This window comes from Vanacampus margaritifer, chromosome 13 (assembly GCF_051991255.1).
Source record: "Vanacampus margaritifer isolate UIUO_Vmar chromosome 13, RoL_Vmar_1.0, whole genome shotgun sequence".
In the NCBI taxonomy this organism is placed as follows: domain Eukaryota; kingdom Metazoa; phylum Chordata; class Actinopteri; order Syngnathiformes; family Syngnathidae; genus Vanacampus; species Vanacampus margaritifer.
Window position 1 is genome coordinate 14,265,583 of NC_135444.1, and position 144,179 is coordinate 14,409,761.

Here is a 144,179-nt window from a genome sequence, read left to right on the forward strand (position 1 = left end):
TAGTTTCCGTTTACATGTTTCTTCTCGGATGTTTGTGTTGACAACAAATCTCATTTTCTTCTGCAGCCTTATTTGTTTTGTTTTTTTTAATCTAAATCAATTGAATGGAAAGAGGATATAATATAATTCTGTATCTAGACACAACCTTTTATTTAGCAAGTTCCAAAGTAGCATGAGCTGCCATTAGCCTTGTTAGGAGCAGGTGTGTTCAATCATCTATATAAATAAAGACGACTTGACTCCACTAATTAATATTGCATGGATTTTGGCTAGGGCCCTCCCCTCGTGTTCATAATAACTGACACGACGATGCCTAATGAATTCAAAAGATCCATACATTGAAATATTAATAAAGCGGCAGGATTATCGCGCTGCCCGACTGCTCGTCTACCGGTACCCGTGGCGCCCGGCACCGTGTGAATCAAACCATGTCCCGGCACTGAGATTGATTTAAAAAGGAGGTGAAAAGGAGACTCATTAATCACCCTGTCGACGAATGATCGAAAAAGGGGAAACTAAACGTGGGAATCAGCTGCAAGTAGTTTCCATTCATATCCGTGTCAACCTCAGGTGGGATCACATGGTGTTTAATCAATGAAAAGTTGAATGAAAAGAGATGGCGAATGTGTACAAAATGTCCGCATAAGCATTGTATTTTCTCACTGAAATGGTGGTTAAGTTATATATAAATAGTTTATTCTGACGGTGAGTGAATTCAATTGATTGATCTATCCAGTGGTGGTGTTCATGTAACAAAAGCCTCAGCTACGCCTCAGTCCTTTGTTGCCATGGTAACTGCTGCCAGCTGGAGCATCAGCACTTGTGTCATCAAAAGAGGCTTCGTGGTGGACACATTTTATTTTATTTCGTTTTTTTTAACAACCTGGGCTGGCTGGTGTGCTGCTACATGGGAGTAAAAGGATTTCAGTGTTGGTGAAGCAGCATGTGGCTCACTGAGCAGCTCAAAAGACTCAATGAAACCTCTTCCTGAAAGAATAACATCACAGAGACAATTGTCTTTCCTGTTTTTGTTGTTGTTTTGGGTGTTTTGTTTTGCAATTCAAATACAAATGGAGTGAAGTGAAAAATGGAGCAACTATAGTAACTGTAATGCCCTCCCAGGTGGGCAAGGAGAGTCACAGCTCTTGAACGGGACAAACATTTAAATGAGAGCACTCGCAAGGAGCTGCTGTGGGCCACAACTCACATCCAGATGCTCTCACTCACTAAGCCACACCCCTTAAATATACATGTTAATTCTACAGTACTTACAGTAATTACACTTCATAAAAGTAGTTTATTTATTTCTATTCTGTTTTGTATTTTTTATTAAGCCTTTATACAATGCTGTGTATTTTTCTTATTGAAAATACAAAACAAAAATATATTTTGGGGGACAAAAACGGCATTTCAATTCCTTTCAATGGAGAATTTTGTGAAATGTGTTCATTAGCATACCTTTATTAAGCGTACTAGCAAAGTTATTAAAGTTATATTGTCGTCATTTTTAGTATTCAATTCATCCTGAATGCAGAATAAGTGCTCAAGGCTCGCTGACCTTCTTAATTTGGCAAGTAAAAATACTAATAATGAGGATGTTCATTTCTCACGTCTTCTCCAGGCTGTTTACACTTCCAAGGTTGCACATAAGAGCCAGAGTAACACACTTCCTCTACATTCATTCATTTTTAACCAGATACACAAAGTGATTCGAATAGTGTATTGTGAAATAGCTGATATTGATTAGCTTGTCTGGCTGCCCTTATATGCGTTTCTTATGGATTCACGCTGTTTCATTTTTGACGTCACCGTGTTTGAAGTGAGTCATCTGGTGCAAACTCAAAACTTCTTCATACTACACAGCAGTCGACTTCCATTGACTCAGTGCGAGAATGCTTTCGGCTAAGATTTGTCATGCTGCCAGGTACTGTAGCTGTGTTGTGAAAATGTATTTTTACTGTACAGAGTGTGTCAGAAAAGTTCCAGGACTGGTGTCTCGAAAGATATTCAAACCCAAACGTGTCGTTTTCATTTTAATGTCAGCCTTTTTCATCTTAGCACATGATGCGAATTTGCTGTTTTGTTTGTAGCTAATGCATTCAACAACTCAGGGAACATTGACAGAAACTAATGACTCTCTGCCCACACAGTACGTGTGAGTCACTGTCAGGTGAGAGGTCAAGTGAAGTTTCAATTTCTCATATCAATTTGAAGAGTAAATATGGATAGTGTGGTGGTTGTAACTGAGAAAAAGGAAGTGTGTTCTTTTACAATACTCCCACCAACAACACTGAGCAATCAGGCTGTTGTTGCACCTTTCAGAGGTTTTCATTTCGGAAGCCTTGTACCCGACCCCCCCCCCCCCCCCCCTATATGCACACACTCACTTGAATTGTGTTATGTTATTATGTATCGCTCACAGGCACATTCTCAGAAAATGGGCAGAAAACGAAGTATTTACTTGGTTAGTTCATTTCACGCATAATTAGCAGGCGTAATAAATTGTGTTCAATGAAATTATTTCTACATTGATTCAGAGGGTTCGGTGCATGCTTTTGTCATATTTAGGACTGAAATACGACATCCACCACACAGCTCAGAATCTGTCAGCCTGCACTTTGATCAAACGCAGCACCTGCGCCACAATTTAGACCAGCTTTCATCTGGTGTAAAGTTTAGTCTACGCGCTGGAACAACTAGCATAGCACAACATGGTCTGCCAAATTCCCAAACAACATTAAAGGGGATACGGGTTTATGGCATTCTACATAGAATGTGTTTCATTCCTAAATAAGATTGTTTCATTCCTAAAGGTTATTGTATAATTGTAGTCCACACTTGGCCATTACAGACGCTCCCCTACTTACGAACATTCGAGTTACGAACAACGGTACATACGAACATTTCTGCGCGTACAGTATGTCGAAAAATGTTCGGAAAGAAATGCTGTAAGTTAGATTTTGTATTGCGCGTAGTGCTTCTTTCCGCCGCTAATACCGACGATTGGCGCTGTGAGAGCTCATTGGAGGCTGAGCAACGTGGCGAGGAGGAGGAGGAAGAAACGCCGGTCCCCATGAAGCAGGAAATAACTTTTGAAGCCGATTCCAGCGACGACGAAGAATCTCTCATGATATAAAATACTCCTCTTCCTCCTCCTCCATCATCTCCTTAAGCATCGAGTACATCTTCCAAAAGTAAGTTAAACTTCATTTTATTTATCTTATTACGTACATGTACATACTGTGTGTGTGTGTCTCGCTCTCTCTCTCTAACATACGTAGTACAGTACAGTACTATACGTATTCTCTCCATTTTATTACGTTTTTTTTCAGTACAAACCAATGCAGGTTACTTGTACAAGCCTTAAACATACTTATATAAACCTTCAATATACTTATATAGGCTTTAAACATAAATTATAATACAAAATATAGCACTGAAGCAACTTACGAACAAATTCACCTTACGAACGATCAGCCGGAACGTAACTCGTTCGTAAGGTGGGGAGCGTCTGTAGTTTGCTTACGTCTTTCAACTTCATGAGCTCCGGCTGATGTTCCAAATGTTCTCTGGAACATCTGTTTTTAGAGCAGCATGCAGATGGAGCCCGACCGGAGGCCATGTGGCGGCAGCAGTGGTGGCGTGGAGGGGAGGGCTCCCCTCAGTCACGACTGCCTCGGCATGCCGCTCTCGTCGGCAAGTGAACGGGGAGCCGAGTAGGCGTGGGTGTTCCGAGATGAAGGTGAAGAGGAAGGAAGAAGATGGAGGGGGGCAGCTGTATGAGCAGAGCGTGTGCTGACATTAACCTTCTCCATTAATGAAGCACCGGGGAGACTTTGCATGCACAGGAAGGAAGCGGAGAGGTTGAGGGCGGCGTCAAAGTGGCAGAGGAAGAGGACCGTCAATCAAAATGAGGCTCAAATTGAGTGGACGCCTGAGGCGGCTGCTTTTTAACCTCACTGCTCTCTTAACTTTGTTGACATTGTGACGTACACACTGACTACTTCATTTATTCCCCATCATGTTGACTCACCCGTACAACACTTGGGATGCATTTCAAGGATCAGATAGTATTAGGTCAATATACAAACGCTGTGTGGTAAGAGGTGTTCGCAAGTGGGACGAAATATTAGAAACAGCTCTCAGTATGATACAGTGCAAGTTTACACTGCAATTTACAGCAATATACTGTTATCTGCAGTACAATGACGTGATTGATGGATGATGTAATGGTTCGCTTACCTGACTTCCAAACAGGGGGCGTGGCTTTACTCGTTCCCACTCAGTGACAGTGTCAATGGTTGTCTTTCTGTGTATGAAAATGTCTCAAGCCCTCCTGTCTGGAGTTTGCATGTTTTCCTCATACTTGGTGTGGCTTCTGTACGAGACCACCAGCTTCATCCTAAAAACATCCCTGTTTAAACACTCTAAATTGCCAATACAGTGTAAGTATGAATGGTATTTGTCTCTGTGTGCTCTGTAATTGACTGCAGGTGACCAGTTATTTGAAAGTCCAAAATCTTAATTTAATGGCTGTTTTGATCAACATGAGGACTTATGGTCACTTTGGATGTAGTATTCCCATCAGTCAACCGCAACAAATAGCCCACCGCCTGAAAGTGTGTAGATTATTGGCAAGGTAAATGGCGACCCCATCTGGTTTAGACTAGCTAACGCAAAAACATATTGGTCGTTAGTCTTCAAACTTCACATCCTCCAAGTGGTAGATGGAAAGTAAACATTACACGTTGACATTATTTTAGGCTTCAGCTTCGTTAACTACATCTACAACTAAATACATCATGATATCATTCACATTTCTTAAGTCAGTCTAACTAAAGCTAATATTAGCCTGCTAGCACCAACCAACAGAACGTGAACTTTGACGATGTACGTGCTGCTATTTTACTGACTTTGTCAAATTAGGACAAGAAAGTTGGCACGGACAGTTCACAAGTATTTTTTTATTTTATTTTAATTTATTTCTTTTCTTCTTTTTTTTTTTTACCTCAGGTAAGCTCTATTTATTGTATGGCGGACCAAAACTGCCAACATTCAAAATAAATAAATTGCTAAATAAATAAATAAATGACTCAAATAAAAAATAAAAACGGATATATAAAAAATAGATATAATTATATATATTTCCATTTATATTTATATTTTTGGATAGATTTTTTTATATCCGTTTTTATTTTGACTTTTAGTCATTTAATTATTTATGCATTTAATCATTTATTTATTTTGAATTTTGGCCGTTTTGGTCCTCCATACTTTTGAAGAAAAGCAGACTACGCCCTGGATTGGTAGTTGGTAAAATCCATGGCAACTGCGTGTGTACCACTGCTGCACGATAACAACTGATGTACCATTTATCTATTTTCGTTTTATTTATTTATTTTAATCCTGTTTAGGGTGGCTGAAATGAAAGTGGATCCCAGATTGACTGCACCAAGTACAGGGCGCCGATTCGCCGGTCCATCCATGGTTGATTCAATTGCCAGGTGGGCCATTTATCATGAATCAATACCACACTGTCAGTGCCATGTGTACATTCTACACTAGCAGTAATCAATGTGGTGTAGCCTGCATATATGGCAAAACACCCAAATATTTTTATTGGCCACTTTCAAAGTTTCCAATTCAATACAAAGTGCCTGCTGTCATCTGGATTATCTGTGCATGTGATGCAGGAATTCACAATGCGTGCAGGGGGTGAGGCCTAATAGCCCTGCGCTTATTAGTGCATTAGTGCAAAATCGGCAGCAGTATTACATAAATACTACATGCAGACTTGGGAAGACTGTACATGGACAATAAAACTGTATATTGTTGAAGTAGAGCTGAAACCTCCTATAACACAATTTGGTAAATTTGGCCAATCTAAAGTGTTGAAAATGTATGACCCACACTATTGTTTAGAGTGCCAACCTTCTCCACTAGATGGCAGTGATGTATTCCATCACATCAGGACAAACAAGTTTGGCCTACCAACCAGAGTTCTCCCCACCTGCCTGGTCAGTCAAACATTCACATGATTCAAGTTGAATGTCCAGTTCAGATTGGACACAGTTTAGTGTGCAATTCTTCACTTTCATGCCGTGTCATGGAGCCCTACCACATGAAAGGGGGCCCCGATACGTGCGAAAGATCATACATTTGAGGGCGCTCCCCGTTCCCTCCGCCATGCTGTAGTCATTTGTTTGGCTCGGCAGCTGTGATGCAAACCATATGAGTGAACGGGCAGACACCCAGTGAAAGAAGCAGCCCACCCACGGCTCGCGGGCTCCTTCCCAGGTCAGGCGGCATTCCTTCTCAGGCCCTAGGGATGTGGACTAATGAAGGCAACCGACATCCTTCACGAGGACTGGGATATTACAACATGTGCTACCTTTAAAAAAAAAAAAAAAGGGTGGGGGGGGGAGAAAACGATCAAAAGAGAACATAAAATATGGTGTCAGACAGACTTACTAGTAAGGAGGTGAACGAGTGCAGAGGCCTTGGGATGCAATGTGACAACACGAGCCTCGTTTTTAGTCACGAAAATACATTCAGGTGTAAGAGGAGTCTTTATTTCTTACTTGCTAACCATGCCCTTGAAAAAAAATATTCACTTGAATGAAAAACACCTACAGGCCATAAATATAAAGCAATCAAAAGAAAAACGAGTGCGTCTTCTTGTGCCATGTGACAGCATATAGGCGAGGTCATAAAGTGCTTGTTTACCGAAAATACATTATGCATGCTAGTGACAAAGATACAAATGTGAGTTTAACAACAAGATTTACATTTTCGTAGTTTTGAAGGTTAATGCATCGCAAACTTTCTTTGTACAGTCGACACCAAGTAGCGGAAATTTATCTGTATTTAATGCCTTGTGAAGTGCATTTGGGGGTGGGGGAGATAATATACTGTACATATTATTTAACACAAAGCATTCTTTAAAAAAATGCTGATAAACATTTCATATTGATATCAAAATGGGCGAGAAAACCCTCACATCCCTCCCGATTTTTTCTTTTAAGTAAATAACAAAAAAAAAACATTAAAAATGCTGAAATAAAATCCGTAATATGCGAATCTGCGGATGCCGAATGCGGGCGTTAACTGTATTAGCATTAAGCCATGAAGAACCGAGTACCTTCCTTCACTCCCTCCTTCCTTCCCACGCTTTCATTTACCACAAGAGTTGGGGAATCACTGCAACCGCAGCCGTTGGATCAGATAACAGTGAAAGCAGACTGTCAATAAACTGCGGCAACGCTGGAATGGTCTGATCATCGTAGGCACTTGATATTAATTAGATTTGGCACATGCTGGTTAGAAGAAGTCCCCCGGTTATAGAGCGTGAGATCACGGTCTCTGGTTTCTATCACAGAAACCACATTAAGAAGAAGTCAGGTCCATAAGTATTTGGACAATAACAGAATTTTGCTTTGCCGTTATGTACACCATGACTGTGGATTTGAAAGATAGTCATCAAGGTGTGATTGAAGTGTTGGCTTCAATCTAAGAGTTTTGACAAAAATAGGATATCGAACATTTAGGTATGACCTTCAAAAGTATTTGGACCAAGTGATATGATATCATTGTATTGGCTGGCAACTATTTCAGGGTGTACTTCGCCTTTACCAGTCAGCTGTAAATATATACATATCATTTGGAGTGAATGACTGCCTGAAGTCTGGAGCTCAAATTATTATTATTTTTTTAACTCATTCTTTGCCATTGACGGCTTTAGACGTCAAAAATTCATTTAAACTATTTATCTTAGTTTAACAAGAGTATGAAAACCTAAAAAAAAGTTTTTCTTGTACATTCAGAACACATATAAAACTTGTGATTAATCGTGAGTTAACTATTGAAGTAATGTGATTAATTAAAATAAATAAATTTAATCGCCTGACGACCTAAATTATATTTAAAAAAAATTTAAGTAATCTTTTTTCAAAAACCTAATTTTTAATAATCTTTTCTTTTCGTTTTTTAAAATAATCTTTTTTCAAAAAAAGAAAAGATTATTAAAATTAGGGCGTCAGGCGATAACAATTTGTAATTGTAATTAATCGCTTTACTTCAATAGTTAACTCATGATTAATCACAAATTTAATTTCTGGTCTAAATGTACAATTTTTTTTTTCATACTCTTGTTAACAAAAGTGGAAAAAAATATTAAACTAATAGAAATAGTTCAAATGAATTTTTGGACGTCTATAGCCGTCAATGGCAGTTAATGATTTAAACAGGCAGACAGACACACGATCAGTGGTGGAAGGTGATCTCCAAATGCCCACTTCACAACGGCCAACTTAACATCATCCGCAAGTGGAAATCTTCTTACAATTCCATACAAATGTAGTTTGTGTGCGCTGATCTCCTGCATGGACTCCAGTGAGTCCGTTATTCTCCCGCCATGTAGACCGTGAGCATCTCCTGAATTGAAAGGTAATTGAGAGGAGCCGCTTCGACTGGCTAGAATCGAGTTGGCTGCGTTCACTCTCACAACAAAAATTCAAAAATTTGCGCTGTGCACGAAAAGAGGGCCATGATGACAGAATCTTTTTTCCCCATAATCCCCAGATGTCCAGAACATTATGGGTTGGCGTATTACTGCCAAAAGCTAAAGCCAAGAAATTCCTTCATGAATGTAAATAAATGGATTCACAACATAGTGCAAACTGTTAACCACTGGTTTAAAAAAAACAAAACAACTGGGAGCATTCAAGAACAGGAAGGCCTGATCAAACTTGGACTTGTGAATAAAAAAAAGCATAAGCTCCAATGTTTTGGAATATAAATCTTTGGACAGAAAAAAAACAGTGTCAACTTGTATCAGAATTGGCAGAGAAGAAAAAGAACAGCTCATGATACAAAGTATACCACATCGTTTGTCAAACACGTGTGTTTAATAATGATGACTTGTGTGGCAATTGCCACCGTGGATAATGACACAATGTTAAAAAAAAAAAAAAGACACACTGACTGGGAAATAGAGAGAGGTACAGCCAACAGTGGTTGAGTTCTTGAGTGATTGAGTTATTGAAGTGATCTTGGAGATTTAAAAGGTACAAAAAACACATACATGGATGTGAACCAGCACACATTCACAATAATGCACGATCTTCTTCACCCATGGCTTTATTTGACAATGATATCACGTCATTATTTCAAGGGGAAGTCAATCCTAAACAGTTCTTGACAATAGTATGTAATATGTGACCTCACTAGTCTAAACATGACATTCTGATTAATATTACATTAATATTTCATTTGTGGAATATGAGTTATGCAGCAAAATCCAGCTGTTTTTATCCATGTCGGTGGGCGGCCATTTTGCCACTTGCTGTCGAGTGAAAATGACATCATAGTTGCTCAGGTCTAGGTAACAACCAATCACAGCTCACCTGTTTTCTGAAGCTAAGCTGTGATTGGTTGTTACCTTAGACCTGAGCAACTGTGATGTCATTTTCACTCAACAAAAAAATGACAAAATGGCCGCCTTCTGATATTGATAAAAACTGCTGGATTTTGCTGCTTAACTCATATTCCACTAACGCAATATTAACCAGAATAACATATTTAGACTAGTTCTGCTGCGTAGAACATATCATTGTCAATATTTTTTTTTTTGTTGACTTCCGCTTTAAGCCTCAGAAAATTGCGGTCTTCTTCATAAAATGGATGCTGTTTTGTAATTGCATCTTGGGTTTTTTCTAAATCAATTGCGGTCCTGTATAAAGAAAATAATCACTGCTCAAATAATTATATAACTAATTCTTTATGACTGAAAGACACAGAGGGGAAAAATAATCCACTGTAATGACTTCAGGCTTTATCCACATTCAGTGATTATTAAACAATAGCAAGTGTTTCCCCAAAAACTTCAAATTGCCTGTGATTAATGACAAAAATCCAAACTATTGTGGTGGACTTTTAATGAGCCTGTAATTAATCTAATATGGCGTTTATGAGGTCATGTCAGTGGCCAGCATCTGGCGCTTGGAAGGATCATTTCCCGACTCTGGAAATTGAGTCAGCGTCAAAGTGTCGTGCCTGCCCCGTCTTAGTACTGGCTGAGAGCAGCGCCCATCCCAGCAGCATAATTCCATCTGGGCTAAATATTTATACAGAGGAGGAGGGTGGAGAGAAGTGGGTGGAGGAGGGCAACATCACTTAGCCACAACACATTCATTCACATAAGGAAAGAGAGGCTTCTACACCAAGTTAGTGTGAGAAGATTAGAGCTGTAGGAACATCATTTCTATCTCTTGTCGTAACTTTTTTTTTTCTTTTTGGAAGTGCCGCACAAGATGAAGAGCTTTGTGCTTTTTGCTGTTATTATCACTTTGTGCCAGATTGGGAGGAACCATGTCAGTGGTAAGTAGACTTTGGATTGTAATTGAATTAGTAGGTGTATTTTTTTTTTCTATTATTGTGCAAAACAGCTTCCAAAGTGTTAATGGAAAATAGTATCACTTGTTAAAAAAAAAAAAATGATGGAAGAAGCTAATTGACTTATTCACTGCCATTGACAGCTATAGACGTCAAAAATTATTTTTAAGTATTTCTAGTTCAACATTTTTTCCCACTTTTTTTTAACAAAAGTATAAAAACCTAGAATATTTTTTTGTATTAGAACAGATATAAAATTTGTGATTAATCGTAAGTTAACTAGTGAAGTCATGCGATTAATTACGTAAAAAAAAAATTATCGCCCGACGCCCCTAATAAAAAAATAAAAAATAAAATAAAAAACATTAAAAAATAAAAAATTTAAATTTAAGAAAAGGTTACTAAAAATTAGGGGCATCAGGCGATTAAAATTTGTAATCGCATGACTTCACTAGTTAACTCACAATTAATCACAAATTTTATATCTGTTCTAAATGTACCAAAAAAATCAAGCTTTTCATACTCTTGTTAACAAAAATGGAAAAAAATAGTTAAAAACTAATAAATATAGTTCAAATGTTTTTTGGACGTCTAGCTGTATAGCTGTCAATGGCAGTGAATGAGTTAATAGGCTTTGACTATTAAGAGCAAGATTGCACAAATTTAGGCTTGGGGACTTAAAATGTGTCACAAATGAATTTTTAGTTAGTATTTTTATTTTTTCAGGTCATTAATGATTAATTTAATGACTGAATTAATGTTATTTATAATAATCTTGCAAAAGGACTAAAGGTCAATTTATTTGCAATTACTGTCTAATATGTTTTAATATGTTTGGGTGGAGGGGGGGGGGAGTTTAAAAAAGTTCAGTGAAACCTGGATCCAAAAGTCAGCTCAAGGCTAATCATTTTATGATAACTAGACCACTGACTTCTCCCACATTATCCTAATATAACTACTACATACCAGTTGCTAAAAGGGTAACTTTTTAACATTGTAAGACAGTACAAACCTGACAGTTCTTGACTGTCTAGTGAATGATACAAACTCCTGACTTTAAATATATTTCAAAATAAAAGTCCCAAATTGTTTATTTCTTGTTCGCCAATGACACAAATGCATAACTACAGTACACACATAATATCTATCAACCTGCCTTCTTAATTATCTGCTCACTGCATATCTCTTCTTACCTATCTATCTGACTCATACTTTGTGTTTTTTTTTTTTTTTTGCAGCGGGGATGTGCTGGCTACAGCAAGGCCAGCGGTGTGACATGGTGCTGATGAGAGGGGTCACCAGAGAAGAGTGCTGCGCGGGGGGCCGGCTGGACACGGCATGGTCCAACACCAGCCTCCCCATGAATGAGGTCAGCCTGTTGGGCTTCCTGGGCATCGTCTCCTGTAAACCCTGCAAAGGTAAACGCACAAGGAAAGAAAGCAACTTGTGTCACTTTTTAGGGTTTTACTTTTTATCTCCGGGCAACAGCAACCCGTTCTGTTTTCTATCGTGCTCATCTTGACTGTTCGCAGGCCACGTTACATGAACACACTATGAGTGAGGGTATTTGGAGGAAAAACAAATGCAAATTGTCCATGTCCGTTACTTGAACTCAACACTAGTTACACTTGCACAATACTTACTGTTTATTGCTATGGGTGTAGTTTGGCATAGTGTAACACTGTACACTTATACTCAATGCTGAGACCGGTTTGTAATCTTTTGTAGCTAAATGTGTTCTCTTGGTTAGCAACATGAGATGGTCAATACAATGCTGTCTTAAATATGAAAAAAAAAGAAAGAAAAAGACACCGTGTATAGTAAGGCTTTTTTTTTAAACGAAAAAGACCACGTATATACAGTATAGTAAGGCTGTTTTTGTTTTTTTTTAATAATAAATGACCAAAACATTTTTTTGCAAAAAAACAACAAACGACCATGGCTTACAAACATAAGACGTTTTTTTTTTAATAATAAATGACCAAAGCATTTTTTTGCTAAAAAAAACAACAACAAAAAAACGACCATTATAGTAAGGCGTATTTTTTTTAAACAGCCAAGGCTTCTTTAAAAAAAATAAAAATAATAAGAAGAAAGACCATGTATATATAGTAAGGCTGTTTTTTTTTTTTATAATAAATGACCAAAACATTTTTCTGCAAAAAAACAACAAACGACCATGGCTTACAAACGTAAGACGTTTTTTTATAATAAATGACCAAAGCATTTTTTTGCTAAAAAAAACCCAAAAGAACGACCATGTATAGTAAGGCATTTTTTTTTTTAACAACCAAGGCTTCTTTAAAAAAAAAAAAAAAAAGAACATGCATATATAGTAAGGCGTTTTTTTTTTTTAAATAATAAATGACCAAAGCATTTTTTTGCAAAAAAACCCAACAAATGACCATGTATAGTAAGGTGTTTTTTTTTTTAAACGACCAAGGCTTTTTTTTTGAGAAAAAAAAGACCATGTATGGTAAGGTGTTTTTTTTAATAATAAATGACCAAAGCATTTTTTGTTAAAACAAAAAAAAAACGACCATGTATATATAGTAAGGTGTTGTTTTTTAAACGACCGAGGCTTTTTATTTTTTTAAACGACCATGATATAGCAAGGTGTAAAAAAAAAAGATTATGTATAGTAAGGCGTTTTTTTTAAACAAAAAAAAAGACCATGTATAGTAAGGCGTTTTTTTTTTTTTTTATAATAAATGACCAAAGCATTTTTTTGCTAAAAAAAAAACAAAAAACGACCATAATACAGTACATGTAATGTACTGCTTAAAATGTTCAATCAAATAAAGAATCAGATACCGTACAGTAAAATGTCAAATGCAAGTACTTAACTTAAAAATGAAAGACGATGACAAAATTATCAGCTGCGCTAATTTTTATATTTATAGCTATATTTTGGAGTGGAATGAAAATTGTAGAATATAGTACCTTCTTTTTATTCACAATCAAGTTTGCGATGTAACTTGCTAGCAAAAGGCAGACGTGGGTGAGAGAGCGTGAGGCGCTCCACAATACTCCGCCCACCCACGAATCTCCGCGAGGTTCATCCAGGTTCACTTGAGTTATGTGGTCATGCGATTCATCTGGACTTGACACCAGACTCAAAGAAAGCAATGTGGGGGGTGGGGGGTGGTAGGGGTGGGGGTGGGGGTGCGGTTGAGTACAACAAAGTAAAGATAAAAGTGCACGTCCCACGTGTGTTTCCAGGGCATCACGTCTGATTTGAGGTCATCCATCCTTCAAATTGGAAAGGGAGTAAGAACACTCATGGCCAGCGACCATTAATGAACACCACCTTGGATTTTTGTGGCAAGGCATGAAACGGAAAGTTCGAAATAGTGCAAGTACTGTATTCGTAATATATTTTTGAGGTCCCCCAATTTGGTTGGTTTTACCATCCGTCTATTCATTTTCTTTCGTGCTATGGACAATTTAGAGTCTTCAATTAATCTAAAATGCATGTTTGTGAAATTTGTCAGTCAGAGAAAAGACACGCAAGCACGGGGGCCAACATGTGAACTCCACACTCAATGGCCAAAATTCAAACCCGGACATCAGAACTGTGAGATTCACCGTGCTGTCGGTTTTTCCAAACGACACGTTCATGTTAGAAAGATTGTAAACCGGGAAAAGATGTCTGCTATTTTGGTTTGCAGCAGCTAAAATGATAACCTTCCAAATTTGAACCAAGTATACTACTAATTTGAACAGTGGCTAGTAGACGTGCTTCCAATTTTGTTAGCAATCAGATGAAGTCTCTCGGCAAGATTGTTTTTGTATGAAAACAACTCTGTGACTGCTTCTAAGCAAAACAGCAGTTTTTTTTGTGGGATTTATGATAGACATGTCTACCAAATTTCACGTTGCGATGTGAAACGGGCTTTGGTATTAACTCATATTAACTATATTAACTAATTCACTGCCATTGATGGCTGTAGATGTCAAAAATTCATTTGAACTATTTCTATAAGTTTAACATTTTTCTCCCACTTTTGTTAACAAGGGTATGAAAACCTAGAATTTTTTTAATTGTACATTTAGAACAGATATAAAATTTGTGATTAATCGTGAGTTAACTAGTGAAGTCTTGCAATTAATTACGATAAGAAAATGTAATCGCCTAACGCCCCTAATTTTTTATAATCTTTTTTTTAATCATGTCAGTCGATTAAATCTTTTTAATTGTAATTAATCGCATGACTTCAATAGTTAACTCGCGATTAATTTTATATCTATCTGTTCTAAATGTACAATAAAAAAAATCTAGGTTTTCATTCTTTTGCTAACAAAAGTGGGAAAAATGTTAAATAGAAATAATTCAAATGAATTTTTGACGTCTGTAGCCGTCAATGGCAGCGAATGAGTTAAAAACAAAAAAATCTAATTAAAAAAAGCTGAAATGCAAAAGTTGTGATTTATTTAGCCTCAAAATAATAACACCAAAGGAGAAAAAAAAAGTAATTTCAAGACCGCTTTGGTGTGTGCGCTGATCGTAATAAAACGTTTGACTGAACCGTTGTAAAAAATTTTTTAAAAAGTTTTAAAAAAGCAATAGTTTAAACATAGCATCCTATTTCTCATAAATTTTGTATGGCCTATGGATGAGTTTCTAAAACCTGATAGGAAGGTTCTCTTCAAAGGTCCTGGGAACCAATAGGCCTGTATTTTTGCTACGGACTAAAATTACGCTTCCAACCGAGCACCGGCAACGTATCTCATCGTCTCTGTCTCTCGGGACGTCAAACTTTCCGCCAAAGTCATTTGAACTCCAACTGCCGTTTCCACCCTCTCCCTCCCGCCTCTGCGGGAGCCGAGGCCGTGTCTGCGTGCGGCCGCTTCGCATTGGATGTGTTATGAAAACACGGCAGGCCCGCATTCCATCGGACGCGACGCCCCATTGCGTACCGCTCACCGAAAGCAATGTGCTTATTGTAAATACAGAATCAGGAGAGGTTCGAACTTGAGTCGTAGTTATGAAGGAGAGTAAAGTGCGGGCTCATAAAAGCTGGTGGCCAAAGTGCTCAAACTCTGTATCCAAGAGAAGTACCGATACCTGAGTGAGTAACTAAGTTTGAAAATCACTTCTTTTTTCACAGAGACGTGTGAGGGCGTGAAGTGCGGCGTCGGGAAAGTGTGCAAAATGAAGATGGGAAGGCCGCAGTGCGTGTGCGCTCCAGATTGTTCCCACATCGGACGCAGGCACGCCGTGTGCGGCAGCGACGGGAGGTCGTACAAGGACGAGTGTGTCCTGCTCATGGCCCGCTGCATGGGACACCCCGACCTGGAGGTCATGTACCAGGGAGAGTGCAAAAGTATGTGTGACCCCTTTAAGTGAACCCCTACATAACGTGGGAATTACAGTGGAGGTTGAATTTGTTCTGTGACCATGTTAGTAACTTATAACTCAAAATCTTCTTTTCTCATTGAAATAATACGGGCCTCCGCTGTTCACGTGAAATAGAGACCAGGTAGGCCCATGAATAGTGAAAATCTGCATATAATTGACATCCATTGAAATGCATTGGGTGAGGTGGGCGGCTTTAAAGCCCCCCACGCCCCAATTTCTTCAAAAATCACTGATAAACAATTGTTTGGACCTTGAAAAAAAACCCACATAAATCTCAATCACAATATTGAGCATAATTATTATTATTTTTTATTAGATAATTTTTCAAATTCACTCAGCCCTATACACTTTAAAAACACTTGGGTCAAAAGTAACCCAATTATGGATCAAAAATGGACCGATCCATTTTATGGGTCAAATTGACCCAACTTTCTGGGTTGTTTTATGCAAAATGACCCAATTTTTTTAACCCAAGTAAATGATCTGACCAATATTTATGACTTGTTTTACACTAAAAGACCAATTTCTTGACTCAAAGTTGGGTCAAATTGACCCAACTTTCTGGGTTGTTTTATGCAAAATTACCCAATTTTTTTAACCCAAGTAAATGATCTGACCAATATTTATGAGTTGTTTTACACTAAAAAAACAATTTCTTGACTCAAAGTTGGGTCAAATTGACCCAACTTTCTGGGTTGTTTTATGCAAAATGACCCAATTTTTTTTTAACCCAAGTAAAAGAACTGACCAATGTTTATGAGTTGTTTTACACTAAAAAAACAATTTCTTGACTCAAAGTTGGGTCAAATTGACCCAACTTTCTGGGTTGTTTTATGCAAAATGACCCTTTTTTTTTTTAACCCAAGTAAATGATCTGACCAATATTTATGAGTTGTTTTACACTAAAAGACCAATTTCTTGACTCAAAGTTGGGTCAAATTGACCCAAATTTCTGGGTTGTTTTATGCAAAATGACCCAATTTTTTTTTAACCCAAGTAAAGGATCTGACCAATATTTATGAGTTGTTTTACACTAAAAGACCAATTTCTTGACTCAAAGTTGGGTCAAATTGACCCATAGTTGGGTTATTTTTGACCCAACTGTTTTCAGAATCTGATAGATAATGATGGTATTCAAGCATTTTTGATGTGTTTTGGCAGAGTCGTGCTCCAATGTAGTGTGTCCGGGAACGCACACCTGCGTGACCGACCAGACCAACAGCGCCCACTGCGTCATGTGTCGAGCCACGCCCTGCCCTAAACCGCTGCCCTCCGAGCAACCCATCTGCGGCAACGACAACATCACCTACCCCAGTGCTTGCCACTTGCGCCGCGCCACCTGCTTCCTGGGCCGCTCCATAGGAGTCCGCCACTACGGCCATTGCAACAGTACGGACACCTCAAAATATATCAACTTCTGAAATCACTCCCTCGTCTCATTACCACACTTCCCTTTGCAGGTCCTCCAAGGAAAGCGCACGTATTTGGCGGCATTGAAGAAAACGCCGTCTAGACGTCGACAAACGCTCCACAAGCTGACCTCTGTTGTGTTTATGACAATCATCTTTCCTTGTTGTACACAATTTATTTGATATGGAAGCAGTGGCATGGCGTGGGGGAGGTGCCACGCGAGTGGTCGACCCTCGGGTGAAAATTTTTGTCAAGTTTCCAAAAATATTTACAGTAGTAGCGGTGATTATTTAGTTATTTCGTTATTTAGGAATCCCTGTCCATCTTTGGGCTTCACCGATTAATCGGTCGATATTAGCTTTAGAAGACGTTATTTTATCCTCTTTTTTTTTCATTTATTTAAATTGTCTGATTATTTGGTTATTGGAATTTTATTCTGCCAAATATGTGAATTGGCATTGGCCTAAAATAATAAAATAATAATAAGAATTACATCGGTCGGTGTCAAATGTCAGTGTGCTACTGTGCCAGTAGTTAAAAAAAAAAAATGTGGCAGGGGTAGGTGTCATATCAAAATAAGTGGGGGTCATAGCATAGTAACATTGTTGAAATAATCAGACTAAGTATAACAGCTCTTTTTAATCAAGTTTTCAAGTACAAAACAGCAGGCGGAACTACCAGAACACAACAGCCAATAGAGCGTGTATAACAGTCTGTGATGCCTTCATGGCCCGCCCAGACTGTCGGAAACTACACTAACCCTGCAACCCACCCCCAAAGATTGCTACAGTATAGAAGCGGTGGGGTTAAAAAATGTTAGGATGTGCGGACAATCTGGAGAAACCTCATAGCATTAGCATTGCTAGCAGTAGTAGTGCGCAAATGAACCCCCCCCCCCCCCGCCCCCCAAAAAAAGTCGTTGTTGTTATATTTACACACACACACACAAATTGTGAATCGTAAGTGCCTTGACAGTGTCGACTAGCTTGTTTCCCCCTCGCCTACAGTACATGTATGAGTTCCCGTAGCCCTGAGCTACGGTGGCCCAAAAGGATATAAAAAGCTCAAAACTGGGCCCACTCACTGATCGCTCCGGGTGGAAATGTAACCCACGCTACGCCGCTGTGTGCCGAAGAGCTCTATTGAAAACTGCATGCTAGCTAGTTAGATGCAGAAGAACACATCAAGACAGACACAACTGGAGACGTGTTCATATTGTAAATAGAGTACCGCAAATATTTATTGGAGAAGGTATTAATCACTATTTATGATTCTATCCTAATAACAAATCCATTTATCCTTGGGAAAGCTGAGGCTAAACTATATTTATTGTTCTTTGTTTTTATGCTTTGCCACTTGCGACCACATTTTTTCCGGCCTGGTTTTATGACAAACAGGGTCTTTTCCTCATTATCAAATCTGGGCCGCTAAGCTAAGACCAAGTTTATGGCTTTGACAATTTCAAAGCTGCTGTGAGTGATAAAGTTGTTGTTAGTGTGTGTTTTTTGTTTAAGTGAGCAAAAGCATGTACTTGTAAAGCATTTCATGTTTACACCAGCAACTATGGAAAGCCGTTTGGAGTATTTATTCGATATCGGCGATATCCAGCTGGAGGTTGCACTTTGTTTCACTAGCAGAATAATTCAGTAGTACAACGACTGTTTTACAAGCAACATTTATTTCAACTAATAGTTGTTCTACCAGTGCGCTGAATTGTCTTACTAGCAAGGACATTAGTACAGGGACCTTAACTCATTCGCTGCCATTGACGGCTATAAACGTCAAAAATTCATTTGAAGTATTTCTATTAGTTTAAGATTTTTTTCCACTTTTGTTAACTAGTGAAGTCATGCGATTAATTACAATTTAAAAAAAATTATCTTTTAATAATCATTTCTTTTTTTGAAAAAATATTATTTTAAAAACAAAAAGAAAAGATTATTAAAAATGTGTTTTTTGAAAAAAGATTACTTAAAAAAAGGAAAGAAACAAGACTATTAAAACCTAGAAAAAATTATATTACATTTAGAACAGATATAAAATGTGTGATTAAGTTAACTAGTGAAGTCATGCGATTAATTACCATTAAAAAATGTAATCGCCTGACGAGATGATTATTAAAAATTAGGGGTGCCAGGCGATTAAAATGTTTTATGGTAATTAATCGCATGACTTCAATAGTTAACTCCTGCTTAATCACAAATGTTATATCTGTTCCAAATGTACAATAAAAAAAAAATCTAGGTTTTCATACTCTTGTTAACAAAAGTAGAAAAAAATGTTAAACTAACAGAAATAGTTAAAATGATTTTTTGGACGTTTATAACCGTCAATGGCAGTGAATGAGTTCAGCTGGATATCAAGGAGATCCAGTAAATTCTCAATTGGCTTTCCATAAACAACCCACATCCAAACATTCCTAACATGAACTGCTCTTGTTGTTGTTTTTTCTTTTTCTCAACAATACCTCCTCTGTGGAACGCTCGCTTTTGTTTTTGTTTTATTTTGTAAATACAAGCTTTTGTAGGACGCACTTTGGCTGCATCAATTTGATCGGAATTCCCCCAAAGAATGTAGCGGAGAATATCGAATTAGTCTCGGAATGGACCACAGTAGCCAACACTTGATGTCGCGCCATCAGAGGTGAGTCAGGTCTGTGTCGTGTTGACGGCCCCGATGAACTCCCCGAGTCCGCGGTGAGAATTGGAACTGAGCACACGGACTCCTTATTTGTGTGTGTAACCTACTGTGAAAAAAATGAGTCATAAATGCATCGTATTTTTGTACTGCCGTTTCCACATGATAAAGTTATAACTATCAGACATCCTGCGTCTTCTTTCTCTTTTGTTGATTGATTGATTGATTGAACTTACAGAAGATGATGTCCAGGGTGTCCAACCTCCTGACTCACTGATTCTGAGGTGTAAGGATTTTACTCAAAGAGAAGAGTGAGGTCCCACCAATGGACTCAAAAGCTTCATTCACAAAAGAGAAGGACCAAATGCAAAAATAAAAAAATGTCTGCCTATCTGGCATCAGGCCACAAGGGCAGCAGATTCTCCCCCAGCCACTTCGTTCACCTCCCTTGAGGGATCCCAAGGCATTCCCAGGCCAGCCAGGCGATATAAGCCTTCTCCTGTTGGGAAATCACCAAACCACCTCATCAGGGAATCGCCATATTCAAGCAATATTCATCGAGAACACTTTGTTTAGACCTGTAAGACGCATTAACCATATTGTTAAAAAAATAATAAATTTACTTGACTTCTGGCTGCCCAACTATTGCTCACCTGTTCTTAAACATGCATAATACAGACGCTCCCCTACTTACGACCATTCGAGTTACGAACAACGGTACATACGAACATGTCTGCGCGCATGTCAAAAAATGTTCGGAAAGAGATGCTGTAAGTTTGATTTTTTATTGCGCACCTTTTTCCGAGTACTGTAGTGCTTCTTTCCGCCGCTAATACCGACGCTTGGCGCTGTGAGAGCTCACCCAGCATTGGAGGCTCAGCAACTTGTCGAGGAGGAGGAAGAAGAAGAAACGCCTGTCGCTCATAGATAAAGCCATCGCATTCTTCGAGCAGCAAGACCCAAATATTGAACGTTGCACAAAGGTTGCAAATCAATTGAATGATGCCATACAGTGCTACCGCATCATTTATGATGAAAAAAGAAGAAAACTGTGCAATCGTCGTTAGATCGCTTCTTTCGGCCAGTTTCTAGTAAATCCTCCAAGGAAGATACTCATCAACCCTCATCTTCTTCTCCTCGACCCTCAACTTCTTCCTACATTGAAGTTACGGAGGAGGAAGTAACTTTTGAAGCCCATTCCAGCGACGACGAAGAACCTCTCATGATATAAAATCCTCCTCTTCCTCCTCCTCCTCCTCCATCAAATCCTTAAGCATCGAGTACATCTTCCAAAAGTAAGTTAAACTTCATTTTATTTATCTTATTACGTACATGTACATACTGTGTGTGTCTCTCGCTCTCTCTCTCTAACATACGTAGTACAGTACTGTACGTATTCTCTTTAAACATAAATTATAATACAAAATATAGCACTGAAGCAACTTACGAACAAATTCACCTTACGAACGATCGCTCGGAAGTTACATCACAACCTCTTTCTATGACGCCTGTTCCGGAGGCCGCTCCTCATGCCGTGACACGTCAACGACATCCACATGGGATCCTCCGCACTTCTGCAAATTTCCCCCCTTCTGCTTCCAGTAAACCAGACAGACAACATCAAGGTTTGCAAATGAGCTTGTGTTGAAAGTAGACCCTGCGGACCACCCAGTCAGCAGAAAGAACGGCTCCATCCCACATATGAAACTAATACATATCAGAGCGGGCTCCGCCGTCTCAATCTATCTGCAAGCAGACGCAGTTTCCACGCTCGTAAATTTCCCCACATATTAATCCATATTCTCACACGTCAGCCCGCGCGCCACACGCATGCGGCGATTTCGTAGGTTCGTGGAATTGTTTTCCTTCTTGTGATGGATAATCCTAATTTCTCTGAAATCTTTTTTTTTTTTACACAGTGGAATCTCTAAGGTCGAAGAATATTGAATATTTTTCCATAGGAAATAATGGAGAGTGTTGGCCATCGACAAACATTTTTAATGCATTGTAACATTAACAATTATTACATCCCAGTCAATATCAGCGACGTTTACACAGAACAGTGAAATGGAGAAAAAAAGAAAAAAGTAGTAGGATGACTTTTGTTCCCCAACTCCCTGTGATGCTACTGTATTTACACACACACACACACACACACACACACACACACACACACAAAGACAAGAATATGCAACTTTGTTCCCCCAATACAGTTCCTTTTTTTTTCTCCAGGAGCTCAGTATTGTTCATTCGATTTGACATCATCATTGCTCTCCTTTTTTTTAAAAAAAATAAATAAATTTTTCTTCCTCTTTTTTTTTTTTTTTTACAGTACAGTTCCATTTACACAGGTAAAAAATAAATAAGATAAGAAATCCCCCCCAATGCCCCCCCCCCCCCTTACACGTCAATCAGTGACATTACACAAAAGAACAACATTGGAGAAAAAAGCGGAAAAATGCCGACCCGACTTGCTGGGTTGATTTCAGAAACAAACTTTGGCCGCTTCGTTGTGTTTTGCTGCCATTCATGAGGACAAAAGAAAGAAAAGTGTCAGGTCGTCTTCATAAAAAGAGATGGAAAATTGCTGGGCCAATTGTGTGTTGATTATAAACAATCCCAATTCTGTATGAGTTGTGCTTCGTATAATCTCCCCAAAAAAAAGAAAAAAAAAGTGGGGTCGTCTTTCCAAGGCCGTTAGAAATGCTTAGAAGATGCTACACTCCACTGGAACAGAAGTTTGGCACTACCCTAATGATTTATGGCTTTCTGGTGAAAGTCATGAGATGACCTTGTAACAAGGCTACAACTCACATGGAAACTCGTTGCGCAAATTGCGGTTTGGAAAGTAACCTTAAGCCAAGTCATTTAGCTTTTTTATTTTTTGTCTGCCTAAAGAAAACAGACCACCTTCTTTTATTTACAAGCTTTGGCCCAGATACTTGCTTGTTTTTCGTGGAAACTGTGAATTGTTTTTTTTGCTTACTTTGCAATTAGGCCTTGTGTTTCCCAAACTTTTCCAGCTCAAGGCCCAAATACGAATCCTCATTCCAATGAAGTTGGGACGTTGTGTAAAAGCGTAGATAAAAACTGAACCCAATGATTCGCAAATCCTTTTAAGCCTTGAATACACTACAAAGACGAGATATTTAATGTTCAAACTGATCAACGTTCTTCCTTTTTGTCTGCTTTTGCCTGCAACACAATGCTGGGACAGGGGCAACAAAAGACTTGGAAAGTTGTGGAATGCTAAAAGCAAAAAAAAAAAAAACACCTGTTTGAAATGTTCCACAGGTGAATGTCATTAATTGGGCATAAAAGGAGCACTCCTGAAAGGCTCATTTGGTCCAAACTCAACTGACATGGACTGACGCAAAGTGAAAAGTGTGCTGCGGTCTGACGAGTTCAGAAATCATGGACATAATTTTCTTCGGGCCACAGAGGAAAAGGATAATCTTGCACATTTGTGAATGCACCATTAAGGCTGAAAGCTACAGATGACAAGTGCTAGATTGGCCTGCCAGCAGTCCAGACCACAGCAAATTCTGTAGCGCTAAATTGAGTTTAAAATCTTGTTTTAATAATTTTGAGTTTGAACACTCGCAGTGAAGAAAAAGCTCTACGGATGGTGTTATTTCGTTTTCCACTAGATTTTAAGGACAACTCTAGGTCTGGATTATCCTGTTTTATAACATAAGGATAAAATTACCCACTTCTTGAATTATTTTGTTCATCAGTTAACGTAGAAAAAAGCGTGTGAGACATAAAACAAAACGTTTCGCGATTATCATGAGTAGTCGAATTTTTTATGTTTATTATTTTTCTGTAAAACTAAAAACAAAGTGGATATGGAATTTCACTATACTGTACTATCACGTGGTGTAGTTGGGTTGGAAAATAAGAAATGAGACTAAAACTGTGAGAAATTAACACCCAAAAAATGAAAGGAGATAACACTTTTAAGTGTTATGAAATAACACTGACAGTGTAAAAAAATAACACCAATATGTGAAAGCAGATGTGTCATATAACACTCTGTTGTAATTTCACTCTACCAAAGAGTTACATTTTTACACTTTTTGTAGTGTAAATTTAACTCGGAACTGGTGAGAACTATATAAACTCAGGGAAAGTGTTAAGCTTAACACTATGGGAGTTAAATTTGACTGTGATATGAATCGCAAAACAGGAAAACGGAGATGAAGCTAGATCGAGAGCTACAACTTTCTTCCATGTTATGTTCACATGTTAGTAACGTACTTGGTCATCACTTCAGCTCATGCTTTATTAAACCTGTCAGGATTCAGCAGCAGCGATGAATTCAGGACGGGCACACTTGTTATCGTTATTTTATTATCTCGTGTGCGTGATGCTAAGCCACCTATTGGCTCCCCGGCGTAAAAACAAAGAGAATGTAATCAAATCTGTGGGCATGCTCGAATAGATTGCATGTAGCGCGAGTACACGGAGGGATTACAGCCGCACGCTTGTGTGAGAAAGCCAAACACTTATACACGCATTCACGCACACACAAATACACGATTGATGACAAAGATATTAGTCCAGACACGGCAGAAAGGAATCATTTACACATTCCTCATACTTGCACATTTTTCCAGATTGAGGTTTGATAGACCCCATAGACAGTCAATTATTTAAAACACAAAAGTGATGAGGTTTGGGGTCATTTCAAAACCTAAAATCCGTGACAGGATAAAACAAAAGGATTGTTCAGACCAATCTGAAATGGAAGCTGTGTAGAAAATGTCAATCCTACAGTATATGTATATTTTTTTCACCCATTTAAATTCATTGTTCTAAATAACCCGTCTCACCAAAGCGCAGCGAATAAGCACCTCCGATAACCAACCAAGAGCAAATCAACACTCAGATGCTAATAGCGTACATATGTTTCCTCTTGCACCCTCGATATTTTGATAGCTGCTTTGACGACGTCGTCCCAAACGCTTAATGCGTCACTGTAGCGTTGTAGGGACCTCATCCGGGAACACAATATGTTACTCAGTGTGTGTTTATGTGTGGGATGCACAGCTCCGGTGACACAACAAAAACAGAACGTCTTCATCAAGTGGGACTCAAAACAAGTGACGCAAGAAAGAGGCCCAGGAAGTTCCGGGCAGCAAGCGACTGTTTTTGTTGTGTGTGCGTGTCTGACTGTGTCTGTCATTGTGTGCAGGTGTTTAAATCCGTGATGTAAACTTTAGGAGAACCTTCAAGGACCACTGTCCGCCCTGGACAGCAGCCATTTATTGTCTTTCGAGAGCCTTGTTACCTCCACCAAGGACTTAAAACACACACAGAGTACAGTACAGCTCCTCTACTAAATGCAAATATAAATTCCCCACCAAGTAGAGTTCACACAGTCAAATCCAGCAGTGAGGGTGTGAAAAGATCCCACGGTTTGTTAGGAATTGTTTTGTGTGGTTCACATGACCGGCGGCTGACCCGCAGTCACTCCCCGGCCACATTTGGATGGCTGCGGTGAGCGTTGGACTGGAAGGCCGGTGACGCACCGGGGCACAAAGAGACAATAGATGACCTCAGTCGGGCAGACATAGCAAACCTCCGTGCTATCTGAGCTTCTCTAATCTGGACCCATGGGACAGACAGGTTTCTCCTGCTCCCACATGGAGCCCGCAGACACAACAGCAGACGCGCTAGACACGACATCCACAGAGGAAACGTCCACTCTTAATCTAGTCATCTCCACCATGTTTTGTTTTCAATCTCACAACAGTTTAGGTTATACTTGGGCCGTAAAACAGGAGACGTGAGATTAAATGTCGTGTTTTGTTTAAAAAAAAAAAACTTTTCAAGAATCTCTGTAGTCCTATTTTTTCCGTTTAGTCTTGAATGACCAAATTTCAACTACATTGCTAACCAAAACAGCACCTACTGAGACACAAAAACAATAACTGATTAAATGTGAAAATTTACCACCGTGTTGTAAACGAGTTCAGCATTGATGATCATACGTTGTATGGAGACAGGCATGAGTTTGTAGACATAAGGCCTTCTCCATCTGCAGTTGAGTAAATGAACAGCGCTTTGTTTGACTTTATGCACAAAATAAGAAAAGGACATGGATGCTGTTCATTATTAAACTTTTGTAAAAATACATACTGTATATACAGTACTTTTCCCCAGGCACTTAGGTAAGTAAGGTAAGTGATTGTGATTCTCCCCCAAAGAATTCCATCCTAATGTGGGGGGGGGGGGGGGGGGTAACAGTCTTATCCAGGTCAATGTACACAAATATCAGGCCAGTCGCTTGGGGAGATGTGATTGGCTGGTGGCTTGCTCATACGAGAACTCCTACTTGCTTTGAGCCAGGCAGGAGAGACACTAAACGCGTGTTTATAGCAGTAAATCTGCACTTACCGTTATCCCATTAGTACCTGAAGAATGCAGACCAAAAAGAAAAAGGAACAGTAATTACTTTTCCATCCAACTGCTCTCCATTTGTTACTATTTTGGTCCAAATGTGCTTGGCATAAATCATGTCTTTTCCGGTCGTTATCTTGGTCTTGATTATTCACAGAGCTTTTTTTTAAGGCATTGTTTTGGGGGGGAATGAAACGGGGGAAAAAATCAAGACAGAACAACAACACTTTAATTGGTAAACGTAGCTAAGAATACAATGGGAAAACAGCAACCATGTTCCAGACAAACATCAAATCCAATTTTTCACCATGGTGGTGATACAAATTGGTCGCTGTTATTAGACTAATTGCTTCCTCTGAGGCAAATTCATTTGGCAGGTGAAGGAGAATCTATAAAAAGCGTGCCCCTCGCCTTATTACATGCTAAAAATGAAAGATTGAGTTTAAAATTGGAGTGAAGTACACCACGCCACTAGATTCGCAAGGCCGCCATCTTGTGGCAACATCGTTTACATGCTACACACCTAACTGCCAACGCTGACATTTCAGTTACATAAAATACAATAAAGATAAAAAATAAAATCACACATTGAGAGACTATTTGTTTATAATTTGCTTTAAAACTGTTTTTATTTATAAGTTTCACTTCGTAAATTCACATTAAAGCTAGTTAGTTATGGTCTTCAGTCAACATAGGTATTACATTACTTTTATCTGTGTATTTATTTGTTTATACTTAGGTGCAAAAGTGTCATTTTCTATGTTTTGGCTAGTCTGTGTGGAGAAAACATTGTCCTCTGTGGTGCCCCATACTTGTTCCAACCTCTCTGCCTCAGAGGCTAAAAGATGGCCGAAGCACATCCATGGCCTAGCCGGTTCTTCTGTCACAGATGCTCCGCTGAGATCAGCCCTCGCCTTCCTGTAAGTACTCCGATGGTACGTCGCGGTACAAAACGCCCGGGCGTACTCAACACACGTTTGATGTTTAATGACGTTTTTAAAAAAGCAATTTCGTCATCGGGGCTGAATGTTAGCATGCTAACGGCTACGAGGTCCTGTTTTAACTGTAATGCTAATGGCAGGCTAGCCAGCTTGCTATCTTCAAGCCTCGTTTTACGTGTTAAACGCGTTGCGTTTTTAAAAATGTACGTTTGTCTCACTTGAAAGAAAGTTAGCAACGTTCCTCTTTTTTCTAAAACGTTCCCTGTCAATTAAAATGTGGATCTTTATACTGACGTTCAAATCTTTATTATGAAATGTTTTTGTTGTGACTGTGTGACAACTATAACATCATTGTGATGATGTTAAGAGTAACGTGACGTCACTCATTTCCCAAAACAATACCGTATCGTAAATTCTTAATCAGTTGCGTTCTGTTCTCACCGTGCCATTCATTAGGGTACACAAGGTGGATATGTTGTCACGTTCCAGAATGATCTTCTTTCATCTACATGCAGTGCCAATGATCCTACACGTTATATATGAAGTGTCAGAAAAATCCCAGGATTGGTATCACGAATGACACATTTCAAACCCAAACTACGAGTTTTCCACTTAGTGTGGGCCAGGCGATCAAGCAGCATGTTGGCTTTGTTCAGTGCGTGAGAAGAGGTCAGAGTTGTGGCAGGAGAACTTAAAGCTGCTTCACCTGCCCTCAGCATCAGTTCTTGGTTGAGAAAAACATAACCGCGCTGGTTCACAGTCCTGCTTTTATTATTTTTAATCACCCCGTGATCTTAATTAATAGAGATGGGCACTTCCATTTCCCGTCGCTGATGACGCCCACCTTTTGCCGAGTGCACAATAACGCAAAAAGTCGAATAAATACACGGACTGAGCACCGACTGAAGCACGTTTATGTCTGTCGATCGGGGTGAGACGTTCCCACTCATTTGGTGTATTTTTATTTGCGAGGCTTCGCGTCATAAAGCATTTGCTGAATGTGCAGAAGCACTCTGTGAAAGGTGGGTGTCGTCAACCACGGGAAGCGACGGGAGACGGAAGTGCCCAGTCACTCAAGATCTCAATTGCAGTTGACTTGACCTCTCCCTTTTTATATTTAACAGTACAGATAATGGAGAAATCTACTTGAGCGCAGTATTTATGGTCGTTACAGAGCAAACCCTGAACCCTAGGAGCAAACATTCACGAGTACCCTTTTTTTAAATTTATTTTTCAACTGCTGCCACAAGCATAATGGATAAATGCTGACTGTGATAAATGTGACAGGTGATGTTTATTTTTAAGGAGTACACCTGTCCGAGATGTGAGTCTGGGTTCATCGAGGAGCTACTGGAAGAAAGAAGGTATGCATTATTTTTCTAATTAAAGTTTAGCACCATATAAATCAGGTATACTTTGAATTTGTGTACATTTGAAGTCTTCCAGTTCCACCATTCATTGTGCGTTATGAAATAACAATCCTAACTGTACATTTACGTAGTGTGGAAGTGGTAAGGATACATTGGAATCGGATGCTAATCGATTTGCTGTGATATTAATAGGAATCTAAGCAAACAAGCCCGATTGGTGTGGTTAAAAAAACAACAACAATATAACGACACATAACTCGTCAACTATCTGTCTCCCGTCTAGTGCTGACAATGGCTCCGTGTCTACCATCTCCAGTGGGCCACAAAACCAGCAACCATTTGAGGTTCCTAACTCATTCTTTACTTACATCACATTCTGTGTTAAAGGAGACATATTTTGGAAAATTGACTTTTTAAATGTGTGTATACAAATACTTAAGTGTCTGCAGTGGCAGCCCAGCCATCAAGTGTGAAATTGTACACCCAAGTATTTTTTTCCCCACTGCCTCTTTTCAAAAGTGTGTCTAAAAAAGCCGTTCTGAATTTACCACCAAGCTTCTCCAAGCATTACTTGGAAGCTAGGCTGGGTGAAGGTTTGGCACTTTCGAGTCATGACCAGACTACATTGTTGGGAACAATATTCTGTCCATCCAGACTACTCCTAAATGGTGGCACTTTGCCTCCAAAACTTGAGATGGTACAACTACAAATTTCATCTACTTGCACTAGTGCAGACAGTTAATTTGTAGATTTTTTACAAATTATTTATTTTTTGTTGCTGACCAACTTCTGTGCCACACTTCAGCCCATTCATTCGTAATATAGTGAAATTGAGTGGGGTGAATATTTACTTTGCAAGTCAATATAGTGTGTGCCCCTAAATCATCTACTTGGCCCCTAAAATTTCAAGTTAGGGGCCTCTGAGCTCCTAGTTAGCATACTTAGCAATCATACTTGGATTTGCAAGGAGGCTTTATACTAAGACACCCAGTACCAGGCTGCCATATACATACCGTACTATTTCGGGCCTCCCTGAGCTTCATTTCTGCTCGCTAAATGCTAATGCAAAATGCCATGCATGGGCTACTGAACGATTAACTGTTTTAGTAATCTTTTGCGTGTTCAAATAAATCAGAGTTGAGATCTCGTGAAGAGGGTCCTTGCAAGGTATTTTAATCAGAAGCTTCTGATGACACAAAGGAATTTCACCAAGCCATGTTTCTGTCCAAATGTGTCCTCTCTCTCAGACACAGGATTTTTATTAGAAAACGCCTCCCCCTCCCTCCAAGTACAAAATCAGATTACATTCTCCCAGTATACTAGATCGTCCTTGAACTTTTGAAAACCGGATTTCTGACGAACAGGAACTAGACTTCTTAGATAAACAAACGAAACATATTAACTTTCTCATGTCTGGGAAAAGAGTAGAAAAGATAGCAAAAATGTCAAAAGCATTACTCATCAGGTTATATTAGGTTAACATAATTACAACCTACATCAACACATCTATAATGAAATGCAAAACAGGTAAAATGTAAAATAAAACAGTAAAAATGTTAACAATGTCAACACTACCAAATAGCAATCATTGTGACGTATAAACCTTGCAAGGACTTAAATGTAAGTACAATTTTTGACCCTTGATGTATTTTTCATAAAAGCATCAAGCATTTTAAGTCACCTAGGAACCGTGGTAAATTGTTGGGGGGGGGGGGGGGGGGGTGCCCAGTATAGTATGTCTCCTTTAACTGTCAACATGACTAACCTTTTCAAGGAAGTGGACAAGTACCATGCAAAGACTTCTACCAGTGTTGTTATTTTCTTCGATGCAACAGTCAACAACACTCTCAGTGTGCACAAACTTGCAGTTCAGTCCACACGGGTTTGCGCCGTTTGGTCTTGCTCTGGCATTTTTCACAAAGTCACACAGCCTGATTGTGATACTAACAATCAAACGAAAAAGGCTAAGTATGTCGGCAACCAAGCGTGCCGCGTGACAATGTATTCTTTCATATTAGCATTCTTACAAACGAGTTCATTTCACTTGTTACGACAATAAACAGCCCCCCCCCCCCCCCATATTTATGTCCGTATGCTTTTTGCTGCCATTTGACACTGGTCCAGGTTCTGTATAGATTTTACATTTGAGCTGAACCACACTACATCAAAGGCAGCATGGTTACTTTTTACCCAAAAATAATCTAACCGAGTGTAAACAGGCTTGTGTTATCGCCGTTGTAGATTGTAAAACTCTTCTTCCTCTGCGCCCCAATCTCTACCTCCCAGAACGCAGACCAGCACTTGTTTACATTCCCGTCGGGGTACGGCCAGTTCTCGCTGAGCGTCTTCGACGATGCCTTCGACTTCGGAGCCGGACTCGGAGCGGAGGACAACCGCGACGCCGAGAGCCGGCGAGAAAGGGAGAACGCGTCGCGGCAACGCTACAGTGCCAGGCAGCCGAGGAGTCGTCACGGCTCAAGACGGCAGCCCGGCAGGCATGAGGGAGTTCCCACTTTGGAGGGGTGAGTGTGGCACTAACAGACGGCACCATGTTTGTTTTCACGTATCCTATATTGGTACATCTCCTCTGCTTGTGTTTGTAGAATCATTCAGCAGCTAGTGAATGGAATCATTGCACCGACTGCAATGCCAAATATTGGTGTTGGACCCTGGTGAGTCACCATTTAGGATATTTTTAATGCATTTCTTTGAGTGATGAATAAGAAATTATGCATCAGTTTTCTGTTGTGCTTGTCCTGTGTAGTTAATACAGGTTCAAAATGAGATACAAAATTATTAATAATCCCAAATCAATTAATATTAGGGGTGTCAAAATTAGTGCATTAATTTTGAGTTGGTTTAAAGTTCCTTTAACGGCACAATTGTATTTTTTTTTTTTTATCGTGCAAAAAAAAAAAAACCCTATACTGGAGGAATTCTAGTCGCAACACAGCAGACACGTCCATGTTAAAATTTAGCAGTAATGAATTAAATAATAATGCATATATTTGTGGAGACTGGGGTAAAGTTGTATTTTACAATTTTAAAAATGTGCAGAAATTCACAAGTTACTTCAAGATTAGATAACTCTTAATATAAAAAGAAAATGCACTAATGCAATTATGCCATCTAGTGGCAGAAAAATGACCGCAACACATATCAATATCACATGCGTTTTTTTACAGTACAGTAAATCTTTTCAATTTTAACTCAATTTTATGAATTATTATTATATTACTTTATAAATGACTAAAAGATGCAGCCATATTTCTATTTAACATTTTTTCAGTGTTATGTTAACAAGAGCACGAGAACTCTTAAAATATCTTACTGTACATTTAGAACAGATATAAAATTTGTGATAATCGTGAGTTAACTATGGAAGTCATGCGATTGGTTATGATTAAAAATTGTTATCACCTGACACCCCTAAATAAATACATATTTACTTTGTCTATCTCTAGTAGCAACAATAATGCGGTAGATGTCACGGACTTCCGGGTTGTACACATCAGCGTCGTTTCCGGCCACCGCTGGCCGCGTTCCAACACTCGCACCCTCACCCCTGCGCTCCCGAACCCCGCGCTCCCGCTCATCGGCGGGAGGGCGTCTCGGCTATCTGAAATGCTTCGGACCCCGAGACAGACACTACACACTCGCAGCGCCGCACCCGTCGACGGGAACGCGCAACCGAGGGGCACAAAGGCGGAAGCGCAAGTACTGGGACGCGGCCCACACGTCGCGAAACGGAAACAAAGTTGATGGGTGAAAACCCGGAAGTCGGAAGTCCCGCCTCCTCCGTGGCATATAGACCATGACTCGCCTCTCATTGCTTTGAATGCTATGTTTGTTTTGATTGACAGGGGTGTTCTTCATTCAAATCCTATGGATTATGCATGGGGTGCTAACGGGTTAGATGCTATTATAACACAGGTATTTCCTGTCATTTTTCTATCTAACTACAAACTTTAATTTCACGTGCAGTGTGTGTTCATACGGTATGCATTTTGTCCTCCTTTTCAGTTATTAAACCAATTTGAGAACACGGGGCCTCCGCCTGCTGATCGAGATAAAATAAAAAATCTGCCTTCAGTCCTAGTTACAGAGGAACACGTTGGTAAGTTGAAAACAAATCTTGGTACTGATACGCAATACGTTTGTTAAATTGTACAATAAGCTGTCATATTATTTTACTCTTGGCAAAAGAAAAGTTTGAAAATTGCACGTTACTAGCCTCAAGTAAAAGGTTGTTTAAATCAGCTTGGTCGGCAAAAAAGGGCCCCCTCAGAACCACTTAAAGTATTATACTGTATAATTGTCATTTTAAGTTGTTGTCATATTATTTGGCTTGTCTACCAGCTTCGGGATTGGAATGTCCAGTGTGCAAAGAAGATTACAGTGTGGGAGAAAACGTGAGGCAGTTGCCGTGCAATCACATGTTCCACAACGATTGCATTGTACCCTGGCTGGAGCAGGTAGGAGACCGCCACGCTAATCAGATTGAATCAAATGCTGCAATGGGTTTGAGGACAGTCCGTTCTCAGACAATCTCCATGCTGTCAATTCATTTTGGGCTTTTTAATGTCCATGAGTGTGACGGCGCATTTATTCTTCGACTTTCTCTGCCGCTGTCTCCAGCACGACACGTGTCCGGTGTGCAGGAAAAGCTTGAGCGGCCAGAACACGGCGACCAATCCTCCAGAACTATCAGGGATGAACTTTACCTCCTCCACCTCCTCGACGTCCTCATCGTCTTCCTCCACCCCTCACTCCTCCAGCTCCACCAGTAACGAGAACTCCACTGACAACTCTTAAGAGAAGCGTTTCTTATCCGTCTCCATCTTGAATTTTTTTTTCATTTTGAGCCGTTTGGAGCTCCCCCTGCTGTCGCGGCCTTGCTGTCTCCCTGACAAAGGAGAGAACACACGGGTGCAATCTCAGTAAGAACACCCGGTTCAGCGGTAAGTAAGACGTCAGGTCCGGCTGCTCCTGTTTTTTTTTTTTTTTTGTGTGTGTGTTTTTTTTAATCCATCAAGGGACTGGAACAAAAGATGGGTGGAGGCCCCCTTAACCGAAACCTTTGTCAGGGGCAATGTGGGGAAGCGCGCAAAAGACTTCAAAGGACGCCTCATGCTAGAACATTTAGAATTGAACTGTTTATTGCCAGTGTGAAAAGCAAAATGAATTGTACATTTTTTCCGTGGACATCATATCTAAGGACTTTACCGCGCACATAATTTTACTCTATGGTTCCTTTTTGTTTTCAAATTTGCAACTTCTTAACTATCAAGGCTCCACTTGCAGTTTTAACATAAGACCCAAATGTATTTTGATGTGAAAACTTGCTTTCAACAGCAATTTTTTTTAAATTCTTATTATTTTTTTAATAGTTTGCCCGCAAAGGCCTAAAAATCTCTCGCATTCTCCATGTAGTCGAAACATTTCATACACGGTTTAACCTCAGTGGAATATGAGTTTTTTTCTAAGTTTGCCAGTTGATTTGCAGTATGATCATGTATGAAAATAAATAGGTCTGGGAGATGACACTCAAGACAAATACTTCTCGCGTGTACTTTTTGCCACACTGTGAGAAAACAATAGTGCTCGTTTGTTTTAAATCATTTTTTTTGCTAACACTTGCGACTTTTTTCATGAGCAATAAAACATTTCATAATTTAGTAACAGACTATCAAAATGAGACACATTTTGATTCCTGACCACAACTCGATGAGCCAACTTCAATGAATAAGATGGTTGATTGTTTTGTGCTTTTCAAGTGCTCATACGCTGATTCGATTCTTGCCTGCATGAATGAAGTCATCAATTCTGCTTCCGTTTTATTGTATGGCCACTAAGGGTGTACTTCCTCCATTTTGTATCGTTCCCCTCCGCTTCAAAGGGCTTAAGTCAGAATAGATTGTTCCTATGGACGTGACTTCACGTTTATGAGGAGAGAAAGGAAATAGCTTGGCTTTACTATCTGAAACTATACAAACTTTTCAACAATACAACTTGGTTTTCAATGAATTATTTGACCTTTCAACTGGGTTAAGCGACTTCATAATTCATTCACATCACAGGCTATTTTGTAAGTTCATGCTTAATTTATGTTCATTTGTTAGATTTTTGGAAGAGCTTATACTTTTACTAGTTAAAATTACTGTTCATTTAGACTGCGTGTAGTATTAAAAGAATAAACAAGATGTCTGTCTGCCATGCTATTATGAAATCAAATAAAACGTCAGAGAAACTGCTATAAAAGCTCGAAAACATTATCATATTTGAAGAATTTGTATTATTTGTTGCACACTCCTGTACTGAAATATAAACTAAGAAGTAATGCAAATATTTATGATATTTCATCATAAAATAACACAACGGAACAAATAAACGTAAAAGCGACTAGTTGGCCACGCCCGTTCGGTGACGTCACTCGTACGTGCAGCTCGGGGCGTGTTTGCTTGCGTCGCAAGTAGAGGACGACGAGCGTCTCCGCTGGCGAACATTCAGCTCGTTGATCTACCAGGACGTGATACAAGCTCGAACTCAACCCGGCGTGGACTGCTTCTGTCGGCGTGTGGGCGAGCACGTACTCTTGTTATCAACCATGAAGATATTTTGGGCTGTCGGCGTCCTTGTGCTGAGCTGTTGGCGGGCGAACGCGTCCACAGGTAAGCGATTTCCCCCAGTCTATCGTCAGCCATGTTGGAAGATGTAAAGACTTTGCCCTCCGCGCGGACGACGTTTATGTGGCTCTTTACGGTTTGGGTTATTGACGTTACGATAGCGTTTGTTTGCTTTTGTCGATGTAAATGAACATAAATGCCACAATGCTTTGATTTAAACGAAATAAATCCCCTCCCCACAGCTCATAAATACTAGCTCCAGTAGGCGTCCATGGCTAGCATCATGTTATGCTAATTTGCCCAGGGTGAAAATCATTAACAATATTAGCGGCACATGACCCCGTCGTGTTTCAACTTAAAGACGTTTGTTTTCCTTCCGAGTTTACATTTTAATAACCCTTTGGGTGTCGTTAAATAGCCGCGAGGCATGTTCACGCTTACGCAATAGGTCTTGTCAGCTATAAGAATTGGTAATCTATGTCCTGTCGTTTTTGTTTTTCTGCTTTGCTCGGCCTGTAGATGCCATCAATGGTTGCTAAACATTAACTGCGCACATTTTTGATTTTTGATCAAACGGCAGACTTTGAAAATAATGCTATGACCCTATTTTACAACGGATTTGCCTTTGTAAGGCCGCGACGAGTGTGTACGTAAGTCGGAACGACCCCTTTAACTAGTGTCGCTATTTTGTGCCCAGGTATGTCGTATGGTTAAAACTCAGCCATAAAGTCATCGCTCTGTGAATGTTTGCATGAAAAATACTTCAAGATCGTGAATAGAAATAAACATGTGCATTATGTATAACTGAGCATGCCCTTTCGTGCTGCAAGACGATGTACATTGTGTACTATGTTGCACCTTGTTTTGTGCAAAATAATAACAGTCACAATTGTTACTTTGTAACAGATAAAAAGCATGCTGGGAAAGCCTCCATACGATCATAGTTTATTCCATACCTTTTGAAATTGTGTCAATTTATGTTTTGATATTCTTGAATCTAGTTGAGCGGAAATATTGTTGGTGAATAAATTCTACGGAACATTGAATCTCTATTTAAAAAAAAATAAAAAGACTGTTCATCTTCAAGACTTCTACAACTTTTAAGGGGTGCATTTTTCCCCCCTGAAAATACATTTTACAAGCTTAAAAAACCCATACTGTACAGATATATGACAGGCTGGCATCAGGTGTTTCTGTTTTGGAGCATTTTTACAAGTACGTAAATTGCTGAACTGCTTTTCCAGTGTTGAATGTTGTTTGGTAACGTTTACCTTGACAAAAGTATTTTATCGTTAATAACAATATGTAAAAGTATTATATCCTAAGTTACTTTGTCTCCCTGGACTGACTAATAATGCCTTAAAACATCAATTGTAGGTGGTTGATTCAGTCAAAATATCCCTTATTATTGTTTCAACGGTCTTGTACACTCAAAGGTCATGGTTTTCCAATACAATCTGTTGCTGCTGTACCACAAGGTGTCCGTCTGCCTTTGCCATTTCAAATGAATATTATTAGAAATCCCAAGAGCGTTTTCTTTTCATCTTGCTCAACTTTGGTGTGAAAACTAGGCCATGATGCAGTCTTTCTGACCCACTCCCCAGTCATTGGGAATTATGTTCAATAAGGTTGTTTTTTAAGGGGAGTGAACATCATTTGAGAACACAGCAGCTACACCTGCTCAGTTAAATTCATTGTTTTATTACAATAAACAGTGATGGCCTGTGCGCCAGTGTTGAAATGTGTAAGCATGCATGCATGCATGCACCTGCCCCATCAAATTAATGATTATTATTATTAGACTAAGCGGGTGACTTTGTATGTACGCTCACTATTGTATCAGAGCCATTGGATGTTTTGTATGTGGACCCCTCCTGCCAAACATTCGGGATATCTCAATGTTTTCCATTCTTTTCCTCATGCTGGAACTGCATGATACTGTTCTGTAGTGTACGCAACCTTGACATTGTACTAACCTTTCCAGTTCAGTTTAAAATGTCAATATTTGCAAGAATTGCCTTTTGGGATGGCCCTTGTCTTTTTACAAAAGCTGAAGCAATCCTCAATTCATTTTCCCACTACCGATGGATGAAATGTGAACGACTCCAAACGGAGATAAAGCACGCATACCTACAGCTTGCAGTTAGTTGGCCAGCTCTGTTACTTGGTGCACAACCAAAGTTTTAGCTTGACCTAAAATGTTGCGGTCCTACAACAACCAACCACATAAGTAACATTTGTTATTTCCGGACTAGTAAAACAGATTTACAGTAATGTTTGATCAAAACGCATGACCGTTGACTGTTATTAGACATGTTTAGCACCAGACTCTAAATCAGCAAGCATCGGATGCGTATGACACGCAAGTATCGTCTTTGTGTTCTTCTCAGCTTTTCACAAAGTTCCACGAGCTGATGATGTTGATTCACCTTGTACATTGAAATTAGGGCTGTAACAATCAAGTAAGTTGAATAATTTGTATTGAAGCAAAATCTCTGCCTCAAAATTTTGCACAGATCCCTTTTCAACATGTGCTGTTACTGCAGTCACACGCACCAGTCTTGTTTTGCGCGATGGCAGCGAGCCAGCTGGAAACAGTCCATAAAAGACAGAAAATGTCCAGAGGTCGGGATCATTTCACACTGAATGAGAGAGTTAAAGTGGAATGTGCACCACAAAAGCACATCTATGCTCGCCAACACAAAAGAACGAGTCAATGTTTGCTAATTTAATATATAGCCTACCATCACCAGTTAGAAAATTGTAATGACACCCCCCCCCCCCCCCACACACACACACACACCCCCGCCCCTCGACATATGCTCAAAGATGGACAAGGCACTTTATTGAACAAATCGTATGAACACACTTAAACACATTCATACACAACTGCTCATGCCGAGTCACTCAACATGCGGGCTGGCTAGTTAATGGCCAGAAAACTCATACAATCTCATTTTCTGATAGCCATGTCACTCACCTGCCAAAGCACCACTTACAATAATACGCTTGAAGTTACAGATCGTGGACACAAATATTCTGCACTTAAAATGTATGTTACTGTGCTAAGTAAGGCAAAAGAAAATTCCATGCGATTAATCAATCGAATACTTGATTCAATCGAATTGAAATCGGTATAATTCATAGTTTCAAGTTCAACGGCGAATTTAGAAACACAATTTGGTCCAGACCAGCAATACACCATACCATTATTGTACACAATTTGCTCTAAAGTTTTTGTGGTCTGAAATATTGATTGTTTTAGATTGTTGTTCATTAGTTGGTTTGTTACACGCTTTCAACAGACATCAATCAGGCCATTATGTTTGAAAAATTGCACTCTTAAGATGACCTTTAGTAAATGTGGCAGACACCTTAAGTTCAAACGGTTACATGATGCACGGCCCTTGTTAACCATTAATCGGATCTGCCTTCTTGAAATAAGCCAATTTAGTTGGATCCCTCATTTGTTTCAAGCTTCCTACCCCTGAAGAATCTTGAGTTTATTTTCCTTTGACGTCTATCTTTTTCTCTTGGCCGCTCGGGAGAATTCTGTCGAGGACCCACCCAAATGTTCTGTATGTCAAGCCTGACCAAGCCAAAGAAAACTTGTGTGCCTGCTAAGGCCTGTGGCGAACTGAGCAGTAGGAGGTATTCTTGATAAACAACGGAAATGTGGCTGTGGAAGTGACAGAAAGGACTGCCTGCGCGTGATTATTGACTTTGTATTCAGGGCTTTGTGGAACAAACAAACGTGTTGGTGAATGGAGTTTCCTTCTTGCTTCAATGACCCCCTGAGAGCAGTGGGTGGGACATGTTTGGCCTGAACCCGCTTCTGGCCCCTTTTCAGCTCTGGAACACTAGAAAAAGATAACATTCTCTTGTCAGGAAGATAATTTTTTGCATTATGGAGTTATCATGGAGTACACAATTTTTACATTTTCCTCCACACACACTGGAGGTTGGCTTAATCAATATTTCCAAACAAGTGCATGAAAGATGCTCATTTCATTCCTTTGTACATATCAACCTCATCTACTTTGCATTTCATACCTTGTTGTAAATCATGGCATGCGTTACTTATTTTCTGGATGCTTTTCTCATGCTTTAAAGATTTTACACCTAATCAAAAAATGATGGGAGACATTCAATCTTTACACTAGAAACTGTTCAAATTTACTTATAAAAGGTGGAAATCATGTCGTTTTCTGTCTACTTGCATATTTCCATTTCATTTGTGTTTTATTAATCATTTTTTCTTTTTCTTCCTTGCCTGTTTTTCTTCTGTCACTGCCTCATTTTTCAATCACCAACCCATGAAATCACCTGGCTTTTTGCTCGAACCCCCACCACCACCACCACCACCACCACCACCGACACATCCCCAAAAACCTATTAACACATGCCTGGCCGACTCAGCGGGCTTCATCAAGTCTCCCCTCTCAGTCACCAAGCTGCTCGACGACAGCGCCGAGCTGCATTGCGAGGTGGTAGGCAGCCCCATCCCCGAGGTGCAGTGGTGGTTCATAGAGGGCCAAGAGCCCAACGAGCCGGCCGTGCAGCTCTTTGACGGGGCTCGCGGCGACCGCGTGCTGATAAACGCCACCTACATCACACACGCCACCAGCACCGTTCACCTCGCCAGCCTCGCCCTCGACGACTCGGGAACGTACGAGTGCCGCGCCTCCAATGACCCCGACCGCAATGAGCTGTGGAAGACGCCAAAAGTCAAGTGGATCCACTCACAAGCGAACGTTATTGTGATTGAAAGTGAGTGGCCGAGGGAGCCCAAGGAGACGGCGGGTGAAAGTATTTCCCCAGTAGTCGAGCCCCGGACACTCCACTCCTCGTTGAAACCCACCCTTCCTCTCTCAGCCCCGTAGTAAAGCACACCCTGATCACAACCACCAATCTCCTGACATAGAAATGATCTTAATTCCTTATCTTTTCCCATGTCAAGGATAATGTAGTATCCGAGGTATTTTGCATATAATATGGGTCATAAGGTTGGGTTTTTGGAAAATGTTCAAGGCCTTATTATGATTATACAACAGCCATTTAACAATAATGGAAAAATGCTAACCCCAATTCCACAAAACTTAAATAAAACATTTGTTAAAAGTTTGACTTTGTTCAATGCCTTCTACTGAGTGGCTCGATTTAGCATTGCTAAAACAACAGGTCCAAATGTCACCTCAGACTTTTGTACAGTACTGGACTGTACTTTATTTGCTTGAATATAATGACAATTTGAATATTAAAAAAATCAAATCAAAGGCTTGTAGACGAGTACTTAAGCTAATATTGTAGCAATCTACAAGAAGAAGAGGCTGACGCGGCTTCTCCCAGCCGTTTCCCCTCCTTGTGGACTCGTATTACTTCAGTCAGCAAAAAAGAATATCCTTCTGTTAGTCTGACTGAAGAATCATGTGACAAATACTTGTGTCCCATGTGATTGGGTGTCTTTTCTCTGCCATCTTGTTGCATCTTCTGCATGATTTCATTTAAAGAAACACTTCCTTTTCAGTTGACCTCTGTATCCATTAGCATTCCTCTGCAAACCCCCCTTTTTCCATATTCTAGTGAATATTGTGCACTATTTGTGTAACTAACCTCTTCCACTGTTTATTTTAATTTGTGGGAGCTTGAAATTTTATTGCAACACTTGATCTTACTCAAAAGTTGCTTCCAAGAGCATAAACATAAACCACTTTTTTTTATGCCATGAAATTGAAGTTGAGTTGAGAATGATAAATGTCTTTTATCCTCCTCTCGTCCGTCTCAAGCACCAACCATCATCACTGACCCATCTGAGGTTAACAATCAGACCTCCGCCGAGCTAAAATGCAACTTGACCGACACCACCCTCGCCGTCAAGGGCTCGCACTGGATGCACAACGGCAAAGTCATCGAGGCGTCCAAATCCACTGCTGCCGACCACAACACGGTCCTGAAGTGAGTTGCATACGTGCATTTTTTTTTTTTTTTTGTTCCTCATTCAGTTGTTTACAAACACCCACCATTGACACGAAGGCCCATTTATGCCACAATGTGAGGATTCTTCTCATCTCTTCCTGCACCGCTGCCCCCATTAGCATCAGAGCTCGGGGCGTTTTGTCAGGCACTCGCCACTCCTGATTAGCCGAGAGACTAACCGTGCAGACGTGCTGATTGGTCTGCGCTCTTGGCAGCGCAGATAAGCGGCACTGGCAATGTTGCACGCTCACCCTGACCTTAATTTGCCATTAGACAAGAAGCAGGCAAGGCACACAAAAGCGCAATTGTGATGAACTTTTGTCACACGCACTTGCAGGTTTTCTTTCTTCCTCATGGCTACTACACAATACAGTAACCATTCTGTATTTAATTTTTTCTTTTTTTTTCTTTTTTTGTGCTGTTACAGACCACTTTTCCTCTGTAAAACAATTTCCCCAATTTTTGTTTTGTTTTGTATTCTGCATTCATTTGTGTATGCTGGTAGTTACTAGTTGCTGTTTCTGTTAGAGTTGACATAAAATTCTCTTAAAGGGTAAGTCTGCCAAAAATATTTTCTTTGTTATATGCGGCTCCACTAAAGTAAAAAATGGTATTCTGATTGATAATTGCGCTAGTGGAATATAAACAAAGCAGCAAAATCCATCTTTTTTTTTTTTTTATCCATCTTGGGCGGCCATTTTGCCACTTGTTTCCAATTGAAATTGATATCACAGTTGCTCAGGCTCATATAACGACCAATCATAGTTTAGCTTGCAAATGTCACATGACCAAACCTCGTAAACGGGTGACACAAGTGACTTTCTGTTTGAATCTTTTTTTTTTTTTTACGTCAGGTTGTCATCCACTGAGGTTGAAACTTTGCCTAAGAAATATATTTTTTAATATATTGAGTAAAAATTGAACGTCTGTTAAATGTACAAATTCACTTCACACTTCTGTCTACAATTATAGACATGATCTAAAATAGATGAGTATCTCCTGTTCTTCATTTTTTGCCCTCATCTCCAGACTGGACAAGATCACCCACACCTCTGGTGGGAAGTATGAGTGCGTCTTCCTGAGTGAGCCACAAGTGCAGCAAACAATTGAAGTCAAAAGTAAGACAAAAGATTTCTCAAGTCAATTTAGTTGTTGCTGTTGTTTTTAAATAACTGCTCCTGCGTTCCCTGGCGCTCGCAGCCATCCCACACGTGGCAGCGTACAAGCACTCCGAGCACGGCAACGAGCGAGACAAAGGCGTGATGGTGTGTGTGAGCCACGGCTACCCGCTGCCGACCGACTGGACCTGGTTCAAGGTTCAAGACGGCGTCCAAACGGTAAGCGACACTCGCCAGCACGTACGCCGCCGTGACCTTACAAAATGATTCAAAACGCCGCAGCCCATCATCAACGGCACCAGCGACAAGTATGAGATCAAGAGCACCCCCGAAAAGACCACGCTGACCGTCAACGACCTGAGCATCGAGGACGACGTGGGCGACTACGTCTGCTCGGGCACCAGCGACATCGGGACCAACACGGACCAGATCCACCTGCGCGTCCGCAGCCGGCTGGCCGCCCTCTGGCCCTTCCTCGGCATCGTGGCCGAAGTCATCATCCTGGTGACCATCATTCTCATCTACGAGAAGAGGAGAAAGCCCGACGAGGTCACTGACGGTATGTGATACTCTTCAATTGTACTAAGAGCTGCGTTCATTTTTCAGAGACTTTAATAGGTACATTTAAAAAGGCAATACATTTACATTACATTTACAGTATTTATAAAGGCAGGGATGTTGTTGTTTTTTTAATATAAATTGTATGCAGTGTCGACTCTAGAGCGTATATCTTACGCATTTTGCATATACTATTGACCTTGTTTTTTTGTTGTTGTTTTTTGGGCTGTTTTCTCTCCTTGGTAATTTGGACCAACAAGACTGAGAGCATCAATTTTCTGTCACGGTGCAATTGCATATTCACAGTGTAGTTGCATGCATTTATAGTACAAACTCTTTTTGTCCTTTGTCATTATTTGCATTTTCTGGTAGAGTTTTCACAGTTCAGTTTCCGCTTCTGTGTACAACGATCCTTTCTTTTATTTTTTATTCTTTACATTTGTACTTCTCTGTTCGCTGCTGATTTTGCATTTGGTAAGTGAATAAAAACTGCATGACGGACTGAAGTGGTTGAGCTGAGGTGGCCGCGTGATATACTGGAATGAACTTCTCTCTTGGTCACCGCCTCTTGAAAGGAATGTGCTGAAAGATGCGCTCACTCTTTCACTGGCCCTTTACAACAAAGACACGTAGAGCTTCTTTTTGTTACTCCTTATTGGCCCCCATGATTTTTTTTGTAAACGCATGCCTTGTGCCAGAGAAAGAGTCAAACGAGACCAACAAAGTGACATCAAACCCGAGACGAAGAAAAGTGCCGGCGTTGCTTGCATGAATTCTGCATCTTGTCCTCAGTGCATGATAAGAAGACTTGTTACAGTGGTACCTCCAAAGGTCGAACGCAACAAGTTCAATGGATTCAAAGTCAAAATTGTTCATTAAAAAAGGTAACTTCAGTATTTTGAATATTATTCCATTGTTAGAGTAGAACACAAAACAAAGTTGAGATTTGTCCACTAACAGCATTCTTATGTTCTTACATGGCCGTCCTAATTTCAGTCATGTCGATGCCAAACATTTCTATGACATTTAAGACCGGGAGTGTAAAGTGTAAAAGAATTTGACATTTCGGAACATTAGTGGTGCAACTGATCACAAAAGTCACGGTTCGGATCACGGATTTGAGTCACGGATCGTTTTTTTTTTTTTTTCAGATCAGCAAAAAAAGAAAGAAAATTGTACTTGGTCTTCATTTATTTTGTAAAGCGCCTTTTCCATTAAATTATTATTTTTTTTTAAATCGATTCCAAATGTCTAATATAGCTGTTTAGGATTTAGGAACACAACTTTTAAGTGCGATATGAGGCACATTCTCATTTTTTACATGGTTCAACATAAAGTTGTGTTCTGATAATCTAAGTTTGACATTTTGAGTTGAATGTTTTACTTTTTTAATGGGCAGAAGTGTAAATGAAGACAAAGTAAAGAATGAAAAGACCTCAATGTGCAATTTAAGGCACGTTTCCTTCCTTTGAACATGGAGAGTACATAAAGTAGAATTGGTCCAGAATATTGAAAAAGAATTCAAGTAAACCAGGTTACCAGCCGGCAACCAGATTCTCGTGCACATTGGTCATGCTAACAGCTAGCCGCTAGCCACTTACGTCGGAGACTTCTGCCCTATCATACAATGACTCCGTAATTACTTAGTGGTTTCTTAGCGTCCTAAATTAGCGATTGAACATGAGTTTGGGATTTGCGTTGTTGATGTTGGTCGCAACTATAATGTCAATCAACTACGATAAAGAAAGCTTAATAGTCTAAAAGGGAAGTCAAGGTCGCCACCACGCCACGACATGGCCGCACTTCAAAGTAAAAGTGTACGAAGTCTATTTGAATTGCTGTCAATGTATTACTTTTTTGGGGGGTCAACTTTATTTTGAAGTTAGGCTTAGCGTATTACGTTGAGTATGTTTCAGCTTCCTTGACATGTCAGAAAGGTATTGACTGTGAATGCGCACTTTTTCTTTTTTTTTCTTCTTCTCTCTCCCACCAACCAATCCGCGGAGCGGGTGTGATCCGAAACCGACCACGTTTCAAATATGATCCGTTGCACCACTACTGAACATAGAACAGAATTTGGGTCAAACTGAACTTGAAGGTCTTTCGAGGTACCGCTGTCAGGATCTCGCGAAGACATTTGCCTCAATTGGGCCCCACCGAGAGCCCGTCTGCATACATGGCTGTGATGTCATCAGGCCACGCTGTCAATTTTTACCGTTTTTGACATCAAGATTCCACCCGCAGTCTTCCTTTCGCTGCTCTCTCGCTTTGAATGCATGAGCCTCTGTGGTGCAGTAGCCAACTTTTTTTTTTTCATAACGAGCTTCATCGGCGCGTTGCTATGCTTCCGACTGTACATTTACTACCTACAGCAAATATTCAAAGGTATGTCAGATGCAACAGGCAGGCATGCTGGACTTTTCGATCTTTGTCCTAACTCATGGAGTCACCTCCAGATGCAAGCTGGAGTGGCATGCACTTGACACACAAGCGCACAAATGGCCCGCTGTTCACTGACTTCTCTTTCTGTCTGCCCTCCTCCTGATTTTTCTTCTCCTCCTGCGGCCCAGACGACGACTCAGGCTCGGCTCCTCTGTAAGTACCCGCCAGCACGCCGCCGCCGCCGACTGCTTTTGTCCCAGCGACGGCGCTCATGTTGCAATTCCGTTGTCCCGTGTTTCCAGGAAGAGCAACTCCAACGCCAACCACCAAGACAAGAACGTGAGGCAGAGGAATTCCAACTAGAAGCTAAACCGGTGCGCACAGGTCGGTCTGTTAAATATCAAATTGTAAGTGAACACGTGTTACGATATGAGCCACATGCTGCTTCACCAATTTTCATAAATATGCTACATGTCCATGATGATAGTTTTTTTTTTTTTTTTTCAGATGGCGGCACTCGTGTCAAAAGTTGTCCCGCATAGCCTGCAATGTCAAACTTTTTTTTTTCTGCCTGTGCTCGAGTGTAAATGTTCTAAAGGCCGATTTCCTCTTGTTCTCTTCTCGAATAATCTTCACCAGGCCGCGCTGCCCCAGAAAGCTTAATGTGTGAAACGCGTCTTTGCTTGAGGCCGCCGTTGCATGAGTTTCAATGCTGTCGTAGCCAAGTGTCTTTTTGTAACAAAACAACAAAAAAAAGAATAATCGCAGCGTCCGAAATGACGAATGGTAGTTTAGTGCTCATGTTTCCAAGACAACCTGTTTAAATCGTGTGGATCGCTGCCATTCTTTACACTTTGGTGGCTTGCTTCACAAATTCCTCTCAGCTGAGTTAGACTTTCGCTGTTCTCACTTTGAAACGGAACTTTCACGCTAAAGCACTCCGCTTGCTTGTGGTTTTTGCCGCCGTAGGAAATTGTTTGACTTTTTTCATTTTACACTTGTTTAGTAAAAAATATATATATATATGAAATGAAGGACCAACTGCAAGAAATGTAACTGCAGTTGCCACATTTGTACAACTCATGACATGTTTTACTTCCTTTTAACAACATTGATCTAAATTTAAACACTTAAGAGGTATTTTTTTTTTTCATGTGGGGTGGGGGCGAATCATGTCACAAAAAAACCCAACATACTGCATTCTGCCAGAGTTGTGTTGTGATTGGATGTTGCTGTTTCGAACGACTACATAAAAAGATCTTAGCCAGATTTGTGTGAGTTAGTGAGATCATCACCATCTGTTGTACAACTTGCACAAACTGAATAAAGTTATCTAATTTTACACCATTGTCTCGTTTCAATTGAATTATGAGCCACCAATGCAAGTCATAAAATTAAGTAAAACCTTTGGAAAATACGTTTTACCAATCAACAATTGCACATAATAATGTAATTGTATCGTTGCTTTGTTTAGCAAACATCAGACGCAGTCAGTACTGATAGCGAACAGGAAATGTACTTTAAATGAAAAAAGTACTTAAAATATAATCATGGAATAAATGGTTAGAGTTCATTTTAATTCCCACTACCACGAAAGGTTTTCTATGTTGCTACTGGACAGAACAAGGGATGTCGAAAATCACTGTTAATTTCAATTTGGATATTGTCAAGAAAATTGCTAAGATATCATTCAGTAAAACTTAAGTATTTTTTGGTATTGTCACTTCCGCATTTAAAATGAACAAATTGATAATTTTTTATTTTTGAATAAAATGCATGTGATTGCACTTTTTTTTGGTAATTGCTTTATAATGATCAAAATGCAATACTATGCTTGTAAGAGAATATACATGCATTTCCCCCCAGGAATGTAAAATAAGAATACTCTTAATGTAGTTTCTGGTGTCTTCCACGAGATGGCGACATTTATCCGTGGGCGTTTTTCCTGTGAGCACCTTTTCGTTCATTTGAAGCAACAGGCTGACCAAAACTGTGCAATATGCTTTTGTTTTTATGAAAAGGCACCATGGTGTTAATAAATCATTCGTTAGTCATTTTTTGGGTAGGTTTGTTTTGAAAGTAAAGTTACAATAAGTGAGGAATGGAGCGTACCTGAAATAGTGTGACTGTTGTTTTTGTGTGCGAGATCGTGTACAGTAGAGCGCGTGAGTGTGCGCGTAGGAGCGTGTCTAGTATTTTAGTGCGAGCTTGTGCGTGAGCGCGTTATGGTTTTCGTGTTTTGTGTGCGCGTGTGTAACCAGACTGGCGATTTGTGTGTGAGAGTTTGTGCGCGTGTGTTTTGTGTATATGTTAAATGTTTGTGTGTGAGCGTGTTAGCATGTGCGTGCCTGCGCGCGCGTGTCCCAGTGATGGTCGAGGTGGAGTCCATCATATTTCCCCCGCCAGGCGCGCCCCCCCCGCAAGCTTCCGAGGATGTTCGCCTTGGCGGAGGCACCAGTACCATGAAGAGACTTGCACCGGGAGGAGGCGGGGCCGCCAAAAAGTCCCACAACAACAACAACACCGAGCTCTTGCTCCTTGACGACGACGAGCCCTCGGAATCGGAAGCTCACGACACCGTCGGCGCAGCCTCGACTCGGCTCTTCCAGAGGGATGCGCGGGGTTCGGTGGGACCGGACGCAGCCGCGCTAGGACGCCAAGCCGGCGGCATGATATGCAATAAGAACGGAGACTGTCGAAGGGAGCCCACCAGCTCGGGGAGTCTCTCGTCACTCATATCCCGACAAGAGAAGCACGCCGATGGGGGAGTAGAAGCGGCCGAGGGCGGCAAGGGTGCGAGCATGGACGAGGCGGTGTCAGAGGGACCCGGGGCCGAGGTCAAGACGAGCGCCGCCGCGGGAACGGACAAGAAGGACTCCCGGGTGTCTTTCTCCAACGCGTCCGGCGGTAGAGGGCACACCCCGACTCTGCTTTCCAGGAAGTCGTCCACGAAGGCGGCGGGGGAGGCGGCGGCGGCCGAGGACGGCTCCCTCATCGCGGCCGACGATGGCGAGAGCAGCCGGGGTCAGACGTACATGCAGCGGCAGTTCAGCTCCTTGCTGCAGCCCGGGGTCAACAAGTTCTCCCTGCGGATGTTCGGCAGCCAGAAGGCGGTCGAGAAGGAGCAGGAGCGGGTCAAGTCGGCGGGAAACTGGATCATACATCCCTACAGCGACTTCAGGTAGGCGGCCCGGGAGTTGCAAGGGTTCAAGTGCACGGCCGACCAAACTTTTAACGTGTTAAGATCGTCGCAGTAAACAAAATGAATGATAACGTAATCACATGATCAGATTATAATGGAATGGTTTAGTGAGAAGTTTCAGCACCAAGGACAGCTCATTTCATACCTTTAATTTTACAAACACATTTTTTTATCCGTCATACGGGTGTAATTCTGTAAAAATAAAACCAAAATAAAGTAAAACTACTGTTACTTGCCACTTAGTGGCATTTTAATTAACAGAAGTTACATGACTATTTGACATTTTAATAATTGCATTGTTCATATTAGGGATGCAACTAACGATTATTTAAACAAAAAAAATCTATTAATCTATCAATTATTTTGTCAATTAATCAATGGATTAGATTTAAATTAACATTCCTTTATAGTCAAGGCCATGACCTTTCAAATTGACAGTGTAGAAAAGAACAAACATACAGAACTTATCAGGGATCACTTTGAGTAGTCACTGATACCGATAACAAGTACCGATACTTTTGATTAGTGTAGTTCCGATACGGTTTTTGGACCCCCGATACCGATTTCCAATTCCCAGCTTTGCAGTATCGGCCGATTCTATCTTGACTTGGCATGCAGTGAACATGTCACACATCAGTGAATGTCGTGCACGAGCAAGATTAGCATTAGCATCGAAATTAATGGTATTGGCATGTTACTTGTTAGTATTCACTGATACCTCAGATTTAATACAGTATCGGGGGCCTCTGCCGATACCAGTATTGGTATCGGAGCAACACTACTTTTCAATAAAAAACAGTAACAGATCATTAAAAAAAAAACAAACTATATGTTCCAATGCCTAATTTTTGCTTGAACTAGTAAAATTGCTTGGCATTAATTGATTCTTGTAATTATAAAAAGTATTTGCCGCTGTCACAATTACTGGCCAATACGATAGCTGGTATCAGTACGTGGCCATCTTATTTATAATTCAGCTCCTGGTTTGATCCGTAACATGCCAGAAAATTGTCAAAATTTGTCATCATTGTTTTCCAAAGTAAAAGCAAATGTCTTATTTTGATTCAACACAAAGAGGACTCAAGAAATCGGACATTTACTGTTGAGAAGCTGAAATTCTGAGGAATTGGACAAATTCGAATTTAAAAAGGTATCTAAACGATTCATCAATAATCAAAAATAATTATTGATCGATTTGGTCATCAACTGGTGGCCGATTAATCGGCACCACTTTTTGTGTAACTGTTGCGATTGCATCCCAAGTTCGATAGTGACCCGCGTGTCCCGGTCGCAGGTTCTACTGGGACTTCACCATGCTCCTCTTCATGGTGGGCAACCTCATCATCATCCCGGTGGGCATCACCTTCTTCAAGGACGAGACCACCGCGCCGTGGATCATCTTCAACGTGGTGTCCGACACCTTCTTCCTCATGGACCTGGTGCTCAACTTCCGCACGGGCATCGTGTTCGAGGACAACACCGAGATCATCCTGGACCCCAAGAAGATCAAGAAGAAGTACCTGCAGAGCTGGTTCGTGGTGGACTTTGTCTCCTCCATCCCGGTGGATTACATCTTCCTCATCGTGGAGAAGGGCATCGACTCGGAGGTGTACAAGACGGCGCGGGCGCTCCGCATCGTGCGCTTCACCAAAATCCTCAGCTTGCTCCGCCTGCTGCGCCTCTCCAGACTCATCCGTTACATCCACCAGTGGGAGGAGGTAGGAACGCAACAATCCACATCGCCAGGACTACAAAAGCCATATTGTTGTAATACACATTTTTTTCCCGGCAAACTATATCAACCTAAAATGGCTTCATTTCATGCCGAAAGAGAAGTCGTACGGAAAACGACTAATCTTACCGAGTCACTTAGAGTAGCAGTAGAAGAAGCACTATTATACTGCCTCCTAGTGGCCAAAATGGCCGAACCAGAAAAAGCAGCACATTGAAATGAATCGCAGCATTAAATCATGAGGGGCATACTGTTTAATACCTTAAATCCTATTTAATTATTTTATTCTGTATTTTTTTTTAGGTATATTATTATGGAGTTTTAGTTAACCTTATTAAGAACACTAACTAATTTTAAATTATTTATTTAGTTATTTACGAGGGAGGCTGCATGATGATTTGGGAGTGTTTTAAGTTATGTGCATGGTCACAAAACTAAATAACTCATTCCCTCGCAGCCATTTTCACTGAAGCAAGCCCCTTTGCTCACGGCTAATTTTGTAAGGCCAACAGAATATTGTTCTATTGGATCCTACCAAAAGAAAGATTAGAGTCTCTTCTTTCACCAGGAAAAAGAGTATATTTCTATCTGTTTCCATTTTGCAGCAATTAGCATTAGAATATAGCTAAGTTTCATCATTATTTACAAATCTGTTTAAAACTGTGGGTAAATTAGCTTGTTTGTAACATGGCCCTAGTGGATCTCTTATACTCTGCTGCCACCTTCTGGCCGTTTTTGTAATAACTACCATTGCTTCAACAGTTCTCTGCAGGATAGAGGCTGCATCTAAGCCTTCTGTATGCTCTAGCATAAAAAAAAAACAAAAAAAAAAAACGTATAAATATGTCTTTGGGACACTGGTAATATTTTATTTGGGAATAAGAGTTAAACATGTATCTCAAGGCACTACTGTAGTTATATTTCAATAAATAGTCATAATTTTTCTAAAACATTTTTTATACGTGGAAAAAAATCATAAATTTACATGAACGATGTCATGTTTCTAGTTGCAATATTTCTATGACAAAAATAACATGATGTGTAAAAAAAAAAATCTATAAATTGTTTGAATAAAAGTGTATTAATCCCATTATTATATATTGCAAGAAGTTCATTTAATTACTGTTTGTTTGGTTAAAAAAAAAAAATCTACAACAGAGGTAATAAAATTAATTAATAAATATGAGGAAAAAGTTGGCATTTGCTGTAATATTATGAGCATAATCCGGAACGCCGTCTGCGAGGTCTCCTGACTAACACGGCGTCTGCCGTCACGTTTATACTGGACTTAACTGGAGCTGCTTCGTGATCCCAAGCGCGCAATTGTTGACAGGAACTTGAAGCGCAACCTTGGGGCAATGAGCCACATGCTGCTGCACCACGTCCAATGACAAAAAGTTTCTTATCCGATCACATGCGGATGCCTGATTCCATTTGAGCATTCTAACAAAATCAGACAACATCCACGAGTGTGGACATGAAAAAAAGTTTGGATTATGAATCTTGGTCTCTCACAAAAAATCTAGCATTTGAATAGGGGTGTGTAGATTTTTGATATCCACCGTAATTAGCCTTGAAGCCATATTCACTTACACACTACAGTAGCTCGGTGCATCATTATGCTACATAAACACAAGAAACCCCAGTGCAGCGTGTTTGTGTTTGTTTCAACATAAATGGCATCCTTCTTTTTTTTTTTCTTCTTCTAATTATCCGAACTGCTGTGAATCACTAAAAACAAGCACACAGTCTTTTAATTACCGAGCGGTAATTTGAGCTCGGGGAGAAGCCTAATTACCGTCTCCGTCGTACACATACAACTAGCGGTATATGAACCTCACTCACACAGTGGTTTGACTACAATTATGTAAAACATGAAATGATGACAATAACACCCTAATATTTTATTGGGGGGGGGGGGGGAGTCATTGTTATAGAATGAAGAAAAAGTTTGCAAGATTACAAGAAAAACAACAACACAATTAACAAGAATTCATTACATTTGAGTAAATTCTGTATTATGAGAGTAAACTCGTACGTTTATGATGTCATAATATAACTAGAAAACATAGCGGTAGTACAAAAAGTTACAAAAAGTTCCTAATATCGCAAGAAAAAATTTGAAGAAATTAGGAAATAAATTGTTTTACATGTAGACAACAGTTAAAAATATATTTAATGAGAAAACAAATGTTACCAGAAAAGTCAGAGAAAAACATTGTATTTTAAAGAAATAAACAAAAAATTAATTTTTTAATTTTAAGTTGAAATTGCAAGTTCAAAATCCTAAATTTACGATGTCATAATATTTGCATACATATTATTAAATGTAGTAGAAAATGTTTTTATGAAAAAACTTTTGCTAGAATAAAAAAATAAATGACAACAATAAAAAAAATCAAAGTAACACTTATAAGATTTTTTTTTTTTTAAATTGCAAAAAAAAAAGAAGTCCCCGGTGGTAATTGTCGGAAATTTGAATTTTAGGTGAAATTTTGAGCTAATCCAAAGTTCCTTTAACATAATTTTTTTTTTTAACGCACAATTAAATTCACTGCCATGAATGCATTAGAAAAAAAAAAGATTATAAAAAATTAGGGGGCAACCATAGTGCTCGCTGATGCATTGTTGCATATCTCCGAGAGGTTTATGTATGTGTGTACGTGTGTGCAGAGGCCATGATAAGCATTGTCGGGAATAAGCGCAGCAATTTCCCAAGGCCGGAAGCTCTTTTCACAACGAGCTCTTCACTCGCGTGCTTTTGTCTACGGGCAGAGTGAGGGAATGTGTGGAAGTAAAAAGTGATTGTTGATTGGAAATGATGGTTGCTTTTTGGTCTGCAGGTGGCTCCTGTTTGACTAAAAGCGTGAATTGTGCGCGTATGTTGGCTGCTGGTATATTCGGACCCGGATTGCGGTGTGACATTGTCATGTAAAGGGACGGCGCTCGGGTCTCCGTGTTGACCTTGAGAGTCTAGGAAGAGTGTAAGAAGCACCGTGTGTGAAAATAGAATACACAAGTTTCTTCGTTATTTTCCATCTTAACTCGTTCACTGCCATTGACGGCTATAAACGTCAAAAATTCATTTGAACTATTTCTATTAGTTTAACATTTTTTGTTAACAAGAGTAGGAAAACCTAGATTTTTTTTTGTACATTTAGAACAGATATGAAATTTGTGATTAATCAAGAGTTAACTAGTGAAGTCATGCGATTAATTACAATTAAAAACTTTCACCGCCTAAATCCTTGAATTTTTTATCATTTTTTTTCTTTTTTTAATTCATTCACTGCCATTGACAGCTATAAACGTCAAAAAATCTTTTTAACTATTTCTATTAGTTTAGAAAAAAATCCCACTTTTGTTAAGAGTATGAAAACCTAGAATTTTTTATTGTACATTTAGAACCGATATAAAATTTGTGATTAATCGTGAGTTAACTCGTGAAGTCATGCGATTAATTACAATTAAAAAAATTAAATCGCCTCTTGCCCCTAATTTTTAATAATCTTTTTTTTTTTTAATGAATTTATGGCAGTGAATGAGTTAATGCTGACAAATGTAGCCTGTAGCACGAAACATTTCTCAGTCTAAACACTAGGGGGCACTATGTAAAAGGAGTGCGAAGACGAAGGTACAATCTGGTGGATATAATAAATATAAATATATGAAAAATTAACTTAAAAATAAATTCAACAGTCTTGAGAAACACTGGTGTACAAAGGGGAGGTTTGTTAAAAAAGTTTTCCCACATTTATCGATGGATTACGTTTAAAAAAAAAATACCCACAATGTGTGAAATCCGCAGAGTAGTCGTCCTAATTTTTACATTTATTATAAATGTTTTAATGCTGTATAACCCCTCACCACACACTTGATACAATTTTCTCAACGAAATTTCTCACTTTCTCGCTTGTCTAAATGTTCAAACTTTGATATAAAAAAAAAAAGGGTAGGCTGCAGCACTAAATAAAAATAAAGCATGCAAAATTGTACTAAAACAATCCATGAAAAGTGAACAGTGTTGTATCGAGAGAACACAGTATGTTTAATGGATTTTACATTTATTTTGGCACAAAAATATAATTTTCAATTATATTTCACATTTTCAATGACAAATCCTAAATTTCAATGAATTAGTTTTTGTGCTTTATTTCAAGATTGATGTGAAATTAACATTGGCACAATGTTTACACATTTTGAGTTTTATTTAAAAAAAAAATTGCACATTAAAAATTTTCAAATTTAAATTATAAATAATTAATTATTTAAATTTTGGGAGAACATTTTCCAATATTTCCCTTTTTAACTCATTTGCTCCCAAAAACGTATTTATACGTTTTTATGTTGTTGTTTTTTAAATTTATTTATGCTAGAGCATACAGAATGCTTTGATGCAGCCTCTGAACTAAAGAGAATGGTTGAAGAAATGGTATTTATTGCAAAAACGGGCATTTGTTGGCAGCAGAGTATACGAGATCAACCAGGGCCACGTTGCAACAAAGCTCATTTAGCCACAGTTTTAAACAGATTTGTGAATAATGTCAAAAACTTAGTTATATTCAAAAGTTAATTGCTGCAAAACGGAAACAGATAGGAATAGCAATAGAGCACAATATTCTGTGGGCCTTGCGATATCAGTCAGAATCTAGGAAAACAGCCGGGAGCGAATGGGGTTGCTTCAGTGAAAATGGCTGTGAGTGAATGAGTCTAATTCATGAAATATATAAAAAAATATTTGTAACAGCCCTGGTAGTATGATTCTGTGGCAGCAGCATGAGGTGGGTCACGGAATAACAGCCTCGCTCCCGCCAGATCTTCCACATGACGTACGACCTGGCCAGTGCGGTGATGCGAATCTTCAACCTGATCGGCATGATGCTGCTGCTGTGCCACTGGGACGGCTGCCTGCAGTTCCTGGTGCCCATGCTGCAGGACTTCCCCTCTGATTGCTGGGTGTCCCTCAACAAGATGGTGGTAAGTACGCATCAAATAGGTATGCTGCGGGTGTACCGGATCAGGCCCGCAAAGGAGTTTAATCTTATTTGACAAGCGACTTTTAAGTTACAGTTTGTTTAAAAATTCCGTGTTCCATTTGCATTTGTGTTGTTTTTTTTGGACAATATTTTTACAGTTGCGCCCTGCAATTTGGGGGCGCAAATCTGCATATAATTGATTTGAAGTTATATAGGCCTACCATGATTTTACCGCTCCGGCCCACTTGGTAATATATTTTCCTTTATGTGGCCCCTGAGCTAATATGAGTTTGACACCCCTGGTATAGACAATATTTCAAATATTGTATTTCAAATTGTATCAGCCTATATTTGTTGACAAAAATTGGTGGAATTTTTTTTGTATTGTATTATAAAATGAGGTCAATTAACAAGATGTTCAAAAAGCACTCATTTTTTATTTTTTAATTATTTTTAATTATTTTTTGGTTTCAGTAATATCCTGGTAATGCCTTTTATCATGCTCATTTTGGTCATTTTAAATATTATTTTTGATACCTTTTCATCTTTACCTACAGTGGAACCGATTTCATTCCTATTTCCTCATAGAAAGACCATTAAAATTCCAGTATTATTGCTTACATTTGAAGCTTACCATGCGAGTAGTTTTGATTCAAGTCTTTGAAAACTGCAGAAATAATAACTGTCACAGAGTTGAAATGAGCCTTGCCGCATAGATTTTGTAACCCGTCCAATGAGGAGAGATTCTGGCAGTCAACAAGCACTCTTAGATCATCAGTATAAAGCACAGCTCATCCAAAATCCTCATTAGGTTTTAAAAAAAAAAAAAAAAAAAAAAAAATTCATTTTCAGCAACACTCACTGGGACATTTAGTATCATGCATGCACACGATGTCATTTGTGTGTATTAGCGGTATCGGTACTCGCGACGGCTATCGATACTGGTATCGGCCCCCGCTATTGTGGCCGTTTTTTTCGGTCAGGAACTAAAGGTTGAAATGGTTATTTTGCGTTTATTGACCGCCATGAGCGGAGAACGTGAATCAGCAAACGGAAATACAGAGCAGCCTTCCAAATTAAAAGCATGGATTTCAAAACAAGATATAATTAAATATCACACACTTCTTAACATGGTAGATATGACTAAATTACTTGAAACACTATTGTATTCAATTGAATTATTTGCACTTCACTGTATTCCTTAAAAGGAAATTGTACAACCACATATTTTGATTGGGTCTTTTTTTTCCTCTCTGGCCACTGGATTATTTGTTTCATTTTATTTTTATTTTTTTGACATTCATTTTATTTTTATTTTTATTTTTTTGACATTCATTTTATTGTGTGCTCTATGCAAAATGACTTTTATGAGCAAATTGAAAAATATCTAATTGCCATTAATTTCAAGCAATTTTAAGGATATTTGCTATAATTGGGATATATATATGTCTTTAAAAAAAATTCATTGTTTTTTATGTGGAAATTTTATGTATCATAAGTACTAATGGTATCGGCACTTGGTATCGGCGAGTTCTGAAGATTTTCATTAAAAAATGTGGTATTGAACATCCCTAATAATAATAATAATGATAATAATAATAATGAAGCTATTTTTTTCTCTCTGGCCACTGGATTATTTGTTTCATTTTATTTATCTTTTTTTTTTACATTCATTTTATTGTGTGCTCTATGCAAAATGACTTTTATGAGCAAATTGAAAAATATATAATTGCCATTAATTTCAAGCAATTTTAAGAATGTTTGCTATAATTGGGATATATATATGTCTTTAAAAAAAATTCATTTTTTCTATGTGGAAATTTTATGTATTATAAGTACTAATGGTATCGGTACTTGGTATCGACGAGTTCTGAAGATTTGCATTAAAAAATGTGGTATCGAACATCCCTAATAATAATAATAATGATAATAATAATAAAGCTATTAATGCTGCTAAAAATGCAATATTTTTGAAACATTACAATAAAGTTTGTTACTGTAATAAAAACTGTGAAAATACTTGCGATATCTCAACATTATTATTTATTACATATGACAATTTGAAAATTGATTGAAATGAGCATAATGAAAGTTGACATACTTGATTTGCTTTTAGGGGCCAGATCTGGCCCCCGGGCTTTGAGTTTGCTTCCTGTGCATTACAGTAAGCGTTTGGACTTAGTCAAGTAATCGCACATTTCTCCCGAACTAAACACACATTTTTCTGCTTGATAGAGTTGGAAAGCGTTGCTGGTTGGCGCCGTTATTAAGCGTGATAATAAGCCTCGATTCTCAGCGTTTGTGTGCCAACTTTTTGTCGCTTCCGCCATTCAGATGTTGGCTTTGTTTCTTAGTCGTGATTCCTATTAGACCAAATAAATGACAGTTTTGAGGCCGTTCCAGTAAACTCGCCTCACTTTGGAGGCATTTTCACGCTGGGCCTCCCCTCCCCAAATTTGTCTCCTCCCCTCCCCTCCAATCCTTTTCATCTTCAAGCCCTGGAGCCAATTTCACTTAAGTGGTTCTCAACTATTTGTATCAAGTAGCAGCTCAAAAATGACTTGAACTAACTTTTGATAACATTTCAACTCTCTACAGATTGGTGCCCCCCCCCCCCCCCCCTTGTTCTCAATGTCATAGCTGCATTCCAGGCCCCGCCCTCTTCTTTGCAAAAAAATCCTCCATTCATACAATTACTGACAATCAGCAGATGGGCCGACTGTATTTTAAAGTAAACAAAATGCTCGTATGTGTTCTTTGACACTTCATACATCCATCAATCCGTCTTTTGTAGCGCTTGTGCTCATTAGGGTGATTAGGGTGAGCTGGAGCCGACCCGGACGGAATTTTGGTCAAGTGTAATAAGCAGAAAAGCCAACCCAATTAAGAAGACGCAAATGTGGACGTTTTCAATGCAATCGTAGCCGTTGACACGTTTTGGGCATGGGGTGCGAGGCCGCAGCTTGCGCCATCATTCTGGACGCTTTAGTTGGTTGCGCTCGGCTGCGTGTGAACACCAGCCTCTAATTTGCACCTGTGTCGTCTTCAGACTCCAAATCTAGACGCAGGTGCTTCTTAGTACTTATGGGAAACATAAGCCACTTTGTCATGCAACTACAAGAAAGAGAGAAAGAGAGAAAGAAAGTAAGAAAGAAAGAAGGAAAGAGTATGAAAGAAAGAGAAAGAAAGGAAATACAGATAATGAAATAGAGAAAGACAGAGAATGAAAGCAAGCAAGAAAGAAAGAGACAGAAAGACAGAAAAAGAAGGAAAGAACAAGATGGAAAGAAAGAAAAAAGGAAAGACAAAAGAAGGAAAGCGAATGAATGCAAGAGAATAAAAGCGTGAGAAAGAGACAGAAAGTCACAGAAAGAAAAAAAAACAAGGAAAAATAGAAAGAAGGAAAGAGAGAGAATGAAAGTGAGGGAAGGAAAGGAAGAGAAAGGAAGGAACAAATGAAAGACAGGGAATGAAAGAGAGAAAGACAGAGAGAATGAAAGCAAGAAAGAAAGACAGAACGAAAGACGGAAAGAAACAGAAAGATGGAAAGAAGGAAATGAAAGAAAGAACACGATGGAATAAAAGAGACTAAGAAAGACAAAAAAGGAAAGCGAAAGAAACTGTAGCTGGCTAGCTAGCTAGCTAGCTGGCTAATTAGCTGGTTAGCTAGCTATCTGGAGATCATTCAAACTTGGCAGGATTGTTCCAACACAAGACATTTATTTTTGACTTTACGGGTACTTTTAAAAGTTCAATATTTCAATTTCACCAAGAAGTCAGTGTTAAGTCTCACAGAATATCCTATTCACCGCTAACAAAACACACATTGAGCTCTTGATTGTGTTGGAATCCATTGATCGACGACACTTGTATGAAGTGTGACGCAAAGGATTTTGTTTCGTGTCCGGCGCACTTCACCGAGTGTTTATCCGTTCGTTTCCCGCCATTTATCAACACGTGTGAATACGAAATCGAAACACTCGGCTTTTAAATAATGAATCTCGACGTTGCTGTTTGTGTCGCTTAACGTATTAAAAGTCTAAATGGAGCTCTGCCAAGCAAGATAAGCTGTGTTGTTGGTTTTAGACTGTCAGGGTTGGCTCTGCATCCCGTCACGCACACACTTTTATAATCGCCCTATCATACATCATGGACGTCTCACGCTCCCATTGTGCTGCCATCTAAACGTATTATCCGCAAATGCATTTAGGTGACAAATTAACCGTTCCGTCCAAGAAAATGGCCGACACAATGAAGCCCTTTTATTTCATTACACTCCACAACCAAAGAAAACTCAAATAATGAATATACGCCCCTCTTATCTGTGCTCATTAATTAAATGCATGAATTAATTGTGTCAATGTTAACAATTGAAAACTGTAAAAAAAAAAAAACAAAGTTACTATTTTTACCTTGTATTTAGTTTCATTGTTTAATATTCTTTGTCCATGAAACAAAAGAATGTGTCCCCTTTCAGAACGACACGTGGAGCGAGCTCTACTCCTTCGCCCTCTTCAAGGCCATGAGTCACATGCTGTGCATCGGCTACGGCCGCCAAGCCCCCGAGAGCATGTCGGACATTTGGCTCACCATGCTCAGTATGATCGTGGGGGCCACCTGCTACGCCATGTTCATCGGCCACGCCACCGCCCTCATCCAGTCCCTCGACTCGTCCCGGCGCCAGTACCAAGAGAAGGTAAGGACGCTCCTATTTTTGGACATAAAAGCGAATTTAATCGCCGCAAAGATTTGGCTAACGCCGTCCCGTTTAACACGAGTTCAATACTTTCCTCGCTTAATTCCAGCACTGTTTGATACGTTCCATTAATTCTGTGGCGCTGATCAAAGCTGAGCTCAAGCTGGTTAAGTTGCTTTCTTGGCCCCCGGTTGCCTTGTTTTGCAGACTTCTTTCGATCCTGCAAGAGATGCCGTCTAATTGCACGCGCGGTAATGCTGACACACACTTCCTGTACGCGTCGGGGCGGGTCATCGTTGAGCTGAGATTGATCCTCTCCGTGCGTTGTGGCGATATTTTTGAAACACCATGACTTGTCTGAATAGGCTCAATTTTGCCTTCTGATCTTCAATTTTTGTCTATTATTCACAACTAATTTCACCTCACATTCCGAGAAGGAGGTTGAGAGAGAGAGAGAGAACGAGAGAGAGAGATATGTGCAACCGAGCGAGCCTCATTCGAGAAAAGACGGGTTGAATAAAAAGAAACGAGCTTGAATCCAGGGGGGGGGGGGGGGGGGGGGGGGCTAGAGAGAGAGAGAGAGGGCAACCGAGCGAGCCTTGTTATTCATTTTGGTAGTTCATGAGAGAGAGAGAGAGGGCGCGAGTGGGGGAAAGAGAGAGAGGGAACGAGAGAGAAAGAGAGAGAGTGAGAGAGACAGAGGGAGGTGAAACCGAGCGAGCCTTACTACTGCGCACGTTCATGAGAGAGAGAGAGAGAGAGAGAGGGAGAGAGAGAAAGAGAGGGCGCGAGTGGGAGAAAGAGAGAGAGGGAACGAGAGAGAAAGAGAGAGAGAGTGAGAGAGAGAGAGAGAGAGAGAGAGAGGTGAAACCGAGCGAGCCTTACTACTGCGCACGTTCATGAGAGAGAGAGAGAGAGAGAGAGGGCAACAGAGCGACCCTTGTTATTCATTTTGGTATTGTATTTTAGTTTTACATGCTGAAAAGTCTTCTTTTTTTTGTACTGCGCAAGTTCATGAGAGAGAGAGAGGTGCAACCGAGCAAGCCTCGTTCAAGACAGGAAGTGTCCTGTCGTGTTTGGTTCCGTTAGCTGGGAAGACGCCCGAAAACGTCAGAAACATCTCGATGCTATTTTGTCTTTACCACGTCCAGCAGAGGGGGCTAAAGTAAAAAAAAAAAACTAACAAAAAAACCTCTGCCTACTGTGCGTGATAATTAAGTTCAAACTTTTTGTAAAGTGGAAAAGTATGGCCAAACAAATCAGGATTTACCGTATTTAGAATTGCAGCCTTGGCGTCCTTTTTTTGTTTTGTTTGCAGTGTCTTTGGTGTTATTTGCTAATGAACCCTCTCCCAACTTGTTGCTATTCTCAGACTCCCACAGTGTGCCTATTATCCTTGAGGGCGGGGGGGTTTCTTGGCTTCTTTACATCTAAAAACAATAACCACAAACTGTCAACAGGTATAATTGGACCGGGGAGGAAGTTATAATCTCCAAAAGTGCATTGTTGTTTTTCCCAGTTTATTTCCCAGTATGCGGTCAAGCATGGATCTCTGTTCAATGTCCACAAATGAATCGGACATATATTGTGGCGCCGTGTCAGAGGAATCGATTGATGGTGGGTCTGCAGGCAAAGTTCTAAAAACAATGTTTTTGAACCAACTACGGAGAGGATAATTGGTGAAATAGTCTGCTGGCTGCTTTACGGTAGTATCTGTCTTCCGTCTTTGACTTAACCAACATGGTGCGAGACAACCCTGGCGGCTCGTAGATGACAACACAAACCAGCTGACGTCACACAACAGACTTACGGTCTTCCCTTCCGTTATTTTGTGTAAGATGTCAGGACAGCAGTCACGGAAGCTTAGTCAGCAGATATACCAAACAACAGCCACAGCGTTGATTACAATTGGAAACGCATTTATTTATGTCCATTTCAAATCTTTTTGAAATTCTGATAAGATCCAATGCAAGTGTCGAATAAAAAATAGATTTTTTTAAAGTTTGTTAAAATGACATAACTCTTTATTTTCATCCTCTGAAAATTATTATTTTTTGTTTTGAATCTGAATTTTATGTCCAACCAGACCTACCTAACCATTATATATATATATATATATATATATATATATATATATATATATATATATATATATATATATATATATAGATGTAGATGTGTGTGTGTGTCTGGTGATTAATTTTTTTAATCGTAATTAATCGCATGACTCTAATAGTTAACTCACGATTAATCGCAAATTTTATATCTGTTCTAAATGTACAATAAAATATATTTTTTATTTTAATACTCTTGCTTACCTAAAAGTGAAATATGGTCGCATCTCTAGTCATTGCTACAGTAATTTCATAATAATTCATCAAATTGAGTTAAAATTAAAAATATGTGCTGTACTGTAAAAAAAAACAAAAAACGAGTGCGATATTGGTCATTTTTCTGCCACTAGATGGCATAATTGCAATTGTAAGATGTTAGGGACAGCTCAGTGCATTTTTCTTTTCATATTAGGAGCGATCTAATCCTTAACATGAAGTCACTTGTGAAATTCTGCTTTTATTTATTTATTTATTTTGCTTTGGGCTGGAAGGTTTTTCCGATTTTGACGCCTTTTTCCCATACACAAAATGTCAATCAGAGTGAAAACACGATGAAACACAACCGCGGAGTCACACATAAATGCCGCATAGATTTCTTCAACACGACTTTTCCGCCACATCAACTTTGGGAGCCCGCTTGACTTTTGAGTGACGCGGCCGGCTAATCTCAGACTAATGCCGCGGAAATCACAAAGTCAATAAAACTTCCACCGACAACAACTTCTTAACCGGGGCGGAGGCGGCGGCGGGAGCGAGCCAGCCAGCCAGCTGTCATTTGGCTTTAATTGAGAGTGTCACACACGCTGACTCCCCGGGTTGCAAACACTTAATAGGGGCCGCCTGGCTTATCCCGCTGAGGCGCTTGTATTATTGACCAGCAGCTTCTTGACGGCTGGTAGAGTTCATCCCAAATGTTTCATTTATTTATTTATTTTTAAATCGTTTTTTTCACAACAAGAACCACCATCAATCATGTGTTCCAATACTTTTGTTCACTTGAAAAGTGAAAAGGTGCTTTGTTATGAGTTGTTTATATACCAAGCACAAGATATGCACAGCCCTTGTTCAAACTCCAGGGTGTGTAGACTTTTGCAGATTTGGAATATCTGTCCACTGCAGTGACCACAATGCATGTTAAATAAAAAAATGTTGCCCTTGTTTGTGTGTTTGCGCTCGCTGCACCTCATGAATGCGTTCAAGTTGGCTTTCTATGGAGCAATTATTTTTATTTGCGAATGCCCTTCGCTTCCTTTTGTATATTATTTATTAATTTTGGACATAGAATCATTTGGGAAAGCACGCTTTTATTCATGAAAAATGCAACAAAAGCGACTTCACGCGCATGGAAAATCTGGTAACAATATTTAATATTTCAGTGGCACAATTTATTCCCTATGAATAAAGCATCATATAAAACTAGATTTGTGGTATTATTATAAGTCATCTAAATACATATTCGGAGGCTGTTGCCATGACAATTAAAATATGTCAATATGTAGAGAGAAGTTTGAGCGAAACGATAACAACTTAGTCCTTTATTATCTAACTGATGTATTGCATCATTAAAGCGAGTTTGGTTTCTATTTAAAAAGAGAGAAAAAAAAACATATTTGCTTTGAACATTAACACTGAATTTTGTCAGTGTCACGGAGTCGGCTGCTTCATGCAGTGTTGCAACAGTTACCCACAATAAGTACAGTAGTTACTTTACTGATTACTTGATTTCCAAAGGAACTTAAGTTACTTTACTCATTACTTGATATTTTGATTTTAAAAGTAACTTCGTTACTTTAATCTTAATACTTGATTTTAAATGGAACTTAATTGGTGTACTGATTATTTTATTTTAAATGTAGCTTAGTTACTTTACTGATTACTTGATTTTCAAAGAAATGTACTCTACTCATTACTAGATATTTTGATTTTAACTCATTCACTGCCATTGACGGCTATAGACGTCATACATTCATTTGAACTATTTCTATTAGTTTAACATTTTTTTCCACTTTTGTTAACAAGAGTATGAAAACCTAGAAACATTTTAATTTAATAAAATTTCTGATTAATCATGAGACCTCAAATTTTTAATAATCTTTTCTTTTTTTTAAAAAAGAAATTAATAAAATAAAATAATTAGAATTATTTTTTTCTCCAATTTTTAATAATGTTTTTTTATTAAAAGATTCTTAAAAATTAGGGGCGATTACCATTTTAATCGTAATTAATCGCATTACTTCACTAGTTAATCACAGATTTTATATCTGTTCTAATACAATGAAAAAAATCTAGGTTTTCATACTCTTGTTAACAAAAGTGGGGAAAATGTTAAACTAATAGAAATAGTTCAAATGAATTTTTGACGTCTATCGCCGTCCATGGCAGTGAATGAGTTAAAAGTAACTTATTACTTAAATGTTAATACTTGGTTTCAAATGTAACTCAGTTGCTTTACTGATGACTCTATTTTCAAAGAGACTTAGTTACTTTACACATCACTTGATATTTTGATTTTGAATGTAACTTAGTTACTTTAATGATTACTCATTACTTCATTTTCAAAGTAACTAAATTTGATTGAAACGCTGACGCCGGCAACTGCTTGACATAAAAATAACAAGTGGTTTTGCCAATACTTTATTAGAAGTGCATTTTTAACAATGTTTAAGGATAAAGTTTTTTTTTTTTAATAAATAAATAAAGGCAGCCTTTTTTTTTTACTTAACATAAATATTGTTTTATAAAGAGTCTTTCTGGATTTCACTGAACATAAATATGGACTTAACATAAATACATTTGCTTTTATATACTGTATACAGTAAATTAAATTCAGCCATTGTTTATAAATATAAAAGTATAACAAATTGTCTGTTTGCTGTGTACAATTTCTCCTCTTGTGAAAAATAAACACCCTCGGAGTTTCCCCACTGTATAGAAAATATTGCTATAGTATACTATAGCAAAGAAACAATGAAAAAAATATATTATGTGGTAGTGATGGGTGGGGGGGGGGGCATAATGGCGTTATGTAGCATCTTCTCACAGCAGGTGTCATGTTTCTGCTCATTGCTCGAAGGCATAAACAGGTCACGGGCTTGTCATGTGGATCCGCGTTTCCAGCCTGAATATCATTATCACTTCTTCTTTTCTTTTTCTTTTTTATATGTTCCTCTGCTCGTCAATGTGACATAAACGTCCCGGTGAACAAAAGTGGTTTCGCTTCTCATCCCCTCTTATCTTCCTCTCGGCGGCGTTCAGTATAAACAAGTGGAGCAGTACATGTCATTCCACAAGCTGCCGGCAGACTTCCGGCAGAAGATCCACGACTACTACGAGCACCGGTACCAGGGCAAGATGTTTGATGAGGAGAGCATCCTGGAGGAGCTTAATGAGCCTCTGAGAGAGGTAGCTCACGCACACACACACACGCACACACACACACACACACACTGAATCTAATTATAAAGTACAGTCAGTCTTTACTGGCATGCTGCTTGAATACATTTACATCTACTGTCACCTCATGTCACTTGTTAATTTAGTCAAGTAGTTATAATTAAAGGTTCGGTATTTAAGCGTTTTGTATGCTTGTAGTGGTAAAAATAAAAAATAAAAAATGAATGCAAATTTTTATTTTTAAGGATAATAATGATGTATTATGTATGCGCATAATACCGTATACAGTATGTAAAAGGGGAGCGTATTAATATAATTGTTAATCTATAAAATATTTAATCTAACATACAAGATAAAATACAGGAAATATAAAACGTTTCATTTTTCTTGTTGAATGTACTTCATAAATTATCCAGTAGAATAACCAAGGCCTCGCTAATGAGAGGAAAATTATTACATTATTATATTATATATTATTATATGAATATGACAGTAAAGTCAAAATAATGGGGTGTGTGTGTGTGTGTGTGTGTGGGGGGGGGGGGGGGGGTTAATTCTCATTTATCATCTGTCATTTCAGGACAATAAAAGTGTAATATTCTATATAAAGGCAAAATAATATATATATTTTTTTTTATAAATGCCTAATATTATGTGGTGGAGAAATGTATTTTTTGAGAATAAAATCATAAGGAAATAAAATTATTGAAAAATTAGGAAGTAAAATAGTCACAATTTTACAATTCTGAGAAATAACAGATTTTTTTCTTTAAAAAAATTGTGCAGTATTACAGAAAAAAATATTACAAAAAAACAAGATTAAAATAAAACATCTTTTAATTTGACAAGAAACAGGTCCAATATTACACTTATCCATTAAAAACAAAATTGCAATATTTAAATAAAAACCTAGAGTTTTGCAGAAAAGTCACTTCATAAGCAAATTTTAATATTATTGAAAATGTAATTTGAAAGGAAAAATTACGTAAACATATTTTACACAAAAAGTTTCAATTACATGGAAAACATGGTCATTTTAGGAGAAATAGTGTGAAATTTTAAAAGTGAAAAAAAAAGAAAAGTATTCTATGAGGGAAAAACAAGTATTACAAAAAGTTGTAATCTTATATATCAGCCCAAAAAATCATCATTTAAAGAAGGGGTGAAAACAAAATAAAATTAAAATATCACACTAAAGAGATAATCTTGTACAAGAATTGAGTCATATAATAAAGTCATCAATTGCGAAAATTAGGTAAAAATATTCAAAGTCACAATTTGGAGAGCATAAACGTTTCCAAGTTGCGCCCGCGTCTGGTAACAAAGCGAGCTCGTCTCTTGTCAGGAAATCGTCAACTTCAACTGCCGCAAGCTGGTGGCGACCATGCCGCTGTTCGCCAACGCCGACCCCAACTTCGTGACGGCCATGCTGACCAAGCTGCGCTTCGAGGTCTTCCAGCCGGCCGACTACGTGGTGCGCGAGGGCACCATCGGCAAGAAGATGTACTTCATCCAGCACGGCGCCGTCACCGTGCTCACCAAAGGCAGCGTTGGCATGAAACTGGTCGACGGATCCTACTTTGGAGGTTGGCGCCTTCCCATGGCAACTCATTCCATTGGCTTGCGGCGTAACAGCTAAGTGCTGCTTCGCCGTGTTTGCTTTGAAAGCCGGACTCCGCTAATTGGATCAAAAGTACTCAAAATGTACTCAAGTAGAAGCACAGGTACGATGAATAAGCAAAAGTGCCATGTCAGCGTGTGGCTTGATGCAGCAGGTGCAGCCCATTAGAACAACACAATGGTGATGATGATGATGATGATGATGATGATGTGGTCATTTGTCATGTCTCGCCCGCTTTTCATGAGTGCGCACATGGACGCTCTCCACGGGATCTTGACACGCGGTTGTCAAGACGACGGGTCGTACAAGAAGACGAAAGACGAAAAAAAGGAGGGAGAAAAAAAAAAGTCAACGTAATGGAGCTTAGCAGGCTCGTCTCCAAATATAGCGAGTGCTCCATTAAGGCGGCCTGTCAGCCAGACGCCATTCACAGGCAGCAGGTCAAAGTAACCGCACACTCGCGATAGTCATGGCTGGATTTTTCACAATAGTCATTTTTTGTTGCCTTTTGTTTTTTTAAATTCACGTCAGTTTTTTGGGCAACTGTGTTAGTTAAATTTTTTTTTCTCAAAAAAATGCTTTGTTTTAGTTTAGTTTTTTTTTGGTTTAAGTTTTTGTACTATATGGACTACACCAGGGGTAGTACGGAAGCGTATTGTATTCACTTAGGGAAAAAAAAAAACTTGTTTTTCTGACAAATTTTTGGGGGGAGCTTTGTTTTTTTGAGTATATATTTTTTAATTTTCTGTTTTTCTGAATATTTTTTTCTGTTTTATTGAATATTTTTTCAGAACAGAAAAAAAAGTATTCAAAAAAACCCTGAAAAAATATATATTAAAAAACAGGAAAAAAAACAGAAAAACATTTATTAAAAAAAACTTTTTAAACTTTTTTTTTTTTACCTCTGAACTCCAAGTGACTTGTTGCAGACTCGCTAATAGCGGAAGCGGACACTTTCCCGCGCGGATACCTGAATGTGTATACTGTATTGTGGCCTGTTCTCTAATCTCTGAGGGAAAACGCCTTAAAAAAAAAATTCAGAAAAACTGGGAAAAAAAAATTCAGAAAAACTGAAAAATAATTATTTTATAAAACAGGGAAAAAGTACTCAGAAAAACAGAAAAAAAACTATTCAGAAAAACAGAGAAAATATATTTTTTTTAAACAGAAAAAAAATACAAAAAAAAACAGGGAAAAATATTAAATAAAACAGAAAAAAAATACTCCAAAAAAACAAAGCCCCCCTCAAAAAAATTTGCCAGAAAAACAGGATTTTTTTTCCCCAAGTGAATGCAATACGCTTCCGTAATTCAGTACGGAATTATTATTATTATTTTTTTTACTGTTTGAAGCGTTGGGTACGGCCAGCAACAATGACGGCTCACTTTGCGAAGGTCCACACCCTAAGCATTTAAGTTAATTTGTTGAAATCTATATTTACTTGTACATTTGTGTTTCCAGAATTATTATTTACACGTTTATACTTTTTTTTTTTTTTTGTACAAGTATCTAAGTTGATGTGTCGAATCTGCTGCTCTCCGTCATTCATTTGCATTTACCTAAAGTATACTAGCTTCTGATTGGTTAGTCAGCTGATAGGGGGTCAGGAAGTGTTGTCGCTCTAACTGCCGTGTATGACGAGTAAAGTTGAAATTAAAAATGAATCCGTCTCCACCCTGCCTTTTCATTTTTTGTCCTTCTCTTCTCCAGAGATCTGCCTGCTGACTCGTGGCCGCCGGACAGCCAGCGTGCGCTCGGACACGTACTGCCGCCTGTACTCGCTCTCGGTGGACAACTTCAACGAGGTCTTGGAAGAATATCCCATGATGAGGCGCGCCTTCGAGACGGTCGCCATCGACAGGCTGGACAGGATAGGTGAGTCCATTTGATTGGATGATTGAGCTCGCCCGTGGAAACCACTAACGTGCAAATCTCGGGACCACCATCATTGTCATGCATTTAATAGCTTGCTCTGAAAATGTCTGAAAGAATCATAATTTTAGAGAAAAGTGTCTGGGAAGAAAATTTACGCTCCAAAGGGTTTCGCTTCCTTGACATGATGAAGACACGGGTAGAGTGGCGTCTTTATAAAATCTTGGGAGTTATTCACAAGAGGAAACGAAGCATAAGGATTCACGGCGCTAACTGACAGCTGTGATGAATAACGACGATGTGTGATGAAGGGAGCGTGAAAATTTATTCACAGGCGGGGGTCCCCCGCCCCCCCCCCTCATCACTTTAGACGTGTCACGGCACTCAAACACCCTCTTAGCATTTTTCACACCTTTTCTCTCATTCATTAAATGAGAGCTATCTCACGTTTTCCTCAAATTATTTTCCATGTGGAATGAATGGAGAAATTCTATAAACTGGACATTTCCGAACCGATTCAAATCATTTCAAACTATTACTTCAAACTGTTCATCCTATTCATGACATCTTGAGAACTGTTTTTTAAATGCTAAAAAATTCTAATTTCACGTTTTCAATTGAAACGAATGGCAAAATTTTACAAATGTAACATATTGTTCCACATTTCTCAACCGATTCAAACTATTCCGCTCTTTCACATCTCAGAAGTGCCAAAAATCCCCACTTTTGACAAAATTGAAAATTTTCCAGATTAACAGAGACATTTTGTACCTCGTCCTTCCACATTTTTGAAACACTTTAAACCATTTAAATGTCAAAATGTCATTCAGCACATTTTCCCTTTTTTATACTCAGGTTTCTACTTACTGTATGTTAGCATGACCACTGTTAGCATATTAGCCAACATTTGATTAATTGTCATTAGAATTAATACCTAATATCGGGGGCATGTATAAAATTCTTATCAAACTGTTAGAACGCTGTAGCCCTCTGCATTAGCATACTGACTGTTAGCATGTTAGCATTTGTGTCGTTCTCATGTGACTAAACACTTTAGCATGTTAGCATTTGAGACGTTCTCATGTGACTAAACACCTCGTGAAAGGGAAAGATGTATTAGTAGTATATTACAATATTTTTTTCTTTGTTTTACAGCTGTTAGCATGTTAGCGAACATTTGATAAATTGTCATTCGAATTAATACCTAATATAGGGCACAATATAAAATTCTTATCAACAGCTTTAGTACACTCATCTGAAACATAACAAATCGTGTTAACTATGGATTTCAAGGATGATTTTCAGTAAGTGGACACAATAGAAATAGTCCCTGGTGTTAGCGTACTGACTGTTAGCATGTTAGCATTTGAGCAGTTCTCATGCGACTTAACACCTCATAAAGGGAAAGATGTATTAGTAGTACATTACAATGTTTTTTTCTTTGTCTTAAAGTCTACATTTCAAATACGTGTACAGAATATCAGTTCAGGGTTAGCATTGACGCGTCTCTTTAAAGCATTCTAAAGAAAGGACATTCTCTCGTCCGTTTTAAGAATTTCATGGCAGGCCTGCTAAGTAAGTTCCCCGCCCTTGCTTGCCAATCCGTTGCACAAACTTTGGGAGTAGATTAACAGTCATGGCCGTGTTCAGAAATGCCCCCAATGCTCCCTTTCATGCGGCAGCTCCCCTTTACATATTTGCAAAAAAGTCCCGCCTCCTCTCACCTCCCATCTGTTGCCATAGCAACCACGTTCCACACATTAGGGGTTTGCCGGTCAGCTTTCGTATTTGGAGGGTGTGCTTAAAGCGCTAATCAACCAAAAACACTCTCTCTGTGTGCACTCAGTGGATGATAATCATCCTCGGTGCCTTCTGTTATCGGACCCCGTGTGTGTCTGTAACATCAAACGGCAGCTGCACCAAGAATGCATAATCTGAATAGACTGGAAAATAATGACCCAATCAATGCATCGCCACAAGTTAACAATATTCCAATATCAGCGTCTGTTTTCAAAGCGTGCCACACGCTTCAAAGGTTTCACCATCAAGCATTTGTGAGCATGAATGCTTATTGAGGATCCATACAGCTGTCAAACCACAACATTGCACACACACACACAAATGTGGTATTTGGATTCATAGACTCGGACCAACAATGTTTGGGAGTGAAATGTAAAATATCAGTTCCTGCAATTCAAACGTATTTCGATATTATTGATTACAGATTACTAGTGATCGTACCGGTAACCTTTGTTAGATATTATTAACATTTAAATTATTTATTTTCATATATTAACCATCGTTCTACATTATTAACATCTTAATTCTTTATATTAACCATGTTGAAAGGTTTTATAGACGTGTAAAGCAAGTAGTGTTGAACTCAGTATAATTTGACCTTAAGATGGGACATATTATTTGATCTAGAAGTTCCTTCTCTGTGGGAAAACACATTTGGTCCTTGAGAACAGAATCTGTTTCGAGCACGCACCCCTGACTCTGTTTTCCATCGCTCATGGAAAAGTACCCAGAGAGTATGTTTTGTCTACAAATGAAAGAGAGGCGGTCGGTTTTAACTATAAGAAGCCATTTTACACGCGGAAGAGACACATTCGGCACTCTGAAATTCCACCTGTTATGTGATGTCTGGAGACTGTCACGATGTCCAGAGATCTCTGTTAGATTAAAATCATTTTTGCAAAGGTGTTTTTTCTTACATTAAATCTGTCTTCAAGTTTTGGAACACGCAAAGAGGACAAATAATTTTATTCCTCTTTCACCTTGGTAGGTCTAATTCCATTGAACTCTTGCACTTTTTTTTTTTTTTTTTTAAAGAAACACAATCATCTTTATTCCTAAAAGAATCATTTTTATATTTGACTCATCACGGTAACGGAGACAGTCAGCACACACTGTTGTGGGCACACGCGGGAGCAGTTTGCGGTATCCCGTCTTGCTCAAGGACACCACAACCGTGTGACGGGGGGATATCCGGGATCAATTTACAGTGGCAGGAGACCATCTTAAGCACTTAAGATGATTTCTCAAAAGCAAACATCCAACTAACCCTAACCTGCCCCTAAACATTTTGTAGCCCGGTTTTGTTTTTGAATTAGTGTGTGTAATTATGTTATTTGTTGTGATTGTAAATAGAATCAAATTAGCACTTATTTAGCACTTATTATGTTTCTGTCAAGCTTTGTTCTCTGGTCTGACTCCAGCAAGGCAAATGAAAGCAAATTATCTTATTGTGGGAATTGAATTCTTTATTCAAGATGATTATTATTATTATTATTATTATTATTATTATTATTATTATTAGAGGCTTCTTTTAATAGAACCTTTAGGTTGAATGACCCTGATAAAGGTCTGGATGAATTCATTCTGTATCTTTTACTCACTTAAGCTTTGCTGAATGTTTCCTCTCGTACGCACGTGTATGTTTTCAATCAAATGATCACGTGTACTCATAATCCAATAATGAACGAATCTTTTTTTTTTCTTACATAGTTTAAATAAGAGTATTATCGCTTAAAAATACAGAACACAGTTTGGTCTCTTGTGCCAGTATTTTTTATAAATACTAAACCTAACCCTGACATACTGTATTGAAAAAAAAAAAAAAAACACCTCTAAGACTGATCTCTTGGCTTGAAAATAAACAAACATTGGTGAAACCTCTTCATCAACAGCCTCTTTGGCATTTTCTACATTTGCTCCCCTGGGTAAACCCATCTGTTTTGCTGAAAGTCATGTAAAAAAAAAAAAAAAAAAAAAAGACAGACAAGGGTCGACGTCCTCCAAGGACTTTTGCACCTCTGGGAAGACATATGGTACGTTCGTTCGTTCACATTCGCCACAGATTTACAAGTAAAATGTTACGACTTCAGTTTGTACCTCATCTGTAATGGAAATTTACCAGATCGGATACCTTGGCTATATCATTTCGAGACGTGATGAAACAGCCCATGGCTGACTGCCCAAGGCAATTTATGCTACTCTCAAAAATTGTGTTTGTGTTTATGATGTGGCTGTGTCAGCTACCGCCATGTTGGTCAGAGGACCTTTCTGGTTTTTACTGCATGTCTGTTTACACTTTACAACCTCTGCTCTGCTCGCAAGGAACACCGCTACAGTACAAAAAAAGACAATTCATGGGGTCTACAGTATCAAAAGGGTTCTACGTGACTGGACCCAAAAAAGTTTGTGAACTCTTACTCTGAACCACAGAAGCGTTCGTTACCTAAGCGTCAAGTCTACTGTGTTTTCTTTCTGGTTTTAGGCAAGAAGAACTCCATCCTGATGCACAAAGTTCAGCACGATCTCAACTCGGGGGTGTTCAACAACCGCGAGAACGAGATGATCCAAGAGATTGTCAAATATGACCGCGAGATGGTTCAGCAGGTGGACGTGCCGCGACCGCAGCCGTTGTCCGTAACGTCGCCTCAGCACACGGGTTCCTCCCAAGGTTCCGCCATCGCCACCTTGCAGCAGGCTGTCGCCATGAGCCTTTGCCCGCCCGTGCCAGGGAACTCGCTGGGCGGCGGGACATTGCAGTCCCCCAGGATGGTGAGGCGATTCCAGGTGTTGCAGAATGTATCCAGCCCCGGCTCGCCTTTGCAGTCACAGCTCCTCGGTTCTGGTGCCTTCGCTCCAGTCATGTCCGGTCCCCCAGTCCAGAGCCCCCGATCCTTCCCATATGGGTCCGGCGTCCTGGCTGGTCCCGCCACCGGCTCCCAACTGTCTTTAGTCCAGCAACACGCGGCAAGTCCTGCGCACCGACCCAGCACGCATAAGAGCACGCATTCCTTGCCAATGGGGAGCCTCAGCCAGGACACCAGGACACTGTCGGCCTCTCAGCCCTCGTTGCCACACGAGGGGCTGCACCCAGGAGTCCCGAGTCCACCGCCATCCACCCGAGTCTCCTCTACTTCCATCGGACCAGCTCAGACCCCATCGGGTCATGCGGGTGTCTGCAGTGCGGTACCGCACAGGATCGTGCTACCCCACCAGCTGTCAGTGGGAGCCTTCGGGACGGGTGTCGGGTTCGCCTTGGGAACACCTGTCGGGGACTTGGTACGACCCAAGAAGGACTCCATCGTGAGCCTTCCGGAGACGGAGCAGATTAAAGTCCGATCCCGGTTATCCTCGAACTTGTGATCGCGAAGGAAGCCTTGTGGAGTTTACGAGGGGCTTGATATGAGGAACACGAGGAAACTCCAGTGGGATAGTGTGAATGTATGCAAATGAGTGATTGGCAGAAGTAGACTCTGATACAGTATTTAATTTGGGAATCTTCTGTATTGAGTTGTTTCTACCCACAGACAAAAGTAAATGCACAGAATGATAGCATAGCATAGTAGCACACTTCCAAATTCGCCTTTCTTTGTATGCCTCACTATCCTTGTATCCACTTTGTTTGACTGAGAACTAGAATAAGAACCTGAACGGGAAACTGTTTCTGGGTTTCTGCTTTACTATGCTAGCTTTAAGCGCCATGCTATCATAGGGACATGAGCCCTTAGCATTCATTATACACGTCCGTCTTTTAGGCTCAAATCTATGATGGTCGATTGATTGATTCCAATATATTAAATGTAAGTTGATTCAGGGCATAGTACCTAGTACCTACCCAAAAAATAAAAAATAGAATACCAAACTTGGTCTAACCCACCCCTGCGCAGATTGATACTGCGGCTCACACCAGAAAACACGAAAAATGGAGCCCTAAATGTATTGTTTTTAAAATGCTGTGGAACCTCAAAAGTTGAACACACCACTGAGACTCAAACTCTACCGCGACCCGATTAAAAAAAACATTTTTGTTTTTTTACTTTTTAAAGTGGTTAAGTATGGAACTAATTATTCATAGTTTCTGGAACTGATGTGTTCAACGTCATAGGTTTCCCAGTATGGGTCCTGCAATGGTAAGAACTTTGATGTACGTTAAGCCCTTGCCTGTTAGAATAAAGTATATTTGCGTGATCCGCCTAACAATACATTCAGGCGGAAAAACAGATTTCTGATCTCCTTCGGGGCTTTAGCAGTGTAGCTCAAAGGTCAGTCAGTCAATATTGGAATTCAATCAGCAGGGCGGCCAGATAATGTTTGTTGGAACTGGAAGTAGTTGACTACAAAGGAACAAAATGAAAGAGTTTCTAGGGGAGGATCATATTTTAATCAGGAAAGGAGTATGAAGGGCCACACTAAAGAAAAAAATTGAAGAATAAACCCAATAACAGGTGGTTTCAGATAACGTATTCTAGTCATTTTCATAATCACATTAAATTGTTCCTACTGATGAAGATTGGTGATTTATATTTTAATGTAATGACATCTTCAATGTTTTTTTCACAATTTACCTTTATTTCTGTAACATGACAACTTAATTCTCACATAATTCAACATTATTTTGTTGTAATATTACAATTTTTTTGCAAAATATAGTAGTCAATATTCTGACTTTATATTACAATACATATTACATTTCCTCTTAGTAATTTGACTGACTAAAAATTGTGAGTTTTTTCCTCAGAAATTGCGGCGGAGTGAATAATGGTAATATAGTTTCTTATAATGGCTACAATTATTTTCTTTTTTTTTTTAATAAACTACCTATAATTCTTTGACTATATGTTCATAACATTGCAACACAAAATTGACATTTTTTTCCTCTTAAAACTGATGACGTTATACTTTGAATTTACTCTAGTAAATGATAACGCCTCCCCACAAATTAAGTTTTTTAATGACTTTTTCTATCTTGAAAAAAAGAACTTGATTTCAAATTTGTTGGGTTTATTTTGATGAAATGATGACTTTTTCCTCCTCTTACAATTATTGTTTCATTTTGAATTCATTCTCATAACTCATGACTTTTTCCACATGTAAAATTCAACCTTTACTCCTAATATTTTGAAATCATTTTAATATAATCGAAACAACCTTCATATAGCACTTTTCATACATAATGCAACTCAAACGACTCTTTTCAGTTTGGCTGTCATAATTAAGTCAATCCTAAAAATGCACTCCTAGCAATTCATTTCATCCAATCTTACACTATCGGAATCGGAATCGGAATGTAAACACAGTTTGGATCCACCGCCAAGCGCTTCAGGCTTTAAGTGGCGGCTCAATCGTGCCATTAACGGCCCAATCAGAGTTCACTGGATGCCACCAATTTGTGTGCAAGCGCCATCTCTCCATTGGATGAGACCTTCCGTTCAGTTCCATTCTAATGACAGAGGAAAATGCTCGGGACTGTCGTTATTCTCCTTCCACTCAAGATTTCATTCTTTTGGGCCAATAATGATTTCTTCCCCCAATGATGATGATGATGATGACAAAATGAACATTTTGTTCACTTTGTGTATCTGTTTTTTGTTTATGCCTAAATTATGCCCCAGTGGAATCTATTTTTGGGTGCTTGAAAGTATTCACCTAACTAACTTAAGGCTGTGTACACCGTGGGGGGGGGGGGGGGGGGATTGATAGATGATACAGCAAGCTATAAATCCCCAAGATTTCAAAACACTCCCTGCAAAACGACAACACTCAGTAGTTCTACTGAGATACAAAATAAATCAAACCAAAGATCTATTTTTTTTTGGACACACTGACTGCATATAGAGAAATAATTGCAGAAATGTTTATGACAATGCATTCAGTTACGCTGTGAAACGTTACAAAAAGCACTAAAATGGACACCATGCAAATTTTTGTGACAGATTTTTAATTAAATTATTGATCTTAAGACTTTGTTCTCCTGAAGTTAAAATGTTCCTCATAATTCTGTGATAACCAGTTTGTCATAAAATTTAAGTTATGAAAATAACATACAACACAAAATATTTTAGACGACACGAGTTTCTTCTCGTCATATTACAACTTTCTCATAGTTATAAAAGGAATTGATGAGACAAGACCTTGATCGCTGTACAACGAAATCCGACAAACTACTTCGTCATAATATGATGTTATCGTGGTAAATGAATATTAACTCATTCACTCTCCAGCCATTTTCGCTGAAGCAACCGCCTTCGCTCCTGGTTGGTTTACTGGATTTTGACTGATTTTGCAAGGCCCACAGATTGTCTTCTATTGCTATAAAAACATGGAGCCTACCAAAAGAAAGTCTCTTTCATCAGGAAAAAAAGTAAATTTTGATCTGTTGCTGTTTTGCAGCAATTAGCATAAGAATATAGTTAAGTTTCATCATTATTCACAAATTTGTTTAAAACTGTGGGGAAAACTGCTTTTTTTGCAATATGGCCCTGGTTGATCTCTTATACTCTTCTGCCACCTGATGGCCGTTTTTGTAATAACTACCATTGCGTTAACAGCTCTCTTCAGTTCAGAGGCTGCATCAAAGCCTACTGTATAAAAAACATAAACGTATAAATACGTTTCTGGGACCATGGCACTGATTAAATAGAACGTTTTTATACGTTTTTGGGAGCAAATGAGTTAATCTAAATTCAACAAACTAATAATATAGATTTTTTATTTGGGAGAATAAAACTTCGATAACTGAGTAATCAGTCGATTAATACTAAAATATAAATAAATAAATAAATAAAATAAATATAATTAATAAGATCTTTTTCTTTTAGCGATTGTTGAACTTAAGAGAGAAATTTGCATAAATCTGGCAATTTTTGGGTGCACGGGGGAATATTTGTACGTCATTCTATTTGTCTTATGTTTTAATGATGACCTGGATTGAACAAAATGCCAATTTTGCTGTCATTCTGTGGACGATGCAGATTCGCTGGCGAATTTCAAGCTAACATTTCTCTCGACTTTTCCACCACTGCAAACATAACAACAACAGCTGTTAACTGTTGGCAGCGACGCATTGCAATGCAAAGTGTCTTACATGCAAGGAGATTTCTTGGAAGTAAATGTTATTTATTCCAACCTCCTTTGATGATGATGATGATGATTTCTCCACTCTGCAATCCCATCACAAACTGTGCATACCTACATAGTGCCTAGCATTATACTGTAGTCTCCACATCATATATTCTTTGTGTGTGTGGCTGTACAATATAAATGCATTGTCCCTTATACTCCAGATATCAATGCAATAGATTAAGAATACAACTAAGTGTTAGTTGAGTAAAGTCATTGTGATTTCCAATGCTTCCTGTTCCGGGAACTCGATTTAGCATGTTGGAAAAGCACAACAAATATCATGTGACTCGTTTTTGCAAAACTTTTTAACGCAATAAAGGAATGTGATGGTGAATACGGCAGTCTGTTTTTTTTTTTGCTTAAAGAAATCATTCCGAGAGGCACATTTCCAAAAATAATATATTTTTCATTTAATATGAGCTAAAACACACAAACAAAGTCTTTCAATTGAGCGTTATAACATTTTGCGATTATAAAACCGTTAATTCTCGTCATAAACAAGCAATCATCACGGTTATATAAAATCGATTCGACGTATAAACTCAACGACTCGAGCCGTTTATTAGGAACCACAGTATGAGTGGCGTCTCCACATTTGGGCAGGTTGTTCTTAAAAGTGTCGTCTGCACGCCACTTGTGCTATTTTTAAATGCTCAAGGTAAAAAAAAAAAAAATAATAATAATGTTGAGAGGCCTTTGAAAGGACGACATCTGGATAGAACAAGCTTGTGTTTTTGACTTGAAACAACACTTTTTTTGTTTTGGGACAGTTGTCACACACGCTCACATGATGAAGCAGGATGGAGAAAAAAAACAAAACAAGAAATGATGCTACAAGAATTGTTACGAGACTAACATTACTATTTTAAGAGGATAAAGTCCTAATTTGAAGAGTTGGGGGGGTTTCCACGGCGAAAATAGTCTTTTTTTTTTTACATGAAGTTCAAGTTCATTTGTTACACTCTAAAAACAGTTGGGTCAAAAATAACCCGACTATGGGTCAAAAATAGACGGATCCTTTACTTGGGTCAAAAAATGGGGTCATTTTGTATAAAACAATCCAGAAAGTGGATCGGTCCATTTTTTATCCATAATTGGGTTACTATTTGACTGTTTTTGGAGTGTATGACTAATTGATTAAATAAAGTCCAACATTAATTAAAGTAAGGATGAATAATTAAAATTAAGATTGAACTTGAAATTTAAAGATGCAAAAAGTAATTTTGAGTGAATTAAAGAAAAAACTTTTCAGAGTATTATTATTTTTTTATTCAAAAGTGAATTTTTTTTTCTTGGAAATTGTATTGTTCTAATTTGATTTTAGTCATATGCTTTTCTTCTCTTTTAATATTACAAACTTAAAGTAAACATATTCTGAGGAAAAATGATTTTGTGAATTAGAAAATTTCCATCCACAAAAAATAAATAAATCCGATTTTTATCTAAATGTGTTCTTTCCTGAAAGCTTTTTTTTCTTGAAAATGTATATTTATAAATCACATTTTTACAAGAGAAGAAAATCTTTCGAGATAAATTATAATATTACAAGCTGGAAAAAAATAATGTAAAAAAAGGTATATGACATTTTTCCATACATATAATGAGTTTTTCTCATAATATTTTTGTATACTTGTATACTTTTTTTTTTTTATTCTCATAATATTTTTGTATACTTGTATACTTTTTTTTTTTTATTCTCATAAAATCTGGAGAATATTTTTTCTTTTAATATGAGATTATTCATTTTTTTTTACAAACAAACAAACAAAAAACAATCAAAACATGACAAGTTTTATGAGGGGGAGAAATGATTTGACTTCAGTTTAAGCATTGCCATTCACCAAATACTTTTCTTGTAACAGTAGTTCGCAGTTATTTAGTAGTATTTATTTTTTTCTTGAAATGATACTACCTGCTTTTTGTAAAAGCAACTTTATTCTCTTTCATAGCATAATTTATTTTTCTTTCTAAATATGCTCCGTGTGTCCCCCCCATAAATTGCAGTTCCTCTGAGGTTTTGTTTATTTTTAGAACGGCAGAGAGGGTTGCATCCAATGCTCTCATGTGCTGTGTACGACCCACCTGCTTGCAGTCCCTGATTGATGGATGGTGATGAAATGATGATGATGATGAAGATGAAGATGGTGATGATGGCAGGTCAACACTTGACGGGGGGTTCCTCACCCGCCTGCCCGCATACACACCGCCAATCACGGCTACTCGAGAAGCTCGAGTGCGGCGCTCTCCTCATTTTGTTACCAAAACGCCGCTTTTCCTTGATTCAAGTCTTTGTCGGCGTCCCGCCCCCCTCGCGCACAAGTGGCCTGCTCGTTAGCAGGGTGCCAAACATGCGTGGACCGAGAGGCAGCTGAAAGCGGGCGGGGTCCAAATCGATGCCGAGACCGCCCGTGGGGGCTCACTGGCGCCGCTCAGCTGAAGAAATACGTGGATTCTTTCACCTGGCTCAGATCGAAGTCCCCTGGAGAAGAAAGACACGGATTGCTTGGGGTTTCGGTGTCCACACAAACACAGCAAATTCATTTCATATTTATGGTAATAAATATATTAATAATTTAACATATGACTGTGAAAATCTTCGAAATGTTGGATCTAGACATGGGCCAATTACCGGTTTGACGATTGAGAGATTTAGAGCCCTTCTTGTCTTTTTGAGAGGATGTCTAAGCAAGGCGCAATATGATTGGCTGCTTACAAGCCGTCTCTTTGAAGTGAATTGCCTCAATTACTTTTTACTCTTCTGCGTGTAATGGAGGAGGAGGAGGACGGGCACAAGATGAAATACTGAAAACACAGATCACCTTTTTGCTCTGATTAATGTGCAACCCCCCCCCCCCACCACCCCAAAAAAAAGTGCCAATGGGTACTAGCTAGCCCCAAGGACAACATGAGTAGCCCTAGGGCCTTTTCTAAAAATAGCTCACCAGTGATGGGATATGAAGAAGAATATTATTATTATTATTATTTTATTTCTTTTTTGACCATGTAGATTTTTTTTTATTTGCCAATGAACCAAATAAAAATGTTCATTCATTCATTTCAACTTAACATGATACAAGTTTTTCCATACTAAATATTCTTTATTTTGTTTGAAAATAAAATTAATTGTTCTCAATTCAAAATAATAATAATACTTAACTATTTCCAAAAAGGTCACTTTAGAGCATTCATTTTAATACCTCAATATTTTTACCCCCAATTATCATACCGTCAAGAGTCTAACATCAACCCATGCCAAGTATAATCACTAGGGCCCAACCGATTAATCGGCCGTCCTATTTATAACCGATTTAATCGGTTGATATTGGCTCTTTTAAAATGGACAAAGATCAGCTAATTTTTGCTGTATACTGACTTTTGTTGATTTTTTTTTCTCAAATTGTACTTTTGTTTACCAAAAAATAGACATTAAATTTGTTGAAACTTTCTTACCACCAAAATGTGTGGTGATATAAATTCAAGTTTTTACAACTAAAATAAAATAAAATAAAAAAATCCTAACTTCCCCGACACATTGGTGTTTTAAAGATCCATCAAAATGTCTATTTGTGTCCCGGTTGACATTTAGTCCTATCGAGAATGCGGACGACCTCCCTCACCCGGATTAAGCACGGCCAAACAGTAACAATAATAAATTCCGTATCCATCCCAGTGAAGATTAAAAGGATCCAATGAGTTGTGGTATTAAACACACCTGATGGGGCCACGCAAGCTGATTACGTTAGCGGAGGGGCACAGTTAACAGCAATCACTTTACAGCCGCCAGCTGTTGGTGCTCAGCGGACGCTAGTTAGCGCGCAGATGAGATGGAAAGCAAAGCGGGCAGTTGTGTAAGAGGATCTCCATCCTCCTGACTGACAGCGACGTGTCTGTGTGCCGTCGCCAAGGCAACCATCACTCGGTGGGGTCAAAGACAAGCGCGCGCCGGAGATGGGCCTGATAAATCCATTCATGGATTTTTCAAAGAAGTTTGGCGCTCATGTGGAAATTGCTCCGATCTCATGTTTGCGGCCGGCGAGGAGTTTTGTGTTGTATAATGGCGTTCGTCTCCGAGCCGTAAGAAGGACAAATGGATTTCAATAACGGTTGGAAATTCATTCCGGGAACGAGGAGTTTGCTGCCGAGATGGGCTGCACACCCAAAAAAATAATAATCGAAAAGCAAAGTTAACAGGAACACGGAACTACTGGGTTAATCGATGAGCCTACATATGAAATCTGAGAAATTAATTGAAATTGTGAAATTAAGAAGAAAAGAAAAGGTTGGACCATAAATAGTAGTAAATAAAGATGATCAGTTTTACTGTTCAATGTGTTTTGGTGAGGCACAAAATTTTAATTTGGCAAACTGACCGATTATCGGCCGGGCCGATAATCAGCATTGTGATGAATATCAGCCTCTTTTCTTTTTAAAAAAAATCTCACGGGTGATAATAGATCAATTTAAAACTGTGTTAACTTCAGGGAAATATTTATCAAATTTTACAGTTAACTTTCTAAGAGATGCTGCAGAACCTGTAAACTCAGCATCATTTAACTGCAGAAAACAAAAGGGAACTATTTACTTGTTTTGGTATTCATTTAACTTTTTAAGGGATGCTAATGACCCTGGGAGCTCCGTGCACATTTTTTTTTAATTAAGAATTTTAAAATAAAAATATCTTTTGTCTAATATATATATATTTTTTTTTAAAAAGCAACATTTTGCAAATCAGACAATTTATTTAATAAGACATTTCAACAAGAATTGGAGTTTGTATTTGTATTTTTTATTTTAATGCCAATATTTTCCCTTGTAGTGAATGGGAATATCGTCTCTGGACAATTGATTAGGTACTACTACTACTACAAGTATTACTACTACTACAACAATGTTAATTATTACTACTACGACAAGTACAACTACTACAAGTACTACTACAAGTACTGCTATTACTACTACTTCTACTAGTACTACTACGACGATGACAAGTAGTACTACTACTACGACTACAAGTACTACTACTTTAAGTACTACTACGACGAATACTGCTATTACGACTACTTCTACTAGTACTACTACTACGACAAGTAGTACTTCTACTACTATGACAAGTACTATTACTACTACTGCTACTAGTACAAGTACTACTACTACTTCAAGTACTGCTACTTTAAGTACTACTACGACGAGTACTGGTATTACTACTACTTCTACAAGTACTACTACGACGACAAGTAGACTACTACTACTACAAGTACTACTACTTTAAGTACTACTACGACGAGTACTGCTATTACTACTACTTCTACAAGTACTACTACGACGACAAGTAGTACTACTACTACTATGACAATTACTATTACTACTACTTCTACTAGTACAAGTACTACTACTACTTCAAGTACTGCTACTTTAAGTACTACTACGACGAGTACTGCTATTACTACTACTTCTACAAGTACTACTACGACGACAAGTAGTACTACTATGACGACGACAAGTATTACTACTACGACAAGTACTACTACTACTTCAAGTACTGCTACTTTAAGTACTGCTGCTACTACTACGACAAGTACTACTACTACTACAAGTTACCGGCCTCCTTCACTATTGATAATCGTACCATTATCAACTCGGGAAAAAAACATACAGCAATGTGAAACCAACTTTTTTTTTTTTTTTGCCTTGATGAATAGCTTTAGTCAAATTGATCATAGAGTTCATATTTGGATTAGATTAAATTTGAATTAAGGTTTGAGATCAAATTTGCTGGGTTACTAGTTGTTGTTTTTTTTAAACAGTATTTTTTTTTCTTGTCCCCAAAAATCCAACAATCAATGATGAATTTGAACAAGCCAAACCCATGAGGAGCTGCGGCCACTCATGACTGAAGCAGAAAATGGATGTTGAGTGAGTTCCAGTGAAGCGCTTCAGGACACGCCGAGGCTCTTCCAACCAATTAGGACAAACGGCACACAGCATGTTCAATGTCTGGGCCGCACTAAGCGGCGGGCGGGCCAGAGGGTTCAAATCAACGGCACGCCAACTGACCTGTCTGCGGCACTTTGGCCAGCAGCAGCATGAGCTTCCGGTCCTCCACATAGTTTTTGTTTTTGCTGTCGGACCTGCCAGTGAAAGGGCACAAGAAAAAGTGAGTGAGGCCTTGAGGGAAAACTGCAGAAACAAAGTCAAAGCTTCGTAGCTTTAAATCAGTGCAATGAGTTGGATCTCGATGGAATTGTTCTGTCTTCGGCCCAAACAGGACCATCTGATGGTGTCCTGGAACAAAAAGCTAGAAAGAAAAGAAACCAGCAACTTGCAGGGAAAAAAAAGATTGTGACACGCAACCCCCCATTTAAAAAGTCTCCTCATCCATTGAAGAATAACCTTTGTGAACTTTGTGGAGCGAGGGTGCCGGCTGCAGAGTATAAGATACGATGTCCAATTATCTCACAGAAAAAAAAACGAGGAGATGAACAGAAGGCTGCCTAAGGACAGATAATCAAGCATCGCACAAAAGGCAAGAAAAAAATAATCTGTCAACCTAATAGTATCAAATTCCGTTTATACTATAGCTTATTTCACTAGTCTATATAAAAAGGGAAAAGTGTTCTCAGTATGATGCAGTGCAGTTCGACATCATTGCAAACTACAACCACAATTATATACATTGTTAAAATAAAGTTATCGCACTTCTTCTCTTTTAATTTTCAATAATTATGAATAAGTATCATTAGATAAAAGATCATTTTAAATCTTGGGGATTTACAGACATGTGCCCATATTAAATTCTAATTAAGACATTTTATTACACTGTAAACAAAAATATAATAATAGTAGCAATAATAATCATCATCATCATCATGTCATAATGAGTATATGAATATTTAACCCCCTTCGCTCCCGGCTGTTTTACTGGATTTGGACTGTTTAGGCAAATCCCCCAGAATATCGTCTTCGATTGCTAAAAAAACAAAAGAGAGATTAGAGTCTCTTCTTTCATCAGGAATTAGAATATAGCTAAGTTTCATCATTATTCACAAATCTGTTTAAAACAGTGGGGGGAAGAGCTTTTTGGGTTGATCTCTTATACTCTGCTGCCACCTGCTGGCCGTTTTTTGTAATAACTACCATTGCTTCAAGGATCCTCGGCAGTTCAGAGGCTGCATCAAAGCCTTCTGCTCTAGTCTAGCATATAAAAAACATTTATTTTTTTAAAAACAACATATAAATGCATCTTTGGGAGCCTGGTAATATTTAAAATAGAACGTATTTATACGTTTTTGGGAGCAAATAAGTTAATGTGATAACTTTCATGTACAATTAATCCCTTTAAAAACTATTTTTCTACTTGCTGTCAACTGATGATGACATCACCGGTGCTGAGGAAGTAGTAGTAGGCTTTGGTCAGTAAACTGAGCCATGATTGGTCGTTACCTACTTCCTCAGCACAGGTGATGTCATCATCAGTTGACAGCAAGTAGAAAAGTTGTTTTTAAAAGGGATAAATTGTATATGAAAAATAATGAAGTCATCAAATTAATTCTGGACAAAATATGAACTTTTCACTGCTGAAAATGGCTCAATGAGTCAAGCATCCATTTAAGTAAACAAAGGAAGAGACCACCACCTCATGAACTATACAACACCTCCAAATAGTTGACATGCTTATTATGCTTGTAGTACTTACGTAAGCTTGGAGCAGTATTTGTGGAGCAGGAAGTCGGACAGCTCTTGGAGGATGGGCTGATTGTGCAGTGCCACAAACTGCTCCCGGCACACCTACCGAAAGGGGTGCGGATGACAAGTTAGCATTCTCAACTGTCATCAACAGCATTTCTGGATTACTCACTAAGATTTAACCGCCACCTTTTTTAATAATTCATAGTAGGGCCCGACCTATTCTAATCGGACGATTATTGGCCTTCAAACATCGGCCAACGTACGTTTTCAACGCTGTGAAATGTACCATTTTGCTTGCGTAGCATTAGCAACTAGCAAGTGTGTAGCGTATGCCATTACGGTTATTTTGTTGTCCCCAAGCGTCCTTCAAGCTGTTTAACTCAGTTGGAGCTAAGAATTACACAGTATCTTTAAATACAAAACATACCTCGTTTGTAAAACATCACTAGCCTAGCGCTAATGCTAAAAGGGAAGGGAGGATCCCATTCAAATGCTAACAGGAAGTTAGCATCGACTTCAGGAGTGTTTTTCCTTCAAATAATGAATATTCACACAGGTGAGATAACACTACGCAAAGGCACAAATTCTTCCCAATGTGTGAAAAAGGAGTTATTTAATTTAATAAAATTAAATCGCAACTATCTTCTGTACTCACTTTAAGTGTGTAAGATGCATGGCACCACACTGCCCCCAAGAGGCCAAAATGCACAGGAAAAGTCAGTATTTGTTTTTATTGTTTTTTCAGTTACTATTATTTTAGTTTATTCTATTCTTATTTCCCTTTCTTAGTTTTATTTTGTCAAAGACTTGCTTTTCTCAAAATTCAAGGATGCAAACATCCAATGATTTTGGATTTTTTTGTCTTAACACACATTTCCACATGACATGGTACAAAATACAATCCTGAAGTCCCAGGTTAGCCCAGTGAAGTCCCAAGACTTGTGAAAACAACACAAGATAAAAATATATACAATAAAAGATTCATGCTTTACAGCAATTGTAAACGAGCAAAAATTGTTTTTTTATTGACACATAAATCTATACAATAACCTTGTGTACTTCATGAAATTTGTTGATAAGGTCATACTATGGATTTGTCATTCAAAGCAGAGAATCTTAATAGCGAAGGTTTGTGCGCAAGTGAGACCCATTGAAAAGGAATTGGGGAGGGAGCTAATTTGATGCTTTATATATATATTTTTTGAAGTAATCGGCAGATTAATCGGTAATCTGTATTTTTGTTATGCCGAAAATCGGTATCGGCCTAAAAAAATGCCAAATAGTGCCAGAAATGAAAAACAGACCACGACATTTATATTCCATCACATAGAATGCCAATCAATATTTACAGATATTTGTTGACGACTTTTGAGCGCATTACCCGACATATTTGGCATGGATGAGTGATCTAGTTTTTTTTTCTTCCGAAAACTGCCTTTTTCTGCTTCACATGCTCGAGTATTGACTAATACGTTAAATACTTCTTCCGCCGGCGCCGAGTTCAATTACCTGTGTAATGAGGTGGGCGGGCCCCGGGCGCATCAAGAGACAGCCGATTATGCGAGAACATAATTGTACTGAGGGGAGGACCGCTCGGTTGATTTGCTCGAGATGGTGCGAGGACATAAACGGCTTCGCTGCTTGAAAATGTGATAGCATTCATTTCAGTGCTAGGCATCGACTAGAAAAGGGCAGAAGAAGCTTTCAAAAAACGCATTATCCTTCGAATTTGAGAAATTGACGGGCGCGCGACACCTTCGAGATCAAGGGGAGAATTCTACACCTGGTTGATATCAGAGCAAACGGAAGGATGGAAGGCCGGTGTGGTCAAAGAATGGTGGGAGAATTGAAAGTGGAAGCGAGTACCTTGTTCATGGTGTCCACTGTGAGGGCGTGCGTCCAAAAACAGTCGTGAACCGAGACGAACGTCAGACCAAAGCTTGGGGGAGAAAACGTAGAAATAAACAGGACTGCCTTGAAAGCAACACTACTTATGACTATAAAATGTGTTTTAACAGTCAGTAGCAACTTCAAATTGAGCTGCGGGACTAAAGTGGAAAAGTAACGTTCACACGTCGACCACAAATGAAAAAAAAATCGCAAAAAATTTTTATTTGATAAAAATATGAATTATTGATTACAATTTATTTATTTTTTTTAAAGACCGACCTGTTACAGTGAAGCGCTGTCAACATCATGTGTGTGGAGTCCAACGAGTGGATGAAGTTGGGTGGGAAGGCGTTCTTCTGCTTCACCGTGTCGGGCCTCCTGAGAAGAAACAACCCAAGACACACATGATAATTAAACATGTCTCACATATTATGCATGCAGTCAGTCCTATCTGCAATTTCAACTCATCTTATTAGGCATCAAAATGAACCCTCCTGGGAGACTGGTAGCAATTCCACGTACACATCGTATCATATATAGTAGTAAAAAAACAGAACATAAAAGAGCAAAGTGTTCCCACTAAATTGGAAGGATTACTAAGAAGAAAATGTAAGTAACTTAACACAGGATTTATGAAGTGATCAGCAAATCTAATCAAATAATTTTCAATGCAGTTTTTAATGCAACATAATGCCCATGTCATATTGCATACACGCTCGAGCTGTCAAAATTAATCGATTAATCGGCAAGTAATCAATTAGCAAATTAATCGACAACTATTTCAATAAATGAGTAATTGTTTAATATTGAGCGCAGATGATCCTTTAGCTTGACAGCGGATGATTACGTTGAAGGTGGCACAGGTTGTGTTTGAGTAATCGACATAGCGACATGCATCAAAGTAAAGCATTTAATAAATGTTCGCGTATAACATTCAGAATATTCGTTCATGTCAAACTACTGGTGTCATTTTTTTTTTCCATTTTTAATTATGCATGCAATAATTAGGAAGAAGAGGAGGATGAGAGTGTGCAGTGGATCAATTGTTGAAGATGTCTTCATAAATTTAAATGTCGACAGAATTATCATATAACAGGTGCTCTTTCAATTTGGCGGGCATAAAATGTTGATTAAAAAAAAAAATGCTTTTTTTAACTCATTCACTGCCATTGACGGCTATAGACGTCAAAAATTTATTTTAACTTGATCTATTAGTTTAACATTTTTCCCCCCATTTTTGTTAACAAGAGTATGAAAGCCTAGAATTGTTTTTATTGTATTAGAACAGATTTAAAATTTGTGATTAATCGTGAGTTAACTAGTGAAGTCATGCGATTAATTACGATTAAAAGTTGTACTCGCCTGATGCCCTTAATTTTTAATAGTCTTTTCTTAAAAAAATAAAAATAAATAATATATATATATATATATATATATATATATATATATATATATATATATATATATATATATATATATATAAATTAGGGGCAGCAGGCGATTACAATTTGTAATTGTAAATATTTACATGACTTCACTAGTTAACTCACGATTAATACCAAATTTTATATCTGTTCTAAATGTACAAAAAAAATTCTAGGCTTTCATACTTTTGTTAACAAAAATGAAAAAAAAAAAAATTGAACTAATAGAAACTAGAAATAGAAAATAGTCTATTGCTGTCAATGGCAGTTTAATTAAGTGATTAATCGTGAATTATCGTTTAACAGCTCTATTAATTAGAAGATAACCGATTAGCTGTGAGTTAATTAATCAATTGTTGCACCTCTAACTTTACAGAAAATCAATAAATGTTACTTCAAGCATTGCTGCACTATTAAAGTTAAACGACAAACATGTTCACACATTTAATCAAAAGTTGACGAGTGCCACAGAACATTTGTGGTGAACTTTTGAAGGAAACAGCTAAGATTATTTAAGGTCAACGTAGCACAAGGTGCGAAAAAGACACTTACTCTTTGGTGTCATATCTGATCTGGAGGGTGACGTTTTGGATGGTGCTCTTGAGCTACAGAAACAAAGAAATTGTACGAGTTCAATTCATTCATCGTTGTGATCAAGGCAGGATCCGATGCTACAGTCATCGAATGATTTAACATGAGCGTCTTTTGACAACATGATATGAAATTAATAAATGCAGTCTAGGTTCAGGGCCAACATCCTTGACCGTAGACTTTGGCCACCAAAATAGACTTTGTTCATCATGACACTAACTGGAGTTGTTTACGACTTCAATTATTTTCTGCCAAGGCTTACTCACTCATGTGACAAACCCTTTTAACAAAGATGAGGCCACTGTTGGTGTGAAGGCGTGAAGGCGGGAAAATACCGCCAAAACATGTCGTAGTTGCTGCGTAACAACCAACCAATAAACCGTCCTCGAGCTTGGTGTCGGTAAGAACTTTCAGTTTATATCGCCCTCAATTCATTTTCACGATTACAAAAATTTCAGACAGTTCCACGTGGAAGAGACGAGATGCACAGGTAATCTTTCATGTGGAGATTGGAGACTCCATAAGTTCCACGGTTATGAGTTTTGGTGCAACGGATCACAAAAGTCACGGTTCGGATTTGGGTCACGGATCGGATCGCCCTTTTGGATTAGAAAAAAAAAAGAAGATGAAAAGTACTTTGCCTTAATTTATTTTGTAAAGCGCTTTTTCCATTTAAAAAAAATCCATTCAAAATGTCTAATATAGCTGTGTAGGATTTAGTGTCTTCATTTATTTGGTAACACGCCCTTTATCCATTAAATAAATAAAAAACAAACAATTGAGTCAGAAATTATTTTTACATGGTTCATGTGTAAAATAACAAGGTATTAATGGCTTAAATCGTGTTTCTATAATCTAAACAGCTAAATTTTGACATTTTGAGTTTTTTTCTTTTTTTAACTCTGACTGCCAAAAACGTTAAATAACGTTTAGTAAAATCCTATGGATGAGTGCCAAAGACGTTAAAAAACGTTTTTTTTTCAAAACAGGCGAAACTAACCATTTTCTATTGTTGATTACTGAAAAACGGAATAAGGTAGAAACAAACTTTTTTTTCTGATGAAAGATGAGAGTCCAATCTTTCATTTGGTAGTATGTGTGTTTCCATAGTCCAAACACATAATTTTTTGTGGACCTTGAAAGATCAGTCAAAAATGCTTAAATCGGCTGGCACCCACGGCATCCCTTTTCTGAAAACGTCTGGCAGTCAAAGAGTTAATGGGCAAAAGTGTTTCATAAAATAAATGAAGACAAAGTTCTATTTATCTTATATATATATATATATATATATAATGAAAAGACATCAAGGCGCATTCCCTTCCTTTAAACACGGAGAGTGAATTACAAAGTAGCATTGGTCCGGAATATTGAAACATTTTGAAAGAATTCAAGTCAGCCATGTACCAGCCGGCATCCACACACTCATGCACATTGGTCATGCTAACAGCTAGCCGCTAGCCACTTACGTCGAAGACTTCTGCCGTATGATACAATGGCGCCGTAATTAATTAGCGGTTTCTTAGCGTCCTAAATTAGCAATTGAACATAAATTCGAGATAGTGCTGTGTTGATGTTGGTCGCAAAAATAATGTCAACTAACTATGATAATAAAACATCTAAATGGGAAGTCAAGCCAGCCACCACGCCACGACGTGGGGCAAGTTCAAAATAAAAGTGTACTAGGCTATTTGCATTGCAGTCAATGTACTACTTTACTGTATTTGGTCAACTTTATTTTGAAGTTAAGCTTAGCGTGCTATGTTAAGTATGTTTCAGCTTCCTTGACATGTCAGAATGGTATCGAGTCGACTGTGAATGCGCAAAGGGATAAACAGTGCTACGTCCATTAATAAACTTAATCAAGGTCTTTCACATCATCATTGGCAGAAAGCGAGAAATTGGACAATAAACACATCAAGGTATAAGAATGATGGATGGCATGTTTTGAAATGGATTCTGTCACATTGATTGTGTGCGCGCATGCGTGCGATAAATCACATGCGCCACAATATCCACCCTAAATGTCATGTTATGGGGATTGATGTTGTTGTTAGGGAAGCTTAAGGCCTGATGATACGCATGGAACAAGAACTAGAGCTCATTTGAATAATAAATGTGAAGATCTAATTGACATTAAGCATCCTCACAGTTTGAATAGTTATACTCAATTTAGTTTTATTTTCTGAAGTTGTCTGTCTCCAGTTTCTCACGCTGTGAAAAAAAAGAATCGATTTTGCTATGGGTATTTAGCTAAAACGTTTGTTTTTCTTGTTTTTCAATTCATCCTGATACACAGTGAGCATCTAGCATGTTTTTTCTTTAGCTTTTTTTTTTGCATTGCTATTACGAAAGGTACTTTCGACAGCAGAGGGAAAAGTGTGACAGCTGCAAAACTAGAAATGTACACCTTTTACTTTATTTTCGTGTTACTATACATGCTTGGTTCAACTTCGGTTTACATTAGTATGAGTGTTATAAATATTAAAATATTATTTAAATGAGCGACTTTATAGGTAAACAATTAATTCACTTTACATTCCTCCTACCTACCTCTTTCCTTCTTTTTTTTTTCATCTAAGAAATTTGGCGCACTAATTAGTGAACCGCCAGGCTTCCCGTTCTGTCTGTATATATATATATATAATAATACATTTTTAAAAAGACCATTTTATCTTAAAATTGCTAAGCTCTTTTTCCATTTCTTTACATATGCAAACAGAACTGGCATCTTAATGGGCATCTGTCAGACTTGTATGTCTTTAGTTCCCGATTGTAAAAAGGCCACACGAGGGATGCTGATACTGTTAACGTCGACTAGTATCAGCACTGATACGTGGTATCGGTACTTTTTACATACTTGGCCAATAAATTTCATTCTCATTATTACTTTCTACAGGAGAAATTGTTTTAAAACAATTTTATACAATATAAAGATTGATTTCAAGGCAGACTGTATTTAATAAAGTAGCTATTTCACTGTTAAATGAAATGAAAATGAGATTGCTGATGTGAAGGAAGGCGACGATATTACAGAATTAAGGTGACAAGGGTTTTACGCGGATAAAAGTCGATCACAGCTCCATTCAGCGAGCAACTCACTTTGATGGCTCCGGTCGATTGCTTGAAGGTCGCGGCGAGATGAATGACATAATCGCACTTTTATCAAGAAAATAGTTTGGGAAAAAAAGAGGCACGGTGTTGGCAAAAAGCCCATTAGTCTCTGCCACAGCTGCTATCTCATACATCAACGCTTGAGCGGGATTTGTTTGGGGGGTTCTGTCCATCAAGCTTCTCTTCATCTTTATGCCCTGGCATGTCTAAGCAAGGAGAAGCTTGATGTGAATGCGGGTGAGAGAAAGTACAAGTAATGGCGGCTACCTTTGGCGTGACAAATCGAAGGCCAGCTAGTAAATGAGGTCATCATTTTACATTGTACCGTGCCCCTTTTTATTACAATGCAAGCGTGCGTGATCGTTATACGGGACCCGACTCCACGCTTTGATGAATGAGACCTTGGCTAACCTGGAGGAGAAAAGCAGCCAGGGAGGACGGCGGGCCCCCGCGGTGTAAATCACCTGAGACCTGACGAGCAGATGGCTTACGCGTGCAAAAGCAATCACTAACCACATCGAGGTAAGTTGTCCCCATTCGTCACATCATCCGTTTAACGGCATCAAACTTGATTCCGCAAATAGTCATCTAACGGCGAAGTCAAACGTCACCGCGCGCAATACGTTGTTCTTTTGACCAAACTCTCCCCCTCGTCCTCGAAACTGGAGCCGCATTTATTATTTCACCTGAAAATGCCACGAGATCCCGCAAGATCAACGGAACGTCGCGTCACCCTGGGGAACGTCTCGCTGCGGTTCAGACGCCAAAGGAGGCGCAGAGGGCATCGCGGCGACATTTTGGAGTCACGCGCTTCCCCTGAATTTGAATTTCTAAACCGGATAGGCTCAACTCGTGCCGTGCTGCTTCTAAGACAAAGTCAAACATTCGCATCACGGCATGTCAAGCAAACCCCTTTTTGCACACTTTCTCAATGAAATTTCTCATCTTTCTTGCAAGAAATAAACTAAAAAGGCAAATTACAAAAATATAGGAAATATTGCCACAACTATTTGTTTCTTGGATATAGAAGAAATTGTAATACTGGGTGAAACTTTACCCTATAGCCGATTATCGGCCGGATATCTTATCGGCGCCGATACGCAGCATTTTGACAAATATCAATCAGAATTTTTTAGAAATCTGGCGGCCGATAGTATATAAATTTAAAATTGCGTTAACTTTAGGGAACTATATATTGAAATTTTCAGTTAACTTTGTAAGAGATGCCATTGACCCCGGGAACACTGTGTACCTTTGTTTTTGTTTAAAATTTAAAAAAATTGGAAGACTTTTTTTTACTGTAGAATACTATGACTATGAACTTGTGTTAGAATTTTAAAACAAAGATGTCTACTGTGTAAGATAAAAAAAAAAAAAGTCAGACATTTTGCAAGTCTGAAAAGTTGTTCAATAATTATGCTTGAAGATAGGGCTGCTCGATTATGAAGACAATATTAATCACGATCAGGACGATCATTTATTTTTTTTGGTACAAAACAAGAAAATGTTTAAACGTAAAAAATATTAAGACAAATTAAATTCTTTGAAAAACTATAATTATGCAAGTTCCTTTTGGATGGAACAAAATGGATTAAATTAGTTATTTTAAAATTTACGAAAGGTACAAATGTATACATTTAAAAAACTCTAACAACTCAAAAATTAGTATTAATATTTTTTTTACGATTATGCAATTGTGGAATGTAGTAATTTAAATTGAATTTCGATTATTTACACAGCCCTACTGAAAGACATTTCAAGTGAAGAAATAATTACCCTTTTACCTAAAATGAACATCAACTTCCTTCACTACTAACAATCGTCACCGGCCCTGAAAAACCCATATCGGTCCATCTCTACTTTATTCTAGCCATAAATATCAGGAAGACAGAGATAGTTTTTAAGTTCAGTTTTGTCCCAGATTGAATGTTTGTTAGTGGACTGAAGTGGAAAAAGAAGTTTCTGAATGAATGACCGCCTCAAGCCTCCTCAGGGGAGAGCGATTCCGAGAAAGACCCGGTGGGAGTCCATGAATTGCAGTGAGGATTTTCCAAAACATCTAGAATCGTTTTTCTGTATATAAATGCGCACTTCTATAGCATAGCAACCAAACATTAAGACTTTCAAGCCTGTGGGCGTCTATTAACAAATGATGTGCGATAATTGTCTAGAGAAAATTGTTACTCTCAGCGTAACCTTGCTGCTTCTGCCTCATAGAGGACTCAAGATCCTAAGCCTGTTGTCACACTATTAACTGAAAGATCCAGTCAAAACCCGCCAAAATGGATAAGTACCCTCCTGTGCCACTATTAGCGAGGAGTGAGGCATTTGGGGAGTAAAAAAAATAAACAAGGAATGTGAGCCGGAGTGACCTCAGATCCGATTAGTGTCTAGCAATCCGGTTAGGAAGCCTCTGATGTATGTTCACGCTCTATTCTTCACTCATTTCCCCACCTTCATTGGGCCATGAAAAGTACTTGATTACATCCGGGTATTTGGAGAAGAACCTGTACGGGCTTCACGTAAAGTCCGCTGGGATAAGCGCCAGCTCACTCGCGACCCTGGTGGAGATTAGTGGCATGGAAAATGGACAGATGGATGAAAAAGAAGCATAACAGTTTGACATCTTCCTATGCAATCCTACACCTCAATACTCATAAGGGTACCAGATGAAAAATTGTATTTTTACAACAGAATAACCTAAAAAAGTGGCATTTACGAAGAAAAATACGCTACTTTTTTTTTTTTTCTTCTGGAGAGCTCAGTATTGTTCATTCGGTAATTTTACTGATTTGACATGTCATCATCATTGCTCTCTCTTTAAAAAAATAAAAAATAAATAAAAAATTATTTTGTATTTTGTATGTGGGTGAGTATGTGCGTGTGTGCGTGCGTGCGTGTGAGAGTGTATTCATTAGTTCACCTAAAACCTATTAAAAAATCCCATGCCGTTCACCTAAACCGGCCACTTCCAGCCAGAGTCGTGAAGCCGTCAGGAGACCCGAGGAAGGATCAAAGAAAAGAAAGGAAAGTGAAATCCAGCACCGACCAGACACCACCCACCGGGCCACCAACCAGAATCCTTCACCAACCCCAGAAACATCTAAATTCCAACAAATCAGGGAGACCTCAAGAGACCGAAGGAGAGACTGAGGAAAGGAAGGAAAAAGACGCTACTTTTTAAGGGACATAACTTGGGCAATAATCCAACGTAACTTGTCCGATGATGGCGCAGCCACTTTCCCAACGCTTATTGGTTTTCTTGCAGTGCCCGACCGACTCCTCATCTTGCAATCCTATCCCTTGTCTAATTACAAATGACCCCCCCGGCAACACAATGGCCTTGGATTGAAGAGGCAGAGCGGAGACTGGGAGATTGAATTTAATCCATCTATGCATGGGGGGGGGGGGGGGGGGGTGTGACCTTCCTGCGAGTTACTTTCATTTTTGTTGTGCAGTGATGCAACTGGATCAGAGTGTTATTATAGCAGGGGATAAAGAAAGTCATATGTGTGACACTACTTCATTGTCACTTCATCGGTGTGTGCGCCAATATTAAAGCTTCAAAGGGCTAATCGGCCTCCTTGTCCATGCTGGACATTAAACCAAGCAGAACCAATCAGAAGAAAGTGAGGGATGAGAGATGGACCCTCGGGGGAGCCACCATCTGTCGGCGCGGCGCTCTCGCACCTGCTTGTGAGGTGTCACTCCCCCTTCTGAAGCAACCCCTCCGCTTGATGTCATACTTAAGAGAGGACGGCACAGTGGGCAAGATTAAGGCCTCGCTGCCTGCGTGTGTTTGGCATCTGCTATGCAGTACGTCGGCGTCCTTCATTTATTTTGCTAATAAACCTGGAGATATAATCACTCGCGTACAAACTGGTCTAAAGTGACAGCATGTTAATCCCTGGCTAAATCCCGGGTCACCTAAAGCGGATAAAAAAATATGTTTGTGTTGAAATTAGGTCTGTCAAAATGAGTGTGTTAATTTTGAGTTCATTCAAAGTCCGTTTAACGCCACTCATTTTTTTTAACACGCAATTAATTACCGCCTTTTACTTGGAAAGCCTGTACGCAGCAGACACGTCCATGTCAAAATTTTGCAGTAATAAGTTTAATAATAATGCATATATTTGTGGAGGCTGGGGTCAAGTTATTTTACAATTTAAAAAGTGTACAGAATTTCACAAGTTACTTCATGTTTAAGATTAGATAGCTCTTAATATAAAAAGAAAAATGCACAGAGCTGTCACCAGTGTCTTTCATATGCAATTATGCCAACTAGTGGCAGAACAATGACCTCAACACAAATAAATATCACACTCGTTTTTTTTCAGTACAGTACAGTACAGTGTTCCCTTGCTATATGCGGTTCACTTTTCGCAGATTTTTTTGTGTGCCTTTTTTTACAGTAATGTACCTATTTTATAATATTTATGAAGGTTTGAACATTGAGAATGTTTTAAGAGAGAACATTTAGAAAATGTAAATGCCTGGATGAGAAAGGTGTACAAACTGTGTGGTGAGGGGTTTTACAGCCTTAAAACATTTATAATAAATGTCAAACATAAAGCTAACTCCTTTGTGGATTTCATTTATTACGGGTATTTTTTGGAACCTAACTCCAGCGGAAAACGAGGGAAAACTGTGATCTTTTTAATTTTAACTAGATTTTATGAATTAATATGAAATTATCGTATGAATGACTAAAAGATGCAGCCATATTTCTATTGTTTTATCTGTTAAACATTTTTCCCACTTTTATGTTAACAAGACTATGAAAATTCAGGAAAAAAATATTTTATTGTACATTTAGAACAGATATAAAACATGGGAATAATCGTGAGTTAACTATTGAAAACGTGTGATTAATTACAATTAAAAATTAATCGCTTGGCACCCCTAAATATAATCTGTAAATAATTAACTTGATTAACAAATTCAATTTGTCAAGCCGCATGCCAAGAATGAGAGTGACATTGATGACCTGATTCATATCACAATGCCGTAGGCAACAGAAACTCAGTAAAGAGAAGGAGCCAGATGGACTGTCATGAAAATGGTATGTACCACAGACAAGTAAAAGTGGCTGACATTGAGATGACATACCGGTGGCTGGAAAAGGCTGGAATGAAAGACAGCACAGAGGCACTAATCATGTAAACTTTTGCCAAACATTTAATGAACACTTGTGCTATCCAAAACGAGGACCGAAATTCTGCCGCGACACAAATAATAACTAATCATAAACATACATGCACGTACGCGCACCCACACTCTGGTGTGCTCTCTACAGACAAGCTGGCACGCTGACATTTATCTCTCAGACGCGCCACTGTCACCCTCTCCACAGAGACAAACAACTCTAATGATGTTGTGGAGCTCCATTACAGTGGGGGCCACTCATGCCAATCGCACGCCACCATCAACGCTGCACTCTCCAACACCCAACCTATCAGGACCCGGACATTCTAGCCGGAGCACTCTGGCTTGGGAAAGCTTCCCGCGCGTTGGAAATGTACCCGTGGAGAATGGCATGTGGGCGGTCAAAACAAAAATCTAGGCCAGCTAAGAGATGTAAAATACTGTTGTGTAAATCCTTGATGTCTTTTACTTGGTATCAGTCATGTACTGAAACTGGAAACCTGACAAAATCAATCGGCTGCAAATTGAGATTTTGGGACAAAATTCATGTTCAGTTTGAAATACTTTAGGGTTGAGAGACTTGGTGTGATTGTCACAAAATAATTCTTCAATATTCTGCATATCGTCACTGCTACGTGAAAAACACGCATGACCATTTTTTTTAAAATTACATTTTTCGATTTTTTTGGTCTGCATTCAGTTTTATCCCCAAAACATGAAAATCAAAAAAAAAAAGACAAAAAAGTGCATATAGTGGCAAGCATGACAGAAAAGTCAATATTCAATATACCCCCCCCCCCCCAAAAAAAAGGCTTAAAAACAGCACATGTAAAATGTATTTAGACGCAACATGTTGGCAGTAGCCACCATTGAAAAAAGTGTTTTGCAAACCTTGCCAGAGCACAGTGAGGGAAGCAAGAACTTGGCCATGAATTGACTATGGAACATTTTGTTACTGGCTTAAACAAGAATCTCTCTTCTTTTGTTTTCTCTCCTCGAAAAATGCAAATAATTCTCTCTTTTTTTTTGCTCAAGCAACAACATTAAATACGCTTCGAATTGTTTTGACAAAGAGACAGTTAAACTAACGCAGTGATTCCCAAATGGTTTGTGTGTCTTTAGCCTTGATCAGGTGGTCTTAGGCAAATTATCCAATTTCACTTAACTCATTCACTGCCAGCCATTTTCACTGAAGCAACCCCATTCGCTCCCGGCTGTTTTACTGGATATTGACTGATATTGCAAGGCCCAGAGAATATTGTGTTCTATTGCTATAAAAACATGGAACCTACCAAAAGAAAGATTAGAGTCTCTTCTTTCATCAGGAAAAAAAGTACATTTGTATCTGCTTCCATTTTGCAGCAATTAGCATTAGAATAGATAGCTAAGTTTCATCATTATTCATAAACCTGTTTATAACACTGGGGGAAAGAGCTTTTTGAAACATGGCCCTGGTTGATCTCTTATACTCTGCTGCACCTGCTGGCCGTTTTTGTAATAACTACCATTGCTTTAAGCGACCTCTTTAGGTCAGATGCTGCATCAAAGCCTTCTGTATGCTTTTGCATTAAAAAAAACCCATAAAAGACATATAAATACGTTTTTGGGACCATAACACTGTTTAAACTAGAATGTTTTTATATGTTTTTGAGAGAAAATTAGCTAATTGGTAAAAAAAATATATTTAGGATCTCTCGGTGTGCCTTTCTTCACTTGTGAGTATATCAGCTTTGTGTTCAACTAAACATTATTTCACTTTGTGACTTTTTTTTGTAGTGTGTCGTGGCTTTTTGCAATGTAAAATATGTGCCTTTTCTTTCATTGCTTTTCAATAAAGGTTGGGAAATACTTTGCTTTCCACATGATGAAAGAAGTGAGATTGCATTGCTTGGCTTGCTGGAGGAAACTTTAGATTTGGGGGAAAAAATGCAAGAATCGAGCGCTATCACATTAATACAAAACCAGAGATAACAGTAGTGGCAACCGTACAAAGAGTACAAAGCTAAAGGAGACGAGCCAGTTGGTATGTTATTGAATATTGTTATAGTCTGTAGCGCAACGGGATTTTTACTCTGGATAAATTGTTGGAGTTTATATGCATAGACCCTGTGTCCGTTTGCTTACCACTTCCCTACGTGAGCGGTGGTAGGGCTGGATAATGGGCAAACCCAAGGGTGTCACCCACTGCACGGTGTGTCCCGCCTTGGATATGAGCCGGGCGCTCCCAGTCAACCAGTCCTGCAACAAATATAGGTCACACACACATACTGAAATTTTACAAGAAAAGCAACACAGTAACAGAATGTTATTTTATGAGGGAAAATGGTTTTAAAATACTTTTTTTTTTAATTAGAAAAATTTGGATATACTTTGTAGAAAAGATCAAAATCATTTTTATTACAGAAAAAAATTGATGGGATGTCATGAGATTACAATTGTAATATTGAGCATAAACGGACATGCATGAATTTTATAAAATAGGTACAATACTGTAAAAAAAAAAAAAATGCATGCGAAATTCCACCCCAAAAAATCAGCGAAACAGCAAGGCCGCAAAAATTGAACCGTGTTATAGCGAGAGAACGCTGTATTGTAGTAATACTGTAAGAGAAAAAAAACAATGCTTGCATCCAAATTCACAAGGCTGGGTCCTCCGAAGGCCTAATTTGTCGGCTGCATGACGTCACTCGCGGCGCGACTCGACAGCACGCACGGACTTACATATGAATGGATTGTCAAAGTTACTTATTGGTAGCGCATTGACCGAAACTCCATTCATATGTAAGTCCGTGCGTGCTGTCGAATCGCGCCAGAAGGCTGCCGGCTTTTGAAGGACCGCCTTGTGAATTCGGACATAGGCAATGTAATGATACACGAATAAATGAACTATGTCAGATCACATGAATAAACGTGTATTATTACATATTTTCTCTTTTTTTTTTTTTTTTTTTTACATCTGATGATATATCTTTAGTAAAGAAAATGTGGGAATAAATACATTTGCAATATGACAAAAAAATAAAAATCAATTAATTAGTATTTTCATGAAGCAAAAGCTACAGAAGAGGATTAGGGCCGGTGAAGAGAGAAAAGAAAAGTTTGTCAGGATTCTGACTTTAAAGCGAGAGTTCTGACTTTAATCTTTACTTTACTTTTTAAACTTTAATCCAAACTTTTCTTTTCTCTCTTCACTGGCCCTAATCCTCTTCTGTAAAAATCTTAAGCTTGTAATTAATTACGAAAATGTGATTTTATTTTTACAAGAGAAAAACACAAGGCTATGAGAAAAAAAACTTTAAAAACAAGCCAAATAATGTAGTATGGAGTAGGGAATAAAATTATAAATTCAATGCCAAATGTATCACTTTTTAAACGTTGCCCCTAATATTCCCTTGTACTAGCACAATTGTTGTGACATAATTATGAACTATGTCAAGAAATTTAAAGCACCTAATCCCGCTTCAAAGTACATTTCAAATCTTGAAAATGCAACCACTTATGTGAACCCTAGAGGAAATAAATCTAATGAGTTAGGCCGCCTATATTTGGTGTGTATGTTTAGAAAAGTGTTCTCGTTCCTTTTTTAACGTACAATAAATCATTTGCATGACCTTTTTGGCAAACAATTGTTGCTGGCCTACTGAGGAACAGGTGAGGGATTGTTGCAAAAACAGTGTTGCTTGAAAAACCCCATTTTGTCTTTAAGCCCTAGTAATGCCAGTAAGTTCCTTCTTACACATACACACACACACATCTGTGAAGAAGATGGATGATCATTGTCTTTCCCTGGGCAAATGCCTTCTCATCTTGTTTCTCAGTGGAAGCCAGAAACAAAGACAAGGAGACGTCCGGGGAGTGACGGATGGACTAACTGGATAGTTAGAGACTGACTGATCAATGAGTGGATTGATAGGCGGCGGGCCGAGGGGGAAGAGTGTGCCGAGAATAAAACGGGATGTGTTGTAGGAAGGAAGGAAGGAGGTCAGCGGGGGGATTGATTGGCCGCCGTAAATTCTTTATCTCAAACCCGGGCTGTCCCCGCTCAATCCCTAGAGGAGGAGCACCACGGCGCCGGGCACCACGGCGTTCTATTAGCGTACCGGGACGCGCTCTGCTTGTGAAGATAATGCACAAAGTCCCCAGCAGGTGCAAGTTCTGATGCTACAAATGGAGCCCATGTGATGAATGTACAGGAACAGGAATGCCAGGAACAAGTTATTAAATCTTTGACTGCCAGACGTTTTCAGAAAAGGGATGTCGCCAGTGCCAGCCGATTTAAGCATTTTGACTGATCTTTCAAGGTCCACAAAACATTATGTGTTTGGACTATGGAAACACACATACTACCAAATGAAAGATTGGACTCTGATCTTTCATCAGGAAAAAAAAAGTTTGTTTCTACCTTATTCCGTTTCTGAGTAATCAACAATAGAAAATGGTTAGTTTCACCTCTGTTTTAAAACAAACGTCTTTTAACGTCTTTGGCACTCCTCCATAGGATTTTACTAAACGTTATTTAACGTTTTTGGCAGTCAAAGAGTTAATAAGAGGAAAGTATGACTGTGTGGCGCTGGAAGCCACTCATCACAAGTTGCCTGCAGTAGATTTCAACTGTGGAATAATATTTGTGGATCTGTTGCATCTGACAAAAAGGGGGCGGCAGTTTAGCTCTCTTCGAGGTGCCCTTGAGTAAAACTTGAAATATATGGTCATAAAAGTTGTGGCAATTACTTGTACAGTGGTAGCGTGACTTACGAGTTTCATTCATTTCTTCAGGGTTTAACTCAATTTATTGTACATCAAATAAATGTCCCCCCGTTGGAATGAATTAAAATAGTATTCATATGTTCCCGCCCCAAAAAAGCCAAAGCTCAAAATAAGCGGTTTAGCAACGAAGTTTGCGTTTCAAAATTCAAGAGCAGCCGAAAAATAATTTGGCCAAAGCTGCTTCACTAATTTTAACGAAGGACATCTGATTATCTGATAAAATAGCTGCCTGTTCTGGCAAATGTATAGAGATAGACCGATAATCGGCCAGACCGATTATTGGCGCTGATATTGGGCATTTTGATGAATATTGTTCTTTTATGAAAATTTGACGGCCAATAAAAGGTAAAGCTAAAACTATCGTGATCTCAGGGAACTATTTATTTAAATTTTCAGTTAACTTTATAAGAGATGCTGCTGACCCTGGGAACCTTCTGAACCTTTTGTTTTTGTTCGACATTAAAAAAAAAGAACTGTGAAAGTTGAAGATTTCAGGTATTTCTAAATTTTGGGAAAAAATATTCACTAAGGATACTACGGTATTTACTTGTTTAAGTTTCTATTTAACTTTTTAAGACGTACTGATAACCTTGGAAATGACACTGAGGGCTTAAATGAGGACTAACACACCCACCTGAATCTCTCTTGTCCCTGTAAACATCTCCTTTAGGCCACTGAACACTTGTCGCACCAGATAGTGAGATGCTTCCCAAACACATTCCTGAAAGACAAAGACGATATGCTATAGTATATATAATATAAATTATTATTTTCTAAAATTAAATACAGGTGAAGACATGGCTCCAAAAATGTTCAACAAAAAAAAAGAAAACACTTCCACAGGAAAAGTGAATTTATTCCTGCATTAATCCTTAAATATATTTTTAAGTAACATTTTAACTGTCATACAAATATCAGAAAAAGTTAACCACTATGAAAAATAATTTAAAAAAAAAAGACTAAAAAAGTAAAACTCACCCTTGAACAGGGAAATACTGTAGATTTCCTGGTGCTTTTGTAGGTAGTCATTATCCATTATGCTTGCTATTTAAATAAGGCTATGCCATGTAAATTTAATTTGTCTACGCTGATAATGTTCTTCATCCTTGAATTAAATTATTGTGCTTACCATTACATTCTTTTCCCTTTGCTATCAAACGCACCCTTTTTGTTCGCACCATAATAATGGAGTTAAGCTTTGCAGCCCAACCTTGCGCTATTCCAAATTGTTTGCAGTTTGACTTTGGAGCTTCCACTGTGCATACATTAAAAAAGCAAGAGAAGATTTAAGACTAATTAGGACTATTTCCTATGTAAGTACAGTATGTCCTTATCAGCCATGGAGCCCCCCGTGCTGCCATCAGTCACATTTAACACTTCTCCCAAAAATTCCCTGATGAAGCAATTAGAGGTCCTGATGCAAAAGTCATCTGCAACAACACTCCTGAGAGTGAGATAATAATAGATAGCGTGGCCATGTAGATCCCATCCGCATTGGAAATGAGATCAACTTTTGGTATAATGCCACTGATTTGAGAAGATTAGATGGTCCTTTTTTTTTTTTTGGGAGAGCTCAGTATTGTTCATTCGGTAATTTTACCGATTTGACATGCCATCATTATTGCTCTCCTTTTTTATTATTATTATTATTATTAATATATATATATATATATATATATATATATATATATATATATATATATATATATATATATATATATAATTATTTATTTTTTGAGAAGATTAGATGGTACCTAAAGAATGAGCGATGACCACAGAGGAACCATTTGTGGCCGTGCCGGACTAAAAATAGCAGCGCGGTATCACGTGTCTGTTGTTTGTTCCCGTCCACTCCAGCCGGGCCTCCCTGATACAACCATACAAGTCTAATATTTCACTGCATTATGATTGCGTGTGTGCATACTGGAAGTGGCTGTTCTTGTAAATATGCTGTGTCAAGGTCAAAGTGACATGATGAAAATATACTCAAGTTGTTGGCATCTGCGCGATAAATGTGCGGAAGCAGAACAGTCCTCAGCAGAGAGGTGCTAAGTGCCCCACATACAGTGGAGGAGATCCTGTGCAGAGACTGTGCTAAAAATAAACCAGACTGTAGTGTGAGGGGAAACCCCCCACCACCCACCACCCTTTCCCCTCACCTCGCTCGCTACCGTACCTTTGGGAACTCATCAATCTCCTTCAGGCGCTTCTCTATCTGAAGCCTTCCTCCGTAGCGCGTGACCCCGTACACCAAGGTCATCACAGTCTGCTTGACCACTTTCCTGCTGATGAAGCCCTCCAGGACTTGGGCGATCTTCAGGCCCTTCTCGGCGTCTTGGGCTCGGAACTCCTCTACCTGAAACACAAAAGCGGGTGGGGCGGGGAGCACAATCACTGCCATTGTTGCGGGAAAACGGGAGGCAGACGACTCCCATTGCAAGTTGATGCAATCAAGGCAACAAGGTTAGGAAGTGCACAATCACTTCTTACACCATGCTGTCTTGAAAGTAATTGTCACTATTTGTTGTGGTAAAACGCTACTTTAGTCGAAACGACGATGGAATTTTCTCTTTTTTCAGTCTATTTATTGTCACAGAAGTCGCCGAGAGAAAGCGCACAAAGTGCAAGGAGCCTTCAAAAATAGCAATGGGGCCGCATGCTGCTTCACTATGTCTTATGACAAATACATGATTATCATCATCACGTGTAGCAGCATGTTCTGTTTCCAATTACAATGTCCCAAACACAGTGTGTTCTACAAAGAATACAAATGTTTTGTTCAGACTGCTCCAAAAAAGCATGTACGTACCCTTTATCTGTAATTTGCAGTACTGTGTTGTTGTATGACATGTCAGAAAAGTTACAAACTGGTGCCACACAAGATTTAGTTCAAATCCGATCCCGATGACGTCATTTTTAGCTAATCGGAATCGGGGGGAAAAGATTGGGCTCTTAAAAAAAATATTTCTTTATTTATTTTTAATCTTTTAAACTCATTTGCTCCCAAAAATGTATAAATACGTTCTATTTTAAATATTACCAGTGTCCCGAAAACGCATTTATACATTTTTTAAGTTTTTATTTATTTATGCTAGAGACTCTAATCTTTCTTTTGGTATGATCCATGTTTTTATAGCAATAGAACACAAAAAAACGGTCAAAATCCAGTAAAACAGCTGGGAGCGAAGGGGGTTGCTTCAGTGAAAATGGCTGGGAGTGAATTAAGAGTTAAGGGGAAGTCAACCCAAAAATGTTCTTTACAAGAATATGTTGCATGCGCGCCTCCACTAGTCTTAACACGGTATTCCGATTATTGAATTTGTAGAATATAAATCAAGCAGCAAAATCTACCTGTTTTTATCCATCCACCTTTCGCCACTTGAGGTCGACATCACAGTTGCTCAGGGCTCAATTAATGACCAATCACAGCTCAGTTTGCTAACGTCACATGACCAAACTCAGGAAACAGAGAGATTCTGTGAGATTAAGAGATTCTGTGACATTTGAAATTAAAATTTCCATTAAATCCCCCAAAATCCCGAGTTCGGTGTTTGTGAGCCCTGCTATTTCACAGATTTTTTGAGGGGACAGTGAATACAGTATTTGGTTCTCCCATTCAGTTTGGGTGTAATTCCATTGTTGAACACAAGATGGCGGGAAATTATGTCATTTGATACTGTAAATTTGACTCAAGAAGAGTGAAAACAGGAAGTACAGTATTTTAGCTCACCCTAGTTTTTGCTGACGATTATTGATTACATCCTCTTTAATCCTGCTTTTTACGCCAACAGAAAGCAACGCCTGTAGGCTAATTTTTATGATGTACATCCTTGGGCATGATTACTGATGATTATATTGCGAGATGGTAAATTTAATTTGTTAGTGTGGAAAAGCAAGATTTGTTTACTGGAAACGCATGGAGGGATTAGTACATTGTAACAGTTTGTAGAATATATTTGACTTATCCATTACTCTTGCTCTCTTGTGTTTAAATGTGTTATTGTTATATGTAGAGAAAATGAAGTGCCATAAATGAAGAAAAGAAAAAAAACACACCTAGGGTGTATTTAAATAGAGTATTTCTATATTGCAGATTTCACTTATTGCGGGGCTGGTCTGGAACGTAAACCCCGCGATGGAGAGGAATTACTGTATCTTTTGTGATCCCAATCCTGAAACTTTCTGATCAACCTCATACATCATGCTGAATTTTTGGGGGTTGGACAAGACATTTAAAAAAAAAAAACACCACTGTAAACAACATCCACAACCTGCATTAATTTACTGTAAATTTATCGACATGTATGATTTATGTTGCGACCCATGAGTGTACTGTACAGCTACATATATGTAGCACAGTCTGTTTCCGCATCTGGTGAATATCACTCAAGTTGAGTTGTGCTCTGACCTGCTGCGCCACTCCACTGTACACGTCCTGCGGCACGTCACAGGGCACCAGGTTGACTGACGTGGCGCCAATAACGTCTCGGCCGAGTGCGGCGTAATGCTGGAGCCCGTTGCAGGAGCCGTCCTGGAGGAGACGGTAGGGAAGATTAAACGCAGCCATGTGATGGAAATTAGAGCCGAAATATGGATGGAGGATGCGGTTCGGGTGTGCGTGGAGGGGAAATGGACAATTAAAAGAACGTATGAAGCGCAGGAGAGCACCAGTGTCGAGAAACGGTGGAGGTTGTTATATCAGATTGAAAAAAAAGGAAAAATAAAAGGACGGAATATTTCCCCAGATGGTCAGATGTGTTCATTGATTAATAATTAATTGAATAATGAATATCATAATCCTGAGCTAAAATATGAACTGGATGCTGCATCCATAGACAATTAACTGAGGACCTCATTCATTATTCTTATCACTTTAATTAATTCACAGCAATCCTCTATACAGCATTTATAATGAGACTGCACCTTTATGGCACTAGTAGGGAAGATCCATTATTGCATTTACTTTTCACACCACATATTACGAGCCATGAATGAGATTAGTAGACAGTAAATGTGGAAGTACTGTACAAACTCCAACTGCTCAACTTAGTTAAATCATGTTGTGAGGTACAGCTGAGGACAAGCGAAGCTGCTTGAAGTTCCATCAGGGCAGAAGCACTTTTTTTTTTAAACTCCCTTTACACAACTAAACAAATGTCGCAAAAAAAGAATACATACTGCAATAATGATAAAACTCAGCTACAGGGCCTGTTTCGTAATAAAAAACTACAGCAATATCAATACCAATGGAAACGCGGCAATACGATTGCTTGCAAAATGGATTATTCCCCCCCGACCCCCCCAAAATAGATCAGCCCTACCATGTAAATACAATTGTAATGTTCCTGGATGCTGTCTGGCTGACGATGCATGAGATTTCCTTCGAGCTCCTCATGTTCCACATCACGCTTCATCGTCAGGGACAGCGCACATTCATCAACATGATTCAAGTGGCAATGTTCCAGAGACGTCATTCTCTATCCCTCGATAGGTTGGAAAAACCTGGGAGCTTTTTTTTTTTTTTTTGTCAATTCAAATCTAATTTGATTTTGAATGCAAGTCTATTTTGAAGAAGCCAAATGCTTCTGAATGACAGATGATTTAGTGTCAAAGGTCCATTCAGTAAGTAGCACTACCCTGGCACTTTATCGACAGAAAAATGGTCCAAAAAGGTTAGTGCGGTCTTAGATAGTTAATTTTAATGTGCCCTTTAAAAGCGCAGCTGAAAACATGAATGGTAGTAAAACTTTAAATTTAGTGGCTATCTCCTAGAATTGATGATAAGAGAAACCAAATGAATATCGTACTTCCAAAGGATTAGGAAGTGAAAGCAATGTTCCAACGTTATAATAATAATAATAATAATAATAATAATAATGATAGTGTGATTTAAAAAAAAATCTAAATTATTTGATATATATGTATTTTTTTAAAGTAGTGAAAATACTCTTTTTATTATGAAGTAATTCAATTACTAACTTAGTTATTTTTTTGAGCAAGTAACTATAACTAATTACATTTAAAGCTAATTTCCCAACACTGCCAGTCAGTGCCAGCAAAACAATATTTTTTACATGGAAAATGGATGGATAGAAAACATTGATGGTACCTGGTGCACAGGAAAATGAGATATGAACTGCGTTGGGTCCGGAGATCTCACGGCGCTGGCGATCTCCATGCAGCAGCCGAGAGCCTGCCACGGCTCATCTGCACTCATCCACCATTTCTTACCCTGAGGAGACAAACACAAGCATGAGGTGCCATACAACGCATGCATATTTTATATCAAGCCAATAGACAAAACGTTACTTCGATTTTAATAGCTGACAAGAACTTTAAAAATGTAAGAATGTAGAATAGAAAGGAAGACTGCGTCATACATTGGCTGCTAGGCTAATGGCAAGGCAGGTAACCCGCTAATTGGCCACATGCTATACATGTGGTCACGTCACTTGAATGTTTTACTGTCTTCATGTTTTAAAGCACATTAGTGGTTCATCATCAACTCAATCACCCCCAGCCATTTTCACTGAAGCAACCCCCTTTGCTCCCGACTGTTGTACTGGATTTTGACTGATTTTACAAGGTCCACAGAATACTTTTCTTCTTTCATCAGGAAAAAGAGTATCTGTTAATCTGTTTGCAGCAATTAGCATTCGAATATAGCTAAGTTTCATCATTATTCACAAATCTGTTGAAAATACTGGGAAAAATAGCTGGCCCTGGCTGATCTCTTATACTCTGCTGCCACCTGCTGGCCATTTTTTGTAATAACTACCATTGCTTTAAGCAACCTCTTCATGTCAGAAGCTGTATCAAAGCATGCTCTAGCATTTAAAAAACATAAAAACGTATAAATACGTTTTTGGGAGTGCATGACACAATATTAAATAAATACGTTTTTAGGGAGTGCATGACACAATACTAAAAAACATATTTATACATTTGGGGGTTTAAATGAGTTAAAGAGTTTGGGGGTATGTTGTGGAAAATTGGCAACACAGTCCCCTGGTGGTTGTCACGACGGCTGGACCGATTAATTATTTCAAATTTAAAAATTTTCCTATATATATATATTTTTTTTACACATTACTACAAATGAGAAAGATAATGAATTTATAACGACTACAAAGTATTGTAAAGCAGTACATCTACTGTACCTCACAGTTCACCTTAGGAACAATGTGAAGCAAATAACAACAAAGATAGACGCACATTCAAAGGGTGGTCAGCAGAGTCCAGAATGTCCTCCATGATAGAGTTGGCGAACTCCAGCCTTCCTTGCAGCGAGCTCCTCTTCTTCAAGCCTGTCAGATTGACTAAGTGGATCTTGAGCCAGTCCAGGCCCTTTGGCCCAAGCGGCTTCCCCTCTGCGAACAGCAAGATGGAGCGGGTCACGTCGCTTCCCAGGTGATTGAAGTATGGAGGACAGGGGTACGTGCGTCCCCGGAAATCCATATTATGCGGGAACCAGAAGACCTCGTCCCTGACGTGGTTGGCGATGGAGAGTTTATAGAGAGCGTCCATGCGCAAGCTGTGCATCTCGCCGCATTTCTTCCTGGCATTCATCACCTCTCGCTTCATGTGGGCCTTCTCGCTGCTCGTGTAAGAGGGGTCGTGCCGGTTGAAATTTGGAATTTTGGGGGCCTCTGACAGAGGAGGGGGGATATCTAGCGTGTCGCTACCTCGATCGTTAAAGATGGAGATGATGAGGTCCAAGAGAGGTTTGTTGATCCTCCAGGCACAAATGCCCAGCTGGTTAAGGGAGTCCATGACCGGGTGAAGGTTCTGGCATCCCTCCAACAACTCCTCGTGCTGGGTGGCCCCGTGCACGCTGCGCATCAGCTTGGCGGGGGACAGCAAGTAAGCGCCAAACTTGGCCGAAGTCCAGGGTATAGGAGGGCAGTGCATCGGCATCACGGCGGAGTCAAAGGTCAGTTTGGTTTCCACGGCGTCCTGCTGCAACTGAGTGAGGAGGGGGTGGGGCTTAATGAAGCCCACCTGAGGGGAGAGAGCTAAGGTCAGCACGTGGACGAAACTTCGGATTGCAGCAAGAGCCCTTAAAGTAACAGTCACGCTAAAAGGAAAGACAGAAAAATGTGGCCCTGTATCAGGTTTTGAGGCTCCACTTTAAACGATCAACCGGCTTTGCGCTTTTTACTCACGTACTCGATTGGCCCCATTCATTGACGTGTTACTGCTTACTCGAGTGTATTCTGGTAATGCTTTAAAGTAATGCTTTAAATCACAATATATGCATATTGGGGAGTGGAGTGTGTCAATGTTTTTTTAACCTGCTGTCTTGATATCGCCCACTGACGTTACATTTTGGTCACGAAGACGACGCACGTCTCTGCTTCATCAAATGGCAGGCCGGCATATATAATAGTGATTTTCATTAGGTATTGTTTTAAATCACACTATCGATATACTGGGGAGAACAAAGTGTGGGAATTCGTTTGTGCGGCTACTCGTGCTGGCACGATTGAATATTTTTTAGAATCGATTACTTTATCGATTTTTTCAATCGACTAATCAGATTCATTTAAATTTTGCAGTCAAGTGTATTACAAAAGCATTTTTTTCCCCTGATTACTGTTTATTAACTAGGGATGTAACGATATAACATCACAACACGATATGACGATATGAAGGTTACGATATGATAATTATCACGATATGGTCTTATTTTGATTAAACAGAAGATAATCAGTCTTCTTTCATGAAAGACTAAAAAACAATGAATAATGAAATCAGAGCATTTGGACAATTTTAAATTTAAAAATGGCTCCAAACGATTACTCTATCATCAAAATAGTTGTTGATTAATTTGCTAGTCGATTAATCAATTCATTTTGACAGTTGTAGCGGCTGCTTTGATTGCCTGTACGTCACTATTTCATCCACAGGTAAGCCTCATTTACGAATTACGTTAAGTATTGTTTTAAATCAAGCCAAAGCCTGTTCTGGCAGGGCCGCCACCCAAAAAAGGCTTAATGTCGGACCCTGTGTCAAAAATAAAAATGCCTGGAATTATAGCCACAAAAATGAATGACCTCGCTATTGTTGATACACTGTAGTTCCCCCTGGTTGTGGCTTTCTAATTAATGTGTCTTGTGGGAAGAAATACAGCAACCCGACCAGTAAAAAATAAATAAGCCAAACATTGCTTTGTACCACTCAGATGGTCATGCTGTGTCGTAAAGTCATTAGGCGGCTCCCCTGATGAGCTAACCTCCAAAGAGAGCAAAGGCGGGGAGAAGAGAAGAGTCACGGCAAAGGCAGCGAGAGCTAGAACTGCCTCGTAAGCGCAAGGTGAAAGCTCCGTTATCTCGCCAGTCGCGCATCGAGTCCTCAAAGTCTTCCCTCGCGTTTTCCCATGACACGGTTATGTCAACCCTCCTGCAGTCTGGTGGCAGCCAATCAGCAAGCCAATTACAAAGGGAGACACTAAAAAAAGGGATTAGCCTGGATTCTTTGTGCGGGAGGGTAAGCAGTTTTATAATTTGGCCTCATGGGAGCGCCGCGCTTGATATTAGGGTGCACAAGGTGACACGGATTTAAAAGTGACAAAAAAGCTAAGGTCAAGTGTATTCAGATGCTTCCAGGTATAAATAATCCATGAAAATGCTGTTTTTTTGCGATGACTAAAACTCGAAATTTTTGAACAAAAAATGTAAATGTATTGTGATGGAGAGAGGCACTCCACTGACATGATACCTGTCGGGTGCTGCGAAAAGTGTACATGTGATAAAGGATGGGGATGCGTTTCCTCTCGAGGGACGGGTTCAGGATGTCGCTATTGATCTTAAGGTTCTTGACCATCAGATCAAGCAGGTACGTTCCCAGCTCCAACGTAACCAGGTACGGCCAGGAGTTTTTGCCACCCTGGAGCGAGGGCCCTGATGGGTGCGCCGTTTCCAGCTTGCACCACTCCTCCCGGGGAAGGACGTTGTACGCCTGGAAGGAGGGAATGAAAAACAGTTGACTTGAAAACGCTGGGCTTTTTCGTTTCCGTCGTTCTTTTCGTGCATACCTCGGTGTCTTTGGCTAGCAGGTCTGCGTACGCGTTGTAAATGCTGCTCAGCTTTTCCACCATCTGACTGTTGTATTTCTGGCGGACTGAATACTTTGTGTCGACGTGGCTGCCCAAATCTTTGGCTAAAGTTATCAGGGACTCTCCGCTGGGAGGCATGCTGAAAATGCTCTGGTGAGGACACAGCGGCAAATATTGAGGCGTGCCAGTCGACCAATCACAGGACAGCAGCCGGCTGAGGTTGGCGGGATGCATTACCTGTATCATGATATCCACGTAGACGTTGTCCTCCAGCAGGCAGAGGTATGGATAAAGGTTGAGTTTGAAGCCCTTGCTGTTGGTCTTCCCCAGGATCATTTTGCCCTGCCTGAAGGCTTGGAGGAGGGCCTTGCGCCACTGAGCCTGCTGCTCCATCAGTAACGCCCTCTAAAAAGGACGACATTGCTTGTGATCGCAACAGCAGTCAACAACACTGCTAGTACCTTTGTTGTATTGTCAGGGTGTTGCTGGAACAAGAGTGTGAACTTTAACACCTGACACTTATTTCTCCTTCCCTGTTTGTGTCGAAAGCAGCTGTCACTTTTCAACACCACGCCAAATCATGGCTGCTGATGTCATCTATCGATTTTGTTGGGACAACATCCATTTTGATTAAAAGAGGCTCAAAGACCAATCATTAAGTTCCATACTACATTTCCAAACTGTAGAAAGAAGACCAAAATTTGGGGGTAACCATTCCACTAAAGCAGGGGTGGGCACACTCGGACCTCGGGGGATGGAATCCTGCAGGTTTTGGATGTTTCCCTTCTCATAACGATCCTGTAGATTGGACTGTGTTGGAAGAAGGAAACCTCCAAAACCTGCAAGACTCCGGCCCTCGAGGACCGAGTTTGCCCATTCCTGCTCTAAAGTCAAACAAAACTTGGAGTGATCAGGGATGTGATTTGACCAAAGTGAAATTATCTGAAAATTTAGCCGGGGGTCTGGGGGCCGCCGGCACCCAGCTAGGTCCAGGGCAGTGCCCTGGTGGGGGGACAAGGGGGGCGCTGCCCCCCAGAGCTCATGGGTTTTCCGTGTTTTTATAAACAGACAAAACAACAGCATAAATTTTCAATGTATATTGAACTATCCCATATAAAATGGCAGTTTTAGTCAACTCAAAATCAGTCACATTCAAAAACATTGGACTGCCTTTGCTTTTAAAAACTATCACAGAGAATATCATCATATCTAACTAATGTGATTACTAAGTTAACACATAAATAATGTTGAAGAGTTCAAATTTCATGAACAAATAATTGTATCATGACCAAATGAAAAGTAACTCATATTAGAACATACCACAAATGTCTTTGTTATAGCAGAAGATGTTATCTGTCGGAGTCATGTGCATACACAATGAACAACTAAAAATAAATAAATAAATAAATTAAAAAAAAAATCTGATTTTTTTTTTTGGGAGATAAAAAAAGCGGAATTCCGCGAATTAGCGGAAAAATCACATCCCTGAGTGATATTAACAAGCATACTCTTGGTACATTACCACGACCTTATTTAGCAAGCGGCGTCCGCCACTACAATGATTTGTCATTGACAGCACAAAAAGACGGCAATAACCTTGGCCATGATGCGGCACGGGATTCTAGTTCAGGTAAGCAATTTTCATCGAAAAAGAAAAACTTTTCCATAGTTAGAGGTTGAAGTTTTGAATCCAACTGGAACTCTTTCGCTGTCATCAATATGAAAAAAAAGGTGGGGATTTTGGGTGCCAGTCTTAGCTGTACTGTTTTTCTAAAATGCATTTTCCAAATAAATGTGACTTATAATCCGGTGCAATTTATAACAATATATGTTTTATTCTTTTTCCTGGTGCATTTTGCTATTCGCGGGCCGGCCCGGTCCTACTGTCAATATAAGGTAATGGTAAAGTAAATTACACTGATTGTCACACCCAACTAAGTGGGGGCAAAATTCATTCTCCGCATTTGACCCATCCCGTGAGGGAGCGGTGAGCAGCAATGATTGCGCTCGGGAATCACATGGAGATCTAACCCCCCAATTCCAACCTTTATACTGAGTGTCAAGCACGGAGGCAATGGGTCCCATTTTTATAGTCTTTGGTATGACCCGGCCGGGGATTGAACCCACAACCTCCCAGTCTGAGGGCGGACACTCTACCACAAGGCCACTAAGTTGGATTGAATATATGAATTTATGAATATAAATGCCCATCTGAGTGTTTTCATACTTTTTATGTTTTTTCAAAGATTTTTAGCAAGTCAGTATAGTAGTTTTAAGTTGTGATAGTCTGACTGGTGGATGTTGAGGTGACTCTCACTGCCTCCTATCCAGGTTCCTCCATTACAATACATTATTATTCTGTCCTGCCTGCTTGCCCGTCTGTAAATGCTTCCTGGCCACTAGGGACTCTCAGCTTACTCGCTTCCCACGTAGCCCATCTGCAGAGGCAGACGACGAGCCAGCCTGGACTTTAAATGCCACTGTTAGAAGAAAGATATGACGTTTGCCTCCTCCGCACTTGTAGTGGACAATAAGTGCCCTCAGAAATGTGTCAATAGTGAAAATAAAACAAAAGACCACTTTTTTTCCCCCGCCCCAGTCCAACCAAACGTTCAATTCCCTAAATAATACTGACCTACCTGTTTTTAGTAAATGCTGTAGGTCATTAGAATGTACTAGATTAGGCTGGTAGTTAGCAGGAGGCTTACCATTTTAGCTATGTTTTCTGTGACAGGCTTGGTTGCCTCCACAGAGTCAATGGTGATTGTGCAGGCCTGCTCCATATTGAGCTGGAGTTTGAAACGTTCCTGGAGCTCTTCTCGAGTGAAATCCAGCTTAGGGTACTGGTGGTTATCCCTCTGAAAACACAGAGGCATGCACATACAATAATTAATATCTGGTCACGTGTTAGCAGCCTATTTTGGCAACTATCCACTCCAAACGTTCAAATGGTCAGAAATATACTCATCAATGCATTGTATTTTTATTTCATCATCTTATTTAGCATGGCCGTAATGTATGGGAGTGAAGGAGCAAGGACTGTCTCTGAGTTGAACCAAAATCAAACTGCATTTTATATGAGCATGTGACACAGAGCAAATAGTATGCTAATGAGCTTGAGCTTCTGCCACCAACACGGTCTCCCGAGGCTCCACGAGAGACCGTCCTGTTTGCTATTCCACTATCGAGCGAGCCAGTTTATTTGGGCAGCGTTTCAGCCATTCGCTCGCCAGTGACGTCAGTTGAATGTGAATTATGAAACAAACGGAAAAAAACTCTCGCTAGTCAACAAAGACACAATGAGCTTCAACGAAGCAAATAGGATGCAAGAATGTAGTGGAGGCTAAAAAAAAAGAAGAGGGGGTGGGGGAGACGGGGGCAAAGAGGTGAGAGACGTTCCAAATCACAAGGGTTCTTGCATGGATAAGGGCATCGCCGGAACAACCAATCTGTGTTAGTCAAAACACTTTGCATACTGAATTATGCGTGTCTTCCTGGTGTTTACAGCAACATAGAAAATATTGTCACAAAAACGTTGACATCTTGAAATATCTTCATTCAACCCTTTAAAGCCAAACGTATCATATTAAATACAAGACACTTTGAGCCCTCTATTTCATGAATATAAATACACCCCCCCATTTAAAACCCTGACGTATATGATCTGACACATGCATTGCACAGATAATCCATTAGAGGGCAGTATCACCCAGCCGATGGCTTTTCCAGAGACCTTCAGAATTTTCTCTCATTTATATTTCATGGTTCAGGCTTTACAGGGTTAAAAGAAGAGAAGAGAAACTCATGTGCTATGATGTAACTCAATATGAAACTATTGTATATCAATGTCACACGGTTGCCCTGTGTATTTGTTTTTGCATTTATTTCATTGTTTTACTGTTGTCTGCTGCCAGATTGGCATTGGAAATGAGAATTTGTTCTAACTTGTGTAAATAAAGGTTAAAAAAAAAATATTTAGCTTCAGCACTCAGCTTTACTATCCCCCGACTGCTCTGCAGGCGGCTTATGTTGCGGTAATGACTTCTACCGCTCCACTTGGAGCCATCAGTCTGTGTGAAGGCATTTACAGCCATCTAGTGGCACCCCCTGTTGTTGTTTTTTCCCCAGGGGGGGTCTATTTAAGGCACGACATTTTTACTTGAATGGATGCCAAACCTGGTGAACAATTAGAGGAATGCATCTACTTGAGGAAACAGCAAATAACTTTGGAGAAATTGGATTTAACAACTGCACTGTGTATTAACTGTATTAAAGATGATAGCCTCCATTTAATGTTTATTTTGAGAATTAAGCACATTTTAACTTCTGCACCAGCACCCAAATACAGTAGAAAAATATGTGGTTGTTTTTTTTAAATGACATGAGTCAGATACCTTTGTGTAAAGATCCTGCACCAACAAAGGGGGGCTTTGGCTTGGGGTGAGGTTCGAGGCGGGTTGATAGTCGGCGTGGATGACACGTACAGCCTTCAGTGCCATGTCTCTTTCATCAAGCTGGAACACACACTGGTTGAAAACATCGTCCACCGAGAAGCCATCCTCCTCCATCTGGTTCAAGCACCTGCACGCATACACATGCAGTCACACACATAAAAGGTCCGCTACAAACTTTATTCATTGTTTACAGACAACAGTTGGAGAATATCAATGACTATGCTTGTATTGACACAAGCCTCTTCTGCCTGACTGGAGATGTAAACCGGATCCAGAGGGAGATGGACGGTGACAGTGTCAGCAAAATGTTAACTCAAAAATAATCTCCTCGAGGCCTACTGCCATGACCCGACATGCTAACCTGCGGCCAGTCACTAGCATACAAATGACCCCCAAAATTCCTAGTCCACCAGCGTAGAATTTGATCGGTGTTTAGTTACACTGCCTCCTAGAGGGCAAAACCAGAACTACAGCATTAAATCACAAAACAGGTTTGGAATCCCTCCTTTCATTTGACTCAAGAAGAAGTGTGTGGGCAGCTAAAGCCAAAAAGCATTTTGAACATAAAGAAATAAATACATAAATAAATAAAACAGCTGTTTGTCTATATGGGCCATGTGATTAGCTGGTGACCAGTCTAGGATGTAGCCCACTCGCTCAAAGTCAGCTGGGATGGGCTCCAGCACGCTGGCGAATCTAATAAGGACAAGTGCTATAAAAAATGGATGGAATGTAGTCATCTATTCTTGATCAATAAAATTAGGACAGCAATGTACTAACAAGGAACATATTTTTAATAAATAGGGGTGTTAAAAAAAAATCAATTCGGCAATATATCGCGATCTTACAGTGCACAATTCTCAAATCGATTCTATATCTATAATCGATGTTTAAATATCACTTTTTTATGGAAATATTCAACAAAACGTCTTACTTAGGGTTAGGGTTCACACTTTAAGCATGAAAGAATGTTCTATTAATGGAACATTAAGACTTAATATTTTATTTCAGGGCTGTTCAAACATGAAACAGACTGCAACCTGTTTGTTAAATACAGTAGCTCAGTTATAAGCCTGATGTTTCAGATAAATAAATACATTTTGATACAAATCTTACAGTGTACATGTACAAATTTACTGATTAGTATTTTCTAAATTTGAGTAAAAAAAAAAAAAGAAAAGAAAAAAAAATCGCAATAATCTATTTATAGATTTGTATGGGGATTAATCGGCATTAAATCGAATCGTGACCGATGAATCGTGATACGGATCGATTCGCCAGGTACTACGCAATTCACACCCCTATTAATAAATAATATGTGAGGAAGAGACATTTATCTCTGTGACATGTTTGGATAATTCTCTTCTTTTCTTTTCTTAATTCTTAAACAAGCTTTGTACAACGTAAACATCCGAGAAGCGAAGACGGCAAGAGAAGATGAATGATGGAGTGTAATGAGCCTGGTGCATATTTGAGTTAGTTTGGTTTGGAAGAGGTAGGCCATTGTCCAGCAAGATTGGCCATACAAATGCACTTGCAACGAAAGCTTCTATAATACAATAAACGTGGCAAGTAAAAATACACAAAGTGGGGGGGGGGGGGGGAATAGGAAAACATGACACTAATTGCTGTTATGTCTCAATACTGTAGACATTGTCAAACTCACCCAGTGTATACTATACATACCTAGTAATAACTCGAGAAGAGCTGTTAGCAGTACGGCCCATACATTCCAGAGCAGCACAATATGAGGCAATATTTGGCCGCAGACCTGCCTCCTCCAAGAGTATGAATAAGCAGCCAATCTGAGTCAATGAGCCCTTAAAAAAAAAAAAAAAAAAAAAAAGTCAGACAGAGAGAGAGAATTAACTTGATGTTATTAAGTTATTATATTCATTATTTTTTAAATGATCATTCGTCCAATTCATCGGTTACAATCATTTTATTCTGCCAAATGTCGGAATTGACATCAGCCACAAAAAAACTTTCAGTCAGGCCCTGATTTTCCACTAATTGGCTCTATTCTGTACATATCTCCCCGCAATGAACGAGGTCGACTGTATTGTCCTTGACATTGTGCATTAACTTTTTCAACACACCTTTTTGGCCCAGACTCGCAACATGATGTTGTAGACGTCTGTGTCGAGAACTGCTCGTCGACTGCGAACTCTGTGCTGGCTGAGCAAGAAACTCTGCGCTCGCTCAATTTCTCCCGCGAACACACACGCCTCCAGCCAAGAGACGATGCGAGGGCGCATGTTTCCCACGGCTCCGTTATTAGCCTGCAGAGGATGCTCCGCTTGACTTGAGGAGGAGCACGGGCTGGCTTGCTGGCTAAGCCTCCTCTCCAGTTCTGCCACCTGTGTGAGTGCCTCATCAGTCATCTGCTTCTCTACACTCCGAGGTTTCTTCTTGGTGTCTTTTTGTTTGTTTTTGGGGGCTTTTAGCGATACAGCAGCCTGAACGTTGGAATTTTCATTATTCTTCTCAGCCAAGGCAGCAGTCTTTTTGATTGATATTGTTTTGTAACTAGTGCCAGGAAGTTCAGGGGTGCCTTTGCCACCGGGATGCTTTCCTGCCACTTTCTCCTTGATTTTCAGATTCTCCCGAACTCGCTGCCTTTCCTTCTGCTTGCTTTTCTTCTCTTTAGTTAATTTCTCCATCCAACGAGTGGGCTGGGATTTAGAGGGTTCTCTCACGACATTCTGTGGCGATTTGGAAATGTCTGGCTTCTCATGAGATGTGTTCGTGGAAGTTCTGGTAGATGAGAAGTGTCTCCCGGATGAAGGGGGATGGAGAAATTCCACCTTTGCTTTTTGGAAATCGAGAAGGCCATCAGGTTGAAGTTGCTGGATCCTGGCTTCTAGCACTTGGGGAAAAAAAACTCAAATTAATCACTAGCATTTCCAAATAAATTGCCCAAAGATGTATGAGTGAATGCTTGTATGTCATCTAATACACTTTTGCAGCTCCGGTCCTCGAGTACCCCTATGCAGCCTGTTTTCCATGTCCCTCTCAGCCAACACACCTGAGGATCGTTTTAGGCTTCATGCAAGCTTGCTGATTAGCCAATCATTTGAAACACCTGTGTTGCTGTGGGAGACATGGAAAACAGGCTGGATAGGGGTACTTGAGGACCGCGGTTGAGAACCACTGGTCTAATAAATGCCCTGCGATTGACCGGCGATCAGTCCAGGGTGCACCCCGCCTCTCGCCCAAAGTCAGCTGGAAGAGGCTCCAGCTCACCCTATTAGATGTTTTGAAAGTAGAACAACTTATGATAGTGACATAAAAGTATTTTTTGTGCAGCCGATATTATCATTGTTTCCTGTTGTCAAGCTGCTGGCTACTTTGATGCAGCATTTGCATGGGGTCACGGTTCAAGTCTCCCACCAAAATAGCATCTAGTTTTTGGGGAGATGCTATTCTGCTTCCTTGCTCTTGTCAAGATGCCGTTGAGCAATGCACATTCCACACACCTCCAGCTGAAGAGGTGCCCTTTTCTTGCTAATTTCTTTCCTTGGCCTGCATGTGAGTGATTTGTGTCTCCATGCATGGTGCGCAACACATTTCACTTTGAGAGATTATAATCAGTAAAATAAACGTAAATATCAATCTATCCAAATAAAAATTAACAACTGTGGTAAAATTACAAAAGTCACCATCATCTTCAATTTGACTACCATATTGATATAGTTTAAGCTTTACATTTTGGGATTTTTATTTTTATTTTTGAGGAAAAAAAGAAGACGATTTGTGTCACAACTGGCACCTAATTGTAAAAAAAATACCTTACCATCTAACAGCTGAGATTGTTCCACTACACGTTTCTTTGCATCTTCTGTCTTCCGGACTGAAAATGAAACGTTTCTTCGGTGAAGTTGTAAATGAGTATCTGGGATAAATAAACAACAACAAAAAGTAATTAGTAACATCCTAAATTTGGTTTAATTGTATCCGCAGTGGATTAGTTGTCTTTGAGCCTTGATTTATGTGCTTCAAAATACTCAAGATGATAACACAATTCGTTTAATGTCTGCTTGTTTATTCAATGTCAAATTGGCTTTGGGGGAAAAAAAGTTTTAAATTAAAATGAGACCAATAACATGAACGCCCTCAGCCAAGAACACCGGTCGTGCAAACTTAACAGCATTCGCCTCACCTGCTAGTTGTCTAACTGCGCTTTTTCTCATCGACAGACACCGCTGACAGCATTCCGTAAAAGGGACACGAGACGTACACTTTTCAAGCAAACTGCGCCGATGAAGACATTTGACGAAGGCACAAATTCTAAGGAGTGACATGTTGACATGGAATAACCGCATTACATCTCGCACCAGGACGCCATTTTGACCCAGACTAACCTAATCGCAACGCTGAGCTATCGTCATTCGTAAAGACATAACTAGCCGACCGCAGATGCAAAGAGCGCCTTATTCGCGCTAGTCATCCGAGCATAGCTAAAATACTAAAGCTAAGCAGTACCGATAGTTTATTATTTGGCTGCGTTAATTTCTCGTCATACAGTTATAAGGGCTGCACGTGTTAGTTCGGCCTTTCTTCTTCTTTTTTGTTGTCCAACCATTTTATTTGGCATTTGCTAGTTCAGCCGTGTTTGGCCTACAGATGTCGCCACAAGCCATTGAAAGCAGACTAAGGTAAGAAGTTACTTATACTCAAACTGATTTACTTAAGCCAGCACTCATCCAACCCCTTGTTATATTACTTGTTTCATAAACTAAATACAAAAATGATAACATTGAAGAGTATTGCATAAAGTAGCAGGTATATTCCACGCTGTATATATAATAAAATATTTAAATTTAGCACAAATGAGGACTTTTGGAATAAAGAAAATATTTTCAAATACATACATACTAGCCTAGAATATACAGTCAGTCATAACAGCAAAATAAGGCGCAACACAAAAGCTGCATTCATAAATGTAAAGATGAAGATAATGGGTACCAAAGTTGCCCACCAATGTGAGGATAACCATAGAAATGGACATTTCATGACAGGGCCAAGCTTCCCAGTAAATTAAATGTAAACAACATACAGAACAAAATTATACCAAGCAGATGGCAACAGAAATTCTCATGATTCATAACACAAATTCAAAGGAAAGAAATCATACTGAGTGACCCCACCAGGTGACAGTATTGCTCTGCAAACACCTTGCATTTCCGTTTCCACTGGGCATGTTCGGCATCCCCAAATGAGTACTTTTACTTGTTTGCATTTAGTTTTCTTATAAATATGCATCTAATGACAAGTTGTTCTTTGTTTATTTATTTAGAGGAGAGGGGGGCTACATGCTATCCCAAATGACCTGTGGGGTTCTACAGATGTCAGAGGAAAAGGTGTGATGAACTATTGACCCTGGCTTGGACCTCACTACAAGACCTTCCTGTTTCTTCACTATTACATGTCCTCTGTCAGGTATCTTGCCGAGTAGTTTTACTTTTAATCTCTTTTATACATGTATGACAGTTATGAGTGTTAAAACGTTATTTAAAATATTGCCTGTAGCATTGCTAAAGGCTTTATATTGGCCTGTTGATTTGGAACAAATTGGAAGTCAACCAGTTCAACTGTACTCTTTAACTCTTTAATCACTGTGGGAAAAAGAACAAAACAACAGCGGCTTGGCGGCCAGCCGTCTTCTTTTGCATCGGCGTGCTTGGAAACATCCCAAAGCTCAACTCAAGTGTGACTCAGCAGTTAAGGCAAAAGTGAATTCATCTCATTCACATCCTGTATACTTTCTGACCCCCGGCAGTCGCCCTCCCTCTTGTCATGCATCCATAAAGCATTCTTAAACACTTTAGCTCTCCTTTGTGTCTCGCTAGGCTGGAGGTTAACACAAGCGCTACTTGACAGAGGGAGAAAGGGCCAGGAGGGCAACAGGGGGGAGTTCCTGCGAGGGAAATGAGGTCCTGGCAGTACATCTTTTCTCAGCGGAGGCAGCGGCTCAGAGCACAGCGGTGGGTGTCTGCCGCTGAGCCCTAGGTGAGGATAGGGAGGTGTTTGTTGCCACGGTTCACGAGAGCCCCCCTCACTCCCGCTCTCCCCCACCCCGCCACTAGTACCTCTTTGACAGCCTCGTTTGATGTGGTCGGCCCCTGTCGGCGGCTGGCTCTTTGCGCTGGTGTGACAGTCATTGCCGGGTGAGTGACTGTCAATGCCCGGGCCGACAAAAGAGGAGAAGACAAGCATTCATGGGGCCTGATAATGGCCGAGCGGGGACAAGGCTGCCATTCTCGTACACTTTGATCATGTGGATTCTTGTGCACACCTTTGTAGGGGCTCCTTATTTGTTTAACAGATGCGGAGAGGCCTGTCTTTGAAAGGGCTTCACCTGGCCACAGTAACATGGAGACTTATTTGGGGGGGACGCTCGTGTTGCTATTTGAGGCGGATGTCGTCTTGCTGTGTTGTTTGTGTGCGATGTGAGACACAATAGCTACTTACATGGAGTTACTGACCTTTGTCATGTTGGTTCTTCACTTACAAAACGATTCCACCGTCAACTAAAACAATTTATTTTGAATAATATGTTCTCAGCAGCCCCACTAGTCTAAACAGTTTTTTTTTTTTTTTACCTATCTTAGGGGGCGGCCATTTTGACACTTGCTGTCGAGTGAAGATGACATCACAATGACCAATCACTGCCCACCTGTTTTCTGAAATTGATGGTTGTTACCTGAGCGCTGAACAACTGTGATGTCATTTTCAGTCGACAGCAGGTGGAAAAATGGCACCCTCCTAAAATAGATTAAAAACAGGTGGATTTTGCGCAATATTAATCAGAATGCTGTGTTTAGACTAGTCTGGGCATATAAAACATATTTTTTGAAAGAAATGCTTTCAGCTGACTAAACCATTTAAAATGATTAAATGAAATGATTTTCTATTGGCTTCATGTATCAACTTAACAACAAAGAAAAACTTTATCGACATGTTGTTTTAGTCTTTCACAAAAAATTTAAGTTTGCCTGATATTAAAAATAAACAAACAAATGAGAGCACCACTGCCATCTACTGTAGTGGATGAGGAATTACACTTTATTTTTGTACATAAAAAAACAACAACAGGTCACATGTGATTTGAAAAAAAAAAAAAATTGGCTCTTTTTAGAGTGTGGAGGATCATTCTTGCAAAAATGATTAGAAATGTAGATTATTATTATTATTATTATTATCCCTATTTATTAGCTTCTGGCTAAGACGGTTGCTAATAAAAATAAAAATAAACAAGCATTTGGAGAAAGTGGCTAATCATCAGGCTAATAACAGACATTATAACTGTTTGTGTTTTAAATTGTTTGATTCCTTAATTGTAATTACACTTTGCTCTTGTTGTCTTCTTATTTGTGAGTACATTGTAAGGAAAATACAGAATAAGAGTAAGAGTAAACCCTGGAATGTTTGCCAGCACATATAGACAAAGGACTATTCACATTAAAATCTATGGACAATTAGAGTCTTCATCTAACCTTACGTGAATGTTTTTGAAAGTCCGAAGTATCTGGAAAAAAATACCCACATAAACTCCACACAGGAGGTGCTGAGTCAAATTTCGAACCCGGGAATCTCTCGACTGTGAGCCAGACGTCCTACCTACATTTGACATATTATCTACTTAATAATCTATATTTTGCTGACTGTACTGTGATGTCCTTTTATGTTATTATCAGCCTATTTCCCTGTAACAATTCCACTGCATCAAAATCCAGCCTAGTTGGACTCAAGAGACAAGCAGCACATTAAGGATTTTTCAATTCCGTCTAAACTTTCAAACAAACGGCAATTACGAAACATTACTCATCACATTGTACACTTAATGTCTGCTGCAGTCCATTACAACCAGACTAAAGGAATCTTTACTGGACTGTTGTGACTCACGTTCCACTTAACGGAGTTCCCAACACACTTTACAAGTGACTCATTTGAAATGACTTTGGTTGAGGTTCTGTCAATTTTCTGGACGCAAGTGCATCGTAATTGGACAGAATCACTTGTCACTCAGAGGGAAGTGATAGCAGGTCATAGTCAACATTCAGCCTTTCAGGCTTATAGACACTTTAGTGGTTAACTCGGTTGTCGTCATTGTCGGGATGAAGAAACCTAAATTTGATTGAGCGACTAGCAAGAAAGCTTTCCACTGGATAATTACTGCACTGATGAATCAGATTCGGGTAGCTATCGACCAAGTGCAGTAAATAGACATATCTTGTTTCTCATTTTCAAGAAGTTTTTAATTACAGTATTGGAAAAGACAACAAAGAAAAAAAAACAGTTTTGTGTGTGCTATTGGCTCCATTTTAAATCCATCCACGTTTTATGGGGCCTGCTAGCTAGCGCTAAGTCCTAGCTAGCGCTAAGCTACCTGGGGAGTTTGTCTGTCCGGTTCGGCGTCCAAGCGTGCAAACTCCCTTTGTTTGTTGCTATGAAGGCGTGAGAGGCCAACAGCGAAGTAATGACAGAGGTGTTGATACACTTAAATACAAAAATAAGTACAAATATAAAAAATAACATAAAGGAAACTATTGTGCCACTATACTCAAAACACTAGCATTCATTAGCCAAAGTCATAGGACGCTAGTTCATTAAAATGAAGTATCAATGATTGGCTCTTGTTTTCTGTTGTGTGAGTCTTCGTTAATCACAATGAGCAGAAAATGGACACTTTACACGAAGAATGGAAATCTCCATCCAGCGCAGCGCAAACCTGCAACATGCTAGGTCAAGGGTAAGCAGCTAAAACGCAAACACGCCAGCAAAGCAGGCGACTTAGCAGGCAGACAAAACAATTAATAAAAGGGCGCTGGTACTGAGGGATTGTCGGGGCCGGGCGGGGGGTCGGATTTCAGCCCCTTTTGAGTACTTTGATGCTACAAAACAGGCCTCATTATAGAGATATTATCTCCATTCATACACTTGCAGAGGCGCTTGGATCCCTGCTGGGAAAAGATTAGGTTCCTCCACTCGAGAGCATCCTACTCGGGTGAGTGGGTGGCGCTCGGGATTTGACAAACCTGAATGAAAGATTCATGTGGTTAAAAACAAGATCATTTTGGCAGAAGACATAACTAAATTTGTGTTTGTGTGATTTTCAGAAGTGTTCTTTACCGGCAATGACGTAATGTGTGAATGAAATAATTTATCTTAAACTTTTTATTGTCTGACTTTTACACGTCCAAGCACCTTTTAATAGTCACTCGCTGTGGTTTTTAGTGAAGACGTGATCCCATTTCACCTTTTTGCCATCGATTTGAGTTTAATGACTGTCTGTGTCTTTGTTAACCAAAGTAAGAAACAAAAGGAGGCTAATGGGCTTTGAGATCTTATGACCGACAACCGGGGCCCACTGGGAATGTTTGCCGCAAGCTTCTAGCGAGTCAGCTAGAAGCTCTATTATCGACAAGAAGTAAACGGAGCATTATTATGTTTGTGAAAGCAAGACTTTTGTAACTGGTGCAGATGTACTTAAAGGTATACTTGACTCATTGAGCCATTTTACCGACCAAACCCAGAAAACAGGTGAGCCATGATTGGTCGTTACCTACTTCCTGAGCACAGGTGATGTCATCATCAGTCGATATATAGCAAGTGGAAAAATTTGTTTTTAAAGGTCTTATTAGTTGTAACATGAAAATCAATGTAGTGATGAAATTAATTCTGGACAAAATATTAACTTTTCACTGCTAAAAATGGCGCAATGAGTCAAGTATCCCTTTACTATGCCAAGTTAATATTATCAGGAGGGATGTCGGGCGATTGCAATTTTTAATTGTAATTAATCGCCTGACTTCAATAGTTAATTTTGTATCTGTTGTAAATACAATGTACAATATTTTTTTTCCCCAAGTTTCATGCTCTTGTTAACATTAAAGTGGAAACATGTTAGACTAATATTTTAGTCATTGATCCAGTAGTTTCATAATAATTCATAAAATTGAATTAAAATTAAAAAGATGTACTGTACTGTAAAAAAACGTGTGATGCTGATTTGTGTTGAGGTAATTTTTCTGCCACTAGATGGTGTAATTGCATTTGTAAGATGTTGGTGACAACTCAGTGTATTTCTCTTGTCATATTAAGAGCTATCTAATCTTTAACATGAAGTAACTTGTGAAATTCTGCATATTTTTTTAAATTGTTAACTACAACTTGACCCCAGGATCCACGAATATATGCAATTTTATTACTGCTAAATTTGAATGAGGACGTGTCTGCTGCGTTACGACTAGAATTTCCCCAGTACATGTTTTCCAAGTAAGGGGCGGTCATTATTCATGCGTAAAAAAAAATGTGCGGCGTTAATGGAACTTTAAATTAACTCAAAGTTAATGCACCAATTTTGACACCCCCAGTTATCGGCGCAAGGTGAGCCGGATCAAATGCGCTCACACATGGCACACAGGCTGCAGGTTAGTCACCTCAAGGGGTTTTTGGTAGACCCGTCATTTTCTCGTCGTTTTATTTTTATGATGTCTTAAATGGAGGCGAGGCAGACGACGCGTCTGAGGGGGGTGAGGTGTGTGTTGTTGAAGGGTGGGGGGTAGTTAGCATGTAAAGGACTGTGAAGTGACTGTCCACCCTTTTTCCGAGAAGTGCGGCCTGCAACCCACTTCCAGCACTGGTGGAGTTTGGCCTCAGGGTGCTGCTCAAAGGAGCTCTTTAAAAGGAGCTAATTACCATCACTAACTGGGAAACCTCACGTGAGCATCTTTCAACTCTGCATCCCCACCAAGAGGTTAATTGCTTGTTTTCACCTCACTTGACAAACTAAAGGCCAGTGGCATTGAGTCTATTAAACTACATTTCTACTAAGGGCACTTAATGACAAGTTGTAGATGTGTGTTGTGTTCTTAGGGAATACAGTTTTTTAAAATTCACTTATTTCAAGTGTTCTATTGTTCTCTATGAAACTGAAGGCTACTGCTGAAAGTAACTAATAAAGTCAAACTAACTTACTTTACAATAAAGTAATCAATAAAGTAATTAAATTATTTTGCGCAGCGTTAATGGACTAGAACAGCGAGGAAGGCTAAAGCTAGCGCTTATGCGTCAATTTTCTGCCCAAGAGTATTGACAGTCACTTTGATGAAAAGGACATGGTATACATGCTGACATGTTGGATTGCCGATAAAGTGTCTGGAGTGCTTCTTTTTGCTACGTGGAATTATATCCTCTGCTGCCGGTGAGTTCTTTCAAATCTGATCATACGAAGGCTTTACAAGTTTGTACAATCTAGATTTATTTCTCCTTTATGTGTGCTCAAAATGCCATCAAAGTTGGCAGTTTGACACAAGCGTTGCAGTGTTATTACTGTATGTACGTTAGCAACTTAGCAGCTGCTAAATCGGCCATGTCATTTATACCATAAAAAGTCTTCTTTACGACGTTGGTCAGTATTTAAATTCAACTGTGTAATATCTATTAAACCGTAGCAGCACAAATGAACAAAACATATCATTTCCCCCACATTTTTGCGTGTGGTAACAGTTAGCATCTGCTGATTTAGTCACCATGTACACTCATTGTTAAAGTGTGGCGTTTGGCGTTTACTCAAAATGGCAGTCACGTTTTTCTATGATGCCAAAATGGTTGCGCTAATGGTCATTTTGGGACACGTGACGTCAACGTCAGGATCTCAATCCACCAGCACAAACTGCTGCTAAATAGCTAGTGCTGCTAACCACTGTGCAGACTAGAGCCCTGCACTGACAGCAAGGAGGGAAATGCACAAATTTGTACACATAGTGGGGGATGGGCGAGCGAAAAGTGAGGGAGAATTTGTGAGAGGAAAAAGCCTGGCATTTTGCATCCTTTGCAAGGAAATAAGCAACATTTTTGACAAGTGTTATTGTCAATGATGAGGAGTAGGCTAATTATTTACGAGATAGAGAAGCCATGCTAACTGCTAAGCTAACAGCAGAATAAGTTTGGATAGTATCTGTTTGTGGCAACGCAGAGTAAAGTAACTGTCACGAAAAGGTGGCAGCCAGGCTGGGATGGTGGTGGCATGACTGCTTATTTAACTTCACAGTCACAAACACACGTTAGCTCTTTCACTTCCTGCTTACGTCAACACTACGTCAGCCTTGGATGGACAAAAAGCAAATCTCACAGATGAACAGATGAACAGCTAATCAGCGGGTAAATCAATGTCTCATCAAGTGCATACATCCGGAAATCAGTCAGGAGTAGTCTATAAAGACTAAAGTACATAGGTAAATAAAAAAATAAATTAATCTTAGAACTAAAGAACTATATAACCCATTCAAAAATACATAGACTTGAGTTTATATTGCGATATTATTGTGAATAATGTATGAGTCATGGCATTAGAGATGGAGGGGTTAGCTATAACTAATACCAGTATAGTTTTTAAAGTGGAAGTGAACCTTAAACATTTCTTGACAAAAATATGTTATATGTGACCTCACTAGTCCAAACATGACATTCTGATTAATATTAACATTTGTGGAATATGAGTTATGAAGCAAAAATCCAGCCGTCTTTATCCATCTTAGGAAGCGGCCATTTTGCCACTTGCTGTCGACTGAAGATGACATCACAGTTGCTTAGGGCTCTGGCTACGACCAATCACAGCCCACCTGGTTTCTGAGCTGAGTTGTGATTGGCTGTTACCTGAGACCTGAGCAACATTGATGTCATCTTCAGTCGACAGCAAGTGGCAAAATGGCCGCCTCCTGAGATGGATAAAAACTACAGTATTTTACTGCTTAACTCATATTCCACTAACACAATATTAACCGAAATGTCACATTTAGACTAGTGGGGCTGCATAGAACATATTATTGTCCTGCATTGTGTGTGTTTGTGTGTGGGGGTTACCAAACAGTAGTCAAGAGTAATGAAAAGCAATGGAGACTTAGATGATTTCAACCGCATAAAAGTTGATTTCAAGCATTTTTGTGGGACTGCAACAGACAGAAACGGAAAGACAAACTGGCTGCATCGATCCAAAAACGACCAGTCTTATTGACAAAGGAGGAAGAGAGAGACACTGTGAAAAATGACTACGTCATTGTTAATCGTTGGAGACAAAGTCATTTCTGACCCCTTGAAGACCGGAAGAAGCCCGTGGTTTGAAACTTTGGCCACCTTGCATGTCAGCCGATATTGCTGAATGTGTGGATCGAGGACACAACACCGGGACGCGACCGAGAGACGAGTAGGATCTTTCTTTACTGAAGGGGTCAATTGGGGCTGGAAGCAGGTTTTCTCAGCATTAGCTTCGTTACACGTACGTCCGCTAGCAAGATTCGCGATGCTTCCGTCTGCTCCCTCGGTTTCAGGATATCGACAAAATAAATGTGTTCAAGAACTTTTCCATTTTAGCACTTACACTTTGCAATGGTGTTTTTGCCTATAAGCTCTATTAGGACAGTTAAAAATGGCATCCAGTTTTTGCTATCCAGCTGCACTGTCCACGGCTGATCAGTCGCCGCTCGTTACAAAAGGTCAACTTTCCTCATTCCTTTGAGAATGGTTATGAATGAATTTGTAGATCCCGCCTCCTCGGCTCCCTCCTTTACAACCCCCCCCCCCCCACCGACCTCAAACCCACCCACCATCACCCGTCTCCCCCACCCATCCCTCCTCGGATGCTGCTAGCCCAGCCCAGGATAAAAATGCAGGGCGAGTCAGCCGGAGCTCCCACTGAGCGGAGAAGTGGTTGGCTGGCTGCGCGCCGTTGGCTTACTGCTTCACTGCCCCGTGTGAGCGAGCTGACACGCACTCGCCGGCTGCCGCTCACTCTGACACATGCAGACGGGCTCTCTCCCTCCCTCTCTTGGTAACACACACACACACACACGCTCACACGCAGTCAGTCATCAACCCTCATTCAACTCCCTCCCAGCCACGGGTCAGCAGCTCAGACAGGCACCTTGTTCCTCCCCAGCTGGAAAAGGGGCAGACCATTGCAAGGTGCACACACATACAGATAGATACATATCCATACAAGCACAAACCCACAAGCATCATCCTTCAGGACTTTTATCCTTTCGACGGGAAGGCGGCCTTCACTGCGAGGAGAGCGGACGAGCCAGCAAGGAGAATGGAACTTCCGTCGAATGAAGACATGTGAAAGCCAGATGAAGATGGAGGAACTTTGACCAGCTTGTGGAAGCAGGAAGCTCTTTTGTCACCCCAATCAAAGATCAACATCCAGGGGGGTCTCCTGTGAGTGGCTGCCCTCTCTCTTCAGGACTCTCTCACTGGGACGTCTCCCACCCATCAGCATGCCTACAGCTCGCACATTAAGGTGCACCCTGGGAGCGTGACCCACCATGTGCAGATGGACGCCATCCGTCGCGCATCTTCATCCGCCCGAACCCGCTCCTGATGCCACGGCCTCGGCAGGGCGGCGGCGGCATCCCAGCGCGGCCGCCTTCTGCCTGGCATGCTTGGCCTTACTGCTGGCCGCTGCCGGCGCCGCCTCGGGGGCCTGCCCCCCCGGGTTAGGGCGCGAGCCCCTCCAGGTTCTGGCGGGCGGCATCAACTGCTCGTGGACGTTGGAAAGGCATACGAGAAGTTACAATCACCTGGAGGGCGACGTGCGACTGCGCCGGCTTTACTCGGCCAACAAGTTCTTCCTGTGCATTGATAAAACGGGCAAGGTGGACGGCACGAGGCGGAAAAACTACGCAGACAGTAAGTCGCTGATGCAGCTTTCATCGAGGGTGCCTTGTGACGTTTGATTTTTATGGTCGGACTTTCTTATCTGCTGTCTTTTTTTATTGCTGTTCTTAGGGATACCCTGCAGCTACAGAATGTCATTGCTCAGCTTCTTGTTTTGTGTTTAGAGCAGGAGACGCGGGTTGCTAGGTAAGACAAGCACACTCCCGTGTGGATTTAGGCTCCTCATGGGACACAACTGGTGCTGCATTTATTTTCTTGGAGGAAAGACACTGGGCATCAGTTGGTATGGAAAAACAAAAAGGGTCACCGGGGATTAACTTGTCAAAACTGTGATGAAAGTGCATCAATTGTGAGTAGCAGGTAAACATGGAAACTAAGGCCTATTCACGTGATGTGGTGGTGACATTTTTGATGAGGATGCTGAGGAAAGGGGTCTGAATGTGGCTCATATGTGCCTACCGTATGCTTTTAAAGTCAGTGACCGCACACTGTTTTCATTCAATCAAACAGTTCCTTAGCCAGCATTTCCCGACCTCGGGTCACAATCTCTTGGCTTTTTGAGTCATGCTTGTTGTAGTAAAACTGCACCTTTCTCATTAGTTTATGTGTACATGTTTGCAATAAGATATCAAGGCTAACGTGACCGTTCCTTAAATTGAAATGGAATGCAACCTGAATTTTGGCAACACTTCACGCTAAAAACAGTTGGGTCAACTATAGATAAAAGGTGGACCGATCCTCTACTTGGGTCAATTTGACCCAACTTTGAGTCAAGAAACGGGTCTTTTAGTGTAAAACAACTCATAAATATTGGTCAGATCCTTTACTTGGGTCTAAAAATTGGGTCATTGTGTATAAAACAACCAAGAAAGTTGGGTCAAATTGACTCAGAAAGTAGATCCATAATTGGGTTACTTTTGACCAAACTGTTTTTAGAGTGTTGAAAAACAGTTGCGTCAAAATTAACCTAAATTGGGTCCAAATTTTGGGGTTCTTCAACTAACCCAAAAAACGAGGTCAAATGAATAACGCACAAAACAAAGCAAACATGGGTTGCTTTGTGGGTCATTCATTTGACCCAACATTTAGGGTTAAATCACCAAATGATTCCCAAGCGCGGTGTCGCAGCCCTAAGGGGATGGGTCAAATGCGGTGAGCAAATTTCACCCCACTTTAGTGTATGTGACAATCAGTGGTAACCTTTAAATAGTTCAAAAAGTTGGGTTTGTTCATTTTGACCCAAAAAGTTGGGTTAAATTAATTAAATTACCCCAAAAATTTGGGTCAAATGAATAACCCACAAAACAACCCAAAAATTGGGTTTGCTTTTTGGGTTACTAAATTAATTTAACTTTGGAGTTAAATAACTCAAAAAAATCGGCTCGGTTTATTTGACCCAAATCAATTGGGTTATTCAATTAACCCACAAAAAAACCCAATGAACTGAGTTGCTTGTTAACCTTTTGGGTTAAATAACACAAAATGGGTTGTGGGTTATTAATTTAAATTGACCCAACATTTTGGGTTAATAACTCAAAAAGTCTGTTCTGTCCATTACCCCCCCCCCTCTCCCACCGCCACCTGCAATTGGGGTTATCCTTGACCCAAGTGTTTTTTTTAGAGTGTCTTCCTATCAAAACCTTGTTGAGACTTTTGAGCACAGTACTGTACATGAAAAAAAAAATCGGTATGCATGAGGTCTTGCTCAAGCCAGACAGGTTGCTGTATGCATGCGGCGCTTGCGGTTTGGAGGACACCTGAGAAGTGCAGCGGCCGCACCTCATTGTGTCCATCAATGGATGTCTTTCAGACATTTGACCAGGTCAGAGGAGCTGACTCATGAGCTGACCTCGCCTCCATGTCCGTCACTCCCTGAGTGACAGGCGGGGCCCGCTGCAATGCCTCCGACTGTAATATTTACGCATTTGTTAATGGCTCTTTTTTAACACGAGCGGGTGAGTCAGAATTTTTCCACATGGCTACCGAGGTGGAAGGGAAGGAGCAGCTGTTGTTTTAAAAGTCACTCACAGGCTCGCTGCCACTGTTCCAAGTTGTGAGTGACATTTGCACACCTGTCCAAATGAGGCACCTGAAAATGTCTTCCACACCTACACAAACTTGTTTGAAAGTCAAGTTGAGGTGACTTATGTTGACGGTGTTCAAATGGGAAGTTGAGTGTTGCATTTTTAGGTTTCAGTCATGCAGTCACTCATCAGTTTAATGCTATCAGGTACTACGGGATACGATTTCAGACGCGGCGTCCTGGCATGCAGAGCAGATACCATATGGGCATCATTGTAATATTTGAGGATCTATGGCTAAAAATGAAAAAAAAAATATTCCAACATTTCTTCTTGTCTTTGTTTAGTTATGATGGATAGCTACCAAGCTTAGGTAGAAAATACAGAACCAGATCAAATCCCCAGCGGTTTGTTTTGTCCATTTCATTGTAATGTCAGCATTTGCCTGGCTACTTGTTTACATGGCAGAATTATTTTTTTCTCTCTTCTAGTCAAATTAAAATAACCGGTGAGTTCAGTCATAGACATCCATTTTTAAATCACTACTCCGTATTCAATATAACAATATATACTGTACAGTAGACTTTCGCTATTCGTGGGTGATATGGACCGAGCCGACCCGTGAAATACAAAGACACGTTGCACGATCTGTCCAATGTTGTCATTAATGCACATTTGGGCAAATATGCTGAATGACGTCAACACTTTTTAAGTATTAAAAATGTTCCGTGTGTAGAGATAAAATCATTATTATTAGTAGTAGAACAGTATGGTTAATTGCAGATAATAAAAGTACTCTTCAACAGTGCCAGAAGCTTCTAAATGCCTGCACCAGAAATCAAAAGTAATCATTCACACTCATAAGCGAGTAATTCATTCATTAATGCAATACTTTCCAAATTTAGGCATTCGATTAAAAACCTCTTTGTTAACTTAGGTCTGTCATTTTAAATGTAAAATGTTGTGAATTTAATTACTCATCAGTTTCACAAGTTCAGGTCATACATTAAAAAAAAAAGTCTTTCTAGGCCTATTATAAATTCTTACACAATAATAAAAACAAGACGAGGATTTGTCTAAAAGTCTGAAATAACTGTTCCGGGACTCCCACTGCAGTTTTGAATAGACTAAAAAGATAAGACATGATAAGATAATAATTCTTCTTCAATGTTATTACTCACAGTCGGCCAAAGAGCATACGTCCTTAACAGGTTGTTGTCAGGATAAAAACATCAAATACTCTCATTCTACTCTAGAGTAAAGAAAGCATTGATACTACGTACAATTATGGAAATTCAACCTGTTATGGTTTGAAGAAGTTTGTGTAAAAAAAAAAAAGGGGGGGGGGGATCGCCTTGTTCGTTGTTGCCTTGTTAGATTGTCCTTCAAAAACCCTCAACAGTAAGGTAGCATAAAGACGTTTTCCTGGTGTAAAACCTTCCAAAGTGGTCGGTGTCCCTACTATAATAACCCTAAACTAACACCAATCATAACCCTATTTTCCTCAAACCCTCAACAGTAGAATAAATAAATAAATAAATAAATAAAAACATTCCTAGACTATCCCTAACTAAATCTACTCTAATCCAAACCTTACACCTGACCCCACACAAACCCAAACCTGCTATAACCAAAACCCTAACCTAACCAAACATTAACCCCTAAACTTAACCCTAACCTAACACCAATCATAACCCTACTTTCCTCAAACCCTCAACAGTAGAATAAATAAATAAATGAAAACATTTCTAGACTATCCCTAACTAAAACTACTCTAATCCAAACCTTACACCTGACCCCACACAAACCCAAACCCTAAACTTAACCCTAACCTATTACCAATCATAACCCTACTTTCCTCAAACCCTCAACAGTAGAATAAATAAATAAATAAAAACATTCCTAGACTATCCCTAACTAAAACTACTCTAATCCAAACCTTACACCTGACCCCACACAAACCCAAACCCTAAATAACCAAAACCCTAACCTAACCAAACATTAACCCCTAAACTTAACCCTAACCTAACACCAATCATAACCCTACTTTCCTCAAACCCTCAACAGTAGAATAAATAAATGAAAACATTTCTAGACTATCCCTAACTAAATCTACTCTAATCCAAACCTTACACCTGACCCCTCCCAAACCCAAACCCTAAACTTAACCCTAACCTATCACCAATCATAACCCTACTTTCCTCAAACCCTCAACAGTAGAATAAATAAATAAATAAAAACATTCCTAGACTATCCCTAACTAAAACTACTCTAATCCAAACCTTACACCTGACCCCACACAAACCCAAACCCTAAACCTGCCATAACGAAAACCCTAACCTAACCAAACATTAACCCCTAAACTTAACCCTAACCTAACACCAATCATAACCCTACTTCCCTCAAACCCTCAACAGTAGAATGAATAAATAAATAAATCCATTGCTAGACTATCCCTAACTAAAACTATTCCAACCCAAACCTCACACCTGACCCCGCACAAACCCAAACCCTAAATAACCAAAACCCTAACCTAACCAAACATTAACCCCTAAACTTAACCCTAACCTAACACCAATCATAACCCTACTTTCCTCAAACCCTCAACAGTAGAATAAATAAATAAATGAAAACATTCCTAGACTATCCTAACTAAAACTACTCCAACCCAAACCTTACACTCAACCCCACACAAACCCTAAACCTGGCAAAACCCTAACCAAACATTAACCCCTAAACTTCTCCAAACCCTCGTTTTTGCCTCACTCGGGTCCCTCATTTTAGTGGCGTTGGTTTCGGTATGCTGCATGTCACGTCCTCGTCCACTTCATCCGTCATCCTCTCATTTCCTTTGCTATAAAGAACCCTTCTCTGGGCGGGCGTGTACGGCAAGTCAAGCCTTGCGCCAAAGCCCCGGTGGACTTGTCCAAAGCTTCACTTCAACATGCGGTTGCATCTCACAAAGCTGTTCATTTAGCTCCAACTGGGCCCCGAGGCTTTCAATCAGACTTTAAAGCCTCTTGACCCACATGATTTCTTGATACTGATACGGCGGCGCGGCTGCAGATTAAAGTGGGAGGTCGTGCATATTTAATGACCGCAGCGGTGAATCGGATACCAAACCAAACTCAGGTCCTCCGTTTCCTCAAACAGCTGCTTTACAAGTCGACCCGTCCGCTGACCCCCGCCTCGCACCGGTATGGGTCTTGTCGCACCCTCGCCTCCCACACCGCTCAGTTTTTCCAGCACCCTCTCAGGTGCAAAAACAGTTGGAATTAGTCAACAAGCGATGTGCTAATTGAGGGCTGGAAAATATTGTATCAATCCCAGCGGAACAGTGGCATGGAACAGCTGAAGGGAGGGGCCACGGGGCGGAAAAAGTGCCATTTGATGAGGGAGTGGGACGAGTTGGACAGAAGAGATTGAAAACAAACAACAAAAAAAAAAACCCGAAAAGAACAGCAGGTGTCTTGAGTTACACGTTATGATGAACGAGCCGTCAACTTTAGATTGATGCGCTTTTTTTTCACAAACCCTTGTCAGGACCAGGGCGGTCTGTCAGCATATCACTTACCTCTTCAAAGTGCTCGGAGAAAGATGTTCCTGCCTTGCATAACTGTACACAAGCATACACACAAATGCACACAAAACACCGAGGCGTCGGGTTTCTGCAATCTAACGGTTATTAAAACCGTAGCGCGAGATTTGAGCTAATTTATCTGGTATTTGTTAATTGTACTTCAAAGTAACTGGATGATTCTCTGTCATTGCCATGGTGACCTACTTTAGTCATCTTTACCTTATTCACTGCCATAGACGTCAAAAATTCCTTTTAACTATTTCTATTAGTTTGACTTTTTTCTTTTTCACTTTTGTTAACAAGAGTATGTAAACCTAGGGAAAAAAATATATCGTGCATTTAGATATAAAATTTGGGATTATTCGTGAATCTAGTGAAGTCATGCAATTAATTACAATTAGAAATTTTAATCACCTGACAACCCTAATTTTTAATAATCTTTTCTTTTTAATCAGGTGATAATTTTTTTTTAACTCTTTGACTGCCAAAAACGTTAAATAACGTTTAGTAAAATCCTATGGAGGAGTGCCAAAGACGTTAAAAGACGTTTGTTTCAAAACAGAGGTGAAACTAACCATTTTCTATTGTTGATTACTGAAAAACGGAATAAGGAAGAAACAAACTCTTTTTTTTCTGATGAAAGATGAGAGTCCAATCTTTCATTTGGTAGTATGTGTGTTTCCATAGTCCAAACACATAATTTTCTGTGGACCTTGAAAGATCAGTCAAAAATGCTTAAATCGGCTGGCACCCACGGCATCCCTTTTCTGAAAACGTCTGGCAGTCAAAGAGTTAAATTGTAATTAATCGCATGACTTCAATAGTTAAGTCATTTTATATCTGTTCAAAATGTACAATATTTTTTTTTCTAGGTTTTTATTTCTTGTTAACAAAAGTGGGAAAAAATTTTAACTAATAGAAATAGTTCAAATGAATTTTTGACGTCTATAGCCGTCAATGGCAGTGAATGAGTTAATATTGCTAAACAAACCAGGATAGGATAAACCAAGCACGGGGACGTGTAAACTCCACTCAGGAAGGTCTGAGCCTGGATTTCAAACCCCCGAACTGTGAGGTGGATGTGCTAACCACATGTACACCATCTTGCCTATTAATCCAAACACACTAAAATGCAACAATTTTATTTAGCAACATCATGCTATAAAGTTTTGTTATTATGTAGCGTCGGACTATATCTTGCAACGTAAGGAGCTTAAAAAGTCAATATACCAAAAACAGACGTCAAACCAAAGCAACCTCACCAGCTAAAGAAACAAAGTGTCACATGATTTGCTAAAGTTGCTAAAAATAACTACCTCCTTGATGTGTTTTTCTTTTGACATGCGTATGTTGAAGTACAACATGATTGAGCGGGGAAAACACACAGCCAGTGTTTACAGGAGGCAGGTACACATCATATCCTGTCCCAGGTCATGGGCTGTTAATTAGACAGCTGTGAAGCCCTGCCCAGCAACGGCTTTATAACGAGTTGCATTAACAAATCGTAAAGCTGAGAAGTAACGGATACACAAAAAAAAAAGCGGAAAAGCAGCAGGAAGTACGCAATTGTAAAACTATATAATAGTCGGCTCTATTCAGAATTGATTATTACATGAAATTCATTCACCTTGAGCAATAAATAGGTTTTGCCGGACCAGCTAGGTTCTGATCCGACGTCCAAGAAACTCTTCCAGTCAGGGCGTCGTGTTTACTAACTTTCCTTAAGTGCGCAGCATCTCTCGGGTTTTCCGAGTTCATGTTTGAGTTTGGATGGCGCCCAGAGCGCGAGTGCGAGTGTCGGGGGAATCTTCCACTCTGATGAAATATGTTGTGGAAATGAGTCAAACTTGTTTTAGACACTCGCTAAGCACTTGCACCACCACAGGTGTGGTAGGAAGAAGATTCTTCTACCGTCTTTATCCTGCTCAGTGTTTTAATTGCTTGTCTACACATATTTTGGGTTTCTGGAGTCACACCGAGTTTCTCCACCTATGACTTGGCAAACATTCAGAGCTAACCACGAGGTAGCATCTTATTGGCTCCATGACTCCAACTTTTTGGGAGAGTCTTCGATCATCAAGATTGTGATTGAATGGAGACCAGTCCAGTGTATAATGGTTGGATGGATCTAGAAATGTTAGGCTATTCCTACTAAATAGTAGTAATACTTTAAACTAGAGGTGTCAGGCGATTACATTTTTTTTAATCGTAATTAATCGCATACTTTAATAGTTAAGTCACGATTAATTGCAAATTTTATTTCTGTTCTAAATGTACAATAAAATGTACAATAAAATATATTTTCTTAAGTTTTCATACTCTTGTTAACATAAAAGTGGAAAACAATGTTGAACTAATAGAAATGGCTGCATCTTTTCGTCATTAACTCATTCACTGCCATTGACGGATATAGACGTCCAAAATTCATTTGAGCTATTTCTATTAGTTTAAGATTTGTTTCCACTTTTGTTAACGAGTGTAGAAATGTATAATTTTTTAATTGTTCATTTAGAACAGATATAAAATTTGTGATTAATCGTGAGTCAACTAGTGAAGTCATGCGATTAATTATGATTCAAAATTCCAATCGCCTGATGCCCCAAATTTTTTAATAATCTTTTCTTTTTCTTTTTATTCATTCACTGCCATTGACAGCTCTAAATGTCAAAAATATTTTTTTAACAATTTCTATTTTAAAAAAAAATCCACTTTTGTTAACAAGATTATGAAAACCTACTTTTTTATTGTACATTTAGAAGAGATATAAAATTTGTGATTAATCGTGAGTTAACTAGTGAAGTAATGCGATTAGTTACAAAAAAATGTATTGCCTGACGCCCCGAATTATTAAAATCTTTTTTTTTTAAATTGCGTCAGGCAATAATTTTTTTTAAAAATTGGGTTAATCAATTGCATGACTTCAACTCACGGTTAATCACAAATTTTAGATCTGTTCTAAATGTCCAATAATTTTTTTCTAGGTTTTCATACTCTTGTGAACAAAAGTAGAACATTTTTTAAACTAACAGAAATAGTTTTAAATGAATTTTCGATGTCTATAGCGGTCAATGGCAGTGAATGAGTTAATACAGTAATTTCATAATAATTCCTAACATTGAGTTAAAATTCTAATTTTTTTTACTGAACTGTAAAAAAACGAGTATGATATTGATTTGTGTGGAGGTCATTTTTTCTGCCACTAGATGGCATAATTGCATTTGTAAGACATTTGTGATAGCTCAGTGCATATGTCTTTTCATATCCAAACTTTAACATGAAGTAACTTGTGAAATTCTGCACATTTAAAAAAATTGTAAAATACAACTTGACCCCAGTCCCCACAAATATATGCATTATTATTCAATTTATTACTGCTAAATGAAATTTTGACCTCGATATGTCTGCTGCGTTGCGACTGGAATCCCCCCCCCCCAGTACAGGCTTTCCAAGTAAGGGTCGGTCATGAATCGCGCGTTAAAAAAATTAGTGGCGCACAAATTTTGACACCCCTACTTTAAACATATCATTTGATTTGTGACATCAACTTGTTAAGACATACCGTAATTCGGCTGGAGCTCAGACAGGAACGCGTGACCGGATCAACGGAGGCCAAGACCGGGAGGGAAGCACCTGGTCGAAGGAAGGACTTTGGTATTTCGCATCAGCAGAATACGCATGTTAATGAGGCAAGAAGAAGGGCAGGGGCGTGCTCTGCTCGGCATTGAGGTGGAAATGAAAGACTACGGGAGTGCTGGAGCCTTTCCAGTCGCTCATTAGGCATTATGTAAGCTTTTCTCGGGGGTGTCTCTCCAATGAGAGTTGATATACCAAAATTGGGGGGGCATAAATCAATCACGTCACCATCCCGTCGGAATGGACTGTGACCTTTGCCTGCGAGAAACAGATGATTATTGACCCTTTGCAAGCTGTTCCCAATATGAGAAGTTGAAAAGAACAGGCTGTCCCGGGAACGTTGCAGGACAACGGCGTCTGAATTGCTTTCATTAGCAGAGCATCCCTGTTTTCTGCCACTAGGGCGCCATGTCGTGAATGGACCCTCGAAATGTAGCAATTAGTAGCTAACGACCTTTGGCGGTCTGGCTGCGGCTCCTCTGCGGGATTTACTGGGTTCATCATTGGGTTTATAGTCTGACTTTGGCTTCGGCACCCAATTCCTGTGGATGTGAAGGTGACACAAAAGAGACACGACTTCACAGGGCAAGACAACAAGACACTTGGGACAAATCACCGTAACTCCTGAAACGTTTGCACTAGCAACCTAATTCCAAAGGATTCTGAAAGGGGAGGAGCTTTACGTCGAGAGAATAAAACAAAACAAAAAAAAAAACGGGCGGATTGCTATAATAGTAGCATCTAAAGGGTTAACTCTGTGTTTGAAACTTTGTAAACGTTTTTTGAGAAAAATAAGAATTCCCCATGACTAAACAACTATTGGAGTCTAAAAGTGGATTAGACGCTGTAACAAGCCACCATTGATCACACAATGCAACAAAGCTAGTGCTACAGTAAGTTTAAACTAGACTTTTGTACATCGTCTGATGAGTTACCAGGTTAAGGCGCTCACTATAATTTTTTTAACTCATTCAAACCCAAAAACGTATAAATACGCTTTTTTAAAAATATTTTATCCTTCACTCCCAAAAACATACTTATACGTTTTGTTTTTATGCAAGAATAAACCGAAGGCTTTGATGCAGCTTCTGACATGAATAATTATTACAAAAAAAACGGCCAGAAGGTGGCAGCAGAGTATAAGAGGTCAACCAGAGCCATATTGCAGCAAGCTCTTTTTGCCAGTGTTTTCAACAGGAATGTAAATAATGATGAAACTTGGCTATATTCTAATGCTAATTGCTCGAAACGGAAACAGATACAAATAAACTTTTTTTTCCTGATATAAGAAGAAACTCTAATCTTTCTTTTGGTAGGTTCCATGTTTTTATAGCAATAGAACACAATATTCTGTGGGCCTTGCAAAATCAATCAAAACCCAGTAAAACACCCAGGAGTGAAGGGGGTTGCTTCAGTGAATGAGTTAATATGGGGGGGAAAAAAACACACAATGTCAGACTATTTTCTTTTAAGCCCTAAGCAATGATGACTAGTATCAGCAGCCTCCATGAGTACCCTCTACCTTAAAATAAGACTGGTATCGGCCTGATCCGATGCCTGGTATCGGTGCTCACCCACCCCTAGTTTTGACGCATACAACGAAGCCACCTTGCTTGAACTGATCCAGACATGTCACAAAGCCTTGAAACCCAGGACTAAAGGAGCCCTGCTCTATTTACTTGGCATCCTTTGGATACATAACTGTTGTAAGTGACTAAGTACTGCACTTAATAGCTTTAAATATGTGAGCCTGGCACTGGAGAGGAATGTAATGCACCTGTTGCCCTAAAGACAGACATACCCCCTTCCCCGCTTGTCTTCTTTGATTTGGTCCATGCAGGAAGTAATAAGAAGACTCAGTAAGGCGTTTCTTACGCACAAGGTCTACGTTGATCTTCAGTTTTTTCTTTCCTGTTATTTTCACAGGTGCACAAGGAAGCTCCATAAAGTCCCAATAGACTTTAAACGCTCTCTTTTTTGCTGGCACACATAAAACATAAATAGAGCTGGCACAACACGCAGGACAAATATTGACTCGCTGTTAGGCAATCAGGCCATAAAAAGATCAACTTTACAGGGCATAAAGTGCAATAGACGTGAAATCGGTCAAATCGTGCACACCTCAGGTGAATCGGTGTAACGTCATCTCCATGAAGGATGTTTTGTTTTTGAGGGGGGGGGGGGGGTGTCTCACTTAGCCAATCATGCTTGTCCGCAGCCACAAATACAAACCAGAAAACTTTTTAACATGCAGATAATTGCGTAACGTAGTTCCATGTTTTTAGGATTAGTGGTTTTTATACACGAGCCCGCAGCGGCGCTACCAGATTTGTGTGGCTTTAAAACATACTGGAAAGTGTGTGTGTGTGTGTGTGGGGGGGGGGGGGGGGGGTGCTTTTTAGGGCCAGGAAATAAGTGCGCTGCTCAAAGCAGGGAAGATGTGTATTTGCTAACCGCAGCGTAATGACATAAAGTTGGGTGAGAGGAGACGAGATTCCCCTTCAAAAAACTAAAGACAGTCCAGCCAAACCGTTAGGTAAACATATGCCCGTTTTTTTCTGCTGGGCAAAATTTATTTTCTTTTTCTTTTTTTGTTGTTGCTTATTTTTGACTCTTTTCCCCAAATAAGAACAACATAGATAAAAAAAAAATTGGGGTTATCTCATGTTTTTAGTTGTTATGGTGGACGCCACCATAATATGGCTGTTATAATCTTATATGCAACATTTTTAACATGAACATCATCGATTGTGATTGGTCAGTTAAGATCCAATCATGAATCAGAAGTGTTGACATCATCCAAATGATGCGTTTTATTGGTTTAGACACACGAATATGTCATGTCCACTGCAACCATCGATGGGTCTGAAGGGGTTAAAAGTCAGTTTAGCATATTGATTGAGACTAAAGTTCAACTTTTGAATTGGTCAGATATTAGCATACATGAAATATACAACAAGATATACTCAAATGTTTTTGTTTTTTTTATTTAACCCAAAATCAAAGGGCAGGGAGGATAATTATTTCAAACAAGAAAATGAGAGATAAATAATTTCAAACCATAAAAATCAATGTACTTCTCATCTTTGTATTTTGTGCTTGGCAGAGGTAATAATAAACAAACAAAGCAACTAAAACCTCTTTAAAAAATTGTGACCGACTACAACATTTTTTTTTCTTTTTTAGTGTTTCTTAAAGCCAAAAGCGGGACATTTTGAATGTAAAAATGTTTCGTAGAACATCCATGATTTGCCCTTTTTTCCATAATTAAACAATTAAATCGTCATTCTCTGAATCGTCTGAATGGAACCAGTGTCGAAATCGCAATAATTTATTTTTTATTTTTTTGTAGTTTCATGCATGGCAGCAGAACTCTGTTTTATTTATTGGGGGAAAAAATCCGTGAGTCTCAATTTTGCTTTTCAAAAATGCTAAT

At 39.3% G+C, this 144,179-nt stretch overlaps 6 protein-coding genes across 14 annotated transcripts in view; 5 read left to right on the top strand and 1 right to left on the bottom strand.

The window, feature by feature from the left end:
• Window positions 1-10,168: 10,168 nt before the first annotated feature.
• fstl3 (follistatin-like 3 (secreted glycoprotein)) lies at window positions 10,169-19,988 on the top strand. Its single transcript, XM_077584754.1, has 5 exons — window positions 10,169-10,377; window positions 11,631-11,810; window positions 15,504-15,719; window positions 16,916-17,143; window positions 17,215-19,988. The coding sequence occupies exons 1-5, from the start codon at window positions 10,311-10,313 to the stop codon at window positions 17,265-17,267; spliced, it is 744 nt and encodes a 247-aa protein (XP_077440880.1). The 5' UTR covers window positions 10,169-10,310; the 3' UTR covers window positions 17,268-19,988.
• A 6,926-nt stretch (window positions 19,989-26,914) lies between these two features.
• On the top strand, window positions 26,915-34,074 carry LOC144062218 (E3 ubiquitin-protein ligase RNF126-like). Of its 3 annotated transcripts, none has more exons than XM_077583325.1 (10): window positions 26,941-27,126; window positions 28,272-28,356; window positions 28,453-28,511; window positions 28,801-28,861; window positions 30,804-31,039; window positions 31,121-31,189; window positions 32,381-32,450; window positions 32,541-32,634; window positions 32,877-32,992; window positions 33,156-34,074. In XM_077583325.1, exons 1-10 carry the CDS (start codon window positions 26,966-26,968, stop codon window positions 33,330-33,332), a joined length of 1,128 nt encoding a protein of 375 aa, XP_077439451.1. In that variant the 5' UTR covers window positions 26,941-26,965; the 3' UTR covers window positions 33,333-34,074. The 3 variants fall into 3 exon arrangements, with proteins under 3 accessions (XP_077439453.1, XP_077439451.1, XP_077439452.1); XM_077583326.1 differs by lacking the exon at window positions 26,941-27,126 and adding an exon at window positions 27,163-28,169; XM_077583327.1 differs by lacking the exon at window positions 28,272-28,356 and having other exon boundaries at window positions 26,915-27,126.
• Window positions 34,075-34,950: 876 nt separating this feature from the next.
• Window positions 34,951-46,519, top strand: bsg (basigin). Of its 7 annotated transcripts, none has more exons than XM_077583335.1 (9): window positions 34,951-35,188; window positions 39,563-39,913; window positions 40,930-41,098; window positions 42,149-42,237; window positions 42,320-42,456; window positions 42,520-42,796; window positions 45,366-45,390; window positions 45,480-45,561; window positions 45,685-46,519. In XM_077583335.1, exons 1-8 carry the CDS (start codon window positions 35,125-35,127, stop codon window positions 45,538-45,540), a joined length of 1,173 nt encoding a protein of 390 aa, XP_077439461.1. In that variant the 5' UTR covers window positions 34,951-35,124; the 3' UTR covers window positions 45,541-45,561; window positions 45,685-46,519. The 7 variants fall into 7 exon arrangements, with proteins under 7 accessions (XP_077439461.1, XP_077439458.1, XP_077439459.1 ...); XM_077583332.1 differs by having other exon boundaries at window positions 34,964-35,188; window positions 45,378-45,390; window positions 45,480-45,584; XM_077583333.1 differs by having other exon boundaries at window positions 34,964-35,188; window positions 45,378-45,390; window positions 45,480-45,551.
• An 809-nt stretch (window positions 46,520-47,328) lies between these two features.
• hcn2b (hyperpolarization activated cyclic nucleotide-gated potassium channel 2b) lies at window positions 47,329-76,246 on the top strand. The gene is made up of 8 exons (XM_077583830.1): window positions 47,329-48,358; window positions 49,674-50,097; window positions 54,927-55,088; window positions 59,565-59,783; window positions 65,153-65,299; window positions 66,636-66,876; window positions 68,622-68,786; window positions 73,066-76,246. Exons 1-8 carry the CDS (start codon window positions 47,403-47,405, stop codon window positions 73,941-73,943), a joined length of 3,192 nt encoding a protein of 1,063 aa, XP_077439956.1. The 5' UTR covers window positions 47,329-47,402; the 3' UTR covers window positions 73,944-76,246.
• Window positions 76,247-78,087: 1,841 nt separating this feature from the next.
• On the bottom strand, window positions 78,088-121,167 carry polrmt (polymerase (RNA) mitochondrial (DNA directed)). The gene is made up of 21 exons (XM_077583829.1): window positions 120,990-121,167; window positions 120,624-120,722; window positions 118,927-119,696; window positions 118,514-118,647; window positions 116,768-116,954; window positions 115,082-115,231; window positions 112,611-112,778; window positions 112,353-112,523; window positions 112,037-112,276; window positions 109,532-110,317; window positions 108,426-108,548; window positions 106,725-106,847; window positions 104,493-104,672; window positions 102,951-103,037; window positions 99,674-99,787; window positions 89,255-89,307; window positions 87,558-87,656; window positions 87,255-87,327; window positions 85,396-85,487; window positions 83,757-83,830; window positions 78,088-80,181 (listed from the first exon to the last, which is right to left on the bottom strand). The coding sequence occupies exons 1-21, from the start codon at window positions 121,150-121,152 to the stop codon at window positions 80,132-80,134; spliced, it is 3,936 nt and encodes a 1,311-aa protein (XP_077439955.1). The 5' UTR covers window positions 121,153-121,167; the 3' UTR covers window positions 78,088-80,131.
• A 9,381-nt stretch (window positions 121,168-130,548) lies between these two features.
• fgf22 (fibroblast growth factor 22) overlaps window positions 130,549-144,179 on the top strand; it is a 36,608-nt gene continuing 22,977 nt past the window's right edge. Inside the window, exon 1 of the mRNA XM_077583835.1 lies at window positions 130,549-131,521. Coding sequence (XP_077439961.1) covers window positions 131,158-131,521 — 364 coding nt within the window. The 5' untranslated portion in view covers window positions 130,549-131,157. The remainder of the gene's footprint in view (window positions 131,522-144,179) is intronic.

Bases quoted from the DNA above. Each gene is read 5' to 3' on its own strand.
- fstl3 (XM_077584754.1), top strand. From the start codon at position 10,311: ATGAAGAGCTTTGTGCTTTTTGCTGTTATTATCACTTTGTGCCAGATT. The intron at 10,378-11,630 runs GTAAGTAGACTT...TTTTTTTTGCAG, and splicing joins TGGGAGGAACCATGTCAGTG to CGGGGATGTGCTGGCTACAG. The intron at 15,720-16,915 runs GTATGTGTGACC...GTGTTTTGGCAG, and splicing joins GTACCAGGGAGAGTGCAAAA to AGTCGTGCTCCAATGTAGTG.
- LOC144062218 (XM_077583325.1), top strand. From the start codon at position 26,966: ATGTTTTGGCTAGTCTGTGTGGAGAAAACATTGTCCTCTGTGGTGCCC. The intron at 28,357-28,452 runs GTACCCTTTTTT...TTTATTTTTAAG, and splicing joins CTAGGAGCAAACATTCACGA to GAGTACACCTGTCCGAGATG. The intron at 28,512-28,800 runs GTATGCATTATT...TCTCCCGTCTAG, and splicing joins GAGCTACTGGAAGAAAGAAG to TGCTGACAATGGCTCCGTGT.
- bsg (XM_077583335.1), top strand. From the start codon at position 35,125: ATGAAGATATTTTGGGCTGTCGGCGTCCTTGTGCTGAGCTGTTGGCGG. The intron at 41,099-42,148 runs GTGAGTTGCATA...CCTCATCTCCAG, and splicing joins GACCACAACACGGTCCTGAA to ACTGGACAAGATCACCCACA. The intron at 42,797-45,365 runs GTATGTGATACT...CCTGCGGCCCAG, and splicing joins GCCCGACGAGGTCACTGACG to ACGACGACTCAGGCTCGGCT.
- hcn2b (XM_077583830.1), top strand. From the start codon at position 47,403: ATGGTTTTCGTGTTTTGTGTGCGCGTGTGTAACCAGACTGGCGATTTG. The intron at 48,359-49,673 runs GTAGGCGGCCCG...TCCCGGTCGCAG, and splicing joins CATCCCTACAGCGACTTCAG to GTTCTACTGGGACTTCACCA. The intron at 65,300-66,635 runs GTAGCTCACGCA...GTCTCTTGTCAG, and splicing joins TTAATGAGCCTCTGAGAGAG to GAAATCGTCAACTTCAACTG.
- polrmt (XM_077583829.1), bottom strand. From the start codon at position 121,152: ATGCGGTTATTCCATGTCAACATGTCACTCCTTAGAATTTGTGCCTTC. The intron at 89,308-99,673 runs GTAAGCAAACGG...TTGTTTCTGTAG, and splicing joins ACCGCTCACGTAGGGAAGTG to CTCAAGAGCACCATCCAAAA. The intron at 83,831-85,395 runs GTAAGTACTACA...TTTCACTGGCAG, and splicing joins AAATACTGCTCCAAGCTTAC to GTCCGACAGCAAAAACAAAA.